The 144,179-nt window shown below is 43.0% G+C and overlaps 1 protein-coding gene across 1 annotated transcript; it reads left to right on the top strand.

Moving 5' to 3' along the window:
- The first annotated feature begins 23,353 nt into the window (after positions 1-23,353).
- Positions 23,354-137,675, top strand: SORD (sorbitol dehydrogenase). Its single transcript, XM_073618903.1, has 10 exons — positions 23,354-23,477; positions 44,817-45,018; positions 80,766-80,799; positions 82,831-82,995; positions 87,415-87,574; positions 90,138-90,256; positions 93,094-93,159; positions 119,541-119,716; positions 136,953-137,074; positions 137,173-137,675. Exons 2-10 carry the CDS (start codon positions 44,950-44,952, stop codon positions 137,336-137,338), a joined length of 1,077 nt encoding a protein of 358 aa, XP_073475004.1. The 5' UTR covers positions 23,354-23,477; positions 44,817-44,949; the 3' UTR covers positions 137,339-137,675.
- Positions 137,676-144,179: the final 6,504 nt, after the last annotated feature.

Genomic DNA, 144,179 nt, shown 5'->3' with positions numbered 1-144,179 from the left:
TCCAGGGGTGGGGCCACGGAAGGGGGGGGGGAAGCAACGGCAAAAATAAAAAAGACAAACGCCGGAGGTGAATCAAAGGTGGCAGATCCCCCCCAACCCCGAACACCAGACCATTCAGCAAAGTATCGGTCACCTATTATGACAACACCCGACATTGCATCCAGTTCACAATCTAGGTCTGGTCTCCAAAAAGAAAAAAAAAAAAAAAGGGGGGGGGGCGACAAATGCATCACTCTCTGTGGTCTGCCGGAGTCAGAGAAAGAGGAGGTTACAAAAACAAAAAACTGCTTTTCTTACCGCCAAACATCTCGGGCATAGGAAAGAGGTATTCTTGGTGGTCTCTGAGTTACAGATCAATGACTGCGTGGCAAGGACTCGAGCCATCTTGACGTCTCCTCCGGGGAAGTGAAGAATTTTGTAGTCTCTCCGTCCACCACTCTAAGCCGTGCTGGGAATAGCATGCTGTAGTATTTGAGCCCCCTGGTGCGCATTTGGGCTTTGACTTGATCGAATGTCCTACGCTGTCTTTGCGTCTCGACCGAATAATCAGGGAACAGCATAATCTTCGCGTTTTCGGATCTCAGTTCCCCAGCTTTTCTGGCTTCTCTAAGGATTAAATCACGATCTCTGAAATTTAGCATGCGGAATATGAAGGTTCGTGGCGGTGCTCTCGGTGGACCCCGGACCAATGGCATCCTATGGGCGCGCTCCACCGCAAAATGTGTAGAGAATGGAGCTTGTGGAAGGAGAGTGCGGAGCAGATGCTCTCTGTAAGCCTCCAGATCTCTTCCCTCTACTCCTTCCAGAAGTCCCACCAGTCGCAGGTTATTTCTGCGATTTCTGTTTTCCTGGTCTTCAGCCCAGGATTCCAGCGTTTTCATCTTAACTTGCAGTGAATTGATCTGTAGCTAGTTGAGACGTTTCTGCACAGGGTTCTGTGTGCTCCGTTTGGGACGCCATGTTTAGTCGCACCGCTGCACGTGTGTCCCTGGCCGGCGGTGGAGTTTTTTGGGCCGACTGCCTTTTCTTCTGTGCACCGGAGGTCCTCTTACGCATGCCCAGGCAGGACAGTGTGGTTATGTATCTCAAGGGGCCAAATTAAAACAGCTGTGCAATGTGAAGTCCCTGTCCCCCGCTAAACTTTCTGCAGTGGCGGCGTTTGCAATGCCGGATGTCACTATCTTTATGCCCCAGATTAGTTCCCCAGAGAAATCGCTGTGCAGTGGGACAAGAAGGATGGCTATAAGTCAGTGGCACATATCAGCTTCATTGTAACAGGCAAAGCATGGTGTGTTAGTATCACAGGGAGTTTGATTGTATTGGATGCACAGCACGTAGCTCCTGATTCTCACTTCCCCCCAGGACACTGCACTTGTGTCTGCCTGCGGGGTTTATAAGGCAGGATGCCGCCATCTGTGTGCCCCAGAGAGTGTCCCGCTTGAGCCTGTGACAGACCCCCTGTTCAGTGAGGCAAGGAGGGTGGCTCTATATCGTAAGGATCAGGTGTGGGGGGTGCCATCCAGAGCAGCCAGGGCGGGCTATGCTCACAGAACAGAGAACCGGAGTGTGAGGCCTGTGCAGCGTGGAGCCCCTGTCTCTCCTGCACATCAGGGCGCTCCACGCGGTCCCGCCGAAAGCGGCATCTGTTCGCCCGATGCCGATGTCACTCACACACAATCGGTTACCTCACAGGAGAGCCCGTGAACAGCGGCAGCTCAGGAGGTCGAGCAGGGTGTCCATGTAGCCCTAGAAGCCGGATAATTGGCAAATCAGGTGCGGAGCTCTTGTCCCTCACGTCTCTCTAGGTCGCCATCTTGACCACGCCCCCCGAGTGCTTCATATTTTATGAACCCATTCCTCTATGAATGGGCAGCATAGTGGAGGGGCGGGCAGAGCTGCTGCTGTATGAGAAGACAGCAAATCCAACCCCGTTTCTTTTTTTTTTTTTTTTTTTTTTTTTACCCTGGATATACCCACTATGCTCCCCTGCATATTCCCTTACTAGGAGGGCTTCATTGGCAATAGTCTCACACAAAACAAAAAAATTATTTTCAAAAAAAATTTGTTTTGAAACAAAAAGAAAAAGAGAAGACAGCAACTCTCCTTTCAGAGCAGTGGCAATGTAGCAACAGCTGTACTCCTGGAGTAAAACTGTCAGATGTAAATTAAAGAGATAAGTCCGTGAGGTGTCATGTACCTCATTGGACTTAACCCATACTAAGCCAGCAGATTTTTTAACATGTCTGAATTCCTGGAATTCGGGTTTAACTCATCTTCCTCTGGAATTCCCTATTCCAATCTGCCTGGCAATCCCCAATCTGTCCTCCTTTAGGCTATCCTTGAAAACTCATCTTTTCAGGGAAACCTATCCTGCCCAAACCCAACTTTACTTTTACTTTTTCTATCAGCTCATCCCTCACGCTTAATGCCCTTTTTACCACTTGCCCCTCCTTTTTAAATGGTATGCTCTCATGAACAAGGCCCTCCTTTTGAACTATTATTGAACTGATGGCTCTATACTAGTATTGAACTAATGGCTCTATACAAATCCTGAATAATAATAATAAGTGTGTTAAAAATCTCCTGATCTCATTCCTGATGAGGCATCTACATGTCTGTGACCTGTCTTTTTATTCACACACACAGCTTTAGTCACATTGCCATGCTTATATATTTTTATCTGGCTAATTACATGTAGGCAAGGGTTCATTTTGAGTTCTCCATTTTGGAAACTCGCCCATTGTATCATATCCTTTGGGTTGGCATCACCGTCAGTGTATTTAATGATTGAAAGGAGTCACCCCAAAGTCTTTTTGGGAATATCGGCATTGTGAGGAGGTGAAGAGCTTTTCCTCTCTGCATGATGGCTCCCTCTGCACCTTGGGGGAAGCCAGAAAGGACCAGTGGAGTCCTCTAGCCTATTTGAACTAAATGTAGCATGGCCCCTCCTGGAAGCAATCAAATTGGATGGCCGCACACTTCGCTGGAACTTAATAGCTTTATTGATCCATATCACAAACATGAAATGGATCAATAAAGCTTTTAAGTCCCAGCGAAGTGTGCGGCCATCCAATTTACTTGTTACTGTTTCTGGATATGAGCACCTTTGCAGTGAATGTTATATGTGGATCCTGCCTACCTTGAGCGTTGTCTCTCCCAGTTTACCCCTTCCTGGAAAATATGTGAAATATATCAGATGTAGAAAGACCACTCAGCCTTTCAAAACATTTGTTCTTCGATTGCCATATACTTAAGAATGTTGCCTGTGACATTGCACCGAAGAACTCTTTTACTCTTCGCATTGTGTTAAATCCACCCTTGCCTGTCTGTGCTCTCTTTTCATTTTAGTATATTACATGGACATCAATAGATACCTATATTTTCTATATATTTATCTCACCTTTATGGTGTTTACCATCAGATCTACATATATTTTACTGCCAACACTGTTAACATACTATACATGGCTAATGAGACACACCAAGGAACACAATTCTTTTCTTTTCACACCATGCATTCTTTACACCTTCTTATTATTATCTTCCTTTCTTTCCTGTTTGCACCCACACCTATTATGTTATGGATCTCTCTATATAAGAGTGATATCATACTATTTATACCCTTTAATTACTCTTTAAGTTCCATTCTGACCCAGATACATATATATATATATAATTTTTATTACAGTTGTCATGACATATGTGACCTCTGGGACATCCTAGGATATACAACATTCCTTTTCTTTTTCTTCGCCATGTCCGCCTTCTACTGGACCCCCGCTCGGCTGCTGCGGGCTACGCCCCTTCAGCTCCCGGTTGGAGCACTTTCCGCTGTTGCCTTTGTAGATCAGTCCTATGGACCCATTGACCATAATGCAAGTATGGGGTACTTCTTTTAGGCCACGTGCTTCTTTTCTGACCATGATCATCATTGAATGTTATATCTTATTGTTACCTATTATTTTGTAGATATCCTGCATATACATCAACTCCTGAGGAAGCGAGCAGAGCTCGCGAAATGCGTCGAGTACAAAAGTTGTATATGTATACCATGTATTTTAATACTGCAACCAGTATGTCAATGGTCTAATCATGCCCTATGATGTTTTTATGCTCATCGTAAATTATGTTTTTGGAACTTCAATAAATCTTTATACTACCTATCATGACCTATATGACCAACTCATTTAAAGTCCCATGGGCGAATTTTTCTTGTTTTGCACCGAAGAACCAACCAAATTATAGATCGTTGCCTGTTTTCTACAACCAAGTTAAAGTAGAAGTCTGGGGTAGAATTAACAAAGCTTAAGCCTGCCACTGCCCACCTAGTACCTATACTACCCTGTAGAAGGAAGATACTTATACTTACCTATTCTCAGGGCTCTCCAGTCCAGTCCAGTGATCTGCTCCCAGTGGCCAGCTTCAGGGGGAGGAAGGGCAGAAGGCAACGGATGCCCCATAGTAAGCCTATGGGTAACCAGGTATTCCATCTGTTGTGGGTGATCTCTCCTCTCCCCTGAAGTCAGCCGCTGGGGAGATCATGTGACCGGACAGCAGTGCTCTGAGAATAGGTAAGTATATATGTGATGGGAGTCATTTTGGGTAGGGTGCCTGAGAACACTGGAATATTGTATATATGTATATATCTTTGTTGTCTCATGCTGTTGGACTCTTTCACTGGGATCGTTTGGGGTGTGATTGTATTCCATTGTTTTATTGTACTTGTCTGCCTTGGAAAAAAAGTATATTATGGGATGTATATCTCTGTGGAGGGGAGGGGATTCCTCCAACAGCTCCCCTTGCTGATTGGACAGTTTACCCCGCCCTGAATTCCAAAGGGAGGGGTGATGGTCCCAAGTTGGACACCTGTTTTGTACATGTGTGATAATAAAGAGTTTTGATGTTTTTCACCCTACACTGAGTTACGGCTAGTGACTGGGTGGGCTAAAAGTTCTTGGATCGTGTGGTACCGGACAGAGAAAGCATTTACAGCAGGCATAGTCCTGTTAAGGACAAGGGTTTGTTACAATATACATCTTCCTTTTACAGGGTAGTTGTTATAGCATTTAGATGGTGAGTGGGAGCTCTTTTCAGCATAGTTAGTTCTAGCCCGGGCTTCTACTTTAAGTAAAGTTTAAGCAAAGCAAATCCTGGCCTAGGTGTTCAGATGGATGGATTCAAAGCCCTTAAATGGACCACAAGTAAAACTGTGTATAAAGGTGCTCTGGGCATTAGGGGGTCAATGGACTGGCGACTGGTGTATGGCAAACAGTAGTCCGTCTATATACATTCCTTTGTATATATAATCATAAAGCTAGGTAGTTCATAATTTAATTAATTTAATTTCCTCATAACTCATCATTTATGTCACTGAGTACAGAGATTTACATTAAAATACAATAATAATAAAGTAAGTGGAAATTTTTACTAGAAGGACTTCCTTGTTCCTTGTCAGAGACAGATTTATATGACATCCATTTAGCAGCAATGTGTGCAATGAACAATTGTTGTAGCATAGACAAACATTATCAATGCAATTATTTACTCAGGAAGGCAAATAAGGCTAGACTTAGAACGTCATCACTGTTCAAAGCAATACAGGTCTCAGACATCAATGAGTGCTAAGCTCATTAATACTACCTTATCATAAGCACGTACAACTATAGTGTAATGTGAAATATAAATTAAAGACATGTCCAAGTGTTCATTTGTTGGAAAAAAATTGAAAAACGGTTATAGTACCGCCCTGACTGACTGTTTACTCTATAATGTAAAATGATGAAGGCTATTCTTCTTTGTAAGTTCGAGACAGCCAATCTTAGATAAACTTCCAGCTAAGATGCCAGTCTTCAGGACCTTAGCAGGGACCTCTATGTCCCATTATTACAGTACAGTAAACAGCAGTGTCATTTGGTAAAATTGAGCTTGCGCCACAGAATCCAGCAAGTGGAAGGTGACAATGAATAATGAGCATGAAGTGGGGTTAGGAGTGAGAATCAACTAAGAAGATTCCTCTTGCAATTATTTTATTTATGTTACAACTCTAGTGAAAAATTACTTAAGATAACAGTAAAGAGTCCACTAAAAAATAAATATCAATCAATATTAATTTCCCAGGAAGGGAATTTTCTTTCTTCATAGAGGTTCTGTCCTGGATGGAGGCACTGCCAACTTTATTATCAAACCACTCTTCTGGTCTTCTTATTTACCTACAGGTTTAGCACAATATCCTGTTTGGGTAGGGTAAGAAGGGGGGATTTTTGGACTTTGAATGAAATTACGGCCTGGTAAGGTCGTGTATTTCCATCCTTGTCAATGTGACTATAAACAAGCAAACAAGCAAGAAGCTAGCGAGCAACAAGGGGGGGAGGGTTGGGACTTTAAATGAAGCACATGGTTGTAAATCAATAATTGGTGGGTTAATAAACTGTTTAATAAATCAGATACAGTGGTTAACTTACAAGTTCCTATTATCATTTGACAAGGCAGTTGGAATAGGTAGTGGCACTGATAAACAGTGATTAACATACTGATTACTAATATCACTTGGCAAAGCAGATAAAATAAGTAATAACACTGGTGATAAAAAACATTGCTAGGTAAATAAGGGACCACTAATATCAGAGTAGGTAAACATATATTGCACAGTAATGCCTGCATAATCGCTGCCCTCAATGTTCCTGTATTGAAGGATGAACCATATACACAATAAAGATGGTATATGAAAGCGGTGTCTAGTAGCTCAACGCCTTTCGTGGTTCTGGACCACTCATCAGGAGAAGACACACCATAGTTCTGTAATTTCAAATTGTATAATAAATCAAACATGAATTAACATGGATACAGGAGGGGTAAATGGAACCCCCCGAGAAGCACGTTACTCACTAAAACCAGTTTGCTGATGGTGAAAGGCCGAGAATGGTAAGCCATCTGGGAATGCCACAACCGGGAGCTGAGGCGGGTGACCCAACGGCGGCGACCAACACAGGCACCCACTGGGGAGACACAGGACCACAAGACACTCTGGAAAGGTGAGTGATGAGAGAACCAAAATGAAGTGTTTGTGAAGGAAGGGGGGAAGAAAGAAAATGCACGACTGTGTGAAGTTGAGGAGTGAACGAAAGTGAGAAAAGGAAGACTGAAAAGATAATAGTAGTGAGTAAAGAAAAGGTGAGTAAGGAGGAAGTGAGAAAATGCCTACCAAATAGCTGAGACAAAAGGTCTATGAAATGAGTGAAAAGAGTGAAAGTGGCTAATATAGTGCAGAGGTTACCTGGTGCTATGAGAAAAGGACGTGGTACAGTGAAGAGCACTGAATCCAAAGGATAGAGTGTCTCAAGTGCCGCATCCTCCTGGGAAAAGAGGACGCCTATTTAGGCGCTGCTGCAGTAAAGCACGCCAATGTCACGCATGCTGAGTGAGTGGGGATGAGGAGCCCAGGCCGAAAACAGGCAGCCAGAAGCGACCTGAGTGTCTCCCACAATGCCTGCGAGCATGGAAACAGTAACACAGCGGGCGCGACAGCGCCACAAGGGTGCCGCACATATGCAGCGGGAGGCGTGACGTTGATGCGCAGTAGCAGCAACTCCGCCCCCTCACGCATGCCACGAAGGGCGGGAGAGGGGGAAAGGAGGCCAGCCATGCGCATCACAGCTCCCGGACAATGCAGAGACCAGACAGCCCCACAGACAGACTAAACACCAGCAGCAAAGCAGTTGGAGTATTCTAACATAAGTATTAAAATGAAAACAATAAAAGTTGGCCAAAATTGGTTAGGAATATAACGTGTCATAATTCTGCTAGCGAGGTAAAATACACGCACGTCACGAAGGGCGGGGGTAAATGAAACCCCCCGAGAAGCACGTTACTCACCAAAGTAGTTCAGTGTTCTTCACTGTACCATGTCCTTTTCTCATAGCACCAGGTAACCTCTGCACTATATTAGCCACTTTCACTCTAATCATTCATTTCATAGACCTTTTGTCTCAGCTATTTGGTAGGCATTTTCTCCCCTCATCCTTACTCACCTTTTCTTCACTCACTACTATTATCTTTTCAGTCTTCGTTTTCTCACTTTCGTTCACTCCTCAACTTCACACAGTCATGCATTTTCTTTCTTCCCCCCTTCTTTCACAGACACTTAATTTTGGTTCTCTCATCACTCACCTTTCCAGAGTGTCTTGTGGTCTTGTGTCTCCCCAGTAGGTGCCTGTGTTGGTCGCCGTCGTTGGGTCGCCTGCCTCAGCTCCCTGTTGCGGCGTTCCCAGGTGGCTTACCACTCTCGGCCTTTCACCATCAGCAAATGGATATTAGCAAGTAACGTGCTTCTTGGGGGGTTTTATTTACCCCTCCTGTATCCATGTTAATTAATGTTTGATTTATTATACAATTTTAAATTACAGAACTATGGCGTGTCTGCTCCTGATGAGTGGTCCAGTACCACAAAACGCATTGAGCTACTAGATACCGCTTTCATCTACCAATCTTTATTGTGTATATGGTTCATCCTTCAATACAGGAACATTAAGGCCAGAGATTATGCAGGCATTACTGTGCAATATATGTTTACCTACTCTGATATGGCGGTCCCTTATTTACCTAGCAATGTTTTTTATCACCAGTGTTATTACTTATTTCATCTGCTTTGCCAAGTGATATTAGTAATCTGTATGTTAATTACTGTTTATCAGTGCCACTACCTATTCCAACTGCCTTGTCAAGTAATAATAGTAACTTGTATGTTAACCACTGTATGTGATTTATTAAACAGTTTTTTATTCAACTGAAAAAAAATATATCGCAAATGTCTTTATAAATTATATGTAGTCAGACAGACATCAGAGCCAGATTCTTCCAATTTTCAATGCATAGACATCCCTCCCCAGAGCGGAAGGGTCCAACCACTCGTGAAATGGCTAATTATTTTTAATATGTTTATAAACACTATTATCTGTACTAGGCATAGGCAACAATTTAATTTGCTTGTTTTATAAGATTAAAACAAGTCAGCCAAAGGAGATTAGTAAAGAATTCAAGGAAAGATTTAGCTCAGTGATTTGTTTGTAATCCAGTAATTAATAATTTGCATTTAATTAATCAGATTTTAAAATGTTAGTATGGCAGCTTTTTGGCTTTAACTTCAGATTTCAGTTTAATGAACTGGAATATCAACAAGCTGGTATACAGTATTCAGATTTTGTTTTACAGTTTAAACGCGAATGTTCTCGTTTTATATGTACAGTGTTGCTCATAAGTTTACATACCCTGACAGGATTTATGAATTCTTGGCCATTTTACAGAGAATATGAATGATAACACAAAAATATTTCTTTCACTAATGGTTAGTGTTTACCCGAAGCCATTTATTATATTAATCAACTGTGTTTTTAAATCATAATGACAACAGAAACTACCCAAATGACCCTGATCAAAAGTTTACATACCCTGGTGATTTTGGCCTGATAACATGCACACAAGTTGACACAAAGGGGTTTGAATGGCTATTAAAGATAACCACCCTCACCTGTGATCTGTTTGCTTGTAATTAGTGTGTGTGTATAAAAGGTCAGTGAGTTTATGGACTCCTGACAGACCCTTGCATCTTTCATCCAGCTGCACTGACATTTCTGGATTCTGAGTCATGGGGAAAGCAAAAAAATTGTCAAAGGATCTGCGGGAAAAGGTAGTTGAACTGTATAATACAGGAAAGGGATATAAAAAGATATCCAAGGAATTGAGAATGCCAATCAGCAGTGTTTAAACTCTAATCAAGGAGTGGAAAATCAAGGGGCTCTGTTGAAACCAAACCACGGTCAGGTAGACCAACTAAAATGTCAGCCACAACTGCCAGGAAAATTATTCGGGATGTAAAGAAAAACCCACAAATAACTTCAGGTGAAATACAGGACTCTTGAAAACACGTGGTGTGGCTGTTTCAAGATGCACAATAAGGAGGCACTTGAAGAAAGATGGGCTGCATGATCGAGTTGTCAGAAGAAAGCCATTACTACGCAAATGCCACAAAGTATCCCGCTTACAATATGCCAAATAGCACAGAGACAAGCCTCAAACCTTCTGGCACAAAGTTATTTGGAGCGATGAGACCAAAATTGAGCTTTTTGGCCACAACCATAAACGCTTCATTTGGAGAGGAGTCAACAAGGCCCATGATGAAAGGTACACCATTCCTACTGTGAAACACGGAGATGGATCGCTGATGTTTTGGGGATGTGTAAGCTACAAAGGGACAGAAAATTTGGTCAAAATTGATGACAAGATGAATGCAGTATGTTATCAAAAAATACTGGAGGAACATTTGCATTCATCAGCCAGGAAGCTGTGCATGGGATGTACTTGGACATTCCAACATGACAATGATCCAAAACACAAAGCCAAGTCGACCTGTCATTGGCTACAGCAGAATAATGCAAAGGTTCTGGAGTGCCAATCTCAGTCGCCTGACCTCAATATCATTGATTCACTCTTGGGAGATCTCAAACGTGCAGTTCATGCAAGGCAGCCCAAGAATTTACAGGAATTGGAGGCTTTTTGCCAAGAGGAATGGGCAGCTTTACCATCTGAGAAGATATAGAGCCTCATCGACAAATACCACAAAAGACTTTAAGCTGTCATTGATGTTAAAGTGGGCAATACACAGTATTAAGATCTGGGATATATAAACTTTTGATCAGGGTAATTTGGGTAGTTTCTGGTGTCATTATGATTTAAAAAGAGTAAACACAGTTGACTAATAATAAATGGCTTCAGCCAAACACTAACCATGAGTAAAAGAAAGGTTTTTGTGTTATCATTCATATTCTCTGAAAAATGGCCAAGAAATCATACATTCTGCCAGTGTATGTAAACTTATGAGCTCTGTAGACATAAGTGCTATTTCTTTTACATGTCATTTATTGAAACTTTCAAGAAACATGGGTGCCCAACTGGATAATGCAGATAAAGATACCACACCAGGTCTAACACTCATAACACAATATTCATTATGTATGAAATAAGGCAAACATGGGCAGTACAATGTATAAAATAAGGCATGTAAAAGAGAATGTTTGGTACGAATGTCATATGCGCAATTGGCAAAGGGATATATGTCCTCCAAGGTGCAATTACTTATCAGGGCACCTAGATACAGTAGATTATCAAGAGCAAAATAGGTAGGAAGCAGTGGAGAAATTAGAAGGCAACTGGGATGTGTGAGTGTGGACTAGGGGGTGTTAAAAAGGGTCTCAGAGAACATATAGGGAAAGAAAGGAGAGAGGGGAGTAGGGAAGGGATAAGGTGGGTGGGGGCTTGTTCAGAGGGGAAGAAAAGATTTAAAGGAAGAGGGGAGGGTTTGCCAGACTTTTATGAATTTATCATGTTTCTCTGTTATGATAACAGTTAGGTTCTCATTAAGGAAAATGTCACTAAGTCTAATCTTTACTTTTCTAAATTTGAGTTTAAGGGTTTTCCATGCTTTAGAAATTGTTTGACTAGTTGCACTGAAAATGTGTGTTTAGTTTAGATTCTTGTTTAGGAATGTGTGTATTTCTTGTAATAAAAGAGCTTCACAGGCCGGGGTATTATATAGACAGGCTAGGGTACTATATGGACAGGCTAGGGTAGTAAATAGAGAGGCTAGGGTAGCAAATGGACAGGCTAGGGTAGTATATGGACAGGCTAGGGTAATACAGTATATGGACAGGCTAGGGTGGTATATAGACAGGCTAGTGTAGAATATGGACAGGTTATGCCTTCAATTAGCCCCCTCCATCCAGCACAACTATACCCCTATGCCTTCAATTAAACCCCCCCCATCCAGCACACCTATGGATCCAATAACCCCCCCCATTCAGCACACTTATATCTCCATTCACCCCCAAATTCTGCACATCTGTGGCATTATCATTCTCTATCCTCTTTCCTGGTGTATACCAGGTCAGGCAGCAGTGCACACTGAGGGCGGACCTAGAGGATTTAAGCCCACTCACATGTGACTGCATCTATGCAAAAGCCAAAGAGTGACCAGGTATCATGCACCGCCCCACTCCCTAGATGTACTAGGGGAATGGGGAGGTCCAAGGCAGCTATGCAGTACTCCTGGTGCCTGTACTGCGAGCTTGTGCGGGACAGGGGACACAGGCTTTACAGTGAGTCGGTGTCAGAAACCATGAAATCAGACCTAGACAGAAGTACAGATAAATCACACTTGTTTAATAATAAAAGTAAAAAGAACAAACGTAGTCAAAACATAGCCAAAGTTCAGGAACCGGAACGGATAGTTAGCCAAGCCAGAAATCATGGATCAATGTAGTGGAACAGCAAGCAGGATCTAGAGCCAGAAGGGATGTCAGCAAAGCAAGTCTTTAAACAGGAACGCAGGAGATAGGCTCTGTGATGTTGACCAAGGCGAAGGCAGAGATCCTTTGGGCTGGACGGCTTAAGTAGGCAGGACTGACGAGCAGGATATCATCAACAGCTGAGTAACTGTGGAAAGATAGGAGCTGGCAATTAGCTGACAGGTGAGCGGCCAGCTCTGAGAAGGAAGGGCTGAGCCCAGCCCTGACAGTCGGGAGAGGGAGATTCCCAGGCTACACACTATGCCACCTGTCATGTACGGCATTGCGTGTGGCCATGCTCACAGCTCAGCAGAACACAGTAGAAGCGGGGTGCCTAGCATAGGGGGGACAGCTGGCAAGTAGGGAATCCCCAGCAAGTGGCTGGGGATTCAGATTTTACTGCCCCCTCCATGCTGGCGAAGTAACCCGCCTTATGCTGGCACTGGCCCTGCTAGTCCGCCCTGACTGATGTGCGCTCTACAGGTGCGCTCCATAGGTAGGGCTGGCCCTGCATCCCCGGTAAACTACAAGTGCCTAAAAACATAGATGAAAAAATCTGAATAAGCACTAACTGAAATGAAAGTGAACCACTAGTGCCACTAAATAGATAAAAATACACTGTTGCAAGCACTGAAGGTAAACCAAAACCCTAGAGTAAAGTAAAAATAGATAGTGCTGCGCTGTATGCTCTAAACATAAAAAATAGGGTGAACTGAAAATATACACAATAAAGTGACAATGTGTTGCATTTGAAACAGCGATAACTAGGCTGGTAACAGATAAAGTGACTATGTGCATATGTGCAAGTGATAAATACACTAAGATACCACGTGCTAAAGAGCAAATGCTCAAATAGGAAACAAACGTCCTTACCTTCTTAGTGAATAATAAATGACATAAAATGACGTGAAATGTCTATACAAGGTTCTTTTCTTCTTTATAATAAACAACAATAAAAAAACTGCAAAATCTGTGAAATGTCTTCTTCTGTATCAAGAATCTATATAAAGTGCAGAAAAGTGACTTCTTATCCTCAGTGCAAAACGTGGTGTATAGATGTCCCCTTACCATACTGCTGTAAGGTAACAACATATAAGTATGTCTTTGCGGGAAACGGGTATGTTCCCTATGGGTCCGGACCTCCATCGACCTCTGAACCTGGCGTTTTTTAATGTAATGGTGTGTGTCTATCTTTAAAGCCAACAACATGCTGCCAGACGTGGCCAGTTCAGCGTAACCTCATGGGTGGGTGTCTGAGACTGTGGAAGGAAGAACAGGAGGGGATGCTCGATAGTGTAGTACGTTTTCAAAATAATTTATTAAAAAAGAACAGCTAGTGTTCTAGTGTAGAGTACTCACATTCTTATGCATTCAAAAATCAAAACAAACACGAGCAGCGAGCTCGCCGACGTCACTTCTGGTGCCTGTACGTCCCGACACGTGTTTGTCACCGTCACGTGACTTCATCAGGGGTTGGTAAAGCATATAGACTGAGTTCAGGGAAGAAAAAAGATCAAAATTACCTGGTTCACTGTGGAAAAGGATGTCCAAACAAAAGAACCCCTACTGGGGTAAAGCTTTCTTCCAGCCTGATGGAAAGGGAATGAATTCCATCTCCATCAGGGCTCATTTAGTTATCCATCCTGTGAACACCCCGTCGAAAGTGGCATCTAAGGCAAGACAAGCTACCTTCCCATGCCTTCTAACCTGGAGCGCACCCATATTGCCACATGACGGGATGGGCTGCCTGTCTGTGTTCCTGTTGTAGATTGGAGATATACTGTCACTTCCAATCAAGGGTGAAACTGTCAGCCAAAGAATAATTAAGAGGAAATGCTTCTAATAGAGATTCTAATCTTTCCCCGGTCTATGCATTAACAGTTTTATAATGCTATTGAATTTGCATGAGTACTATCACTGAACTGGCTATTTTCTAAACTACAACAGATTTTTTAAAGGGGGAGGGTGGGCCATTGAGACCAATGATGTGTCCCATCAGCATTGTAACCTTTACTACATTCTATCTTAATTATATGACAGAATTCAGTAATCTAGAGGAAATCTGATAGTAAGAGAAGGATGACTTCAGCTAGAATGGCTCAATATGGGCTTTCATACTAGATTATTGTAATAGCAAGGTCTTGTTGGTATGCTATAGAGCTTTCTCATGGAATCTCCTTATTCTTTAGGTGGGACATCCTTCTTTTTAAGTGTTTAGACTGACCATACAAAGTGGAGTTTTTTGCCCTGTAAACCGCTACTGTAGCCATGTGCTTAGGCATGATGGAAGAATTAGACTGAATATTGATTTAGCAGATAAAATATCCACCTTAGTTATATTAGCAAAAGGTATTTTTCTCTACTATTAACACCCAGATGAATTATGACAAACATCACAAATAGTCTCTTGCAAAATAACTAATCTGTTTGAACTGTTTTATTGTTCAAAAGCACAGACGTGTCAAAGTCTAACACAATGGTTACCCAACCAGTTGCTCTTTTACCTACTTTTGATATGGATTCCACCAACCCTTCTAAGCACACATGTACAGTACATCTCGTAATTATTTGTTATATTTGAACACATTGGATTTGCCATCACCCTATGTGGATGGTCACATTTTTAGAGGATTTTGTATGCAGATGCTGTATTTAATCTAAACTAAACCTGTAAATTTAATAAAGTTGTCAAGGTTGAAATGCAGGTGTTGGCATGTACTGTCACATATTTTCCCAAGTGTCCTGGGAGTTTGAACCCTGTGGCTCTTTAATACTTAAAATAAAATTTAGCATGTAAAGTTGAGAGCTTGCCTTCTCTGTTTTAGGTAGTTTCAGTGATTGATAGAAGATTCTGGTAGTTGGGACTTGACTTTCCATGTAGAAGTTGATATTTTTATATTAGATTACCCCTCATCACATGATTGTCCTGTCAGAACATTTGGGGTTAAAATAATTTATATTCGTAAATATATAGGCCTTTATATTGTATATATTTTTTTAATGGACATGAGAGGAGCCATTTTGGCTCTAAAGTTGAATCAAAGTTCATAGCCCATTAATAGGCATTATTGCAAAAGTGGTTTTCTGTCTTACAGGGAGGCTATGTAAGATCTGTCTCTACCATTATCCCAGGTTATATATCTCTTGTCCTTGACACTTATAGATAAGTGGAGTTGGTACAAGCTTACACAACCTGCAAAACTAAAGTATTTTCAGAATAAACCATGTAACAAAAAGGGCTTATCCACAAATGATATATTTTAAATAATGTTTCTTTTATACATCTTTACAATGTATCTTTATTAGGTAACATTATATAAACCTGTTTACTACATATATATTATTATAAGGTTGCAAATATGATATCTTATTTAGGAAACCATTCATGAACAACTGTTAGGCTTATCGTTAGAAATGACTTCACTTTCATGGCATGTACAACCCCAGTTAATTGTGTGGGGTATATTTTCTCATACACATATATATTAAGAAGCGCCAGGACGGCTGGGGATATTGACACTTGATTGTCAACCATTAGACAATTAATGGTGTTTTACTAAGCCAAGGTCAGAAGGTTATGTCAATCACATTAAAATTAATTTCTGATCCATTCTGGTAATTATTCAATATGGCGTTGGTCTTGGTTGTCAAGGTAACATATAAACTATATCGTCATTTGACATCATCAATTACATAGTAATGAGACCCACATCCACTTTTGGGGTGAGATAAAAAGGAGAGACAGATAGCAGAAAAGGGAGCTATGGGAAGATCTGGAGGAGCTCTGAGGATGGCTGGACGGGTCTATCTCTAAAGTTCAAAGAAGTCTCTTTTGGGACTTTGCTTCTCAAACTGACATAATTCTTAAAGACCTGGTAAAGTATTAATCTTCCCAAAGTATACCTTTTTAGGTAATTGAAGTTTGGTTGAGCATATTCTTGACTAATCCAATCCATTGTTAGTTCTGCTTTGGAGTGAAGTGAATTCTAACTGCAGTATGGATTTGTTTTGCTTCTAAACCAAGGGAGATACATATATATTGTTATATCTCACAATACTGACTTCAAAGTTTTAGAATTGGATTGGTTATAGTTTTTGTTAAACCATTGATTCATTCTAAATCTAAAATATAAGCTTTGATCAAATTATCAAGCTGTGCATAATATAACAAATTTTGTTTGTGCATTTAAGAGTGTAATAAGAAGTTGGTTTTGAGAAGAGATCACATCATAGTATTAAGGGAAACAATATTTGTTTACACAAGTCCGTGAAGTCACGGAAGACTATTCATAAGTTACCAGGTTTAAAATGTACAAGTATCATTTAAGTATTGAAATGTGGTATTTTGTTATAAGAAATTGGATAAGAGAACTGTGAATATTATCTGAACCATCATTTATTTTTGATATGTAGAAGTATATCCATTTATTTGTTTTATCACGAAATATACCTGATATTATTTTGCACTGTATTTTTAGTTAATAAATATATCTTTTTAAGCAACATCATTTGCATCACTTGCCTTCAAAATAGCACGGATAAACGAACTTGAATTTCTTGTTGGAAAAACAACAAAAAAGTGTGGCGCTGAACAATGTCATATAAAACTGTAAACAAGTCAATAGACAGTAAGGAGGATCAATTGTATCTGCTTTTAAGCATATAGTCCTCATATGAAATTCAAAGATACATAGTCTATATGGCAATATGTTAAGACAAAATATTGAAGACTTATATAGACATCTTGACTGAAAATCCGCTCACTACCACCAAGAGTTGAGGAGGCTTACCAGATGAGGTGGACCCAATGGGGCATACGCCGGATTGGATCGGACAAGGCTTAGGTGGTGAGTGGCTGTATATACTCCAAGAAGGATGCGGTCTCACGAGTTTGTTGTATTCATCCAGATAATACCAGGAACTTGAGAGATGTGGGAGGTCATGTAGATCTTAAGGAAGTGGTGGGGTGTTCCATAAGCAAACCCCTGGTTTCACAGTGACATCATCTGTGCAATTGCTGGTTGCAATGAGAGAGTCTGTTAGAGAATGTCTCTGTCTTCGCTTTCATTTAAACCATTATCTGAAAAGATACAGGGCTTTCTGGGTGGCATATGTATTGTTTCTCAACCAGAAATCCTGTGACCCCCTTGCTCAGGGAGCGCAGAATTATTCTATATCTAGTTCTTGAATTTCTTGTTGGTATTGGTAGAAAATTGTAAATCTCCCAAATCAAAGATTTGCATATTTTCATGATTACAATACTATTTTATTATTTCAGTATAAACATTCTGACAGTACCAAAGCTTATCAAAAAAAGGTATATACACAAATCACTTTTTATAAATGGTATGTAGCATAGGTAGAAGGAGGGTGCAGGCACTTTTTTGAGCAGACGTATATTAGTCTTTACTTCCACTCTAAAGCGTGTTAAAGTTTAAAGTAGTCTTCTCAAGCTTTTTAACACAGATGAAATCTAGAAAGATATTTTTAGGTCTTAGGTGACTCCTGCTAATTACTAATCTACAACTTATTGTACATACACATAAACAATAAACTGAAATTTAAAAATGAATAAAAGAATAAGGAATGTGGCAAATTTAGCGTATTTCACAAGCACGCTATATACCAAAATTATTTTCAGTACTAACAGTGAAATAAGAAAAAAACTGTAATTTAGCCAGAAAATACATTTTGAAAATTGTATTATTTTCCTGGTTGTCAGTGTAAAAATGCCCCCTTACATTAACGTTAGTGAAAAAGAATCCCTTTCTTTGATGGTCAGTGAAGCATCCTCTTACATTGGTGGCCAATGTGGAAGAACCCCTGTAAACTGGTGGTCAGTGGGAGACAGACCAGCTTACATTGAAGGCCATTGGAAGAAGGGCCCCTTATACTATAAAGGTCAGTGAGAGAAGAGCCCCCTCACACTGATGATTAGTGAAAGCAGGCCCCATTACACTGGTGGTGAATGAGAGAGGGGTCCCATTACACTCTTGTTCAACGAGAGAAAGGGGCCCATTATACTAGTGGTCAATGAGAAGAATACTTCCCTTACAAGTAGACAGGTATAAGTCCCCTTAAGGGTTCCTCCTCCTATTGGTAGGGTAGTGATGCAGGGCTTCCTCACAAGGTGGGAGGAACTGGTTTTCTGGGTCGGTGGGCTGCTAATGCTCATTGTGCCCAATGCACAATGCTCCTGTTATGCTACTGAACTATGTTGACACCAATATTAAAGAACCAGTTGTGAGCCATGTTATGGAAACTTTGTCACCAGAATTTGAACTGTTTTATTCTGTCCTATGTTCTCAGAACCAAGTAAAGAAGTTTACGTGCAACAAAGGGCCTCCATGTGATGACCTAAAGAAGTAAACTTTTTAGTACAGCTAATGCCACGGGGAGAGAAGGGATGTGTGCTTTACTGGTGCAAGCCTGGTCTACTCTGGAGTGGGTGGTGATGAGAGAAGAGGAGTCCCTCGCTTGATGATGAGAGAGAACCCAGTCATAAGTCAAGTGGCCCGGACATGTCTCATGGGCCCCAAGTAAATGGTTGGGCTTCTTTAGCTTCTTTCTGGACCACATGTCTGGACCATGTATCAAGCTAGACCTATGGGTGTGAGTACTCTAGATGCGAAGGGGTTAAAGGTGAAGTGACAAGGAGGATGGCGAGAGGAGGTCTAGGACTGACATCCATGCATGTAACAGTGTGTGATTTCGGTGAACACCTGGTGATGCCCTGCAACCCTGCATGTATAGGTGACAGCTGAGAGTCGATGATTACTTTTGACAACAGCTTATAACGTTTTTGCTGGATGTAGATATATTTTTTTGGGCAGAGAGAAAATAAAAAGTGTCTTTATTGCCTCGCAATAACGTTTCTCTTGCACGCATGTGAGGTTCCTTGACCTTCTCAGTCTCAGTAATGTGCTGATTTTGATATTGTAAGAAACCAACCAGGTCACTTGGATTGCTGGAATTGACATTGCCTGTAGAGAATATTCAAAAAGCACAGATCCACAGCTTACTGATGTCAGTAACACTAATATTAAATAACTACAAGCAAGTCTTTGATAGACGTGAATCATTTTTTTTGAGTATAGAAATATATTGCAGATGGTGAAAGCAAAATTAATTTAAGAAACTAGTATGTGGATAATTTCTAAGTGATGAGCAACACTTTTGGAGAACCTGACCCTAAGGCTCTATTCACACTTGCACGACTCCAAAGGCAGTGCAAGTTTGGAGTTTAAAACATTCAGGTAGTTTTAAAAGTCAGACCAAAAGTATTGCATGAACTACTTTGAAGTTGCTACAACTTTAAGTCACACATACAGTATATGAATGGTTATCATTGGAAAACATGGGGAACGACTTGTCATGCAATTTTTACATCCAAAACCGTATGACAAGTGGCACAAGTGTGAATGGGGTGTAACTGAATGTCTAGCTCCAGCCAACCTTTTTTCATTTTGTTTTAGTTGGAAAAGGGTTAGAGCCAGATTCTTTATTGTCATCTTACTATTAATTAAGGGTGAATCTCTATAGCCCAGGGCCAGCCCTACCATGGGTCCCGGTGGGTCCATGGGTCCCAGGCGGCACTTTGGGAGGAGTGCCTGCGGCGACAGGGGCGGACTATAACTTTGCCCTGGAGAGTGCGGTGTAAGGATCACTAAACTGCTGCCTGTGTTGGCTGTGTTGAGGGGCAGGTACATCGGTATTAACAACACCTCCCTCCCTCTAGCGTGCAGTCTCATCCTCGCATATTGTCCTGCTGGGGAGCAGAGGGGAGTGTGCAGAGCCGGTACTAGTAGGAGGGGGACAGGAGGGTAATGTGGGAAGAGGGCGCAGTTTTCCAGGTACAATCCTGCTCAGCACAGAATATGCTGCATTGCCGAATGCAACCCAGTAGACAGAGAGCATCTTTATTCCTGCGTGTAGGCTAGATCATAGCACTACACCCGCACCCTACCTGCACAGTGCACTGTTCTAATCCCTCAGCAAGAGTAGAGTGGAACAGGCGAAGCACATGATGTTGGTAAAGCATCGACTATCAATGCTTTTTTGATTGATTGTAGATGCACACACCTTTCCTGCTCCTCTCCTTGCCTGTACAGCAGCTTCTCTCTCCCCTCTTCTGTCATTTCTCTCACTCCTACTTTCTCTTTCAGAGTGTCCCAATGTCCATGGAACATCATCAGCCCCACCCCCTAGACTCCTGTTTTTTTCCCCCCTCTCCCTGCTCTGGACGATCTCAGAGCCCATTCCATGTCTGTGTAATGATCCCTCTCCTCCTGTGCCCTTTCCCTCGGACCCCTTCCTCTCGGGCCCTACTAACAAACTGAGTGGTGCTCCCTCCTCTGTGTCTGTGTTGCTGAGGCTGGCACTAAAACCTCGTACACACAATCAAATTTTCGGATGAATGTTCGTCCATTTTTTTGTTGCATGCTAGTCTCGTGTTGAAAGTGAAGAGGTTGCTTACCATAGTAAAGCACATATTAAGCACAGCTATTAGAAAAGGCCTGCTCGGCTCAGTGTGAAAGACCCCTTTTCACGTTGAGGAGCCGCTAAAACAGCACTAAAGCACTGGTTGTTTTTGCGGCGCTTAGACCCCCTTTCACACTGGGGCAGCCCAAGCATTAGTGACAAAGTGCTGCTAGTTTTAGCAGAACTTTACCGCTGTTTAAGCAGCGCTTTGTGCCACTTTTAACCCTAAAGAAGGGGTTAAGAACTCCTGTGTTGTGTGCGCTCCCGAAGCACTTTTCAGGCACTTTGGAAGCGCTGCCCATTCATTTCAAAACGAGGCTGTTTTTGCTTCGCTTAGACTCTTTTCCCACTGGGGCTGCACGAGGGTTAGCGGTAAAGCGCAGCTCGTTTTAGTGTTGCTTTACCGCTGTTTAAGCAGTGCTTTTCACCCGCTAGCAGGGCGTTTTTAACCCCTGCTAGCGGCCGAAGAAGAGGTGTTGCGTGTCGCTTCCGAATTGCTTTTCAGGCGCTTTGGCCATTCATTCCAATGGGCAGGGCGTTTTGGGAGCGCTGTATACACCGCTCCTCCACCACCCCAAAGATGCAGCTTGCAGGACTTTTCCTAACGTCCTGCAAACGCACCGCCCCAGTGTGAAAAGTTGCACTGAAATGAATGGGAGACGGTTTTCCAGCACTTTACATGCGCTATTTCTAATGCTAAAGCGTCTGAAAACCCCTTTCACACTGAGGCGGTTTTCAGACGTTTTAGTGCTAGAACTAGCCTCTAAATAGCACCTGAAAACCGCCTCCCATTCATTTTATTGTGTCTTTTCACACGGGGTGGTGGGCTTGTGGGACGGCAGGAAAAGTCCTGCAAGCAGCATCTTTGGGGAGGTTTGAAAGCGCTCCGAAAACGCCCTGCCCTTTGAAATGAATGGGCAGCGCTTCTGAAGCACCTGAAAACCGCAAAGACCCATTTCTCACTGAAGCGCCACTAAATCAGCGCTAAAGCACTGGTCATTTTTGCTGTGCTTTAGCGGCGTTTCACTGGTGGGCAGTTTTTTTGGGGGGTAAAAAGCCCCAAAAAAGACCCGTTTTGTGGCACTTCCGAAGTGCTGCCCATTCATTGCAATGGACAGGATGTTTTGGGAGCGCTATTTACATCGCTCCCAAACCACCCCAAAGATGCTGCTTGCAGGACTTTTCAGAATGTCCCACAAGCGTACCGCCCCAGTGTGAAAAGACACACTGCAATAAATGGGAGGTGCTTTTCAGAGGCTATTTCTAGCAAAAAGTGCCTGGAATCCACCTCAGTATGAAAGGGGTCTTAGCCATACCTGCCAACATTTTGAGATGAGAATGAGGGACACCTACTAACAAACGTATGTAGGCATAGGACACACCCCCTTGTCACACCCCCTTAAAGGAGAATTAACCAAAAAATAAAGGTTAATTAAGTCCACAAGGGCTAATTTTTACCACTACTATTCCTTTATATTGGCTTTTAAAATGTAAAAATGCAGCAATTTAGAAATTGGATGAAAAGTTTAGAACTGGGAAACACTTTTTGAAAGATAAAAAGTGCATTTTATATACAACTATATAGATCAGACCAAAATGAGGAACAAATGAGGAACAGAGGGACATTGTTCCAAATCAGGGACTGTTGGGAGCTATGGTCTTAGCTAGGGTTGTCATCTTATCCCTTTAAACCCGAACACATATGAATTACACAGGTTCTGAGGCTAATTTAATGCAGATAAGGCACCAAGTGAGTTTAATTATCACCTTAATCAGCCGCAGAACATGTGTAATTCATATGTGTTCGGGTTAAAGGAGTTTTTTCAGCGTCCCGCCAGCGCTCTGCCCCCAGTGTGATAGTATTCATTGATTTTAATGGAAATAGGTTTTCATGAGCTTTTCAGGCGTTTTTTAGCACAAAAAGCATACCTCCCAACATTTTGAGATGGGATTGAGGGACACGTACTAGCAAACGTATGTAGGCATAGGACACACCCCCTGCCACACCCTCTTAAAGGAGAAATAACCCCCCAAAAAGTTTAATTAAATCCACAAGGTCTTTTTTTTACCACTACTATTCCTTTATACAGTATTGGCTTTTAAAATGTACAAATGCAGCAATTTAGAAATCAGATGAAAAGGTTTAGCACTGGGAAACACGTTTCGAAAGATAAAAAGTGCATTTTACATACATCTATATAGATCAGACCAAAATGAGAGACAAATGAGGAGGAAAGAGGGACAGAGAGACATTGTTCCAAAACAGGGACAGTCCCTAGAAATCAGGGACAGTTGGAAGCTATGCAAAAAGCACCTGAAAGCACCTCGGTGTGAAAGGGGTCTTAGGGTGTTTATTGAAATGCCTCCGCTGTGCTCAACATTTTGAATATGAAGCTGGGGAAATATAATTCTATCAGTAAAATTTTTGTTGTTATTCTGTAAGTCGCACTTTCACTATGTTGTGTGTTTCTAGCTGACAACAGAGGGCAGTAGAAGTAGCAGGAGGTGCTGCACTGTACACTATATCAAACAACCTGAAAGCATAACGACTCAATAAAGTTTGTTAACTTGGAAGAAAAAAAAAAAAAAAAACACCAGGGAAGGCAGCCAGAGCGTTGTGCAGACTGGTAACCAGGAAGTGGAAGGAGTCTCTGTGTGAGGAGTAAGTGGACGTGTCGTGGAGTGCATGGTGTGCGGACTGCACGTACAGAGTTCTGTGGAAGGCACATAGAAGTGTCTGAACAATCAGGATGAGTGTGTGTCAGAAATGTATCAGCACCTCTGTGTAGGCTGCCTGCAGATAATGCGAATATTAGTCATTTACAATGGAAGGAGGCTTAGTTTTTGTTTTTTTTTAAATAATGCAATACATTGATAATATTATTGATGGTTGCTAGTAGCAATCCTGAGGCAAATTCCTTTATAAAGTAGTAAGTTCCATTGTCCGGCCTCCTTGGCTCTCTTCACACCTGTGCAGGAGTGGCGGTGTCTGCGGGCTTATGGGTGTTTGTGTAAGATTTCACACAGCATGTAGGGCAGCCTATTTATTTCTTTAACCACTTCAATACCGGGCACTTTTTACCCCCTTCCTGCCCAGACCAGCTTTCAGCGCTGTCACATTTTGAATGACAATTGCGCAGTCATGCAACACTATCCAAATTACATTTTTATCATTTTTTTTTAAAACAGACAGAGCTTTCTTTTGGTGGTATTTAACCACTTCCCGACCGTGTATAGTCATATGACGGCGGCGGGAACCCTTTGTCCCTCCGGGCTGCCGTCATATGATGTCTTTTCTTCCCGAGCCTCTAGGGGGCGCGCCCGCCACGTCTATAGGCACCCGATGCGCGTGCCCGGCGGCCGCAATGTCCGCCAGGCCCCCGCGATTGAACACAGCAGGACCGTGGATCTGTGTGTGTAAACACACAGATCCACGTCCTGTCAGAGGGGAGGAGACCGATGGAGTGTTCCCAGTACAGAGGAACTCCGATCGGTCTCCTCCCCTTGCGAGTCCCCTCCCCCTACAGTTAGAATCACTTCCTAGGAAACATAATTAACCCCTCGATCACCCCCTAGTGTTAATCCCTTCCCTGCCAGTCACATTTACACAGTAATCTGCATTTTTTTATAGCACTGATCGCTGTATAAATGTGAATGGTCCCAAAATAGTGTCAAGTGTCCGAAGTGTCTGCTGCAATATTGCAGTCACGATAAAAATTGCAGATTGCCGCCATTACTAGTAAAAAAAAAAAAATAAATAACAATAAAAATGCCATAAATTTATCCCCTATTTTGTAGACGCTATAACTTTTGCGCAAACCAATCAGTATACGCTTATTGCAATTTTTTTTTACCAAAAATATGTAGAAGAATACATATTGGCCTAAACTGCGGAAAAAATGTTTTTGTTTTCTTTTAATGGGAAATTTATTATAGTAAAAAGTAAAAGATATTGTGTTTTTTTTTTTTCAAAATTGTCGCTTTTTTTTGTTTATAGCGCAAAAAATAAAAAACGCAGAGGTGATCAAATACCACCAAAAGAAAGCTCTATTTGTGGGGGAAAAACTGCGCAATTGTCATTCAAAGTGTATCAGCGCTTAATTACCACTGGGGTTTTTTTTTTTTTTTTGCTAAACAAATCAAAAAAAGACCTAACATTTTGAAAAAAAAGTTTTTGTTATTAACCACTTGCTTACTGGGCACCTATACCCCCTTCCTGCCCAGGCCAATTTCAGCTTTCAGCGCTGTCACACTTTGACAATTGTGCTACACTGTACCCATATGAGATTTTTATAAATTTTTTTTTCATACAAATAGGGTTTTTATTTTTTGCTAAACAAACAAAAAAAATACAGAAAATTAAAAAAAAAAAAAAAAAAAATGTTTTCGTAGTTTGTTATAAGGCCTGGTTCCCATCTATGCATTTTTTAGTGCGTTTTCAGTTCTGCAGAAACACACTACAGTCCATTTAGCATGGTTTCCTATGGATGTAGTTCACATCTGTGCACTTTATGGAAAGGGCCAGAGACTTTTTTCTGTTTTTTGGTTCCATAGACTTCAATGGATCAAAAGCCTGTATTGAAAAATGCAAACTGCACCTGCAATATGCAACCTGCATAGGTGTGAATCAGGCCTAAATCTTTGCAAACAGGTCATTTTTTTCCTTCATTGATGTGCGCTGATGAGGCTGCACTGATGGGCACTTATAGGTGGCACTGGTGGGCATTAATAGGTGGCACTGATAGGCAGCACTGATTTGCACTGGTATGGGGCACTGGGGGTCAAAGATGAGGAGGTGGTGGCTAAGGATGAGCTCCGGCGTGTTCGCACACTCCACATGCAGAGCCCGCCAGGAAGTCTGCACGGCGCTGTGCTAATCACAGGCAGTGAGACATTTCCCAATCTCTGCAGCCGCACATGGGGAAATTGTCTCACTGCCTGTGATTAGCACAGCGCCGTGGCGATTTCCTGGCGGGCTCTGCACATGGAGTGTGCGAACACGCCGGAGCCCATCCTTAGTGGTGGCTCTTTGTGTGAGGGACCGATGTCTCTCTAACAGAAGCCGGTGATCAGCTTTTTTTTTCTCTCCTCAGCGTGAGGAAAACAAAATAGCCGATTACCAGCTCTGTTTTATATCAAGTGATCAGCTGACATCTGATCACGTGATAAGGGGTCGGGATCGGCCCCTTACTCCAATCTGTGATCAGTTGAGTCTCGTGGAATCGCTGAACACAGAGCATGCCGCAGGGGGCGTGCAGGCAGCTCATGCATGGGAGGACGTACATGGACTCTCTCCTGGCAATTTAGGCCCGCGCTGTAGCCGTCTTTTGGGTATAGCGCAGGCATGAGGAGGTTAAAGTGGTTTCTAAAGACAGAAGGTTTTTTATCTTAATGCATTCTATGTATTAAGATACAAAACCTGTGTGCAGCAGCCCCCCCCCCCCAATACTTACCTGAACCCCATCTCAATCCAGCAATGCTGCATGAAGATACAGGCTTTCCCGAGACTCTTCCTCTTCAATGGCTGAGACAGCATTGGCTCCTGCTGCTGTCAAAGTCAGGGAGCCAATGAGGAGAGAATAGGGGCAGGCCGAGCCACGGCTCCATGTCTGAATGGACACACAGAACAGCGGCTCGGGTGCCCCCATAGCAGGCTTCTTGCTGTGGGGCACTGGGCAGGAGAGAGGGGCCAGGTGCGGCGATGAGGGACCCGAGAAGAGGAGGATTGTGGCTGCTTTGTGCAAAACCACTACACAGAGCAGGTAAGTATGACATGTTTATTATTTTTAAACAAAACAAGACTTTAATATCACTTTAAATTTTGCAAATAAGTAATTTTTCTTTTTCACTGATGTGCACTGATAAACACTGATAGGTTGTGTTGATGGGCACTGATGAGGCGGTACTGATGGGCACTGATAAGCTGCACTGATGATTAGTGCCCTGGTTATCAGTGTAAACTGTGTGCTGTCAGCTTTGCTGGTTATCGGCTTTCCTTTCGCAGACAGTGTGTGAGGAAAGGACTGCCATTAACTGGCAAGTCTATTTACATGTGATCAACTGTGATTGGCCCTTTACCACGATCTGTGATCAGCTGTGTCCATGGACCCCTCCCAGAACGAGAGTGCCACGCTGTAGCTGTCTTTCGGCTATAGTGCAGTAATGAGGTGGTTAAATATTGTACCACACTAAAACGCATTCCACTTTGTTACCATGCGTTTTGGTGTGCAAAAGTGCACACCTTAGCAAGGCACGTAGGGTGGTGTGAAGAATTAGTAACACCGCTGTATGCCTGCAAAAAGAATATGCTTCTTTTTGTGAGTTGTGGGAACTTGTGCTACTTTGTACTCATCCCCACAATGCATAGATATGAACCTAGCCCAAAGTGGACCTTCATCCATGTACACAACGTGCGCTCACCTGCCTCTTCCCCCTCCCTCTTACACAATTGCAAAATGTTTTCTTTAACCACTTGTTGCTCAGAGGATATGTGTGTGTGTGTGTGTGTGTGTGTATATATATATGTGTGTATGTATATGTATATGTATATATATATATATATATATATATATATATATACACATTACCCCCTTCATGACCAGGGCATTTTTTTTATTATTCAGCACTGTGCTACTTTAACTGGCAATTACACAGTCTTGCAACACAGTACGCAAATTACATTTTTATCATTTTTTCACACAAATAGAGCTTGATCACCTCCTATTTTTTTTAATTTTTTACTATATAAACTACATTTTTGAAAAAATCCAATATTTTCTACTTTGTTATAAAACATATCCAATAAAATGAGATAAATTTAGGCCAAATTGTATTCTGCAACATGTCTTTGGTAAAAAAAAAAATCCCAATAAGTGTAATTAATTGGTTTGTGTGAAAGTAATAGCGTTTACAAACTGTGCTATATAGACCCCTTTCACACTGGGGCGGTTTGCAGGCGTTATTGCGCTAAAAATACCGCCTGCAAACCGCCCCTAAACAGCCTCCGCTGTTTGTTCAGTGTGAAAGCCCGAGGGCTTTCACACTGAAGCGGTGCGCAGGCAGGACGGTGAAAAAAGTCCTGCAAACCGCTTTTTTGGAGCGGTGAAGGAGCGGTGTATTCACCGCTCCTTCACCGCTCCTGCTCATTGAAATCAATGGGACAGCGCGGCTATACCGCGGCTATAGCCGCGCTGTACGAGGGATTTTAACCCTTTTTCGGCCGCTAGCGGTGCGGTTTTAACCCCCGCTGGCGGCCGAAAAAGGGTTAAAATCCCTCGTACAGCGCGGCTGCAAGAACGACGGTACAGCAGCGCTAAAAATAGCGCTGTTGTACCGCCGACGCCCCCACCGCCCCAGTGTGAAAGGGGCCATACAGTATATTTAAAAATTGATCATTTCTGATGTACTGACAGCTGATCACATTTCTTGAGGCCCTAAAATGCCAGGACAGTACAAATACCCCCCAAATGACCCTTTTTGGAAAGTAGACAGTCCAAGGTATTTAGTGGAAGGCATGGTGAGTTTTTTGCAGTCATTTTTTGTCATAATTTTTTTGAAAATAAAGAAATTGAATAAAATTATTTTTTTTTTTCAAAAAGTTTTTTTTCAAATACTGTCACCAATGCAATGCAGCCTCATCATATGACTGGTGTGGCGGTGATCAGGGACACTGACTGGTGACAGTATATTAAAAAATAAATAAATAACACTTTTTTATTCAACTTTTTAACCACTTCCTGCCAGCCGTACGTCATATGACCTCCAGGCATAATTCAGATATCATTCTTTTCCACCGGCGATTCCCTGCACCGTAAAAACAATAATATCGGCTGTTCAGCCGATTGATTGATTGTTTTTACAGGCGGGGGAAGCCATTCGGTGCGATTGGCGAGCCTGAGAAGGAATCCGCTGATGGCGGAAGTTTACCATAGAGAATACCGCTGGCCAGATGGTCCCCCGCAGTCTCTATGTCCTTCGGAGCCTGGGCGTGACGTTATGACGTCATTCCAGCCCTGGTAGTTGTAAACACTGCTGTTTATTTGGCTGGAAAGGCCAGAGGAGAGATGTGGTGTCTTATAGACCCCTTTCACACTGAGGCAGTTTTCAGGCGTTTTAGCACCTGTAAAGCACCTGAAAACTGCCTCTCATGCCTCCCCAGTGTGAAAGCCCAAGTGCTTTCACATTGGGGCAGTGCGCTTGCGGGACAGGAAAAAAAGTCCTGCAAGCAGCATCTTTGGGCCCCTGCCCATTGGAATGAATGGGCAGCCCTTCCAAAGCGCCTCGGAAGTGCCGCAACACAGGTGCTTTTAAACCCTTCTTCGGCCGCTAGTGGAGGTTAAAAGCACCCCGCTAGCGGCCGAAAAGCGCCGCTAAAACTAGTGGCGCTTTCCTGCTAACTGACCTGCTGCCCCGGTGTGAAAGCAGCCTAAAGAGCACCTTTGGTGCCCTATTCCTATTACAAGGGATGTTTACAAGTGATTAAAACATTTTTTATTAAAGGGAAAGTCTAAAAAAAAAAAAAAAAAAGCACTCCGTTCCCGCATGCTCGCATGCAGAAGCGAACGCAATCGCATACGTACGTCGCTCCCACATATGTAAATGGCATTCAAACCACACATGTGAGGTATCGCCATGAACATTAGAGTGAGAGCAACAATTCTCGCCCAAGACCTCCTCCGTTATTCTAAACAAGTAACATATGAAAATGTTTAAAGCATCACCTATGGAGATTTTTAAGTACCAAAGTTTGATGCCATTCCATGACTGTATGCAATTTTAAAGCATGACATGTTAGGTATCAGTTTATTTGGTGTAACATCATCTTTCACATTATACAAAAGAATTGGACTAACTTTTTAGTGGTGTTTTTTTTTTTCTGTTCAAAATTTTTTTATTGGCAGCAATCAACGAGCAATAACAAATATTCAGTTGCAGGTAATAAAAGGTAATTATGGGTTACAAAGGTGTATTAGTAACAAAATACAGAGAAAAATGGGATTGTTTCAGGATCTAGAGTTTTATATAAGGTTACACAATCAACTTTGCATAGATTAATTCCGGGTAGAACTAGTCATTTAAAGGCGAGAATCTATTGTAGTAGTAAATAAAAGATAAGGGTATTACTCCATGGGATGAGAGTGAGGCAACAGATAGATGTGATACACCTATTGACTGCGTCACCAACGGTAAAGATAGGGTAAGAGGATAGAAAGAGAAAGGGGGGGGGGACAGATTAGTTGAGGAAGGAAGAGGGGGGAGGTAAAAGCTGTCGGAAGGGGGGGTCGGGGGTGTCCCATGGGCCTCCGTCGTGTTTAGATAAAAACCTTGGGGGATGGGGAGAGTTAAGGTTCAAGGAGGTGTTAATCAAAATCTGGGGGCAAGAAGTGTTCAATCAATGGCCGCCATATTTTAAAATGTTGGGGGATTCTGTCCAAGATTGTGGCTGCGATTTTGTTGTGTATCATGGCTTGGGTGATTCTATTCTTGGTTTCAATTGATTCAGTGTTGCGGTTTTCTCTTCTTCTTAGCTATTGTCTGTTTGGCCGCTGTAGTAAGATGGAGGAAGAGGGGGAGCTGGGCTCTGGTACAGTCAGTTGTGACGTGATTCAGCAATGCAAGAGCTGGGTTGGGGTCTAAAGGGACTCGGAGCAATGTAGAGGCCATATGAAGGACAGAGGTCTAAAAATGCTGTACAACCAGGCACGACCATCATGTGCCTCTTTCTCCGCAACCACGGAAGCATACTGGAGGGTAGCCTGGTAAGAATTTGTTAATCCTTGCAGGGACCAGATACCACCTCATAAGGACTTTATAATTTGCCTCAAGTACTATAACATTTTGGGAAGAGGTCTTTGTGTTGGTCCATACATTTGTCCAGTCTTCTGTGTCTAAGTCTATTGCTAGGTCCTGGGACCACTGCATAGCATATGGTGGAAGCCTAGCTGGAGGGGATGTGAATTGGCTATATAGGTGGGAAATAATGCCCGGGGCGTGCGGATCTGAGTCACAAATCCCTTCATATAAAGATAGGCTAGTGACGTGTGTGAGCCTATGATTGTCTGGGTAAAATGGGTGATCTGAAGGTATCGAAAGCACTCTTTGGAAGGGAGTTGTGTTTGTGCTTGCAGGGCTGGGAAAGTTTGCAAGTAGTTACTAGTAACGAGGTCGCGTATGCGTCGTAGTCCAGATTGGGTCCAGGCTTGGAAGGAAGTTGGATCGGGGAAGGCGGGGTAGAAATTTGGGTGGTTGAAAAAGGAGAGTAATGGAGAGTGTGGGGACATTATTTTGAATAGTTCATGTAATTCATCCCAAAGTCTAAGAGATTGGGCTTTGTGGAACCCCATATATACTTAAATACTCGTGTTTGTATGACCCGGTGAAAGTAAGGGGGGGGATTGCAATTGGGAGGACTCTATAAAGATACAGGAGTTCCGGTAGTAGTGACATCTTGACAGCCGCGACGCGCCCAAGCCAGGAAACGCACAGCGGCTGCCAAGAGGCCAGTAGGGTAGAGAGATGGGATAGCATAGGGAGGTAGTTTGTTTGGAAGAGTTGCGTTGGGTTACTCGTTAGCTTTATACCTAAGTATGGAATTGAGGAAGTGGACCAATTAAAAGGAAAAATATCCTGTAGGTGTTTAAACTCATCTTGAAGTGGATACTCGGTATATGTGGAGGGGGAGAGATGAAGAGGGAAGACCTAGAATACTTTAGCAGTCCAAAACATCCTTGGCAGCCTTTGAGGGGGGAGTTGAAAGCAGACTCCAGATATGCAAATGAGAAGAGAAACACAGGCGCCTGTAGGCTAGAAATGGAGGTTAAGGAAGTAAGGCACGAGTCTATCCACACTGGCACCACAACGATAAAACCGAGGCTTGGATCAGGCCGATGGTGAAGGCTGGAACATGGTGCCGAGCGTGATGACATCACTGGTGGGTTGCAAAGGCGTTTTGAAGCGTGCACACTGGTAGATGGGACTCAGGGCGCGCTCCTTTGTCAAGCTTGTTCCAGCCCTCACCAACGGCCTGATCCGGCCTGCTTGTTCTTGGACATTTTCTTGCAGGGTCAGCTCTATGTCATCTACCCTTGTTTCCAGATCTGCTATGCGGTGGCCTAATTCTCTTATCTCCCTGGATAGTCTATTAGTGATCTGGTCTGAGGTTGCTTTGAGGGCCCTCTGCAGCATGGATTCCATGTGTGTGAGCAAATCCTTCTGTGACATACCTGACTGTGGCAGTGCTGGGGAGCTGCTCAGATTGAGATCACGTTGTCCTCCTCTTCACTGTCCATCCGTCCCGGATCAGCAGGAGATGCAGCGTGCTGCTTAGCAAGGACTTTCGTCGCTATCTTAGAAAAGGCAAAGGGCTTCCTTGATTGGCTTAGGTTTATTTTTGCTGCGGTGCCCAGTTAAAACCATCCCGGTCGAGGCAGGGGGTGTTCCGCTGGTGTGGTCGGGTTGCAGGGCTGTTCAGAAGCCTGGTATAGCTCCGGTTATGCAGCAGGGAGTGCGGAGCTCTAATGGGACACGTCCTCCATATCGAGCCTCGCGCATGCGACCTGTTTTTTCTTTTTAATTCATGAAACAGTTCTTTTTCCAAACAAAATGGGTTTGAAAAATTACTGCGCTAATTCCGATCATTGTAAGGCTGGTTTCACACAGGCGGTCCGATCAGGTCCGCTCGTCAATTTTTCAGTGTCTCTAATAGACCCCTGATGTCTCCTTAAAGAGTACCTATCACTTTTAAAATGAAATAAAAAAAAAATGAAAAGCTCCCCCCGTGCTTGCACGCAAATGCAAATGTGCATGTAGGTCCAGCACTCATATGTAAATGTTGATTGCACCACACATGTGAGTTATCGCCATGAACATTAGAGTGAGAGGAATAATTCTAGTGCCAGAGCTCACTTTTAACTCTAAACTGGTAACATGTAAAGGCTTTAAGACCTCTTTCATATTGGGGCTTTTTTCAGGCGCTTTTGGGTTAAAATGGCACCTGTAAAGTGCCTGAAATACGCTTTTACACTGGGGCGGTGCGCTTGCAGGACGTTAGAAAAAGTCTTTCAAGCAGCGTCTTTTAGGTGGTGGAGGAGCGGTTCATGCACCGCTCCTCCACCGCCCCTGCCCATTGAAAGGAATGGGCAGCGCTGCCGTAGGGCCTGCAAAGTGCTTTGGCAGCGGCTCTTTTCGGGCGCTACTAACCCTTTATTCGGTCGCTAGCGGGGGTTAAACGCACCCCGCTAATGGCCGCAAATCGGCACTTTACCGCTAATGCGGCCCGTTGTCAGTGTAAAAGGGGTCTTAAAGTGTTGCCTATGGACATTTTAGGTACTGTAGTCACCAATTTACAGGTGTGCGCAATTTTAAATTTTTACATGTTTGGTATTAATTTACTTGATGCAACATCATTGTTTATATTTTACGAGCATTTTTTTTGTGTTTGCAGGCACAAACATTCATTTAAAAATTTTGCAGAATTTCTAACAACCACCATTTTTTATTCCAGTCCCTCTGCTTTCAAAAAATATATAATGTTTGGGGGTTTTAAGTACATTTCTAGCAAAAAAATGCAGATTTTTACATGTATGTGAAAAATTCCAAAACTGCCCCAGACAGCAAGCAGTTAAATAACTTTCTTTTGTACATATTCACTTTTTTAGGGCCAATTCACACTATCTGGGATGACAGACGCATGATAAACATCTGTCACCGCAGGGACACAGGAAACAGTTGCTTTCTATAGATCTCATTCACAACACAGCCTAGCATATTTTATTTTGTTTTGGCACGTGCTCACAGTTGGTTAATAAATTCCTAAACTTTTCTAACAAATACTTCCTTCTCAAACTCTTGTCATGTATGACTCACAGCCATCTTTCCTTCCTCCTGACAAGTTTTCTCAATCTCTCATGCACGCTCCCTGTAATCTCTGTGATTCTACTAATTATCAAATGATCTTAAGCCCTGGTTCACATTGGTGTGATTTGGCATGTGATTTGACATGTCAAATCGCATGCCAAATCGGCGGCAATTGCCGACAATGGCACCGTCCTAATCGGTGCAACACCGATTTCCAAAAGCCGTTTCTGTACTACTTTTGGCAATTTCGGGGTGCGATTTCTATTGACATCTGTGCAGAAACCCGTCCCCGAAATCGGAACTCACATGCAGGAATTAAATTGTGCGAGTTCAATTTCATTTCCGCACTCAGTGTGAACCTGGGCTTAATCCCACCTTCCAAACAAGATGGGAGCAACAAACTCAACCCCTCCCCCCTTCTCTTCAGTTTTGGGGATTGGGGAAGTGCTCAAATTAGGCACAATTAAAGGAGATCTGGATCTGCTATTGCTCATGAAGCCAGATGGATCTTTGCATTAGAAATAACGAGTCTGCAAGGTCCTATTAAGGGCTTTACTTATTTCCCATTCATACAAAACATTTCAGGCAAGCATGTAATAAAAAAATATTTATAAAAATAAACAATTGGCAGCAAAATGCAGTTAAAACATTCAAGGTTTGTAAATGGAGTGTTGAAATGTATAGACGTGTTGCCATGGCATAGCTGCCAACTGTCCCGGATTTCCCGGGACATTCCCGGGACTTGGACTTCATTCCCGGATTTGTGGTGTCCCGGGAAATGTCCCGAAAAATCCGGTTCCCGTTTTTGAATCCGCCGCCGCTAGAGGAAGTTGTGGAAGTTCAGGAAGATGGCTGGGGGGGCTAGACGAAGCTTCTGCGTCGTCGCCCACCCCCTGCCCTGCCCCGCCTCGGCCCGCCCCGCTCCGCCTCGGCCCGCCCCGCTCCGCTTCGCCCCGCTCCGCCTCGGCCCACCTACCCCCCGCCCCGCTGCCAGTCTGATATGGAAAGGGGCGGGGGTTCTAGGTGGGGGGGAGCGCGCGCACCGCTGTGGGACACCTGAGGTGAGTGGGGGTGGGGCACTGGGGACACCTGATGTGAGGGGGGGCACTGGGGACACCTGATGTGAGTGGGGGGGCACTGGGGACACCTGATGTGAGTGGGGGGGGCACTGGGGACACCTGATATGAGTGGGGGGGGCACTGGGGACTCCTGATGTGAGTGGGGGGGGCACTGGGGACTCCTGATGTGAGTGGGGGGGGCACTGGGGACATCTGATGTGAGGGGGGGGCACTGGGGACACCTGATGTGAGGGGGGGGGCACTGGGGACACCTGATGTGAGTGGGGGGGGCACTGGGGACACCTGATGTGAGGGGGGGGCACTGGGGACACCTGATGTGAGGGGGGGGCACTGGGGACACCTGATGTGAGGGGGGAGCTCCGCCGGGGACTCCTGATTGTGAGGGGGGCTCCGCCGGGGACTCCTGATGTGAGGGGGGGCTCCGCCGGGGACTCCTGATGTGAGGGGGGGCTCCGCCGGGGACTCCTGATGTGAGGGGGGCTCCGCCGGGGACTCCTGATGTGAGGGGGAGCTCCGCCGGGGACTCCTGATGTGAGGGGGGGCTCCGCCGGGGACTCCTGATGTGAGGGGGGGCTCCGCCGGGGACTCCTGATGTGAGGGGGGGCTCCGCCGGGGACTCCTGATGTGAGGGGGGGCTCCGCCGGGGACTCCTGATGTGAGGGGGGGCTCCGCCGGGGACTCCTGATGTGAGGGGGAGCTCCGCCGGGGACTCCTGGTGTGAGGGGGGGCTCCGCTGGGGACATCTGATGCAAGGACGGACTCTGCTCGGACATCTGAAGCAAGGACGGACGGCTGGTGGCAGGCGACGTGGCTGGTGACACGCTCAGGGATCCCACTGATTCTGCATTATGGTGAGTTGAATGATTTCATTTTATATTACAATATAATAATAGAAATAATGCGCTTCAATCATCCTGACACCATAACAACCATGGTGTCGGGATGATTGAAGTGCTAACACCAGGTGTTTGGAGTATCTTTATCTGCTGATTGTTAAACTTTCTAGAATACACATATTTTTATTGTGTAGGATCTAGGGCTGCTGTCCCGTCATTTCCCTCTCTCTCCCCCTCTCTCCCCCTCTCCATCCCTCATTCATTTCAGACTCTAACCACACCCTCTAGAGCCACGCCCATTTAAGCCATGCCCACAATTCCGCGTAAACCACGCCCAATTGTCTATTTTTGCTATGCCACGCCTGCTGACGAATGCCCCGCCCCCTAATTATTGGACAGCTCCGCCTACAGCCACAAAATTGTCCCACATTTTTTTTTTACAATGTTGGCAACTATGCCATGGTGGCACTGACGATAACACTCTTCTTCCTCCTAAAGTGAAATTAATCGAAAATGGAAATTAAGAATTCTTTTTTTTGGGGGGGGTTTAGAATTTGGGATGTACACTGATCAGCTATAACGTTTATGACCACTTACAGGTTAAGTAAATAACATTGATTATCCTGTTACAATGGCATCTGAAAGTTGATGGAATATATTAGGCAGCAAGTAAACCTGTATGGTGTGGTGTAGCTGCAAACTGGTCAGGGTGCCCATGCTGACCTGTGTCCACTGCCAAAAATGCCTGCAATGTGCATGTGAGCATCAGAACTGGACCACTGAACAATGAAAGAAGGTAACCTGGTCTGATGAATCACATTTTCTTCTTTTTTACTTCTGTGGATGCCTGGGTATGTGTGGGCAGGGTGGATTTGATTTAAATCAAGTAAATTTAAATTACTAGTAAAAAGGCTTGATTTAAATCAACTCAATTTAAAATGATAATTTTTAAAGAGCAACTGTCAACTCTGTCCCGCAGTGGCTTCTCCTCTGACCCGCTGTTGATTCACCAACAGTCCCATTCACTTTAAGGCTCTGTTTCCACTAGTGCGACTTTTCATGCGACTTGGGACTGAAAAGTCGCATGACAAATTGTTTCCCATGATTTCCAATGAGTACCGTTCATATCTGTGCGACTTCAAGTCGCAGCGACTTCAAAGTAGTCCCTGCACTACTTTGGTCCCACTTTGATGCGACTTGAGGTCCATAGATACAGGCATTGCTTCAAATCGCGGTAAAAAGTCGCGGTAAAATCGCGCGACTTTGGGGACGCACTAGTGGAAACATAGCCTAATGGGACGGCTGGTGATGTGGCAGTGACACAACAAGGTGAGGGACATGGTGGCAGCAGGTGAGTGGATGCCCGCTAACAGGCGCTACCATGATGGATCTGAAATGACAGGTGCTCTTTAAATGTAAGCACTTATTCTTGCTGGTGATTAGAATCTTTAATATTTCCAAACAAAATGAAGGTTTCCTATTTAGAATAATAAACTGCCAGGTTAGTAAAACAGTGATATAGGAACCATTTCAATCATACAGTTTGTAGTGTACATAGATTTGCAAAACAATGGGATAAAGGAATATTCCTGAACTTTGTTTTATTTTCATAGTTACTGTGAAATTGTGTGAATGCATCATTGCAGTGCATGGATTCATTGAATGAATTTACCAAAAATGTAAATATTGTAGAATATACAGCCTCATGCTACATAACTAAGCTCCATTTCATGCTGAATAAACTAAATGATTAATGTATCTTAAATAGAAAACTATATTTAGATAGATGTTTACTCCAAAAGCATTTTATTAAAATAAATATGTTGAAAATCAAAAAAGTCAGATTTAAATTAAAAAAAATCTGATTTTTGAAAAATCATAGACTTTATCCAACCTGCCTGTGGGTCGCTTACCTAGGAAAGATATAACACCAGGATGCTGTATGGGAAGAAAGCAAGCTAGTAGAGGCAGTGTGATACTTTGGGCAATGTTCTGCTGGGAAACCTTGGGTCCTGCTATTCATGTGACTGTTACCTGATACATACCACCTACCTAAATATTGTTGCTAACCATGTATACCCCTTCATGGAAACAGTGTTCCTTGATGGCATTGGCCTCTTTCAACAGGATAATGTGTCCTGACGCACTGCAAAAATAGTTTAAGAATAGTTTGAGGAACACAATAATGAATTTGAGATGTTGACTTGGCCTCCACATTCTGCAGATCTCAATCCAATTGAGCGTCTGTGGAATGTGCTGGAAAAACATGTCCAATCCACGGAGGCCCCACCTCACAACTTACAGGACTTAAAAGATCTCCTGATGGCCAGGTGCCAGATACCACAGCATAAACATAAATAAAAAGTGCTGCGCTGGTCCAATAAGGTGTAACTATGTGATAGTGTACGGTAGAACAAAATATACAGTATAAAAAACAAAGGGGTGTACGGGTAATGTGTCTGTCTGCACAGTATCCTGTGATAAAATCCAACGGTGTAAAGGAGTGAATATCTATCCTGTATCTAATGTCAGGACTGTAACGGTGCAGTGTGTGCAGGGAACCAATAGAAATAATCCTCTTACACACCTAGTGCTGATAAAGCTTGTGCAGATGAACCTTAAAGTGCTGTAGTGTCACTGTGCAACCCGTATCAATAAAATATAATCATAAAATATGTGTATAAAAGAATCAAATAATACATATCACAGAAATAACATATGCAAAGAGTAATATATATGGACGAAGAAAGTGCAAATTGTGCAGGGTAAATATATATGGACACAAAGTGAAAAACTATACAAAATAAATATTGTGCAAAAAACGCATCAGTGCAACATAGGTGTGTGGCATCACTCTATACGACCCAGGTAGAAAATGCCACTAGAAATATAGCTGCGTGAAGTCCAAACCAAGTCTTTGCAAATACAATGAAGCATATGTGCCAGTGCAAACTCAAAGGAGATATTCAGTGATCCTTTTAAAAATCCAAATGTGCAACAAGTAACCAGTGGGGTGCCGAAAGAGAGAGGGTGTCTATCCTCTTCGTGCTCAAACACACACAGATAGGTAGTGGCCCCTTACCTTGCGGCAATGGGATAACTGCATAGAGTGTAAATGGAGGAGATGGTCTCTCTTTGGGGTCCCTGGACCGGAGCCGATGGTCCCTGTACTTTAATCCCTCAGTACCAGCATCAACAATAGCAGAGCCAACATAAGGAGGAACAAAAAGGATGCCAGATAGTGTAGTATTTTGAATAAGGCGGTACTTTTATTCAAGTTAAAAGCATGTACTCACATGGCGTAGATGTACATCACATGTATATCCTACGAGCGGCGAGCTCGTCAATCCAGATCTGTGTCAGTGCCTATCCCGTCCCTACGCGTGACGTCACCCAATCACGTGACTTCATCAGTCTCTTTCGGCACCCCACTGGTTACTTGTTGCACATTTGGATTTTTAAAAGGATCACTGAATATCTCCTTTGAGTTTGCACTGGCACATATGCTTCATTGTATTTGCAAAGACTTGGTTTGGACTTCACGCAGCTATATTTCTAGTGGCATTTTCTACCTGGGTCGTATAGAGTGATGCCACACACCTATGTTGCACTGATGCGTTTTTTGCACAATATTTATTTTGTATAGTTTTTCACTTTGTGTCCATATATATTTACCCTGCACAATTTGCACTTTGTTCGTCCATATATATTACTCTTTGCATATGTTATTTCTGTGATATGTATTATTTGATTCTTTTATACACATATTTTATGATTATATTTTATTGATACGGGTTGCACAGTGACACTACAGCACTTTAAGGTTCATCTGCACAAGCTTTATCAGCACTAGGTGTGTAAGAGGATTATTTCTATTGGTTCCCTGCACACACTGCACCGTTACAGTCCTGACATTAGATACAGGATAGATATTCACTCCCTGACACCATTGGATTTTATCACAGGATACTGTGCAGACAGACACATTACCCGTACACCCCTTCGTTTTTTATACTGTATATTTTGTTCTACCGTACACTATCATATAGTTACACCTTATTGGACCAGCGCAGCACTTTTTATTTACTACCCATGGGCTTTGTTTGATCCCACGCAGTGTTTGCAGCTGTCCATGTGCACCATTGTTTTCCAAGGTAGCGCAGGAATAATTTATATAAAGATACCACAGCATACCTTTGGAGGCTAGTGGCATCAATGCTTTGAGGGGACAGGGTTGTTTTGGCATCAAAAGGGAGACCTACTCAATATTAGGTAAGTGGTCATAAAGTTATGGCTGATTGTTGTATACATATGCAACACTAGATGGCATTAAGGAGCATCAGTATTTAAAGGATCAGCATGTGATGACATCACCTACAATATGATGCTATGATGAAATATGACATCATCACATATTAAAATTTAATGGTTACGCATATGTATGTGATGATGTCATCAAAGAGCGCAAAAGGAGGCTATACAAACAAGTGCCACCACATGGCTAATGGTGACTTTGTTATGCTTTGAGATACTTTCTTTCCTGTTTTGAGGGTCACTGAGCACTTGAGAATTGTTTTTTTTTTTTTTAATTGAAGACGCCATGATTTTGTGGCGAAATGAGTTAAAATGGGTGGGTGGGGGGTTGAGTTTGTTGCTCCTGTCTTGTTGGAAGGTGGATTAAAGATCATTTGATGATTAGAATCACAGAGATTGAAGGGAGTGTGCATGGCTTGAGTCATATATAACAAGAGTTTATATATAAGAAAGTATTTTAGGGAATGTATTACCCTGCTGAGGAGTTAGTCATTGTAAGCAAGGGAAAAAAATAAAAAGATTAATTTTCTCTAATTATTATCATATAAGAGGTTATAAGAAGTTTTATCCAGGTCACCTTTAATTTAGTATAGTGTTGATCCTAAATCCACCTTCCAAAATAGTAATTGATTTTAAATGTAGAAATACATTCCACGCTTTTTATAAGATAATTTGGTGGGATTTTGTGGGACTTGGATGGTACATAGACATTGATAGTGGAATGTGTGTCACACCTTGTATATAAGTTATTTGAGAGTAGCCTTGAGCTGTGTGCAGGCAGTCATATAAGTAGATGGAGAAGCAACGGATGTACAGTGCATCCTGAAAATATTCACAGCGCTTCACTTTTTCCACATTTTGTTATGTTACAGCTTTATTCCAAAATGGATTAAATTCATTATTTTCCTCAAAATTCTACAAATATTACCCCATAATATTTGCAAATTTATTAGAAATAAAAAAGGAAAAAAATCACATGTACATAAGTATTCACAGCCTTTGCCATGACACTCAAAATTGAGCTCAGGTGCATCCAGTTTCCACGGATCATCCTTGAGATGTTTCTACAACTTGATTAAAGTTCTCCTGTAAATTCATTTGATTGGACATGATTTTGAAAGGCACACACCTGTCTATATAAGGTCCCACAGTTAACAGTGCATGTTAGAGCACAAACCAAACAATGAAGTCCAAGGAATTGTCTGTAGACCTCTGAGACAGAATTGTATCGAGACACAGATCTGGGAAAGGGTACAGAAGCATTCTGCATTATTGAAGGTCTCATTGAGCACAGTGGCTTCCATCATCCATATATGGAAGAAGTTCGGAACCACCAGGAATCTTCCTAGAGTGGGCCGCCTGGCCAAACTGAGCGATCGGGTAGAAGGGCCTTAGTCAGGAAGGTGACCAGGAACCGATGGTCTGACAGAGCTCCAGCGTTTCTCTGTGGAGAGAGGAGAACCTTCCAGAAGAACAACCATCTCTGCAGCACTTCACCAATCAGGCCTGTATGGTAGAGTGGCCAGACGGAAGCCACTCCTCAGTAAAAGGCACATGAAAGCCTGGAGTTTGCCAAAAGGCACCTGAAGGACTTTCAGACCATGAGAAACACAAAATTATTTGGTCTGATGAAACAAAGATTGAACCCTTTGGCCTGAATGAAAGCATCATGTCTGGAGGAAACCAGGTACTGCTCATCACCTGGCCAATACCATCCCTACAGTGAAGCATGGTGGTGGCAGTATCATGATGTGGGGATGTTTATCAGTGGAAGGAACTGGGAGACTAGTCAGGATAAAGGGAAAGATGAATGCAGCAAAGTATAGAGACATCCTTGATGAAAATCTGCTCCAGAGTGCTCTGGACCCCAGACTGGGTCGAAGGTTTATCTTCCAACAGGACAACAACCCACACAGCCAAGATAACAAAGGAGTGGCTACGGGACAACTCTGTGAATGTCCTTGAGTGGCCCAGCCAGAGCCCAGACTTGAACGTGAACATCTCTGGAGATATCTGAAAATGGCTGTTCACTGATGCTCCCATCCAACCTAATTGAGCTTGAGAGGTCCTGCAAATAAGAATGGGAGAAAATGCCCAAAAATAGGTGTGCCAAGCTTGTAGCATTGAGAAAAATAATGAATTTGATCAATTTTGCAATAAGGCTGTAACATAACAAAATGTGGAAAAAGTGAAATGCTTTAAATACTTTCCGGATGCACTGTATGAAGCCACACAGTTGAGTTTGACAGTTAAGCCCCAATTACAGAGCATCCGTTTAGCTGATCATATCTATTTATATGCAGCTCAATGCTATCCCAAAATGATAGGCAAACAGTTCTTCCTGCTGTACGGGGCTGAGCGCCCGTGTGAATGAAGCCTATTTATTCTTGAAGGAGGCTGGGGATGCTGAAATTCACTGCAGTAGCCTGCTCTACATACAGTCAGCACAGTCCTGTTTCAGGTGTTGCTGTGATTTGCTGTCTCATAGACAAAGGATCACTTTGTCTCATGCCTCCATCGTTTAGCAAACATCTTGTCTTTTTTTACATTAATACAAGGTGTTCTCTGATTGGATGAGGTAGAGAGGATGGGTGGATAATGTCACAATCATCATCTTATCCAATAAGAGCATGCCTTGTATTCATTAAACTTCCCATACCTGTCTGTCCATGCTGTACATTGAGCTGCACTTGCTGTGTAAAAATCCAGTGCATGCTCAGGAATTACATCATCTCAGGCCGGCCAATTAAAATAGCTGAGGATTGATACCCAGAAGCTGCCAGGCTGAAGATATCAGCAGCCGACAGGGACTCCGGGGGATCGCAGCACTGGAAAACAGGTGAAAATAGTTCCGCTTTAAATAAGAAAAGACTGTCAGACAGCAGTGATCACCGTAGGTAATCGCCAGCCTTGCGGACAGCCACTGCCAATCTATCATTGAAATGTACAGGTCTCGGCTGCGCTCATAGATGGCTGAAACAGCTGCAGGACTCAGCAGATTCATTCATCCTGGCACTGTAAGGGCAAAACTGCAAGGGATCATTTTTTAGTTGCCTGAAGTTGGGCTTTAAAGTGACCCTGTCAGGAAGTTCAGTGCTGGAAGCTCTACTGCAAAGAAACATTTCAGCAAATATGCCAATAAACATGCTGCTTTCTTCACAAAGTAGTCATTTTGTACTTTTGCAATGCTTTGACAGGGTTGCTTTACTTGTCCATAGTCTCAGCACAGATGCACTTTAATGTGCATTAAAAAAAACTAATCGTTCACAATGAAATTGTGCTTTAACATTTGGCCGCATTGTGAAGTGTGCCGCTAGCTATATATCCTGAAACATTATGAGGCCTAGCCCAGAGATCTTTGGGAAATGGGAAAGTCAAACATCCATTGTTCCTGTAGAGGCCTTGAATTGTTCCCTTCCTGAATGCTGGATTTGCGTTTCTGTGTTGGTAACTATGCAATGGTCCCTTCATACTACCAGCATCTACTGCACTGCACAAGTAAATGTAACACTACTCTTCATATCCAGAATCCTGGGCAATTCTTTATATTTTTGAAGAACTGGGGAAAACTGTTATGGGAACTGCAAAATTAAATAAAATAAAAGATTATAATCAGAGGTTGAGCTGCACGATTAATTATTAAAGAATTGCGATTCTATCCCCTCGCGATATTAACACAGCATTTTCCGGATACAGTGCAGAGAGTTCTCTGCTGACTGCTGACAGCTGTCAAAAAAAAAAACAACAAAAAAAAAACAGGCAGCCTGTCAAGTTTATGACAACATCCCTTAAGGTCGGTTCACACTAGGACGACTTGTCAGGCGACCTAGCCACCTGACAAGTAGCGTCCCGTTCTGTACAATGGAACCGTTCTACACTCCGACTTAGAAAAAGGTTCCTGTACTACTTTGGGGGCGACTTGCATAGACTTCTATATAGAAGTCGTTTTGCAAGTCGCCGCCCCTGTCGTGTCCAGGTCGCCTGAGGCAGTCGCGCTGCAAGTCGCGCTGCCTCAGTGTGAACCAGGGCTTAGGCAGAGATAAGAGAAACATTGTAACATTTGTTTCTTTTAGATCAAAGGAATGAATTTTGGTCTGTAAATGAGGTCAGTTTAACCACTTAAAAACTAAACCTTTTTCTGACACTTGTTGCTTACAAGTTAAAATCAGTATTTTTTGCTAGAAAATTACTTTGAACCCCAAACTTTATATATATATATTTTTAGCAGAGACCCTAGAGAATAAAATGGCGGTTGTTGCAATATTTTGCCAAACTGAATTTGCACAGCGGTCTTTCAAACACAGTTTTTTGGGAAAAAATACACTTTAATGAATAAAAAAAAAACCTAAACCGTAAAGTTAGCCCAATTTTTTTGTAAAATGTGAAAGATTATGTTACGCCGTGAGAATCGTGAGAGAATTGTGATCTTTTTATTCTAAGCAAAAAATTGTGATTCTCATTTTGGCCAGAATTGTGCAGCTCTACTCAGAGGTATACAAATTACTTTCACATTCAGGAGAAATTAATTTGTTCGGAATAGCATTCAGTGCTATGTAGGAGCCAATAGGAACCTTTAGAAGCAAGACATATGCATATGGCATTTTTTTTTTTTTTTTTTAATGTAAAAAATATTGTCATTGAGTATTTTATCAGGTTCATTGTCTTCTTACTCACACTAGGGACTTGTCCAGACCCAGGTCTTCAATACAGACTATATTATAATATAATGCAATTGTAATATGTTCAGTAAAACTCTTGTGAGGAGTAGTATTTTGTACAGTTTAAAAGTTTACTAGACGTTTGGCATCAATGTTAATGCACTATAAATATTAGACTCAACAGTTATAAATTATAGATTTAACTGACTAAGCAAAGACAGATTGCCAAATTGCTTTAACCAATGTCCCTCTCTTGTAGACAGGGTCAAAATCTAAAACGAGACCTGACAATCTAACACTAAGGTAAAACTTTAACCTGGAACTCAGATGTGGAAAATATCACTGCAGCAGACAAAGTAAGAACACACAAAAACAACTCCGAAGTAAGAAACATGGCAGCGACAAATCAGCTTGGTGAGAACTTGTCTGTGGTAGTCCATGGAGTTGGAGATCTTCGTTTGGTAAATCCTTTTTTTTTTTTTTTTTTGCACATTAATTTAGTGACCTTGATGCATTCTTCTTTTATTTTAGTTTGCATAAAGTGGAAAAGGGTTAGAATTTGATTCAGGTTTAAGCAGTGTCTGGATTTTTGTGTCAGATTTCTCTTGTCTTCCTGTCTGTTCCGACACTCATTATTTAAACGGTAAGGCACCATTCACACCTGATCACGGATGGAATCGCCGCGATTCCACATGTGATTTCAAAACGCTGCAAACCCGGGACGGGTTTGCGATCCTATTTCTTTTTAATGGCACCCCAATTGCGCCGTGATTTTGCCACAATTGTCGCGTGGTAAATTGCACTGCAATCGCAACACTCAATGCTGTCTCCCCCAAAAGAAGCACATGTTCCTTTTGGAGCGTATGTGCTCAGGTGTGAATAGAGCCTAAATGAGAAGAACTTTCTGCCATCTGGACAAAGACAGCTATAAAGTACTGGCGGAGTTTCCAAACCATTTCACTGTACTAGAAAAAAATGTTTTTATTGTTACCTTTGTCACTGTTCAGAGAAATCCTATTCAATTCCTGTTCTGCCTGACACCTATTACAAAAATAGGTAAAGAGGGGGAGTTTCTCAGATGGGGCTACAGACAGTAATGAAGAGGTAAGTTGATAGAGGTTCTAACTTTTTTACACGCTATCCAAAATTACAGCTGAACTCCAGGCACTAAAACGGTAAGTTAAAAGAGAAGTATGGGGGTTTAAAAAAAAAAAAAGTATACTTACCTAGGTGGATGCAGCATCGCGAGAGCACCTAACTTAGGCTCCCAATGGCTCGCTAAGTGGCTGAGCCAGTTGCCAGTCCAGGCATTTAGTAGATCTGACTGTAAAGTTGGGATTGATCTAACGCCCGGACCGGCTGAGTGACATGAGCCGACAGCTGACTTTAGCCCGCTGTCAACTGAAAATGGGTCACAGGAGTGCAGAACAAACTGCACTTCTGTGATCCATAGGAAAAGTTGGTCCAAGCTTTTTTTGGCCCTTACTTCTCTTTTAAATATATTCTTAAAGGGTTTGTTAACCCATCTATATAAAACTATGCCAGCCCCTCTATTAGAGGCTGGCATAGCACACTATATCAGTAGTTTTAAAAAAAACAAGTTTCCTAAATATCATATTTATCGGCATATAACAGGCACAGGTGTATAACACGCATCTTCATTTTAGGAGGAAAGTTTCAGGAAAAAAACTTAAATTTTGAATAAAGAACTTTGAAGCAAAATAAGGGTCAGTGCCCATCAGTGCAGCCTCATCATTGCCCATCTGCAGCCTCATCATTGCCCATCTGCAGCCTCACCATTGCTTATCTGCAGCCTGATCAATGCCATCTGCAGCCTCACAATTGCCCATCAATGCAGCTTGATCAATGCCCATCTGCAGTCTCACAATTGCCCATCAATACAGCCTGATCAATGCCCATCTACAGCCTCGCAATTGCCCATCAATGCAGCTTGATCAATGCCCATCTGCAGCCTCACCTCAGATTACTGCCTTGGAGGAGACAGGGAGGGGGGCGGGATGAGTGCCATCAGATTACATACAGCGAGAATCTCCTGTTTACTCAGCGCCCTCTTTAATACAAAGTCCAGCCTCCTGGGCCGGCTTCTATGATAGACAGAACACTGGTCCAATGCCGGCCCAGGAGACGGGACTTCCTATTACAGAGGCTGCTGAGTAAACAGGAGATTCTCGCTGTATGTACTCTGATGGCGCTCGACCCGCCCCCCTCCCCGTTCCCCTCCCTGTTCCCTCCTAGGCAGCCCAAATTGCATTATGGGTGTATAATAAGCACACACTATTTGCACCCGATTTTCAGGGTGAAAAAGTGCGTGTTATACGCCAATAAATACAATACCTAATTTGAGCTGTCTTCAGGCCAGTCACATCACTCACAGCCACTTTACAGCGGCGATAGATTGCTTCTGTGGGAGGGGCCATAATCTCCCTCTGACGTCAGCCTATGAGATCACGTGGCCACTCGTCTCTTCCGCAGAAACCCTGTATCGGAGCTGTAAAGTGGCCGCGAGTCATGTGACCGGCCTAAAGACAGCTCAAATTTTTAAAACTACTGACATAGTGTGCTATGCCAGCCTCTAATAGAGAGGCTGGCAGTGATAATTAAAGTTTTTTTTTTAATTTTACAAGAATAGCGGCGGGGGGCAGGTCCGTGCCGGGGACAGACACAGAGGGAGATTACGGGCAGAAAGGAGGGCCAGAGGAGGGATAGAGGAGAGCAGAGGGGACAGATACGTATGACGAAGGGACGTACTTTGACCACGGTGATCAGGGTGGAGCAGCCATGATTTTCGTGATCTGTTTAGAGAGGGCATACAGGAAGTCCCAGGTTCAGGGTTTTTTTTTTACAGTTTAGAGGGGGGCAGATTACACAGCATAAGCACTGTGCTGTGTAATCTGCTTTTAGAGACCAGAATCTGTATGTATTTTTTTGGGGTTAACAAACTTTAAATTGACACACAGGATATAAATCCACTTGTGCGCACCAAATACTTTTCCCAGATATTATCTTGTACAAGTAGCAGTAAGATCACTTCTGTGCTGCATATGGCCTGTGCAGAGAGCAGAGCTGTGGGAGGGTCCCAGCTTACCCACCCATGACAGGCTGACCCACCCATGACAGAGACAAGACCAGTCACCCTGTACAAGGAGAGAGAGCATCCACTCACTGGTCTTAATTACAGGAAGCTCCTACACAAATGCAAAGTTTCATGGTGGATTCCTTCACAGATGTGGAATAAATAAACTAAGTATACCAAGATTCAGTTAACACAAATGTCTCTTGTATTTAGACAGAATTGGTTATCCAATGCGTTTAACTGTAAAAAAGAAGTTTGACTGGTGTATGGTGTTGGGCTTTATCAACTGCAAGCTTTCAAACAAAGAATGCTTGCAGTTAATAAGAGTATAGATCTGTGAGATGAAACAATCAGCGCCAAAAGTGTAAATAAACAGTGAAATAATACCGTGTTACTCAATGCTATAAATAATACCCTAATTATAAACGTGCATGGCACACGGCGGCACTACTTTTGGAGGTTTTACATGTGATTTTAAAAGTTTTATCTTGCAAGTGCATCTTTTTTTGGGGGGCTTTTGAATAAATTTATATACGGAGAACACTATGGTCTCTATACTTATTATTTACATATCCTGAAATCATTGAATCTTGAGCGGAGTTGGGAGGTGATTTGTTTCCTTGGATGCGAGTGTGCTTAGTTGCCATTAGAAAGGAACAATCTGGATTACCCACCATTGTTTGTGAAGAGGAGGAGATCATGAAGGACTCGTGGGGAGATTTATATATGAGTTTTAAAGTGGAGGGCCACCCTGAAAAAAAAATTACACCAAAAATACTAAAAAAAAAAATAAAAAAAAAACATTTGAAAATTTTTTTTTTTTAAACTTACCTAAACCCTTGTTGCTAGGCAGTCTTGCTAATCTGCCTCTTCCTTTTCCGCGGCGTCTTCTGATTTTCGGTGAGCGCCCCGTTGTCTTCTGAGAACTGTGTGTGTTCCCAGAACACCACGGGGGCCATTCAGAGCGCCGCGCTGCTCGCGCGTGCGCAGTAGGAAACTGGCAGTGAAGCAGCAAGGCTCCACTGCCTGTTTCCCTTACCTAGGATGGCGGTGCCGGGACCCGAGAGCTAAGGGACGGGTCGGCCTCGGGCGGCCGACATCGCGGGCACCCAGGACAGGTAAGTACTTATTTAAAGTCAGCAGCTACAGTGTTTGTAGCTGCTGACTTTTAATTTTTTTTTTTACGGCCGGAATCCCGCTTTAACTCATCTGGGAGGTGAGCGCACATTTGTACTGGTGGTGGTGTGCACTCCTTTTGAGGACGAATAATCACTGTGGTGGAAATGTGTGGAAACCCTGATCATAAGAAGAGTTTTTGTTTCAACTTTTGTGGACTATTTATCACAGATGTGTATGATTTATTAAGATTAAGATTAGATATTTTGTAATTTTATTTAAGCAATTTTATATACATAGCGCTACATTAATTTATTATAACAAGACTATAGATCTACACAATTTCCTGGCACTGGTCTCTACTATTCTTTTCTCTAGTCATCTTCCAGGACGGCACAACCTGAGAGATGACTGGTCCACCTGACAGGAAAAACAATCAACACACAAGGTTAAAAGGCTCCTCCCTTCCCCCTGCACCTCAGTTCTTGATTGGTTTTCCCGGCAGCGAAACGTTTGTTGCTTTTTGTCAGACCTGAAGCTGATAGCGGACGGTCCCCCCCCCCCCGGGAGCTGGACACCAAAGCCAGGAGGGCTGCAGGTCCAGCCAGGGCTCAGTCCCTTCTCAGGGGGCCCCAATGGCCGAGGGGTTTCTTCCTCGGCAAGGAGCCTCCCGGGTACAAAGGGGTATCCCAGAGCTTCTGTGGGCACATACCTCTTGCCTTTACCTTCCACCCAGTCAGGTACAGGGGAGCCGAAGGAACCGGAGCTCATGCTGGAGTCTAGGCTGCTGGAGGGGCAGAGGATGTCTGTCCTAGGCTACCAGGAGAGGCCACAGGTGAAATTTCTGCTCCATAGGGAGCGCTGTAACACTCCTGTGTTAGGAGTAAACGTTCTGGCTGGGTGGAGCAAGATGGCACCGTTTCTGGGCACTGTCACTTCCGGTTGCCGGTCTATGCCAAAATGACGGATCCAGAGACACTAGAGGCCAAATCTCCCTTCCGACAGCGGGACTCCAGCAAAATGGCGGCGTCTGGGCAATAAATACTCCGGAGAGACAGGCGGAGGCCCCACAAGTTCTCTCTCACCTTCTGGATCGCCCCTTGGTATGGAACCAGCAGGGAACAGATATGGAAAGCGAGGAGGACACAGAGGTACCTTTAGCCCAGGAGGAGGCCACAGGTGGTGAGTCCTCTTCTGTTTGGCAGGCAGTGGGGTAAGAGAGGTCTTACCCACACCGCAAGGGGGGCGGGGACAGGAGAAGGGCTTAAAGACTATTTGAGTTTGGATTATGTCTTTTTGTCTCCTTAGAACTCAGTGGCTCTGCTCAAGGGGCCCACAAGTAAGGAACCTCACAGGTTATGAGGGGCTTTCTTACGGTACAGTCAGAGATGCTTTCTACCCTCCAATCTCTGAAGACAGTTATAGAATCTAAGGAAGCGCCTAATACTAGTGGCAGAGAGTTTCTGTACTCTAGAGAAGGCACTTCCTCTCAGGAAGGTATTTCAGATAGAGGTCAGAAAACCCTGCAGAGACCCCCATCCTATGTCACTTTGGGAGTAGAGGAGTTTGAGGACCCGCAGGAGTCAGATGAAAACTCATTAGAGGAGGGAGAAAACTCAGACTCTGAGAGCCAGAGTAGTGACAGTCCTAGAGCTAATAGACCTCTTTTTCCTGTGGAGGACATGGGGCAGTTGCTCAGGGCAATCTATGCCTCTGAGGATATCCCAGAACCTCCACTTCAGGCGACAGCCGGGGATAAGATGTACAGAGAGTTGGGTAAACCTCAGTCCAGGGTATTCCCAGTCCATCAGACTCTGAAGGAGGTAATTTTGAGAGAGTTGAAGGACCCGGAAAGAAAGGTCCTTAAACTCAAAACTTGGAAGAGGAGGTTTCCTTTTGGGGAAGAGGAGAAGTTTTTCAAGAACCCCAAGTTAGACGCAGCCCTGTCACAGGTCTCTAAAAAATCTGATTTGTCATTTGTGGACTCAGGTAACTTAAAAGACCAAATGGACAGAAGGGCTGAGACACTACTGAGAAGAGCGTGGGATGCCAATGCGGCGGGCCATGGCTCCTTTCTTGGCGTCAGCCTGGGTGGCAAGAAATGTGGATGCATGATTAGGCAGGCTCTCTGACCATGTTGCTAGAGGGAGTGATTCTAAAGAAATCAGACTCTCTAGAGATAATAGGCAAGGCTGTGGCATATTTAGCAGATGCGGCAGTTGAGACTGTCAGGAACACGGCTAAATCAGCGGCCCTCCTTAACTCCACAAGAAGGGCCGTCTGGGTCAAGTCATGGGAAGGGGACCATATGTCCAGGTCACGGCTCTGCGGTTTGCCCTTTGAGGGTTCCCAGCTCTTTGGGCCTGGCCTGGATCAGGTCTTGTCACGATCAGCAGAGAAAGGGGGAAAAAAGTTCCCGGTAAAATCCAGGTGTCAGAGGAATAATCAACCCGGCCGTATTCTGCCTACTGAATCACTTGCTTGACCCGGATCGTCCATGACCACTCTGCTCTTCTCCTGGACCCGACCTACGGCTTGTTTAAACGGATTCTGCCTTGTCTTCAGTGTTTGACCCCTTGCTTGTGACCCGTATTTGCTTGCTGTCTCCTGTGCTTGAACCTCTGCTAGTGACCTGGACTTGCCTGTTGTCTCCTGTGCTTGAACCTCTGCTAGTGACCTGGACTTGCCCGCTATCTCTTGTGCTTGACCCTCTGCCTGTGTCCCAGATCTGCCTGCTAACCTTGTGTTTTATCCTCAGCCTGGTTCAGACCCTCTGAATTGCCAGTCTCTGCACATCTACCAGGACCCTTCAAGGAGTATAACGCAAGTTCCATCCTGCCTGCTGGTACCTGTGCCTCTTCATGCTATCTGCTCCCTGTTCCACCTCCAGGGGGCGGACTGCGCCTAGTCACAAGGGTGAATCGCTCTCGGCATCTCTGCCTCACTAAGTACCTATCTGATACCAGGAGAGTGAAGGGCAAGAAGTTTTTTTTCGTCCCCCCTCTAACCAAGGACAATTCAAGGCCAAGAAGGACACGAATAGAAGGTGGGGGAAGGGAAAGAGCGGACAAAAAGGTAATCTGCTCTTTTCTGGACCTAAAGATACCACCAAGCAGTCAAAGTGACGCCAGCGTCAGGGTAGGGGGGAGACTGTCTCGCTTTGTCCCTCAGTGGAGCAAGATCTCCGAAAGCACCTATATCTTACAGATCTTGACAGAGGGATATCGGCTGGAACTTCTATCCACTCCCCCTCAAAACTTTATTCTTACCCATTGCCCCCAAGGATACTTCAAGGGCAGCAGGGTTGTTGGACAACTTACAGGGATTGGCGTATCAGGAGGTGATCGTCCCTGTTCCACCGGAAGAGCTTTACCAGGGATTTTACTCCCATGTTTTTGTCGTCCAAAAACCGTCAGGGAAATTTTGCCTGATATTAAACCTCAGGAAGCTAAACAAGTTTTTGCGACAAAAGAGCTTCCGGATGGAAAGTATATACACTGTGCGCAGGCATCTATTAAAAGATGCGTTTTTGGCCACAAAAGATCTGAGGGACACTTATCTTCATATCCCGATTGCCCGGGAACACCAATCCCTGTTGAGATTCGCAGTCCTTCCAAGCAAGGGGATTCCACACTGGAAATTCCGAGCTCTTCCCTTTGGATTAACTGCAATCCCAAGGATTTTCACAAAGGTCCTGGCGGAGGTTGTAGCTTACCTATATCCCTTATACCAGGGATCCTCAAACTATGGCCCTCCAGCTGTTGCAGAACTACACATCCCATGAGGCATTGTAAAGCTCTGACATTCACAGACATGATTAGGCATGATGGGAATTGTAGTTCCTGAACAACTGGAGGGCCGTAGTTTGAGAACCCCTGCCTTATACCCTACCTAGACGACCTTCTGGTCTACGGGCAGTCTTTAGAACAGGTGGGAGTAGACGTAGGCAGAGTAATCTTCACTATGGAATCCTTGGGCTGGATAGTGAACAGAGAGAAATCTTCTCTGGTACCATCCCAAATAAAAGTTTTCCTGGGATATCTGGTGGATACAGGGGCTCAGAAACTTTTTCTCCCAGAGGAAAAACAGTTAAAAGTGGTTCCAGCAGTCTCTTCTTTATTGGAACCCAGGGATTGCTCTCGCAGGCAGATTATGAGGGTATTAGGTTTGATGACCTCATGTATTCCAGCGGTTCCCTGGGCTCAGCATAAATAAAGAAGATGGTGATTGCGCTGTGATAAACAAAAGGGGAACAAGGAAAAGTGGATGGGACTAAGCTAAAGTGCATAAAAGACAAATCATATATATCAGATGACCTAAGTGCATAAATTGGGCACATATAAGGGCTCACAAATGCAGGGAAGAACTAGCATATATATATAATATAGGAATACGTATAAAAGGGCTCTTAAATAATAAAAAGAAATGGTATATAAATATTAGTGCATGAAAGCAGTACTGACATCAATAAAGAATGCAAATAAAAATTACAAAATAGATGTGTATACCAATATCAAGTGGGTGCATAAGCCCATCAGGCATAAAGACAATAAATGTTGATTGGGTCAGAATACTGACATGAGTGGAAAACACTGCAAACAAATAATAACATACAAAAAAATAAATGATGAAAAATAAAAAATATGAAATGAGTCCCAATAAGTGTGTGCTAGTATCACACCAGCACGTAAGTAGCGACTTGCAAAAAAATGTAAGTGACAAGTCCACAAAGTGAGACAATATCAATCCCACCACCAAATGTGACACTTCCAAATGAAAATTCCAGTAGTGGAGGAAAAGGGAGGAGTTCTTCAGTGAGAGCACCTCCGTGTTCGCAAGCCGCATACCTTACTGCTGTAAGGTATACAGCTTGTGTAGTAAATAGCCAGCAAGTATGGACATCCAGTTGTATAGTTGGTAACGACGGGTAAATATGCAAGGTGGAATATAAAAAGACAAAAAACAAACAGCATATAGTATTATTCGGTGACGTCCAGAGTGGAGGGGTAGCAAGACACAGAGAAGGGGGAGTTGCACTCACTTGTTCGAAATGAGTGCGGGCATCAACCCACGAGCGCCGATCTCGTATGCCTCCAAATGTTAACTTCAGTCCTCAATCTGTCCCCGCTCCCGACTCCTCAGAGCTCGTCAGAAAAAGTAAATGTGTGCGGTATAAAAGAAGAGAGCGCACATAGCGTGATCCCGTATATAGATACAGTTTATTGAATAAAAAGCAGTCCCATAAACTTACATTTAAAACCGATGGGAGTGTAACACATCCACGAGCGCCGAGTTGGCACAATCAGCTGGTTTGTGGCAGCGTCCCGTGCTCCAATCCTGACGCGTATCGTCACGTGACTTCTTCAGAGGCGCCATTCCAGAGAGCTGCGGTTTTTCCTTCTATCCTCCTGGGACAAAAAGAGGGAGTCATTGGACGAAAAGGTGCCCATTCAAACAAGTGTAAGGGTCTCCCTAAATTGGTGGCCGGGTCAGGACAGGCTCACGTTGGGTCGTCCTTGGGCCCAGTGGAATCCCATGAGGATTACTACCGATGCAAGCGATTGGGGTTTGGGCGCTCACTTGAAGGACCTCCCAGGCACAGGGAGCCTGGACTCCAACTTAGGCGAGGGCCTCCTCCAACCACATGGAGCTCCTGGCGGTGGGTCAGGCGTTAAAAGCTTTCGGAGACAGAAACCTGGTACTAGAGGTCCAAGTCCTGTCGGACAACGTGACAACTGTCTCTTACCTGAACCGTCAGGGGAGCACCAGGTCCAGGAAGCTACTGAATCTAGCCTTGGATATTGAAATTGGGCCAAAGGAAACTTGGAAACCTTCAGTCCATATCGGCGGTTCACATAAAAGGGACCGCCAGTGTGGTGGCAGATTTCTTAAGCCGACAGCTCATCCACCAGGGGGAATGGGAGTTAAACCAGGGGGTTTTTCTCCAGATAGGTCAGAGGTTTGGGATTCCAGACATAGATCTTTTTGCCCACAGAGAAAACAAAAAGGTGGAGCGTTTTTTTTCTCTCAACAGAGAGGGGGGATTGCAAGGAGTAGATGCTCTGTCTCAGGAATGGGACTGCCACCTAGCGTATGCTTTCCCTCCATTAGCTTTAATACCTCGGGTCCTACAAAAGTTGGCCCACTCAGAATGCAAGCTGATCCTGATAGCCCCATGGTGGCCGAAGACATGGTTTGCTACTTTAAAAAAATGGTTGGTTTCTTCTACATTCTGTCTTCCGTCCAGGTGGGATCTCCTTCTACAAGGGCCAGTCCTCCACCCCGATCTGGGGTTCTTCAAACTAAGGGCATGGCTCTTGAGAAGAAGATCCTCAGAGACAAGGGATGCTCTGATTAATTGTGACCCTCTTAGGCAGCCAGAAGCCGGTCACCAGGAAGATCTACTCTAAGGTTTGGAATCGTTTTTCACATTGGTGCCAGGATAGAGAGATGTCTAATCCTTCGGTACCAGTGGTGCTTGAATTTTTGCAAGCAGGGCTGGATCAGGGGGTTGCCCTGAATGCCCTGAGGGCACAGATAGCAGCTTTGTCTGTATTTTTGGACAGAGGCTCATGCTAGAGCCCCTGATTAAGAGATTTCTACTAGCGAGGGAGAGGTTAACCCCCATTAGGATTAATAGATTCCCACCATGGAATCTAACATTGGTTCTGGAGGCGTTGACGAAAGCGCCTTTCGAACCAGCTCAGGAGACCTCAGTTAAATTTTTAACGCTTAAGTTAGCTTTTTTACTAGCCATCACTACAGCCAGAAGGGTAAGCGACCTGCAGGCCCTGTCAATTTAAGGAGCCTTTTTTGTTGGTACTGGAAGATAGAGTGGTTCTAAGACAAGACCCATTACATCTTCCCAAGGTCGCATCACAGTTTCATAGATCATTTTGCCCTCTTTTTGTGATAACCCAAAAAATTAGAGAGAGGGAAAATTTAATTTATTAGATGTCAGGAAGTGTTTGCTGACATACTTGGATAGAGTGAAGGACTTCAGGAAGTCGAATCACCTTTTAGTTCTATTTAGCGGCCCTAGAAAGGGAGGGCAGGCATCTAGATCTACTGTGGCTAGGTGGATTAGACAGACAATAGGATTGGCCTGTGAACAAACAAGTTCCCCAGTACCAGTTAACCTTAAAGCTCATTCACAAGATCTTTGGCGGCCTCTTGGGCAGAGAGAGCGGGGGCCTCTATAGAACAGATCTGTCGAACAGCCACTCGAGCCAAGCAGGATACCTTGAAGCATTATAGAGTGGAACTGCTATCGCCACAGGATCTGACATTTGGTCTTACAAGCGGGGGTCCCGCCCTAAGGTAGGCCTTGAACTCCTTGTCCATCCTCTCAGGTTTTGCCGTCCTGGAAGATGACTAGAGAAAATTGACAGTTACTTACCGATAACTGCTTTTCTAGGATATCTTCCAGGACGGCAGGCCTACTTCCCACCCCTGGTTTAATATAATTACTACGGCAAGAGTTTCTCTCTGTCACCTGGATAACCTATTACTTTGGGAGAACTGAGGTGCAGGGGGAAGGGAGGGGCCTTTTAACCTCGTGTGTTGATTGTGTTTACTGTCAGGTGGACCAGTCATCTCTCAGGTTGTGCCGTCCTGGAAGATATCCTAGAAAAGCAGTTATCGGTAAGTAACTGCCAATTTTTCTTTGCACTGGTCTCTGCCATTGTTGTGTGGCAGTATTGTGATTCTTTCAAAAGCATGCAACAACAAAAAGAAATTAAAGTAATCAGCAACTTGGACAACCGTATTTTAGCACAGTTGTCGAAGGGCAGCAATACTTTTAGTACACTTGTAACCAATTGTCCACCAAAGTATGTTTATAATCAGAATGGTACACAAGTGGTTAAATCAAGCTCAGCTGTTAGCTTGACAGCAGCTTTAAGAGCCGGTAAAGGGCTTTCTGATAAAAGTGATTGGGCGGCTCTGGAACCGCCTGACAACTTTTATGGTTCTTCAAAGGGTGTAACCACACTGCCCTGATAGGCAAGTGGTTAAAAGAGAAGTATGGGATTTGGGTGGGTGAGGCTGGCTCAGCCTTTCAGCAGATCGCTGAGAGGCTGAGCCAGCTGTCAGTCCAGGCTTCTGGGCGGGTCCAGACCATATGGTTGAAATCTTTTCAGAGCCTGGACCGGCTCTGTGACGGCCCACTGTTGGCTGAAAACGGATCACAAGAGTGCAGAATGAACTGCGATCAATAGGAGAAGTATAGCCAAAATAGCTTTGGCTATACTTCTCCTTTAAATATGGACACTTGTCTCCTGAGTGCAGTACGCCTGGTAAAATATTTACCTTCCTCACTGCTCCACTGATCTTCACTGTGCAGCCCTGCCCGACTCCGCACAACCTTTGCAAGAAAGACATTCTGGCTGGGTTCCCATAATCCAGTGGAGTATGGCTCATCCATAGATGATAATGGGCCCAAAGCATGCATGTGCAGTAGGAAGAGGACCCGGCCAACAGGTTTTCTTTGAAAAGGTTGTGCAGTGCTGGTCATGGTCGTACAATGAAGATTGGTAGAGCAGCGAGAAGGGTGAGTATTTTACTAGATGAACTGCACTTGGGGGAGGTTGGAGGTTAATATAAAGAGCAACTGTACTAAAAGTACAGTTATGCTTTAATGTTGAGAATATTCAACAAGAAAAGTGCATTTTGCAAAAGCAAGCCAGTATAAATCTGATTTAGGGGGCGTGGCTAGCCAGCGGAGCGGATGGTCGTACACTAGAACAACTCCGTAGGATCCTGGGCTATAGCGGGGATATACAGCGACACCAAGCCTCATTCCACAACACCGTCTACAATACCCACAGTGGGCTCTCCCCCTGATGCCTTCCCGCAAACGAAAAGAGTCTGCAAAGCCTGGGAAGATGACGGACTTTCTGATTCAGCCATATCCACATCCAAGATGGCGCCGGCAGACATGGAGGAGAGTCACGCGGCTCATGCACACAGCAGGGAACGGACATGAGACAAGGCAGCAGCCACAACTATAATAACATACAACAGGGACAAGGTCAGTACCCGCAGCCTCCTTCTGCCTCATCCAGCCCAGCTAAGAGCAGACAAAAAAATGTCACTATCTCCAGCAGACAATGCAGAAGTAAGCGGCTTTAACTCTTCACTAGATGACACCAGGGAGCTACAAGACTCCATTACTGACTTCCCCACACTGAACCAGCCAGTCATGGACACTACTCTCAAAGACATGCTGGTGTCTCTGCGTTCTACACTGCATGCTGATATACTGTCCATCACCCAGCAATTCAAATCAGAAGTGTCAGCAGTAGCTAACAGAGTCTCCCACATTGAAACTAAGATGGGCGAATTTGCATCCACCTTTTAATGACATGGTCGATGCCCACAATGATAGGGATGATGAACTGATGACTATCAAAACAAAATTGGCCGATTTGGAAGACAGATTGAGACGTAACAACGTCAAAGTACTGGGGATCCCGAATCGGTCAAACCCTCTGATCTGAAAGAATACTTTCTAAACCTCATGAAGGCTGCACTACCACATGCACCACTAGAGGACCTAGTTATCGACCGCATCCATCGACTACCGAGGCCCAGGAACATCCCAGCATACCTTCCCAGGGACACAATTGTCTGGGTCCACTTTTACCACATTCAGGATCAGTTCATGATAGCAGCAAGAAGACGCAAAAACCTGCCCTTAGAACTGCAATATTTATCGTTTTTTGACGATCTCTCTGCATTTTCTATGCAGCAACGCAGGCAGCTGGCCACCATAACCAAACCTCATAATAATCATTCCATTCAGTACAGATGGTAGTACCCAGCCAAGCTACTGATCACCAGGGAAGGCAAATCACATGTGGTTGCAAGTGTCAAGGATGGTATTTGTCTTATGAGAGAATGGCAAATACTAGATTCGCACGATAATGGGAAAGACACGCCACGCTCACCTCCATCCACCCGCGCCAGTTCGGATACCGACACGGGCTGAAAGCCTACTGACGAAACCTACATGTTCGTAACCCCGATTGGCCCAGGAGAATGCCACTTAGCTCTTTGATTACTTTACCCCCAAAGTTTATCCGCACAGATTCCCCATAGGATCGTTTATTTTTATATATACTTGTTTCTTTATCCCTCTTGTTTCCCTCCTATTGTTCACCATTACAGGAACAGGCGTACGGAACTGCCAAACTGATTCGACCAGCCAACTGAGAACATTTTTGCCAACTTCTCATCACATCGTACCTCCTCATCGAGTTTACAGCACCAACTCTAAGAGCCCATTCACACAGGGGCAACACGACTTCCAGCACGACTTTGGGAAGCAACTTGGACACGACTTGAGTATGAATCACAGCACGACTTGGGGCAACTTACAACACAACTTGAAGTCGCCTCCAGGACAGGGAACTTTACAAGTGGCCAATCAGAGCTTATCAGCTGTGTGTGAGAAGGATGGGGCTGGCTGTTTAGTGGAGGAAATTACTTTCTGTTTCCTTTCTGCTTCCTGTAAAGTTGCCTCAGTATGAACAGTGATCAGACTTGGAGGCAACTTCCATTGAAATCAATGGGTACAAGTTGCCCTCAAGTCGGATTGAAGTAGTACAGGAACCTTTTCTGAAGTCGGAGCCACTGCAGTAGTGTGCATTAAGACAGATCCATTCACTTACATTGATTTATTCATGTAGCGCGACTTGAGGCGACTAGGGGCGACTTGAAGTCGGATCAAAAGTTGCCCCTGTGTGAATGGGCTCTAAGGGCCGTCCGAACCCTATCAATCCAACCATAATCAACAACAAGGTACGTTCCCTACACACTACCAAAATGGCTTTCAACATATGATCATTAAATGTGAAGGGCCTGAAGTCCACACAAACGTCAGATGGCCTGGAAGGAAGCATCCAGACTTAAAAGTGATATCATCTGCTTCCAAGAGACACATTTTACCTCGAGTAACCCCCCTTCTTTTAGTCACCATAAATTCCCTCAAATATACATGGCAAATGGCCCAAAAAAGAAAGGAGGAGTGGCAATAGCAGTAAAAGACTCTATTCCCTTCTCACAGTTTGAAACCCACATTGATAATTCTGGCAGATTTATCATTCTCGTGTGTGAGATCTTCAGAGTTAAATACACGTTGGTAAATGTATACCTACCGAACAACCACCAACTCTGATTCTTAAAGAAAATATGGAAAAAGATAGAATCCATGAAACAGGGTCACACGATATTTTGTGGGGACTTCAATGCAATCCCAAACAAGGACTTAGACCTCTCAAACCCCAGACATCAGAAAAGCTGAAGAACAACCCTGGCACAATTTATCACCTCTTCCGGTCTTTTTGATGTGTGGAGGTGCCAGCACTCTTCTGAGAAGGACTTTACTTTTCTAATGTACACCACACATATTCATGCATAGATATGTTTCTGGTAGACAAATTCATGTTACAGAAGATTGTTAAATCCGAAATTGATGTTATATCTTGGTCTGATCATGCTCCGGTTTCCATTAGTGTGGGTGATCAAAACACCGAAACAAGAGCAAACAGATGGAGAAATGATGTTTTCTCCATATCTCAACCTGAAAACTTGAAATTAATTAGAAAGTCTATGAAAGAATTCTTTGAATTAAATGCTCCTTCGGTGGTCGACCCTTTCATACTCTGGAACACTCACAAAGTATTTATACGAGGTTTGCTTATACAACTGAGCGCTAGGCTCAAAAGGCAGCGGGCGGAGCGGCTCAATGACTTGTTAAATAAAATAAAAAGCCTGGAATCCTCTAATAAACAAAATTCCACACAAAAGACTAGAGATAAATCTGATTTAGAAGCACATAAAAAAAAAAAAGTTAAAACCACTAAAATTCTTTCCTCATAATGATACGTTGCATCCTTTCAACCGGCAATAGTCCTGCATAGTCAGTTATGCCTATTTAGGCACATGCCACACTAGCAATATGTGTCATAACCAATGACTGGTGAGTCAGTTCATATATTCCCAAGGCACACCATACCAGATTGGATCTGAGGTTTTGGGGGTGCTGTAACAACTGCCTATTGTTATGAGGTATAAAACATAGAAGAAATAGGTCACCAGCACATCTTATACTTGATACAGAGTCCAAACGTATATTTGATTACATCACCGTGCACTATGAAGTGATCTTCATAATAAACATTTGAACTGTGTACCATACCCATAGATGCTTGGGGGTTCATTTACTAAAGTCAAAAAGGCTGTTTACTGTGCAAGGAAAGTTGTACTTTGCAAGGAAATATGCAGCAGAGCTTAGTGAATGAGGTGAAACCCTGCAGGTTTCCATCATCCAATCATCTGCAAGTAAAAATTTTTAAATTTTCCTTGCATGTGATTGGGTATTTCACCATATTCACTAAGCTTTGGGGCACATTTCCTTGCTCAGTTCAACTTCCCCTGCAAAGCGAAGAGCTTATTTGTTGTTAGTAAATTAGCCCCAAAGTTTACAAATGGAAAAAAACTCTACACTTCTATTTTTTCTAGGAGTTGGCATCCTGTAAAGGTTACTGCAAGGGCATACAGTACAGTAAATCATGGTAAAGGGAGTATAATGCTAGAGGGCTTTGCTGCCTCTAAATCAAAAATATATCTCTCTTTGCCAATTAAGGCAAAAGCCTCCTACTACAGCTGCTGTATTAAAATACCTACTAGTATTTATATAAAATATTAAAATAAAGAATACAGTGGTAGTGACACTTATCTACAAAACCTGTCTTCTCTATGTATGTGATATTTACATCATTATCTTGCCTTAACCCAATACTGTGCAAATACCGCAATAATTACATAAGTAAATAAAAAACCTTAATCTATATATCATCAAAAATAAACAATCACAAACCAAAGCTCATAAACCAGTACATATTATGGGCAAGTCTGCTATAAATAAATAAACCAATTAAATTCATAAACCAATGTTCTGTGCCACACAAATCCTCTTATTCAGTGCAATAGTTCATGATGGGCTTTCGTGTTGATAATCAATTATATTGATTATCAACACGAAAGCCCATCATGAACTATTGCACTGAATAAGAGGATTTGTGTGGCACAGAACATTGGTTTATGAATATTAATAGCAGATTTGCACATAATATGTACTGGTTTGTGATTGTATTTTTTGATGCTATATGGATTATGTTTTTTTTATTTATGTAATTATTGTGGTATTTGCACAATATTGTGTTTTTGCTGCTTCCAGGCTAGAGGGGTCCACGAATTCTAAGTTATGTTAGCAAATTCTATGGTGGTTTGGGAAAGATTTGGGAATTTTGAAGGAGATTTTTCTACTGGAACTCTCCCAGACATAACAAAATTGACAGAGAATTATGTTGCCCAGAGTCCTACAGTCCAGAATTGTGGGCTTAGGGCAGGGGTAGGCAATTTTTCAGAGGTTGAGATCTACCTGGCCAACATGGAAGAAATCAATGATCCCTGGGAAGAGTGGGGGATAGGCGGCACCCTTTAAAAAAAAACAAAAGAAAACTATCAAGCTGCCAATGAAAAGACGGAATGAAGAACACATAGTGTGAGGACCCAAGACAGCGGCTGGAGTTGCTGTGCTCATTCCCGTCACTGGTACGATCGGGTCAAGGTAAGTAAAGGGGGGCTTTTTCACCTTAATGCATAGAATGCATTAAGGTGAAAAACCTTGAGGGTTTACGACCCCTTTGATTGATCTTTTAAGCAGTAATTGGCGTATAAATTTCAGTTGCACTGTATCTACAATATTTAGGTACCTCTTGATAAAAAACTTTTGCAGTCCTGTCACATTAATAGTCTTATCTATCTGGTGTTGAACTAGATATGATTAATGATAAAATGATGTGTGTATGAGTAAATGTTGTAATGTTTGACTAGAGTTGACGTGTCCAAATGTTTACTTGGGTAATACAATTTTTAACAGAGGTTTTGTTTGTTTTTATTGTGACAAAAGAATTTAAAAATTCTTTCTCCAGAATTTTAGTGCTTTACTTTATCACTTAATTAGTGATCCTTTGGTAGCACCTTTCCTACTAACTACTAACACTGGTTACAGGTTAGCCAAGGGCAGCAAATGTGTAAAAAAGTTAACGTGGGCTACAATGGTTAGAATATATCATCACCCTAAAAATATTTTAGGATCATTAAGCATCATGCAAAAACCTAGGGAATAAGATAGCATTGCTTTTGCTATACGATTTTCTTTGCTGTTCTTTTAACATCTTGACCTCCAAAAGATTTACCCCCCCTTCATGACAGACCATTTTTTGCTATATGGCACTGCGTTAAATGAAAAATGTGAGGACCTCTGCGCTACTAAAAAATAAGGAAAACTAGATGTAGTGCTGCAAAATCTGATGGTGTACACAAGTTAACCAGTGAAAAAAGGGGGGGGGGGCAAAGTGATTTCGCGCACAACAATGATAAAGTGATAGTGGAGTGATAATACAGTGTCAAAAAATCATTATGCAAGTGAATGGATGATGATGAAATTCCTAATAAAGAAATGAATAAAGTCAATCAATAAATAAGTCCAAAAAAGATCAAATAATCAGCATAAGTGTTCATGAATCTTCTCAAAAGATGTGGTGGGTGATGTGGGCAATAATGGATGGCATCTGTATAATAATGTGCACATTATTATACAGATGCCATCCATTATTGCCCACATTATTACCCACGTCACGCACCACATCTTTGGAGAAGATTCATGAACACTTATGCTGATTATTTGATTTTTTTTGGACTTATTTATTGATTGACTTTATTCATTTCTTTATTAGGAATTTCATCATCATCCATTCACTTGCATAATGATTTTTTTGACACTGTATTATCATGGCACTGCGTTACTTTAAAGTGATTGTAAAGTTTTTTTGTTTTTTTTTAAATAACAAACATGTTATACTTACCTCCTCTGTGCAGTTGGTTTTGCTTAGACACTCATGGACATCGCCGGAGAGAGATAGGGCTCAGGTAAGTAATTAGGGGGTGCTGGGGGGGCTGCTACACTAGAAGGTTTTTTATCTTAATGAATATAATGCATTAAGATAAAAAACCTTCAGCCCTTACAACTCCTTTTAAATGACAATTGCGCGGTCATTCAACTCTGTACCCAAATAAAATGTATGTAATTTTTTCCCACGAATAGAGCTTTCTTTTGGTGGTATTTGATCACCTCTGGGTTTTTTTATTTTTTGCACTATAAACGAAAAAAGGCCGACAATTTTGAAGAACAACAATATTTTTTACTTTCTGCTATACAACATATCCAATTAAAAAAATGGGAAAAAAAACAAATTTCTTCATTAATATAGGCCAATATGTATTCTTCTACATATTTTTGGTAAAAAAAAATCCCAATAAGCAATTATTGATTGGTTTGAGCGAACTTTATATTATGGGATATATACTGGAATTTTTATTTATTTATTTATTTTTATGCTAGTAATGGCGGTGATCAGCAAATGATAGCGAGACTGCGATATTGCGTCGGACACTAACTGACACTTTGCAGGAGCCAGTGACACTAATACAGTGATCAGTGCTAAAAATATGCACTGTCACTGTACTAATGAGACTGGCTGGGAAGGGGTTAAACAGGGTGAATAAAGAGTTAACTGTGTGCCTAGCCAGTGTTTGTATTTACTATGTGTGCTGCTTTTACTAGGGGAAGAGATGGATTTGAGTCCCTGCTTTACAGGAACACAGAATTCACCCCCCCCCCCCCCGTCAGAATGGTGATCTGCCTTGTTTAGATCCCTGTTCTGTGTTGTTTACCAACGATCGGCAGGTGCCAGTGGCCATTGACTGCCCCACACCTGCAGATTGGCTTCTGCTGTGGATATCTGCAGCAGAAGCGGTGCGCCCTCGGCAGGCAGAAGTGCAGGATCATATATATATATATATATATATATATATATATATATATATATATATATATATATATATATATATATATATATATATATATATATATATATATATATGATCCGGCGCACAGCTGCCACCCTGTAGCAGTAAAACTCCTATAGGGCAGTCAGCAAGTGGTTAAAGTAGAACTCAACTGTATATGAGCACCATAGACTGCAAACACTATTTAATACATTTTAATATTCAAAGCAAACTCACCCATCCATATATGTATCCATCAGGGCCGGCCCTACCATGGGTCCCCTTGGGTTCATTGGACCCAGGCGGCACATTTAGAGGGGCAGCAAATTAACGTCCAAGCACTGGCCCACACGCCCTGCCCTACTCTGCTGATTATTTCACTGTGGAGGAGCCCACCGCTTATCCCACTGTGAGGGGGCCCGGCACCGCTGTTAGAGGTAATGATGGGAGTCGGCACTCACTGCCATACCCACACAGCAGACCGCCCGCCCATCCTCTCTGTGCCTCCCCCATTGCTGCAGACTGATGCCATGTCAGGACAGGAGGCGGCAACTGGAGGAGAAAGTCAGCTGACCAGGTGAGAGCCAACAGCGTGAAGGGGGAGGAGCTTTCTGCTTTGCGTGGAGACCCCATGTTGGGGAAGGCATCACTGGAGGCATGACTGACACTGAGAGCATCTAAGTGCCAGTGCCACTGATCCCGTCCCCACCACCTCTGCCTCTGTCTGAACCCCCCCCACTACCACCACCACTTCCCCAGTCTGATCCCATCACCACCACCACTGCCTCTGTCTGTCTGAACACCCTACCACCGCTGCCTCTGTTTGAACCCCCCCCATGACCGCTGCCTCAGTCTGAATCCCCCCACCACTGCTGCCTCTGTCTGAACCCCCCACCACCACCACCGCTGCCTCTGTCTGAACCCCCTACTACCACCGCTGCCTCTGTCTGAACCCCAACACCGCCGCTGCCTCTGTCTAAACTCCCCCCCACCTCTGCTGCCTCTGTCTGAAACCCCCACCACTTCATCTGACTGAACCCCGAACCGCCACTGCCTCTGACTGACCCCCCTAAACCCCCCCCCACCACCACCACATCTGCCTCTGACTGAACTAGGGTTGCCACCTCATCCTTTGAAAACCAAACACATATGAATTACACAGGTTCAGTGGCTGATTAAGGTGGTAATTGAACTCCCTTGGTGCCTTATCTGCATTAAATTAGCCTCAGAACCTGTGTTTCATATATGTTGGGGTTTAAAGGAATATGTTGGCAACCCTAGTCACTGAACACCCCCCCCCCACACCAACACCACCACCACCACCACTGCTGCTGCTTTGGACTGCTTTGGGCTGTCTGTGGCCCTGTTGGGGAGATTCACCCTCTCTATTTATCCTGTTTATCATTATCAAGGAAAATGAAAGTAAAAGATAATCCCAAATTTTTAGTTGTCCCCAGAACAGGAATAGAGGGGATATCTTCCTTTGGAGACACTAGTTCTGGTGACAACCAGGGATTCTTTCACTTTAAAGGGATTTTCTTTCACTTCCTGTTTTGGCTATGGGGCAGGAAGTGAAAGGAAAACTCCCCAATCGGACACAAATGCAAAAATAAACCTTACATTGTTTATAATTCTCCCTTACTCTATAATCTAAAATGAAAAAAAAAAGTTTTAGCTTTAGTTCTACTTTAACTCAGGCATACAGGTAGGAGGGTGTGCTTAGCTGAGAAATCCCTCCTCCCCTCCAGATGAAAGAAAGAAAATACCCATTAAAGACTACTGGGATGTATAAAATCACTTGGGCCTAGGCCAGGAATCAGCTAAAGAAATGGGGGAAAAAACAAAACAAGTAAATATAATATACCTTTCTATCTATTTACTAATACTAGCAGCATATGCATTAAATTAGTTCATGTTGATTGAGAGAATTTAGTTAAAATTCTCTAGCCCACCTACCAACTGAGAGCAGAGTAAATGGATGTGGTATATAGTGTAGTATAGTCTTACAGGTAATGCTGAAATTGAATCTGCTTCTATTTTGCCTTCCCAGGTTCTTAATTTCCCCCCCTCATTTGCATGCTAATGACATTTTTCTGTTTTTGTTCCATATCTTGTATTCGACCAAGTGATGTCATCACCAGGTCTCTGTGCTTCTCTGCGCAATGCAGGCAGATCATGGTTGGAGGGAGTTGCCGACTGAATGCTGTCAGTTGCTTCCTTCCTCACTGCACCTTGCCCCATGGCTTCTCTCAAGAGCCCTCAGTTCTGATGCAAGCAGTGGGCTGGCTCTTGCAAAGAGTTATGCAAATATAATATCAAAATACCTTGATTGCTTGTTATCAGTCTGGGGCAGTGGGAGTTCCTAAGCAGACTGCCTCAAGTAACACTTAGACAGGACACCGAGCCCCCATGATTGACAGAACTGAAATCCAATGAATGACCGGGGCAGGCCAGGGACAGTCAGGCAGAGTGGAAAGGGTGTAGATGCCAAACATCCTCTAGCCAGGAAATGAGGCAAGCTCAATCTGACTTTCTACAGCTTCTTTTTTTTTTTCACAGTGGAACAAAGTTTATTGAATAAAGAATAACATTGCGACATAGGTTCACCCGCGCAGGGGGTATAATATAACAATATAAAACAGTGAAATAATTGTTATCAAGAGATTCCACAGATACAATCTTGGACCAGTCGACTTTGCCACAGGTGTGGTAGAGTATACAGAGAGAAATATACATGGAGCAACAACGTGTAATACACTGCTATCTGTACTTCCTAACTGCCAGCCGTCTCATCACCCTGGCACCCCTTATGGGATCAGGCTGTGCCGTGGGCTGCTAGATCACCTGGCCCCCGATTGCTGAATACTTTGGTGTATACTCACAGGAAGAAACAAATGAACCACTAATAATCTGCCAGGTCAATTACCCTGTGGTATGTTTGACGAGTTTTAAAAAGACATCTTAACCTGAACTGTGAAATGGGAACTTTCAACTCGTTCCGTAAACAATCAAGAGCATATATGAGAGGAAAAAGGATTTTTGTCACAATCATAGCCCAAATTCCGCCAGCAGAGGCTGTTAGGAATAATGGGAACAGGGACAGACAAGAGGAGATAGAAATAGAGTTATTGAAGCAAAGATAGGGGGAGGGTATAGGGGTGAGGGTGCGGGCTTCAAGGAGAGCTGGGAGAAGTAGGTGGGCCGACTTCTAGAGGACTGCCGGTGAGAAGGAACGACTTTGGGACTATAAGGAGACTCCAGTATGTCAGGCCCAGGGTTCCCAAATGCGTTTGAAAATCTCTAGTTTGTCAAGGATAGTATTATACGTTTTTTTCCTGATACATAATCCAGGAGATTTTTTGTTTGGTTAAATGGAAAGAAACAATAGCCTGTGCTATTGTCAGCTTAGCTCCTAGGAGTATGAAATGAATCAGAGTTTGGGTGTATTTTGGAAGTTTGGGTATCTTTTGGTTTAGGGGGGCTGTTGTCGGGTCTTGGTTGACCGTTGTCCTGGTGATTTTATAGATTAGGTTAAAGAGTTTGTTCCAATAGCCTCTGATTCTGGGGCATTGCCACATAATATGGAGGAGAGAGCCCAAGTGACCGCATCCTCTGAAGCATAGGGGTGATGATTGTGGATAGAATTTAGCTAGACGTGTCGGAACCAGGTACCAATGGGACATGACCTTGAGGTTTGCTTCAATCAAGGAGATGTTAAGGATCCCCTTGAATGATCCTAGTCTGTTGGACAGAATTTGTCATGATCTTTAGGTCGTTGTTAATTAACGAGATTGGTCTGTAATTGCTTACTTGGCTCGGGTCCTTGCCAGGTTTGGGGATGATAGAAATGTATGCTAGGTTAGTTGCTGAGTCTAATGGCAATAAGGAGAGGACATCTATAAGGGTCTTATAGTATTGTGTTAAAGCCATCTGGGCCTGGGGCTGCACCTTTTTCAGCTCTTTGATGACCTCTCTGACTTCACTTTCAGTAATGGGGGAGTTCATTATGGAGCGATGTGGGTCGGAGATTTTGGGGAGTGGGATGTCATCTAATAGGGCGTACACACGGTCGGACTTTGTTCGGACATTCCAACAACAAAATCCTAGGATTTTTTTCCGACGGATGTTGGCTCAAACTTGTTTTGTCTACACGCGGTCGCACAAAGTTGTCGGAAAATCCGATCGTTCTAAACGCGGTGACGTACGTCGGGACTATAAACGGGGCAGTGGCCAATAGCTTTCATCTCTTTATTTATTCTGAGCATGCGTGGCACTTTGTCCGTCGGATTTGTGTACACACGATCGGAATTTCCGACAACGGATTTTGTTGTCGGAAAATTTTATCTCCTGCTCTCCAACTTTGTGTGTCGGAAAATCCGATGGAAAATGTGTGATGGAGCCCACACACGGTCGGAATTTCCGACAACACGCTCCGATCGGACATTTTCCATCGGAAAATCCGACCGTGTGTACGGGGCATAAGAAGGTGTTGAGTTTATGTGGTGAGCTGGGGTTTGTTCCTGAATAGAGTTTAGAATAGAATTAGTGGAAGGCTTCTAGAATCTGTTTGGGGTTTTGGGTAAAAGCGCCAGATAGCGACTTAATTTTGGGCAGGGAGTGAACCCTATGCTTAGGTGAAAGCTTCGGCCCAAGTTGGGGGCCGAATTTGTCTGAGTGGAGATAAAACCTGCCACTTACCCATCTTAAGTGTTTTTCGGCGCTTGAGGTAAGGGCCGTATTTAGGACTCTTCTAGCCCCATCTAGTTTAGCTAGAGATGCGGGGGGCGTAGGTTTGTATTTGTGTGTTTTGCTCAGGGACTGGAAGTCCTTCTCTAGCTTAACTGTCTCTTGAATGTCTATTCGCTTTTCTCGCTTCAGGCGAGAGGCTAACTGGATAAATTTACCCCTCATGACCGATTTATGAGCTCCCCATAAAGTGCTTGGGGAGATGTCTGCAATATCATTAATGCGGAAGAATTCCTGTAGCTCTTTCTCAAGCATAGTGCAGTGCACTGGGTTGATGAGGAGAGTCTCATTAAGGCACCACTGGGGAGGGCCCGTCTGGGTTAAAAAACCTGTGATTTTAAGGGTGACTAAGGAGTGATCTGACCAGGGGACTGCACAGATAGAGGCCTGGGATGCAAAGTGGATCTCTGAGGTGTGTAAAAAGATATGATCTATTCGGGCATATGTCCTATGAGGTGCAGAGAAATGTGTATAATCCTTTGCGGAAGGATTCAATTCTCTCCAAGTATCTCTCCAAGTATCTATCATGCCTAGGGAGTGAAAAAGCCGGGCTATGCGGGGGCTCTTTTCAGGTGGGATATGCCTTGTGCCGATTTATCTAGGAGGTGATCGAAGGCGATGTTTGAATCACCACCTATTATCACCTTGCCTTCAAAGTGTAGGGATAGGGAGGCTAGCATGGAAGAGAAGAAGGATGATTGGCTTTTGTTTGGGGCATAGTAGGAAACAAAGGTGAATAGGGCGCCATTAATATGACCTTTGACAAGGATATACCGGCCTTCTCTGTCCCTAATGGCTTGGGAGTGAGTGAATGGGGTTCGTTTGGATATAAGGACAGCCACCCCTCTTTTTTTTATCGTCTGCATTGGCAAGATAAAATGTCGGGTAATTGTGGTGCAGGAAAGTGGGAGTAAAGCTTTTGGGGAAATGGGTTTCCTGGAGTAGGAGGATTTCTAAGCCCCTAGAATGATAGTTATGGAAAGCCTTATGTCTTTTCATCAGGGAATTCAAGCCTTGTGTGTTATGGGAGGCTATCTTGAGGTTCGCTTGTTGTGGGGTAGTATTAGCCATGGATATGAGGGGGAGGGTGCGAGTACATGTATATGGTTCCTACCTGGTCCATTGGTGTGGGCGTTCCCATCCGAACGTATCGGAGCAAGCCTAGAGTCCTGGCAGACGTGGTCTGGAGAGCTCTCCTTGAAGGCACCGGGGGGGGGGGGGGGGAGAAGAAGGCAGAAGAGGTAAAGGAAGACCTGAAACAGAAAAGAGAAGAGAATGAGAGAAATCAGGTCCAGGATAGTAAATATCCTGAACTTCTGAGACGCAGTGTTGGCTAGCCAAGTCCTGCTCCGAAGCCCTATTAGATGTAGGGATTGGTGTAAAGGCAACCCTAAATACGGTTGCATTCCTAGTGTCACCAGGGGAGGGTAGCTCCTCTAGGTCACAACAGGTGGAGTGGCAAGCGGTCCTGCTCTGGCCGCTGGGCCCCCTGTAAATAAAAGGTAATGTAGGACCCTGGATAGGGTAACATAAATAATGTATGAACTGAGTAAATGTTAACAAACAAAATGATATCAACTTTCCTGAGTAATGAGAACAAACATGGAGTTAAACTTGTAGGCAACATTAACGAGGAAGAGGGAGGGGAGGGGAGGGGAAGAGGGAGTGGGAGGGGAAGAGGGAGTGGGAGGGGAAGAGGGAGTGGGGGGGATGGGGGGAGGGGCAAGGGATAGGTGGGAGAAGGAACATGCAATTGTGGGTGGAACACTATACCAGTCCTTTTGGTCCAAGTCCCTGGCTTGCCTTACGCCAGCCTATGGGTTTAATCAAATTGAAAAGGGTAGTTGACCTCAAGTAAGATTCAAATAAGAGATATGAGGTATAGTTGAAGTGGGATTTTAGTCCAACAATATCAGTGAAGGACCAGGTGGGTGTAGGAGTAGCCACTACACCATCGGGGGTTCGGACTATCTTAGAAAGTGATGAAAGCAGGCCCAAAGGGGTCAGTCGGACCAGGGGTTCGTCTCGGTGCCTTTTCGTTTGCTGTTTGACCCACAGCGGAGTAAAGAGACTGTTCGGTGAAGGCCTCTTGGACTTTATCATTTTCTGGGAAAGTATGTCCAGGAGAGGTTTAAGTGATCTCCGCTTCTGGATTGTGGCAGGGGAAATGTCCGCGAATATTTGGATTTTATTGCCTTGTATGGAGAGGTTGTCCAGATTGCGAGATTTCCTCATGATTTCCTCTTTCATTTCATAAAAATGGGGTTTTACCACTATATCCCGTGGGAATCCATCCTGGCGGGGGGTTTGCAACGCTCTGTGGGCCCTGTCCAATTCAAGCCTGTGATTCGGGATATCTGGTATGACATCTTTTATGAATGATTTGACGGTGCCATGTACATCGATGGACTCGGGAACACCTCTGAAGCGAAAATTGTAACGTCTGCTCCTGTTCTCCAAATCGTCTAACTTGGAGAGAGCCGTTTCAAGCTGTTCTTGTAGCGTCTGGATGCATGTGGTATTCTGATTAGTGCGTGCTACTGAGTCATCCACAGCCTGGCATCCATATGGGCTCCAAGGCTCTAAGTCTGCTTTAAAGGAGGATGTGATCTGCATCGCATTTTGTGCCAGACCCACAGCCAGCATTTCAGAAAAGCTGTTTAAGAGCTGGGCCATTTCATGGGGGTGGTTGTGAAGCATAGGTGAGGCCTGCAGGGAATCAGCCAGGCTGTTAGGAGTGTTCATCAGGGGTGTATGGGTGATGCCTGCCATTGATCTGCCCAGGAGTGACTCAGTGGAGGCTGGGGACACAATAAGGTCATGCACGGTACTCATCGGGGTAGAAGCAGGCAAGGGAGGAGGCGGTAGGTTCGCTATGGTGTCCTGGTCTCCTATGTCACTGCATGGAGGAGCTGCGACCGCCATCTTGGGAGGCTCGGGGGTTGACAGGCCGAAATGAAGCTGTCGGTGAACCTTTTTCCTTTGGTGGACTCCCGACATGCAGGAGTGTGCTCTGCGCTGTCCGGAGATCGGGGGGTCTCACCGAGGGGTCCCGCTAGTTATTGCTGGAGTGGGGGCCGCCGAAGGAGCGGTGCGGAGCTCCCGGCTAGCGTGACGTTCTGGAAGTCTCACGCATGCTCAATCTTTCTACAGCTTCTAATGCACATTGTAGGAACTTCGCAGTGTGCAGTAAAATTAAAGTCAGCAATTTCAGTATTATGCCCCGTACACACCAACAAAATCCGTTGTCGGAAATTCCGATCGTGTGTACACAAATCCGACGCACAAAGTGCCACGCATGCTCAGAATAAATTAAGAGACGAAAGCTATTGGCTACTGCCCCGTTTATAGTCCCGACGTACGTGTTTTACGTCACTGCGTTCAGAACGATCGGAATTTCCGACAACTTTGTGTGACCGTGTGTATGCAAGACAAGTTTGAGCCAACATCCATCGGAAAAAATCCATGGATTTTGTTGTCGGAATTTCCGATCAATGTCCGACCGTGTGTACAGGGCATTAGAGAGGAGCCTGTACAATTGTGCAAGACTGAAAGGAAGGCTAGAGGTCAGCTTTAGGGCTAGTATATTGTCCTGAATCCACAGAAGCAGCTAATCTACAGGGTTTGGACAAAATTATGGAAACACGAGGTAAAAGAACAAAATCGTTACCTAATATGGTATTGGACGCCTTTGGCATCCAAGACGGGCTGAATTCTCCTGGGAGTTGACAAACGCAAGTCTTGGATGGTGGATAATGAAATCTGATACCACTCTTCATGTAAAAATCATTCCAGTTCTTGCAAAGATACCAGAGGTGGAAAACGAGCCTGAGCCTTATTCTCCAAAACTGACCATAGTGGCTCTATGATATTGAGGTCCGGTGACTGTGGAGCCCAGGGAAGGTGCGAGACTTCGGCTGCATGCTCGTAAAACCATGATTTGACAACACCAGCTTTGTGAATCAGAGCATTATCGTCTTGGTAAATAAAATTGTCTTCGAGAATCAGTGTCTGCACCATGGGGTCCACATGGTCGGCCAAAATTTGTACAAAAAAATTGACAGTGACTCTACCTTTCAATGTAATAATGGGGTTTGCAGAATACCAAGATATGGCTGCCCATACCATGATTACACGTGCCACCATGCTTTAGCGTTGCCACAAGACAGTCCTGGTCGTAAGCTTGAGAAGGTGTTCACCACATCTAAACACGTCCAGTGATTGGTCACAGTGTGAAGCTCGATTCATCGGACCATATTACAGTCCTCTATTGATTGATAGTCCATGATTTATGGGTGTTGCCCCACTCTCTCCTCTTCTGAGCATTAATATCAGTCACTAGTGGTTTGGCAGTTGCAGCTCGCCTGTGAATGGTTTGGGGTCCTCTACAATAGGTAATTTTAAGGTCATCTGACCCCCCCCCCCCCCCAGAACATTCCAGAAATTTCCAGGACCCCTATTTAAGCAGGAAGCTGGGGGGTCTTTGCCAGTCTTGAGAAGGCTATTTGAAGAGTGCCCACTGGTTTTGGCTGATTTTGTTTACAGTTTTAAAGTATTTATTGATTAAAAGAGTTATGATGAATTGTTAATAGTTTATATTTGTGAAAACCAGTAAAGAAGGCCGCGGCCGTTATTAATCCAGTTTGGTATGTCTAGAGTTCTTTGTATGTTTGGAGTTTATGCCTACTACCGTCCCATGTTACATCGCTTCCGCTTTCAACTCAAAACATGTCGTAGTGTTTCCATATTTGCGTCCAATCCCCGTAGTTGTGTTTTCAAATGTTAAATGATTTGCAACTTAATTATTGTTGCTGAGTTTTTGTTGTGATTGGGGTGCTCCTTCAAACAATGAAATTAGTAATGTAGTTTCTCTAGACAGCAACACTTCCTTTTTAATTGTTTTTTTTTTTCCCATACATGAGGTCTGCGGTAATTGAAGTAACAGACAGGACACTGTGTGAAGGGAAAATAGATTTTCTTTCTCGTACATCACGGGACACAGAGCCTCAGTAATTACTGATGGGTTATATAGGGTATCACTAGGTGATTGGACACTGGCACACCCTAAACAGGAAGTTCAACCCCCTATATAATCCCTCCCCTTACAGGGATACCTCAGTTTGTTCGCTAGTGTCTTAGGTGTTGGTCACGTGTAAAGGTGTGCTGTGCTGAGCTCCAAAGGGAATTTCCTATATTCTATACTGGGGTAAGCCAGGCGAACCGGATCCATTTCAAGGTGTCCTTTCTAGGCCGAATTGGATGGTACCCGGGCCTCGTATCCGAAGAAACAAGGTTTTACCTGTAGCGCTTCTCTTTTTAGAGAGCTGGACCCCGCGTTTCAGAATTTGGTTTTTCTAGCCTTATTCTTGGCAGGGTGCTTTACAGGCCCAGAACTGCAGATCCCCCTATCCATAGGGGGCCCCAGTCTCTGAAGGTTTTCCAAATGAAGCCCACCGTGAGAGGTGAAGATTGGGTCTGTATAACAGAACCCTGCAGCTGGATAAGGTAAGGGAGATTCCTCAGAATTTTTTAATTCTAGTAGGTTTCTCCTTTAAGTAAATGTATGCTATGCCTATTGTCGCCACCGGGGGCTGCCAAGAGCACATACCTTCACATGCTTGATTGTCTGTCTCAGTGTTCACGCTGCACAGCTCCTCCAGCTGAGCTCCAGGTAGAATGGGATGGGGGGCTCTTCCTCAGGGATATTCCCCCCAAGATTAGGGGGGCTACGGTGGTCTGAAAGGCGGTAGTATACCCCGCCGCCATTACTATTGGCAGATCCCATCATCTGCCGGCCTCTCTCCTTCCTCCTCCATCCCAGCCTCCCCTCCACGCTTGTCCCGGAGGGTCGGCTCGCGCGGGAAAGCGCACGTTTTTTGAAAAAAACGAGGAGGGGGCGGGACGGGTGGTCAGAGGAGGGGGGGGCGGAGCGTTAGCGCGACGTCCGGCGTGCTTAGACGCCCACATCGCCGGCTGCACAGGCTATAAGAAGCACACTTTTTCAGGTGCACTCAGCCTATGGAGGGACACAGAGCTGACAGTCGCATGTAAGGTGGGACACAGGCATTCTCCTAGGCAGCATTTACTTAGAAACATTTGACTGGGCATTGGTAGCAGCGACAGTTGCTGTACTACATCGCCCAGCAGTCAGTGTTTTATTTGTGTAATACCGCCACCTTGTTTGCTTTGCACTATGGGTAGAAGAGGTACAAATACTCCAAAAACCAGAGGCTCTAGGGGATCTCCCTCAGGCTCTGAGGACCCCCCTTTTGCATCGCCTTCCCCCCCTGAAGGACCTGGGATGGTCGGCCAGGGAGAGCCGTCGGGGTCAGGGGCTGCATCTGCTTCTGGCACTTCAGCCCCTGTATATATTACGCAGGAGGTTTTTTCCTCAACCATTAATGGACTAGAGGAAAGATTAATGGCCTTAATCGCATCTTCACTCAGTGGAAGAAAACGCACTAGGTCTTCCTCTGTTACCCAGGACCCTCAGGCAGAGGAACTCTGGGGAAAAAGGAGAAGAATCCCTTTCAGAGGATCGGGATGGGACTGATGATTCCTCCTCTGAGGAATCAAGTGGAGAAGGACCCTCTTCAGCTTCTCAGGATGAGAAGGTGTTAGACCCCTTTCACACTGGGGCGGTTTGCAGGCGTTATTGCGCTAAAAATAGCGCCTGCAAACCGCCTCTAAACAGCCTCCGCTGTTTGTTCAGTGTGAAAGCCCGAGGGCTTTCACACTGAAGTGGTGCGCTGGCAGGAGAAGAAAAAATCTCCTGTCAGCCGCATCTTTGGAGCGGTGAAGGAGCGGTGTATTCACCGCTCCTAAACCGCTCCTGCCCATTGAAATCAATGGGACAGCGTGGCTATACCGCGGTAATACCGCGGCTATAGCCGCGCTATACGAGGGGTTTTAACCCTTTTTCGGCCGCCAGCGGGGGGTTAAAACCGCACCGCTAGCGGCCGAATACCGCGGTAAAACAGCGCTAAAAATAGCGCTGTTTTACCGCCGACGCCCCCTACCGCCCCAGTGTGAAAGGGGCCTTAGTACAGATCCTTGCTGGATTGGTCCGCTCCACATTTAAATTACCCGTATCTGAGTCAGTTAAAGAACCCTCTTATTCTTTGGGTTCACTGAAGCCTCCTCAAACAACACATGCTTTTCCTGTTCATAATTTACTAGAAAAGCTCATTTATTCTGAGTGGGATCACCCAGATAAACGTTTTTTTCCGCCTAAAAAGTTTTTAACACTTTATCCTATGGAAGAAAAGTTTATAAAGATGTGGGGGATACCGGCTGTTGATGCCGCCATTTCCTCCGTAAATAAAAGTCTGACTTGTCCTGTAGACAATGCTCAGATGCTCAGGGATCCTGTTGATAAAAAAATGGAATCCCTGTTGAAAGATATTTTCTCCTTAGCAGGTTCAGTAGCTCAACCTGCAGTGGCAGCGATCGGAGTCTGTCAATACTTAAGAGACCATGTTAAGCAGGTCCTTAAAGTTCTACCTTAACAGCAGGCCCAGGGGTTGGCTAACCTTCCAGCGGCCTTATGTTTTGCTGTTGACGCTATCAGAGATTCTATCATCCAAACCTCTCGTCTTTCACTTGGGTTGGTGCATATGCGTAGAATCTTATGGTTGAAAAATTGGTTAGCCGAAGCACCATGTAAGAAGCTTCTGTCTGGATTTCCATTTCGTGGTGCAAGGCTGTTTGGAGAGGATTTGGACAATTATATCCAAAAGATCTCTAGTGGGAAAAGCACTCTCTTACCTGTTAAAAAAAGGAGTAAGCGTCCCTCTTTCAAACGGTCTCTTTTCCCAGTGCCAGGAGCTTCAGCCTCCAGGCAGTCACGACGCCCTCCTCCGTCAGGGTCTAGAAATAAATTTCAGAATCGACCCCAGGGACAAAAGAAATCCTGGGGGAAGAAGCCTACTAGACAAGACTCTAAAGCCTCTTTATGAAGGAGTGCCCCCGCTCGCTCGGGTGGGGGGGGAGACTGCTACGATTCTCAAAGCTCTGGCAGGAGGATTTCCAGGACAGATGGGTAATCTCCACTTTAACTCTAGGTTACAAACTGGAGTTCCAATAATTCCCCTTTCCTCGTTTCCTCAGATCAAATGTCCCCAGAGATCCAGAGAAAAAGCAGTCGCTCCTTCTAGCATTAGAGCGACTATTGTCGCAAAAAGTCATTGTGGTGGTTCCCACGGAAGAACAAGGATTGGGATTTTATTCCAACCTTTTTACGGTTCAAAAACCAAATGGAGATGTCAGACCATCCTGGATCTAAAGGATCTAAATCGATTCCTAAGGATTCGATCCTTTCGCATGGAATCAATCCGGTCAGTAGTCTCCATCCTACAGGGAGGGGAATTTCTGGCATCAATAGACATCAGAGATGCGTATCTGCATGTACCCATTTTTCCTGCTCATCAAAAGTACTTGCGCTTCGAAATAGAAGGACGCCATTTTCAGTTTGTGGCCCTGCCTTTCGGGCTGGCCACTGCACCTCGAATGTTTACAAAGATCTTGGCTCCTCCTCTGGCCAGATTAAGGGCTCAGGGTATAACTGTCATAGCATACCTAGACGACCTGCTCTTTAAAGACCGGTCAGTAGCCTGTTTGAGCGGAACTTGATGACCACAGTCAACTTCCTGGAACACCTAGGTTGGATTCTCAACCTAGAAAAGTCTTTCTTAAAACCAGTAAGAAGAGTAGAGTATTTGGGCCTGGTCATAGATACAAGCCAAGAGAAGGTATTTTTACCTCAGGCAAAGATCAGTGCCTTAAGAGAGCTGCTGGGAAAGATGGCGGCTTCATTCGAAGCAGTTCCCTATGCTCAGTTTCATTCAAGACTGCTGCAACACAGTATCCTGTCTGCTTGGAACAAGAAGGTACAGGCATTAGATTTTCCAATGCACCTGTCTCGTGCAGTGCGTCAGAGCCTCAGTTGGTGGTTAATACCCAAAAGCCTGCAGAAAGGGAAATCCTTTTTACCGGTTACCTGGACGGTGGTAACAACGAATGCCAGTCTTTCGGATTGGGGAGCAGTTCTGGAACAGTCTACGGTCCAGGGGGAACGGTCCAAAATCGAGAAGACGTTACCCGTCAACATTCTGGAGATCCGTGCGGCATATCTAGCCCTAAGGGCCTGGACTCTCAGGCTACAGGGTTGCCCTGTCAGGATCCAGTCCGACAATGCCACAGCAGTGGCTTATATCAATCATCAGGGAGGCACCAGGAGTCGTGCAGCTCAGAGAGAGGTGAACCAGATTTAAGTCTGGGCAGAGAAGCATGTGCCATGTATATCGGCAGTTTTCATTCCAGGGATAGAGAACTGGCAGGCGGACTATTTGAGTCGCCAACGGTTAGTCCCCGGGGAATGGTCTCTTCACCCCGATGTCTTTTGGGCCATATGCCAAAGATGGAGGATACCGGATGTAGATCTCTTTGCATCCAGGATCAACAACAAGGTCGACAAGTTTGTGGCAAGAACAAGGGATCCTCTTGCATACGGGAAAGGTGCGTTGGTGATTCCGTGGCATCAGTTCTCGCTGATTTATGCGTTTCCTCCGATTATGCTACTGCCACGGCTCCTTCGCAGGATCCGCCAGGAAAAGAAGTCGGTACTTCTGGTGGCCCCAGCGTGGCCCAGAAGAGCTTGGTATGCAGAGATAGTAAGAATGACAGTGGGTTCCCTGTGGACCCTACCATCACGTCCAGACCTATTATCTCAAGGCCCAGTATTCCATCCTGCCTTACAAACGCTAAATTTGACGGTTTGGCTGTTGAGACCCACGTTCTGAGGAGTCGTGGGTTTTCAGGTCCTGTGATCTCTACTTTAATCAATGCTAGGAAGCCAGCTTCCAGAGTGATTTATCATAGCGTTTGGAGGACTTGTGTATCCTGGTGTGAAGCCAGGGGTTGGCATCCCAGAAAATATGTCATTAGTAGAATTCTTGACTTTCTACAAATAGGATTAGAGATGAAGCTGGCCTTGAGTACCATCAAGGGCCAGGTCTCAGCCTTATCAGTGTTATTTCAAAGACCACTTGCTTCTCATTCCTTGGTCCGAAGCTTTATGCAAGGGGTAACGCGTCTTAATCCCCCAGTTAAAGCGCCCCTAAACCCCTGTGACTTGAATTTGGTTCTGTCGGTTTTACAGAAACAGCCTTTTGAGCCCATACGTCAGATTCCTCTGGTCTTATTGACAAGGAAGTTAATTTTCCTGGTAGCCATTTCTTCTGCTAGAAGAGTATCAGAGTTGGCAGCCCTTTCCTGTAAAGAGCCTTATTTGGTCATGCATAAGGATAGAGTGGTATTGCGCCCTCATCCTAGCTTTCTACCAAAGGTGGTTTCAGATTTCCATCTAAACCAAGATATTGTTCTGCCCTTATTTTTTCCAGATCCCTGTTCCACGGAAGAAAAATCACTACATTCTTTGGATGTAGTTAGGGCAGTCAAGGCCTATCTGGAAGAAACTGCTCAAGTTCGCAAAATGGATGTTTTGTTCATACTACCAGAAGGTCCCAATAGAGGGTAGGCAGCGTCAAAGTTTACCCTTTCAAAGTGGATTCGACAAATGATTATTCAGGGTTACGGTTTGAAACAAAAGATTCCACCTTTTCAAATCAGGGCACACTCCACAAGGGCGATTAGTACCTCTTGGGCGGTGCATCACCGGGCCTCTATGGCTCAAATCTGCAAGGCCGCAAGCTGGTCTTCAGTCCATACATTCACCAGATTTTATCAGGTGGATGTGGGAAGGCATGAGGATATCGCCTTTGGGCGTAGTGTGCTGCAGGCAGCAGTACGAGGTCCTCAGGTCTTATTACACCCTACTTGTGTGGTCCCCTCCCCTCAAATAGCATTGCTCTGGGACATCCCATCAGTAATTACTGAGGCTCTGTGTCCCGTGATGTACGAGAAAGAAAATAGAATTTTTTATAACAGCTTGCCTGTAAAATCCTTTTCTTTTGATGTACATCATGGGACACAGAGGTCCCGCCCCTCTTCTAATACACTTATATTGCTTTGCTACAAAACTGAGGTATCCCTGTAAGGGGAGGGATTATATAGGGGGTTGAACTTCCTGTTTAGGGTGTGCCAGTGTCCAATCACCTAGTGATACCCTATATAACCCATCAGTAATTACTGAGGCTCTGTGTTCCGTGATGTACATCAAAAGAAAAGGATTTTACAGGTAAGCTGTTATAAAAAATCCTATTTTTACATTCAGTGACAAAGCTACGGATAACTACAATATTACATTCATAATTGTTGTGTAATCTGCTGATGTTAAAGTTATGTTTTATTTACCCGTTTTTTTTTTTTTCTCAGGAAAACCGTCCAGTTCCTGAACCTGGTCCAAATGGTAACTTACTGTAGTCTTCAAGTTTATTTCTTTACTTTTATGGCAACAGCTGTGATTCTTTTTAATTTTGCATATCAATACAGAAGGCCATCAATGATAGCTAACAAAATTACTATTAGAATTACTGTTGGCCATCTCTGAGAATACTCACTAGAACAGGCAACAGGGATTTTGTTGGTTTGTCCTCTTTATAAGGCTGATGCTAGGCAGCTGCAGACAATAAGAAGCTTGGTTACTGCAAAGTTGCAATTAATACAATCTAAATTGTGGCTTTTGAGGTTGTCTGTGGTGTAAAATATATTTACTAGGTACATACATTTAGAAATGCACTACAGGCCTACTTTACTCATTAGAGTTTAGGTTTCTAAACATAGCAGTGCTATTGTGCACCACTTAGTCATTGTAAAGTCTCAATTTTTTTTAGTTAAAAATACCAAACATGTTATACTTACATGCTCTGTGCAGTGGATTTGCACAGAGCTGCCTGGATCCTCCTCTTCTGGGGTCCCTCTTCGCTCTCCTGGCCCCTCCCTCCTGTTTAGTGCCCCCACAGCAAGCAGCTTGCTATAGGGGGCACCCGAGCCGAGCCACAGCTCCCTGTGTCCATTCAAACACGGAGCCGTGGCCTGGCCTGCCCCCTTTCTCTCCTCATTGGCTGACTGACTTTGATAGCAGCTAGAGCCAATGGCACCACTGCTGTCTCAGCCAACTAGGAGGGGAGTCCAGGACAGGCGGACACTGCTGCAACATTGATGGATCTAGAGGGACCTCAAGTAAGTATTAGGGGGGCTGCTGCACATAGAATGCATGAAGATAAAAAAAGAAAAACCTTTTGCCTTTACAATCATTTTAAGCCTAGTACACACCACTAGTTTTTTCTGTGGTTGAATGAAAAAAAAATTGACAGCTCCGGTCAGAGCCGCTGTACTAACAATCCGATGTTAAAACAGCGTTCTCCCCTGCAGTTCTATTGTGGCTGAGAGCCCCATTTTGGCTGAGAGCGCTGATCGGGTGCCAGTCGGCTGCTGGTTTTTCAGCATGCTCATCCGACAGAAGCTGACCGAACAGCTGGCTTCTGTCAGACCGGCTACCATACACACAGGCTGAATGTCGGACGTCTTTTTTTGAACCGGCTGATGTGGGCCAACAGTCGGCCCATGTGTACTAGGCTTTAAGATGATATTAATTCTCTGATTGCTTTGCCATGTTGACAGGTATCAGTGAGGTATCAGAAGAAGGCATGCAGATGCGCATTGCTAATTCAGTACTGTAATATTAATTAATGTTACCCTATCACTGAAAGGAAAAGAATGCTCTTGTAAAAGAAGAGACTACCATGTCCTGTAGTCATGTAGGGACCAGTGAGATGAAGCACAGATTATTATTATTATTATAATACAGGATTTATATAGCACCAACAGTTTACGCAGCGCTTTACAATATAATGCATGGGAGAAGGTGGGGGGACAGGCATTCAACACACCCAGAAGTGGAATATGAAGATCCCTTTAGTGGCATAGCTTTATAGCAGAATGAAAATTCCACAAAAGCGTGATGGACTAGGTTTGTATAAAGTCTCTTTTACAGGGACCTATTGGAGTTAATTTACTAAAACTGGAGCATTCAGTATGGTAGCCAATCAACTTCTAATTTCAACGTATTCAGTTATGCTTTGATGATAAAAGCTAGAAGCTGATTGGTTTCTATGCAGATCTGCACCAAATTGTGCATTCTCCAGTTTTAATAAACCCCCCCTCCCCTTTTTTACATTTTTTTTATATGTTAGGGACAGGGTAGCTTTAATGTTATTACAATTTAGGACATTGTGCTTTAGGACTTACAAAGATGTGTTGTGGTTAAGGAAAAAATGTTAATACAATAAGATTTTTTTAAAGGGCAATAAGATTATATCTAAATATTAGCAGCAAGTTATATACCACCTTGTATAAGAGATTGCAATAAAGACAGCAGAATATACTAATTGTAAATAAGTCATTGTTTTTAATTTGCATCGGTAATTCTCTTTTATAGAAGTGCTGCTGAAAATGCATTCAGTTGGAATATGTGGCTCCGATGTGCATTACTGGCAGCATGGGCGCATTGGAGATTTCATTGTGAAGAAACCCATGGTCCTTGGGCACGAAGCTTCAGGGACAGTGATCAAAGTGGGATCCTTGGTTACTCATCTCAAGCCAGGTGAACAGCCATGATAGTTTTTTCTTTTATCTTTTTTTGGCAATATTCAGCAGGTTTGTCAGACAGGCAATTTTGTTTAGCCAACAAATCATTCACCTTATTGGTTTTGCAGGTTAGCAATAAGTGAATCACAGTTATCGGAAAGGTTTGTGTCCCTATGATTCCAGGAAATTGTAGCTCAGTCACTGAGTGATTAACTTTTTTACTTATGCTGTGATCAGTGGTTAGATCTTTGTTCTGGGCCTCTCCGGAGCCAAGCGCAGGAGAAGTGCCCGGCTGGACGAGTACACTCACCGTCTGTACTCACCAGCCACGCTACATAACTATGAGCTGCCTGCAACATGTGCCAAGTGTGCTCCTGCACCCGCCCCACCCCGCCCTTCACTTCTTTGTCAGGCAGAGTAATCTCTGGCCAGCAGGCGCTTCCTAGTCCCGGCCGGCGTGACGTCCCTGATAGGCTGGCTGGGAGGCAGAATAGAAATGCAGCAGGGAGTGATGCCGCCTGCACTATTCGATAGAACAGTGGAGCTGTGACATGCGAGTGAGTGTGCTGCATTAGTGGCACCATTGTCAGTGTTAAGTAACCCACTGGTGCCACTAAGGCTACTTTCACACTGAGACGCTTTTCAGGGAGGATGATTAATTACCAATGGCATTTGTACTATGCAGCATGCAGGGGGTTAATGTACAGTGTTATTTAACCTCTTTGTGCTGCATTAGTGGCACAAGTGTCAGTGTTAAGTAACCCACTGGTTCCACTAAGGCTACTTTCACACTGAGACGCTTTTCAGGCGTTTTAGCGCTCAAAATAGCGCCTGAAAAGCGCTTCGGCAGCTGCACTTCTCAGACGGTTTTAACGCTTTCCTCAGCCACTAACGGGGGTTAAATGCACCCTGCTAGCGATCAAAAAGCGTCGCTAAAACTAGCAGAGCTTTACCGCTAACACGGCCTATGCCACAGTGCGAAAGGGGTCCAATGCAGCACAAAGGGGTTAATTAACACTGACACTGTACATTAACCCCCTTCATGCTGCATATTACAAATACCATTGGTAATTAACCTCTTGGCAACCTGCCACAGATGGCAGCTACAGGCACCGGGACATACCCACAAGTCGCTGCCTGTTTCGGGGGTATGCCCCTTGCCTGCCTACTCCCCTGTGATTGTACACAACGGGAGTCTCAGCCGATCCCGGCCAATGATTCATGGCCGGAACCTGCTGATCGGCTGTGTCCAATCACAGCCAAGAGCTGTGTTGACAATCAACACAGAGCTCTATACACAGGGAACAATCGCTTTTTTTTTCTCTTCCATGCAAACCAGAGAAAATAAACATATCGATCAGTAGTAAAAAGTAGCACACATTCACATTTTTAGGCACACATTTAACCCCTTGATTGCCCCTAGATTTTAACCCCTTCCCAGCCAGTGTCACTCAACTTTAAAGTCCCCCTCACAGCACGACTTCAGTGCAGCTTGCAAATGACTTCTTTAATAGAAGTCAATGCAAGTTGCTCTGAAGTCGCCCCCAAGTAGTGCAGGAACCTTTTTCTAAGTTGGATCGACTTGAGTGGCTCTAATTAGACAGGTTCCATTGCACTGAATGTACCGCCCATGGTGAATTGAGCCTAAGTTGCTGATTGCCACCAATACTAGTATAAAAAAAAAATTTGAGTAAATATCCCATAGTTTGAAGGGACTGTAGCTTTCACACAAACCAATTGATATACACTTATTGGGATATTTTTTTATACCAAAGACATGTAGCAGAATACAATTTTGCCTAAATATATAAAGATTTTTTTTTTATTAGATGTTTTATAGAAGAGAGTAAAAAAATATTTTTTTTTTTTCAAATTTTTCTGTCTTTTTTCGTTCATATGATTAAAAACTAAAAAACCCAATGGTGTGCAAATACCACCAAAAGAAAGCTTTATTTGTGTGAAAAAAATTACATAAATTTATTTTGGGTACAGTGTTCCCTGACCGTGCAAATACCAGTTAAAGTAACGCATTTCTATATAGCAAAAAATTGACTGGTCATGAAATGGGGTAAAATCTTTCAGAGCCCCCCCACCTTCCCAGAGAGTTAAACACTCCAGCCAGTTCACAGGGATTCCAGACACTGACATCAATGGGTTTACATAAGCTAACACTATTGCTGGGGATTATTGTTGCAGAAACTGATGCAAATGCTGTGGGTTATGATTGCATATTAAATGATCAAATTAAACTTAATTTAATTTGTATTGTTTTTTAAGTTTTAAGTAGGGGGGGGGGGGGTGCACAGTTTTCCATCTTCTCCCTGGGCACCGGATGACCTTGTCCCACCACTGACATGAAGTATACTGATTGTTTTAGTAATGCTGATGGGTGGTTCTTCTCTGCACTTTAAACACTTTATTGCATTTTCAGGGAAATGTTCTTGGCATAATATTGTCATTATAGAACTAGCATTAAAAACAAATTAAATGCTTGTGGTGCCTATAACCGAAGGTCAATTAGCTGCTTTCTAGCAATTTTTACATAGCAGGCTGGACTAAGCAGAAGTACTATTAGGAGAGAAGACTGTGGGAGACTTACTATTCAGATTGCTTACAGGGTTGTTCCTATATGAGGTGGTATAAAAATGTTTTGAGACTAGCTCTGTTAACAAGAAAGTCCTTTATCTATGTTTACACACTATCACCTTCAAAATAGTCCCCTAGCACAGCAATAGAGTGCTCTCAGCATCCTTGCCACTTCTGAAATGTGTCCTGGAATGTGTCCTTTTTTTATGAACCATGTCAAGCACCTTCTGCTGTTCGTGCTGGTTCTCCGCAATGGTGTGAAAAGCTTTGAGCTGGATCTTTAGCTCAAATCATGTCAAATGTCTCTGTGGCAGATTTGTCCAGTTTCACGCAGAATTTCAAGTTTTTTCTTTGTTCTAACTCTCTGTCCATGATGAAATAGCAGACGTGGTAACGCACGTGTTCAGAATAGCACCAGTTGCACAGCTCCCGATGTACACAGAGAACAATGTCTTTTGGCTCACTGACTTATAAAAGTCGGTGCTCCCTGTAACTGTGCTGGCATTTGTTGGCGTGTTGCATAACTAGTCTCAAAACTTTTTGATACCAGCTCTTATAATGATGTTTACTCTTGGCAATGCTTGGGGCTGTTGAGTCATATCCTGAGGGATTCTCACAGGACCTGACCATATGGATCTGAGGAGGGAGAGGAGGATTTTTGGGAATAGGAAGTGGGAGCCAGGGCGTGTGGGTGGGAGGGTTTGGATTGGGGTTGGGTATGGAGGGAGAGCGTTCCTAGGTGGGGTTTGACCTATGTACTGTCTCTTTCTTACAATATTTGTCCAATAAATTATTTATGTTTTTTGGTAACCTTAGTAGGTGCTATATCCTTTGGGGTGTTTTCTTCTAGTGGCGTCTATAGACATAAAATGAATCTTGCCCAGGTCAACAATGATGTGTCTGTACATGTTCCCCCACCAATGCCATTCTTACAAGGTGGAAAAAAGCAAATGGCTGGATTAGGCTTTCCTAGCTAATCAGTGTCTTCTCTTCCCTGAAACAAGCTAGTACTAAGACCCCTTTCACACTGGGGCGGTTTGCAGGCGGTATTGCGCTAAAAATACCGCCTGCAAACCGCCCCTAAACAGCCTCCGCTGTTTGTTCAGTGTGAAAGCCCGAGGGTGCGCAGTGAGGACGGTGAAAAAAGTCCTGGCTTTTTTGGAGCGGTGAAGGAGCGGTGTATTCACCGCTCCTTCACCGCTCCTGCCCATTGAAATCAATGGGACAGCGCGGCTATTCCGCGGCAATACCGCGGCTATAGCCGTGCTGTACGAGGGTTTTTAACCCTTTTTCGGCCGCTAGCGGGGGTTAAAACCACACCGCTAGCGGCCGAATACAGCTGCAAGAACGACGGTACAGCAGCGCTAAAAATAGCGCTGTTGTACCGCCGACGCCCCCACCGCCCCAGTGTGAAAGGGGCCTAAGGGGTCTTCACTTTTCTTTCTCCATAGCCATAAAATTGCATGTTTATAAGCATCTTTTGCACAAAGTTTATTTTACATGAGAGTGGTCTTCCCTACACTTCCAAATGCCATCTCATGTCTTTATGCAGCTGAAAAGGCCCAAAACTGAAAATGAAAACCGAGTGGGCGTGGTACAGCATTGTGTACACCAACTGCATATGTTTGTCTGAAGTTTCAGCAGCAGCACTCCCCCATGTGTTTTGATGGTAGCCCCAGCATTAAAGGCTGTCCTAAAGGAAAGGAACTCCAGTAGGTTGGTAATGCTGCTGGCCTCAGAAATGTGCAAACAATAAGATGAAGTTTAGGGCAATATGTAAATAAATGATGTTTTTCTTGATATTTCTTTGACTAGATTCATTGTGAAATGTTGGCTTGAAATTTTTCAGGTGATCGAGTTGCTATTGAACCAGGAGTTCCAAGAGAAACTGATGAATTCTGCAAAACTGGTCGCTATAACTTATCTCCCACCATTTTTTTCTGTGCTACACCACCTGATGATGGAAACTTGTGTAGATACTACACACACAATGCAAACTTTTGCTATAAGTAAGCAAGCTTGTCATGTTTATTGTCAGTTTCTCTTCAGATTACAATGAATCCTGCTGATTCAACATGTACCATATAGAGTTCATTGAAAAGATAAGTTACCTTAAACTCACACAGCACCGATTAGCCATAACTTAATGATACCCACCTAATATTGAGTAGGTCCCCCTTTTGCTGTCAAAACAGTGCTTTTTGCCATCAAAACAGCTTTGACCTTTTGAGGCATGAACTCCTTTAGACCTCTGAAGTTATGCTGTGGTTTCCTGCATCAAGCCTTCAGTATCAGATCCTTTAACCACTTAAGGACTGGATGGATTTGCCCCCTTAATGACCAGGCCATTTTTTGCATATGCCACTGCATCGCTTTAACTAACAATTGCACTGTCGTTCGATGCTGTACCCAAACTAAATTTCTGTCCTTTTATTCCACAAGCAGAGCTTTCTTTTGGTGGTATTTGATCAGCTCTGCTGATTTTATTTTTTGCACTATAAACCAAAAAAAAGTCAATTCAAAAAAAAAAAAAATGTTTTGTGCTAATAATAAATATCCCCCTAAAAAAACAAAAAAAACAAAAAAAATCTTCATCATTTTAGGCCAATATGTATTTTTTTACATATTTTTGGTAAAAAAAATCACAATAAGCGTATATTGATTGGTTTGCGCAAAAGTTATAGCAAATACAAAATAGGGGAAAGATTTATGACATTTTTATTTATTTTTTTACTAGTAATGGCGGTGATCTGCAATTTTTAGTGGGACTGCAACATTTCGGCGGACAGATTGGACACTTTTGACACTTTTTTGGGACCAGTGACATTTATACAGCGATCAGAGCTAAAAATAGCCACTGATTACTGTATAAATGTCACTGGCAGGGAAGGGGTTAACACTAGGGGGCAATCAAGGGGTTAAGTGTTCCCTAGGGAGGTGCTTCTAACTGTGGAGGCAGTGTACTGACTAGAGGAGGAGAGAGATCGTTGTTCCTGATCACTAGGAACAGCAGATCCCTCTCTACTCCCCTGTTAGAATGGGGATCTGTCTGTTTACATTGACAGATCCACATTCTGGCTCTCTGAGGAGCGATCACGGGTGGCCAGCGGAAATCGCGGCAGCCGGTCACGTGCATCGGCTCCAGCGTCATGCCGCCTATCGCTCTTAAAGCGGCCGACGTACACCTACGGTGATTCGTGCAGCTGTGCCAACCTGCCACAGTATAATGATGGCGGCTGGTCGGCAAGCGGTTAAAGAAAAGTTCGTCCCCCCCCACGAAAAAATTAAAAGTCAGCAGCTACAAATACTGTAGCTGCTGACTATTAATATTAAGACACTTACCTGTCCAGGGTTCCCGCAATGTCGGCACCCCAGCTGATTTTCAGATCGGCTCTCGGGTGCTGTCGCCACTGCATTCATGGTAAGGGAAACCGGCAGTGAAGCCTTTCAACTTCAAAACCGTTTCCCTACTGCTCATGTGCGAAGCGCGCTGCGCTTTCTAACTGGCCTGGTGGTGGAGAAAGGAGGAGAGGGACCAAACTTCCGAGGGACGGCACCGCCGGGGGGAAGGGTACCTGTCAAAAACGGGTACCTGTTCCCCCTCCCCCCTGAAAGGTGCCAAATGTGGCAATGGGGGGGGGGGGGGAGGAAGCAGATAAGCAGAGGTTCCATTTTTGTGTGGAACTCCGCTTTAAGTCCTGTAGGCTGCAAGGTGGGGCCTTCATGGATTGGACTTGTTTTGCCAACACATTCCACAGATGCATGACTGGATTAAGATTTGGAGAATTAAGAGGCCAAGTCAACACCGCAGACTCATTGTTGCGTTCCTTAAACCATTCTTGGATCATTTTTTCAATGTAGCAGGGCACATTATCCTGTGTACTGTGTACTGTTTACATTGTCAGCAACAATGTTTAACATCCACAGAAATAGCTGGACTCAGGAGAACATTGTTCAAAGCATCACATTGCCTGGCTTGCCTTCTTCCTCCCATACTGCACCCTGATGCCATCTCTTCTTCAGGTAAGCAATGTACATGTACCCGACCATCCACACGATGTAAAAGAAAATGTGATTCATCAGACCAGGCCACCTTCTTCCATTTCTCTATAGTCCAGTTCTGATGCTTATGTGCCGATTTTAGGTGCTTTTGGCTGTGGACGTTGGTCAGCATGGGCACCTTGACCAGACTGTATCTACGCAGCCTCTTAAACAACAAATTGCGATGCCCATTTTTCTGCTTTCAAAACATCAACTTCAGTAACAACATGTTTGCTTGCTGCCTAATATATACGCCTGTTTTTCAGATGCCATTGTAACAAGATAATCAGTGTTATTCACTTAACCTGTCAGTGGTCATAAAGTTATGGCTGATTGGTGTACAGTATGCATAAGACCAAATTCATTATACACTTGTTTGTTTGAATGTTTTAAGTCATCTCTATATGTATAAATGGCAAAATCTCCCCAAAATTGCATTTTAACCAGTGGCCAAATCAGTATGTGTATGGGCCCTCTAAAAGTATAGTAATTGTATTATCAAGGCACACATTTTTGTTTTGTTTTCTGCAGACTTCCTGAAAATGTAACATTTGAAGAAGGAGCTCTGATAGAACCTCTCTCTGTAGGAATCCATGCTTGTAGAAGAGCTGGTGTTACACTTGGAAGCAAGGTCTTTATATGTGGTGCAGGTATTACTTCTGGACATAAAGGCTTTATTTTTAAATTTAAATATGGGCTAACATTTAAAAAAGTGAATATACCAAAATTATAAACCTGTGTATGTATGTATATGTATGTGTATGTATGTATGTATGTATGTATGTGTGTATATGTGTATATATATATATATATATATTATATGTGTAATATATATTTTGTAGCTCATTGGTATTGCAAAACAGTGTGTTTTCTCCAGGCCAGAAGTTCGTTTTAGGGCATTTTCTGCCAACTTTTATTTAAAAGAAAAGCAAAAGTTCAACACATGAATATCTTCCCATGCTTGGGGTTCTCACCTTCAATACGAAAACAAAACATAGGATTCAGCCTCCTGGCTCTTTATCGCCCTGCAGCTCAGGCCTAATGGCTCGGTCCTCCTGACCGTCAAACACACAGTCCCAGTGCTCGTGCACTAAACACTGTACCTCTGTCAGCTGGGCTTTTTATACAGCAGCTTCCTGCTGCTACATCCTTCATAGGTTCCGGCCTTTGTCTGTTCTGACCTGGACAGTACAGTGCAGGCGATTTTTTTCCGACATGGCACTACGTTGCTTTAACTGACAATTTGCGGGGTCGTGCGACATTGTACCCAAACAAAACTTGTGTCCTTTTTTTTCCCCACAAATAAAAAAGCTTTCTTTTGGTAGTAATTTGATCACCTCTGCGATTTTTTAAATTTTTTTTATTTTTGGCGCTTTAAACAAAAAAAGAGCGTCAATTTTGAAAAAAAAAAAAAAAAAACAATTTTTTTTTTTTACTTTTTGCTATAATATCCCCCCAAAAAAATTGAAAAAAAAAAGTCTTTATCCATTTAGGTCCAATATGTATTCTGCATATTTTTGATTAAAAAAATTGCGATAAGCGTATATTGATTGGTTTGCTCAAAAGTTATAGCGTCTACAAAATAGGGGATAGATTTATGGCATTTTTATTATTTATTTATTTTTTACTAGTAATGGCGGCGATCTGCGTTTATTTTTTTAGCGGGACTGTGACATTGCGGCGGACAGATCAGACACTTTTTTTGGGACCAGTGACAATTATACAGCGATCAGTGCTAAAAATAGCCACGATTACTGTATAAATGTCACTGGCAGGGAAGGGGTTAACACTAGGGGGCGATCAAGGGGTTAAGTGTTCCCTAGTTTCTAACTGTTGGGGCAGTGTACTAACTGGAGGAGGAGAGAGATTGCTGTTCCTGATCACTAGGAACAGCACATCTCTCTCTACACCCCTGTCAGAACTGGGATCTGTCTGGTTACATTGACAGATCCCTGTTCTGGCTGTCTGAGGAGCGATCGCGGGTGGCCAGCAGACATCACGGCCGCCGGTCACGTGCGCGTGCCCCCTATCTCTAAGCGGCAGACATACTCCTACGATAATTCGCGCAACCATGCCATCCTGCCGCAGTATGACGGCGGCTGGTGGGCAATTGGTTAATCCTGATGCTACTGAGGTCTTGTCCTGCTACAGTGTATATATGTGTGTGTGTGTGTGTGTATGTATGTATGTATGTATGTATGTATGTATGTATATATATATATTTATTTAATTACTTTCCAATCACTATAAAAGTATTTGCAAAAACACACCTAGACCTGAGGATTCTTGGACAAATGCAATAGTTTAATATGTTATATACATTTATTGGTAGGGTTACAGGATAATTACAAATATCACAGGAAACAATGTACAGTTCCTCTGAGTTTTCTGTATGGTCATATTGATTGATTTTGTGACCAAGAAAAAAAGAGAGAGCATGGTAACAAAACATTATATAACCCCTCCTTTCTGCACAGTAGCTAATATAAGACACACCAATTGGTCAGTACCCTTAATAAATATATGTGGAGTGCAGCCTGATTGGAATATCTAAATAAGGTTGCTGTTTACAACAAAACACAAGCAACATTTTAAATGGTAGCAAAAAACTAGCAAAAGTATGGCAGTTCTAGAATGAGCAGGGTTGGGTAGTGGTAAGAGAAGAGGAGTTAGTAAGATGGCAGGTGTAGTGGTGAATTATGAGGGTCAGGCACGGCACTGACGGGGGGGGGGGGGGGGGCTGTGATAGGCAGGAGGAAGGGTTTGCAGGCACATTGGTGGGATGGGCTGTATGCATGGGGGTGAGAATGAGCTTGCGGGGTTCAGTCACAATGGTGAAAGTGTGGGGGGGGGGGTGCAAAAGTACAGTGGTGAGAATGGGGGGGGGTGCTATTATACATATCTATAATAGTTGTTAGAAATTGGGAAAAAAGTAATACAAATCCATGAGAAATGAGATACTAGCAGTGTTTGCCTAAAGACTATATTTGTCAGTAGTCAAGGCGACTTGAAGGAAAAGTGTGCATGACCTATATCACAATGCTTACTGTAGTTTGAGTCCAAAAAAGATGGATTTTAATTATCTAGATTTTGCTTGTCCTCTTTGGTGAGTCCTGAGAGGATTATTGGTCTTTAACTGCTTTGTATTTTTTGTATTTATAAAATTTGCTAGATAGACAAAAGTCCCTGTTTCCATAGACTTTCTGTATTGTGATACACTGTATACTGTATATTATAATATCAGCTTGGCTTCACTAAATAATGCAGCTTTCACAATTGCACTCTTGTCTAAATCATTACTTTGATTGTTGTTGGCCTATGCTACATACAGTGTAACATAGCGTTGGCTGCCCATGGCAATCATTTATCTTTCAAATCATTTGATATAGGCAACTGCTTTTTCAGTTTTCTTAGCTATAGTTTTAGTTAATCCATAAAACCGTGACATTATTGTATTTTAATGTAAATATCCAATGTTGTGTCTCAGGACCTATTGGGTTGGTTTCACTAATTGTTGCGAAGATGATGGGAGCCTCGCAAACAGTGATAAGCGGTAAGCAAAAATACTACTTGTTCTTATTACACTGGAGTTAATCAAATATTTTTGTTTTTGATTGTACGGAAAAGTGTGATCACCCCTTTGCCTCTTGATGGGGATCTACTTTGTGAAGGGGATAAACGTTGAATATCAGGTAGCTGGAGAGATATGCCATAAATCAAGTTTCCATGCTGGCGACAGAAAAGGAGAGAAAACATAGAGGTATAACTCAAAATTAGTAAAGTAAGCATAAGGCTAAAGTTTATCTGGGAACCAAAAGTGAAAATGCAAGGAGGCAAGAGAAATTAAACTTTGCAAGGGATTTTTCCCTTAGCTTAGTGAAGGAGGTGAAGCTCTTCTGAATTTCATCGTCTAACCAAGTGCAAGTAAAATATTTCCTTGCAAAATTATAAACCCGACACAATCTGCGCTATCCCCACTCCACTACAGCGATATTGTAACTCAATAAATGTGAACAAGCAACTATAGACAAAAAGTGCTGCAACCAAAATAAACTCGAATATCTAGTTCTGTACCATATATAATAAATTCAGATGCGCTACTAGTGTCCCAGTGGTTAAAGTTGATCTTCAACCCAAACTTCTTAATATTTATGTATTACTTTAGTAACAATCATAATAAATAAATAAACGTATGTGAAGTCCCAAAAAAATGAATCAAAAATTATCAAAACAATGTATCAAAAAATGTGTTTCTATAAAAATAGTCCTTCTTTTTACTAATGGGATTGCTGATCCTTTAGTGTCTGAACATGCTGACAAAGCGGTATAAGGACGTGCTGACAAAGCGGTAACATAAGGGGGGGGGGGGCACTTACCGGATAAGTTGGACCCCTATTACTGGGGTCTTTAGAGCTTTGCAAATTAACAACATGTGTGGCTTTATTAAATCTGCCCCCCCTTTGAATTGTGTCCTGTTGTGGACAATGAGGGCTGATGTATGGGCTTGTAGAGCAAAAGTGGAAGTTCTGCTATAAAGTGGAAGAAAACCCAAATACCTTGAATGGACCACCACAACACTAACCAATCATTAACCTTCCTGAAATCACCATTTTTACCTTTTTTTTTTAAAGCAGTGTTACGCCCCATCATGTGAACACAATCCTGATTCACTTACAAGCACAGAGTGGCTGGTGGGCATGTGCATTATCATCTGGCCTCATCATTCATGAAAAGGAATGTAGGAGAAAGGGAAGATGAGTGGCGGGACTGAGTGGCAACAGAGCGGAGCTGGCTGGCTAGGAGATCAGGACCGATAGAGCATGTGACATGCATTCATCACAAGAAGAAGAAATGGGAGGGGGGAGTGAGAGAGAGCAGAGCTGGTTGGCTGGCATTATTGGCACTGACAATGGAATACAGAAGTGACGAACACATCAAAGTTGTCGGTACAGGAGAGGAGGGGTTTTGAATGGCTTAATTAGATAGATGTATCTAATCAACCATTCAAGAAACTAAAAAGTGGATAATACAGATTTGAATCTCAGAAAGCATGGAAATCTGTGGGAGATTTTCATCTTTGACTGGAATTCCACTTTAAGGTCTCCTCTCCCACTCCTCTTTGAGGTTTGCCTTTTTCTTGGGGGGGCAGGTACCTGGTCCCCCGCTAACAGTCCCACTCATATCGCCTAGGCAATTTGAGCGGAAGTTCTCCTTCCCCTCAGTCTTCTTCATGTGCAGTGGGCACCCAGCTGTGAAACCGCAAGCTGTCCCATTTGGGTGCTCGCAGTTAAGATGCTGGTGCAGAGGACTGAAGACAGTGCCCATGCCCTCGGGGGTGAGTACAGTGCTGGATCCTGGTACAGGTAAGTGTCTGTATATTAAAAGTCAGCAGCTACAGTTTTTGAAGCTGCTGACTTTTAATTTTCAGAAAAAAACAACTCCTCTTTAAAGTGATTGTAAAGGTTTTTTTTCAAATAACAAACATGTTATACTTACCTGCTCTGTGCAAGGGATTTGCACAGACCAACCCCGATCCTCCTCTTCTGGGGTGCCCCCACAGAGAGCCGCTTTCCAAGGGGGCACCCGTGCGGGCGCTCACGAGTCTGGCTGCTGTGTCCATTGACACAGACAGCAGGACTTGGCCACGCCCCCCACTTTCGTGTCACTGGATTTGATTGACAGCAGTGGGAGCTAATGGCTCCTGCTGCCATTAATCTATCCAATGAGGATGGAGACAGCAGCTGGACTCACACCCCTTGTGTGTCCATGCATCGGCTGCTGCCTGGCAGCACAATGTTTTTTTTAGCAAAGTGGAACCCTGAGATATAGTCAGCACCCATACTAAAATTCTGTACACCCCTGCACAGTGAGAATGCTGGTTTCTGACCATGGAACTGGAGGCTTCATCACTCCCCATACTCTGTAAAGCCTCTGGATTCCATAACCCTTGCCAATTCTGGGGAAAACTGAAATGCCATTTTCTCCCCTAAAGAAACACCCCAGAGCCATTTAATCTGCATGGGGGAGAACCCTGGGTGACAGCTAACCCTCTTGACACTGTGACATAGGTCAGTCTTGTTACTATATTTTAAATATATACAGTACTGTGCATTAGTCCGATTCTGTATTACATGTAACTTCTGCTTGAGAAAAAGGTGCTGCCAGAGGGGGAGCGCTTTGGTGGAGCGGAGGGGATGCTGCCTGGGAATGGATGGCAAATGCTTGTTGTGACCTTGATATTATGTTGGGGTCAACACCATGAGGACTAGGACAATACTGGGAGCACAGAATTATAGGGACAATTTTTTTTTCAAATTGTTTATTTTATGATTTGCGGTACATCTATGTACATCATGTTTAACAGCATCTAGAATCATTTATCGGTTTGTGATCATATTGATACTTGTAGTGTGACTGCGCTGAATGTTCACATGATTTTCGGTCAGTAGGCTGTTCCAAACATCTTGGAGAGCTAACCACAGATCTTCTGTGGATGTAGGCTGCCTCATATCCTTCTGTCTCTTCATGTAATCCCAGACAGACTCGATGATATTGACATCAGGGCTCTGTGGGGGGCAAATCAACACTTCCAGGACTCAATTTTTTTTCTTTCTTCACTAGAGATAGTTGTTAATGACAATGGCTAACACAAGGTAGTTTTACTGCAACAGCAAGATAAGACACATCATGCTTACTTTCCTTCAAAACTGGAAGATGTAAAGCACCCATCTACTGTCTGGAGAAGTCTGGCCAGAAGTGGTCTTCATGGAAGAATTGCAGCCAAAAAGCCATACCTCTGATGTGAAAACAAGGCTAAACAACTCAGCTATGCATGAAAATATAGGAACTGGAGTGCAGAAAAATGGCAGCAGGTGCTCTGGACCGATGAGTCAAAATATGAGTTTCAATAAGAATTTTATTGAGACATAACAATCATGCACAAGAACAGTTTTGCATATCATACATAGGGTATGACCAAGGTCACCAACCTCCCTGACGCAATGCGTGACCTTAGTATAAAATAAATGTATACTTTCTTAAAACACAAAAGTATTAACAGCGCTTATGATGAATATTCATTCATGCTAATGATTCATCATTAAGTGCTATATCCATCCTTACTACAGGAATACTCCCACTGGCTAAGTAGCAACACAAACAATATCAAATTGGAGTTCAATTGGAGCCAAGAACACATCCGCTATTTAGATGTCACCATAATGAAAGGGGAACATCAACTGTACACAAAAGCATTCTTTAAGAGTACGGATCATAATAGCTACATCCCTATACAAAGTGGACACCACCCACGATGGTTACGTAATATCCCTAAGGGGCAATTCACTTGCATACGCCGCAATTGCACCTTTTGATAGTGACTATGCGACTCAAGCAGAGATTATAAAAATACGATTTGTTGAAAAAAGATATAAACCGCATCTTTTGGAAAAGACGATCAAAGAAGTGGGTAAGTCCACACAAGACTCTTACTTAGTCCCCGCAGCTAAACCACAAGACCCCAAACGTGAATGGGGTTTTATAAGCGGCTATCACAAACAATATCGTGAAATAGAACAAATCATTAAAAAACATTGGAACATCTTATGCATGGATAAGATATTGGGGAATGTCTTGTCAATGAACCCACCTTTTTATTTATAGGAAAACTAGTACTTTTGGAGATCAGGTGATTAAAAAAGTACTTGACCCCCCTAGCAAAATCAAAATGTTTTGCAATCGAGCGGGCTTCTATGCCTGGAGGAAGTGCAAGGCATGTCAGCAAGTCACTACCCATTTGAGGGGTATGACTTCTTTTACATCAACAGCGAATGGGAAACTGTTTCAAATAAAAGAGTTTATCACATGCATGTCCACGCACGTGGTGTAGAATGTCCGTGCGGTCTCAAGTATATAGGGCGAACGAAAAGAACACTAGGTAAAAGAGTCTCCGAACACATTTACAATATCTCAATAGGCTACAAAGAACATAGTGTGTCTCTACACTTCAGACAAAAACATGACAGAAACCCGAAAGGCCTAAAATTCTGGGGTATAGACAAAATTCATCCGAACTGGAGAGGTGCGAACATGGTGAGAGAAATTTCCCATCGAGAATCTCAATGGATATATCTCACCAACACACTCAGTCCCAATGGACTCAATATTGAATTGGATTTTAATTGCTTTATAAGCAATTATTGATAATAGTCTAATTCCCTTTTAATCACTGTAAGAAGTATCAGATATTATTGAGGGTTTATCCCCCATGCCCATGTAGACATTTCCAGTCACCATACGTTCTAACCCCGAATAGGCTGAATTATTGTAGCATTCTTTACAATTAGTGCAAGGTTTTGATGAACCTCCTGTACAATATGCTATCCCTCTACTTCTATAGACACACTTATTCATATAACATACAGTCTTATGCCCCGTACACACGGTCGGATTTTCCGATGGAAAATGTCCGATCGGAGCGTGTAGTCGGAAATTCCGACCGTGTGTGGGCTCCATCGGACATTTTCCATCGGATTTTCCGACACACAAAGTTGGACAGCAGGAGATAAAATTTTCCGACAACAAAATCCGATCGCGTCAATTCCGACCGTGTGTGGCCTGTTCCGACGCACAAAGTGCCACGCATGCTCAGAAGAGATTCCGAGACGGGACAGCTCATTCTGGTAAACTTAGCGTTCGCAATGGATACAGCACTTTCGTCACGCTGCAATGTTCAAAATGGTTTAATACAGCGCACTCTCTCCTTCTTTATAATGTGACAAGAATTAAGTAGTTTTGCTGCTCATATTCACACACACTTCTCACAAACTTCTTTCGTTACTATTTATGGGGATTCCCTCAATATATTTTGATTTCTCACATCTGACAACATATTTTTGTATATTTTTTATATATTTTTTGGCTTTAATGTAGATTCTTTTTTTGTGTTTCTATTTTATTTTTTTTATTTTTGCGATTTTGATTTGTACTCCCGAAAATGTTTGAGTGTGTTTTTTGTGACAAGTTCCCACAACACCATTGATATGTTGTTCTATTTAATCTGTAGGAGATTGTTTGGTGTTGTTGTCTCTTGTTAATTTCATATTTTATGTTAGAAATGTACCTGAATCCTCACCAACAAACTGTCCTTTTTGGATGAAAACACACACAGGAGAGTAGAATTTCCCCAAAAAATTTATTAAGGGCTCACAACTAAACAAAGAGGGAGGCAACGCTGGAGAAACTGCAGAAGCGGGTGAAGCCTTGGACCCCCAGGGCAGACATCAATTATTTAAAAGCAAAATTGGTGGCCTGAGGAGTCCTTATAAGGGAGGGCAGTGTGGTCCAGAAGTCCCAGAGATCCGGAAAGCAGCAGATGACATCTATGTCCCCAGGCTGTGGTCATACGAGAGACTGCAGCTTCTGTCAGACCAGACTGAACCCAGGGCCATCACTCTTTGGTCTTCTTTCCACGCCTCCTTCCACGTGGTGGCTCTGGTAGTGGAGTTGTGGCAGCAGGAGGAGGATCGTCCATCTCAATGACATCCGTCTTGGGTGTTAGTTCCCCACTCACCCCCTTACATAGGACTTTATAAATAAGGTCCTCAGAGAGCCTGAGTTGGCCCTCCTGCATGCCCTGCAATTTGGTGGCAGCCATGCAGGCAAAGGCCTCTTCAGGAGTGGGGAAGGCTCTGAGGGACGCAGAAGCCTCCTGGATCAGCCTGTACGCTGAATCCTGCACGGGACTCGGAGTCGTCTTCCTGGCTCGTTTATGTGGCAGGCGGAGGGGAGGGACCTGAGACTCAGTCAGGCTGCGACTGGTCCCAGGCTTCTCCTGGCTGACACTTAGCCCCGCCTCCTCCTGGCTGCCACTAATCCCCGCCTCCTAATGACTGCCACATTCCACAACCTCCTCCTGGCTGAGGTCTTCCTGTGTATGAAAAAGGGACATAGTTTGAGATTTTTAGTCATCAATCACACACAGTTTTCACCTCCTGACTGCTGCAAATTGAATGTTAACAAATATAACAGACTATCATTCTGAGCCCAGCATTTTTCATTCTTGTCCCAATTTTGGGTGCCCACTACTGTCTATTGATATGTAAAACACTTTTTTCTATCAGCAATTAGTGATCAATAATAACATCTAGTAAACATCATTTATTTATTGACCAGAAATCTGTAGAAGAATGCTATACCTGACTCCAGCTGGGCTCCTCCACTTCTTCCTGGCTGGAAGGCCCAGGTTGGACATCGGAAGCCTCAGCTGGGGTGGAAGGAAGAGTGGAAGGAAGAGTGGAGAGGGATTCCCTGACTTCAGTGTGGTCTGACAGAAATCGCAGTCTCTCGTAGTACCAGAGCCTGGGGACATAAACGTCATCTGCTGCAGCCCTGGATCTCTGGGAATCTGTGACCTTCTTGAGCTCCCTTAGATAAGTGCTCCTCAGGCCACCAATTTTAGTTTTTAAATAAGGGATGGTTGCTGTGGGGACCACCGGCTTCACCAACTCCAGCAGTTTCTCCAGCGCTGCCTGCCTCTTCTGTTTGAGGTTATAGTGGGGGTGTCTCACTTGCCACAGACAGGGCAGCTCCCTGTACTTGTCTATGAACAGGGGCAGGAAATTGTGGTCGTTGAACCAATCCATTTTCTCTGCAAGACACAACACAAGACAAACCCTAATGTAAGGCCAAACTCCCCTAATCTTGTTACAATATAGGCTTCCATTTCGAAGCAGTATAGGCCCAAGTTTAGATCTTACCTTCGTTATCACGATCGGCATCTCCGATGCTCCTTCCTCCGCTCACAGATCGTACATAAGACGCACGTGTGTTACGCTTTATACACACTGCGCATACGTATAACTCCGCCCGCCCCTGACGTTCTTTCTAGTCTATTCCCCGCCCCTTTTTGTTCGGCGCAGTGGGGGAAGAGCACATGGCGGATAGACAGCAGGTGCGTGCTAATTGTAGCAACGAGGAGGAGGAGGAAAGGCCGGAGCCTGAAACGTCCTGATCCAGAAGGAGATTTAAGGACTCAAATATGTCCTTTGGGGAGATTTTGGAGATGGTGGACATCCTGAAGAAGGCCGACTATGATGGAAAGTATGGGCCTTACCCCAACCCTAATGTCCGAAAGGCCAAGATCATGGCGAAAGTGGTCAGGAGTCTGCACCGGAAATTCGGGGTACGACGATCGAAAGATCAGCTCAGGAAGCGGTGGACGGACCTGAAGTTACGAGAACATGAGCAGTACAGAAAGATCCGGAGAGTGCTGCAAAAAAGTAAGTAGTTGTGCTGTGTTCCTATTCTTTTTGTGTTTATTACGTTCGTGCTGCTCCATGTGCTTTTAGGAACTGTTGTACAGTTTAAAATGGCAACTTTCATGTTCATGGGCACATTATTCGTACGGATCAAACATTTTTCGTTCCAAATATAAAATACCATTGTTTAGCCCATATGCATTTGGCCACCATTTTGACGCCCTATACTTGTCTTCAAAGAATTGGGTTGTGTAGATGGCTTTGTTACTAGAATGAAATGCAAACTGGATTCTGTGTAAGGAGAGGACACTGAGCAGCTGTTTTCACATCTGGACACTGGAGCACTAGTGTGGGACACAAAAACGCCATTTTTATTAGGGGAGCCACACAGGTGCTCCAGTGTATACTATAGGGGGGGTCTTCATCTGTGAAGCTCACACTAAACAGGTAAAGTATTGCAGGTTGACAAAGGGCATTCAAAAAATTACAACTTGGAACTCTGCTAAAATTGACAATTGTACCCCACTTCCAAGCAATGTTTCCTATTTATAGTTCTGACATTAAATATCTGTGTGCTAATTATACCATTTTGTTTCACATAGGGGAGAAAAGACTCGGAGGACATCCCTCATCTGAGGAGACCAGAGCCCCCCCCTCTGGAAGAAGGGGAAATCCCCCCCAACACAAGCTGAGCAGGAGGAAGAAGACGTGGTGGAACTAGTCACCATAACAGGTGAGTGTCTGCAACCAAAGGCTCAGATAAGAGATGGATGGCGGCATTTTTTTGAAACCAAATTTATTTTGGGGTTCCTCTCTTTTTAGGTGATCGTGAGGTTGTGGATGAAGATCCTTTCACATCCGAAAGTGCCCAGATCCTGATCGGGGAGATCATGGGGTGTAATTTACAATTGGAAATCATCAAGCAAAACATCAATGATGTTATTCCAAAATATAAAAACATCATTGATGTTTTGGGGCGAGTTTAAAACCCCTCCAAATCACTTTCTTCTTTTGTGTGCTACAATGTGCTAAATGTTTTTGTGATTTTTCCCAAAGCCAAATTTGGAGGATGCACACAGTGTGTCAACATGTGCTATCTGCCATCACGGAAGATCAATGGACACGTTTTGGGGGTGCAGCCCCTTCCTCAATAATAAAGTAGCGGTGAGGAAGGGCTTGCTCCCCCAAAACACATCCCTTGATCCCCCGTGATGGCAGGTAGCACATGTTGACATTGGGAAATTTGTGTGCATTTTCCAAATTTGGCTTTTCCTGGGGTGATTTTCCCCCATCTGAACGCAATATCAAACACAGTTCCTAAATACTCATGTCTGATATTGCCTTCAAGTTCTACCAAATGTGAACTTTGTAAGATCAAGATTTGTGTCTTTCTTGTTGGTTTTACACAGGCCTGTTTTCTATAAAATGGACATTTTGATTTTGGATAATGCCACCACAAAAATTGGTATACAACAAACATGTTGGTTTGTGTGAAAAACCTTTGGTAAATGCACATGTGATTGTGTAGGTATTAAAAAGATTGTTAATCAAGAATGTGTGGATTATTGTCTCAACGCTACAACACTTTTGGGGTGATGTAATTGCTGTTTTATGAGAAAATGGGGGTTATTTCCTAAGGGCAAATCCACTTTGCACTACAAGTGCAGTTTCAGTGCAGTTGCAAGTGCACTTGTAGTGAAATGTGTTTTTGCATTTAGTAAATAACAGCCAACAGTGCTTTTTATAAGGTTACACAATCACGCCATTTTCTGCACTCCAAACATTTCTGTCAGGGTCAGCTAAAACAAACACAAGCAGTAAATGTCCACAAAGATTTATTTATTTTTTTTTTTATTATAAAAAGGCTTCACAGATTGTCTGGCATATTGATGGCCCCCTACCCGCAAAGAACTCCTGGTATTGTAACCGGACATCACGGGCACTCAGGGAGGGCAAGCCAGGACGGCCGCTTTCAAGCGCCGTCAGTGTGGTTTGATGTATCATTCCGGCCTCAGGCCCAACTGAGCCAGCATAGTTGGCCGAATGTTTCCTTAAAAAGTTATGGAGAACACAGCACGCAAGTGTTTTATGGTTCAGTTTATACTCCGCCATATGGATGGGTGTCATAAATAGGCGGAACCGGCTGGCCAGGATTCCAAATGTGTTCTCCACCACTCTTCGGGCTCTGGCCAGCCGGTAATTAAAAACCCTCTGTTCCGGGGTGAGGGTCCTCATTGGGAATGGCCGCATCAGGTGGTCCCCCAGCGCAAACGCTTCATCAGCAACGAACACGAATGGGAGTCCTTCCACATTGTCCTCTGGAGCTGGCAAGTCCAAGCTGCCATTCTGGAGATGCCTGTAAAACTCCGTCTGGGCAATGACTCCACCATCGGACATCCGGCCATTCTTCCCCACGTCCACATACAAGAAGTCGTAATTAGTCGACACCACCGCCAACATCACTATACTATTAAACCCCTTGTAATTATAATAGTACGACCCCGAGTTGGGTGGTGGGACGATGTGGACGTGTTTCCCATCAATTGCCCCTCCGCAGTTAGGAAAGTCCCACCGCTGGGCAAAGTGGGAGGCCACAGTCTGCCATTCCTGTGGCGTGGAAGGAAACTGTTGAGGAAAAAACAATAAACATTACTATTTTTACTCTGAAACATGGCAAGCAGATTATACACAAACATTATGGGGCAACCTCCAGATAGCATTCATTAAGGGGAATTTAACAACGCCAAAGTATAAGGTACACCTATCATATTCCCCCTCGCCCCCCCCTCTCATGGACCATTTCTAACATTATAGGGGGTGTGTGGAAATCTTGGACAGGTAACCCTCTTCACTTCATTGAGAGATGAATGCCTAAATAATGTGTATTACTTGGAACAGCCCCTCCTTAGTTACACTATTGGCAGCCCACTGGACAGGTAAGAAGTGTCATAATACAAAGATATAAATACGCATTGTACACATTTGAGGACATTTGGATATTCTGCTATTACCTATCAAGATAATAATAGGATACAAAAACTTTAAACAGTACCATTGGAAAGTATACAGGCAGGCCCTTGCACTACATGCTTTGGGGAATTCATCCATAAATCTGACCAGTAAAGAGGTGGGTATAGTGTGTATGGGTTTGGCAAAGTCAGCAGATAGATGATTGAGGATAGAGAATTGGGATCAGCTGACTTAGCAGTTGGGGGAGGGAGGGTTACTAAAAATTATTTGGGGACACCACAAAAAAAAGCCTATGGCACTCTGCCTGAATTTAAAGCTAAAATAACATTTCCAAACATTTTAGGGGGTATTTGGGGTAAAGCACTACTATGGAGCTGATAAAATACATTGTTAAGTGACTACATGAGGTGAATATAGGGCAGGAGACACCATGCTGGGGAGGTTATTGAAGGGCAAATATGTATGAAGGACCTAAAATAATAATTACATAAAAATCCAGCAGCATGAGAACAAAGGGGACATTCACAGCATATTACAAGCATGGTAATTAGGGAATGAAGAAAGAAATACAATATATTATCAAACATTCAATACAATAAAATGTGATATTAAAGGATAAAAATCTTACCTTCATATATTCCTTCTGCAGGACCTGGATGATGGCAGAACAGGTCTCTGGGATAATGATCCCAGAGCCTGGGGGGAGATGCCTGTCGAGAACTTCAAGTCCTGCAGGCTTCTCCCTGTGGCCAAATACCGCAAGGTAGCGACCAACCTCTGCTCCAGAGTGATGGCTTGCCTCATGCAGGTATCCTGCCTGCTAATATAGGGGGTCAGCGAAGCCAACAAACGGTGAAACACGGGGTCCGTCATCCTGAGAAACGGATCTCACGGAGCAAAGGCATATGAGAGAACTGGTCACGCTGAAGCAACCAATTCTTGGTCCATGAACTCCTCCCCACCCTGTTCATGGACTGGACTTGTGTCAAGGTCAGGACCCCAACACCAAGCCCCCGCACAGCACGAACTCTACGAGGAGTACGCATACGAAACATGGCTAGAAAACGGTCGGCTGCTCAGAACGAAGTAACAGAACGCACTGAAGAACAGCAAGGCCTGTGAAGAGCGACCTGAAAACCAGTAACGAACGAACAAGAATACAATGACTACCTAAAGTCACGCGGAACTTGCTGCACGCACTGAAGAGCAGATACAAACCCACAAGCACAAACTGAACGTCAGAAAACGATCTGAAAGCCACGAGTCTGAAAAAGCACGAATCGTCTCTCATCAAACTTTTACTAACACGAGATTAGCAAAAGGAGCCCAAAGGGTGCCGCACTTGGTTCTGAACCGGCCTTTTCTAGTCTCGTGGTGTACGTGACCGCGTGGTTGGCGATCGGAAATTCTGACAACTTTGTGCGACCGTGTGTAGGCAAAACAAGTTTGAGCCAACATCCGTCGGAAAAAATCCTAGGATTTTGTTGTCGGAATGTCCGAACAAAGTCCGACCGTGTGTACGCCCTATTAGAGTGGATACATTGCACAAATAGCTTAATGTTCAAATACCTAGTGACTACCAACAGGACCAATAGTGATTGATAGATTCAGTATCCCATGAGGATCTGTTGGGAGACTACATTTAAATTATCCATAATACTAGGAATAATATTGCGGGTCCACATATATTTTAAACAATTATGATTAGAGGGTGGTTGCGTCTAAATAGGAATAGTTATCTAGATTGGACCCATTCCTGTAAATAGGAATAGGGGGGATACCCAAAGGGTACATTAAAAAAATCCATTTGAAATTTAATTTTTAAACCTCATATAGCTAGAAAGTTTATATGATTTTATATTTCACTCTGTTATTATTGTGGTTATTTAATCTAGTCCTTTTTAATAACTTTTGAATATGAACTAATAGCACTTTTGTTGTTTTTTGTTTAAGTACTCCCATGTGGTATCTGGATCCAGATCCCATGGCAACTGCTCAGCATGCTGGAAAATAGTTGTTTAATAACATTCAGTGATTGTTATTATCCTCATGCTGATTATCATTTATCGTTGCCCTCCTGTATAGGGGTTGTGATTATCAAGATAATATCCTAATATTGTAGAAATGTTTTACAGTAATCTCACACTGCACGGGTACTTAGTATTACCGACAGTGAGAAGGGAGCGTTTTATGTAGGAAACAGCGTGAATCTGCCATTGTTCTATTGCTCTTTATTAATACTTGTAATTTTGTATACGATACTGACAATAAATATATATATATATAAAATTGATAAGGGTTTACAGAAGTGTAACTGACTACTGTGGATAGAGAAAGAACCATTGTGGATGGATGGTATGCTGCGCTTCAGCTCCTGACCATCAACAAAGGGGCGGTAATCCAATCGATGATGCTCGTGATGACGATTCCGATTAAACCCACCTTTGTTACCATTTAAAGCGTAGAGTCGTGTTGCGTGGCCATGCCCTCTGAAGACGTAATGATGAAACGCGTCAGAACGTGACCCTGCGACCCTGCGACCCTGCGACCCTACGACCCTACAGCTTCACACACCAAGCGTCATCCCGGGACTCATCGAGGTGGGCGGTACGCCAGCACTCCGACCAGCGGTGAGCAGACGTGAATGATGTGACGGGCTGTTTTTAACTTGGAATACTGTAAGCATATTTCTGTATTGGGGGGACACTTTTGCAATAAACATTATCACACTATGGAGAGCCTCCCCTATTGTTTTACATGATGCCATGGTGTTAAGTGATTTTCCAGCGTATGACGAAGTGCGATCAGCTGCTGTTCCAGAGCGAATCATTGTAATAGAGGAGATTACAGGCTGTACTAAATCCATCCTTCTGGTAAGCAGTTATACAAAAGGGGCTGACCATGAGGTGATACGGTGGAGGTGTATCATTCTATATCAACCTCAGGACAGTACATAAGATTCAGTACAGGAGCCTTCTCCCGCTATCGTCATCTCACTCAAACATGGGACTTATCACTTTCTGATGCTTATCCAGCACGCTGCACTTTTTTATTCGATCTTGAACACCTGGAACTGCTTACTATTCTTTTGAATCTCATTTGATTTTTAACTGTTATATTTTAATTCTATTCTTGCACCTGCATTGGTGCTAAACCTGTATATGAACGAACATTTCCCATTGATTTATGTCACAGCTGCTAGGAGGACTGGTAGAGTGGAATAACATATGAGTTTAATGTTGAATATAGGATGGATATAGCACTTAATGATGAATCATTAGCATGAATGAATATTCATCATAAGCGCTGTTAATACTTTTGTGTTTTAAGAAAGTATACATTTATTTTTAACTTAGTTTTTAGATTATAACGGCAGCTATAAGTGCGTTAAACTCTCTGTATCCATTTGAGCGCTAGGATCAAAGTGATTTTTCACTTTTGATATTGTCCATTGTGACCTTAATATCGTTCACGTATCAAGTGCAAAAAGATAAACTGTTATACAATATGAACACAAGCAGGTATTAGATACATTTTAAAGTTTCGGAAATAGAATAAGAAGCAATGGTAATACATAAAAAAGAAAAGGGAAAATAAAACAATAAATTGTAAGTAATAAGTGGAATTTAGTTATTGTTCTAGGTATGGTCCGTCCGAGCAAAGCTCACTCATATACATATATCGGGGTATATCTAATTATACATATATCACTAAAGATAAACAGTCTTGAATATTAGGTCAAAGCTATTCAGCCATTTCGTAGTTTATCCTAAGAGTATTTGAATAGAAACCATGACCTCCATAATTTATTGAATTTTTCGGTGTTTTCTGAAGCAATAGCTATTGTCTCTTGCATTTTGTTGATTGAGTCTACTGCATGCAGCCATTCTGCCACTGTAGGTACTTGCATCATTTTCCAATATCTGGGAATGACAGATTTTGCTGCATTCAGCAGATGCCTAACAATAGATTTTTTTGTATTTGTGTAAGGAATAATTGGATATGTTCAGTAGACAGCATTCTGGTGTAAGTTTTAGTTTGTCTCAGGTATGGAATACAGTACCTGCCCGCGAGAATGTGTTTCCAGCGCGATCCCATTGCGCTGGTTTTCGGCGACAGGGTACTGTACATCTCGCGCTGGCTGCAATAGGAAAAACACATTTTCCTATTGCAGAGAGCGCGAGAAAGAATTCCCCTCCAAGGGCATATCAGGCCCTTAGGTCTGGTATGGATTTTAAGGGGAACCCCCACACCGAAAAAACGCATAAAAACACACTAGACAGGTTTTTAAAGTAATTTTTTAGGCAGCTCCTGGGGGTCTCTTACGACTTCGGGGGTCTCTTACAACTCCTCCGCTCTCTCCGGCCTCTTCTCCCGATCTCCGGTTCTTCTCCCGCTCTCCGGTTCTTCTGCCGGGCTCCTTCGTGTCTGCTGCTCTTTTGCCGCTCTTTTGCTAGCATTGGCCCGGTCTTCTCCGTCGTCTTCTTCCCTCTTCTCTTCTTCCGATGTTGACACGACGCTCTCTCCCGCTGTAATGCCGTGTGCGCGGTGCATGATGGGACTGTGACGTCATAAGGGGCGGGGTCACCAGTTGACATCACTGGTGACCATGCCCCATGCCTATATAAGTCGTTGTGCACCGCGCACACGGCATTACAGCGGGAGAGAGCGTTGTGTCAACATCAGAAGAAGAGAAGACGAAAGAAGACCGGGCCAATGTTGGCAAAAGAGCGGCAAAAGAGCAGAAGATAGCGGAGGAGCTCGGCAGAAGAACTGGAGGGCGGGAGAAGAGGCCGGAGAGAGCGGAGGAGTCATAAGAGACCCCCGAAGTCGGAAGAGATTTTGGGGGGACCCCCACGCAGTTTTTTTCGGCGTAGGGGGTTCTCCTTAAAATGAAAACCAGACCTAAGGGTCTGGTGTGCTCTTGGAGGGGAACCCATGCCGTTTTTTATTTAAAATTTGGCGTGGGGTACCCCCTCATGATTCATACCAAACGCATGACAGCAATGCTTGTCGCTCATTGGGAAAGGATAAAACACATTTTTCCTTTCCGATGAGTGAGCCAGCTCGGCGCTGGTTCCCGCGACGGGGCTCACAGGTGTCACTCTCACCGATAACTGTTATCGGTGAGATTGACACAATATCGCGGTCACCTACTGTAAATCTGCAAACAGATGTTATTCCAAAAGTAAACGCGGGCATTCCCACTATATGTGCAACATGGTTCCTGTGTCATTGCCACAACGCCAACATGTTTCTGGGTACCATGCATGTAGCTTGGCTGGGGTGAAGTACCAGTTTGTCATGATTTTATACAAAGTTTCTGCTAGATGCTAGAACATATAGAGCATTTGTGAGCTAGAATGCAAGCATTAAGCCATTGATCATCTGTGAAGGTAGTTTTGAAATCTTGTTCCCACTCTTTTCTGTTTGCTAATGGTATCCTCTAGATTGGATTGCAACCAATTATACATCAGGGATGTCGCTTTGTATTGAGGAGCTCCCTCAATACATAGCTGCTCAAAGTAGGTCATCTGTCTCATGAAATGTTTTCGGTTGGCATGACAGTATATATAGTCGTGAAGCTGCCTGTATTGCCAATGTGTGAAGTATTTTGTTTTAAATTCTGCCTGTAACTGTTCAAGTGGTTTAAGTCTAAAATGTGAAATATTTGGCTGTAGCAGGAGGCTGGTTGTTCGGGAAGGGCTGGAGAGCAGTACAATAATGCAATAATGCATGTCTGCAGACAACAGTGAAGCTTGGTGGAGGTTCCCTGCAAGTTTGGGGCTGCATTTCTGCAAATGGAGTTAGAGATTTGGACAGGGTCAATGGTGTCCTCAATACCAAGAAATTCAGGCAGATACTTATCCAGCATACCATATCATTAGGGAGGCATATGATTTGCCCCAAATTTATTCTGCAGCAGGACAACGACCCCAAACATACAGCCAATGTCATGAAGAACTATCTTCAATGTAAAGAACCAGGAATCCTGGAAGCAATGGTTTGGCCCCTACAGAGCCCTGATCTCAACATCATTGAGCCTGTCTGGGATTACATGAAGAGACAGAAGGATTTGAGGCAGCCTACATCCACAGAAGATCCCTGGTTAGTTCTCCAAGATGTTTGAAACAACTTACCTGCCGATTTCCTTCAAAAACTGTGAAAAATTGATGCTGTTTTGAAGGCAAAGGGTGGTCACACTAAATATTGATTTTATTTGGATTTCTCTTTTGTACATTTACTTTTTTTTTACTCATTTTGTAATTAATAAAATGAACTATTAACACTTCTTTTTTTGAAAGCTCTCCTAATTTACAGCATTTTTTCATACCTGCCCAAAACTTTTGTGCAGTATTGTGTGTGTGGTTATGTTATGTTATGTATGCGTGTGTGTATATGTATGTATGTGTGTGTGTGTGTATATATTACACAGTGCTCAGTATAAATGAGTGCACCCCAACAGATTTGTCAGATAACCTTTACTTTCCTTTCAGAATCAACCTTTTCTATGGAATGCTATACTACAAAATACTCCCACAAATGTGGGCCATTGATTGCAACTGACTCGGTTAAATTGATGATAGGCAACCCCTATCCTCATATTGATTAGTGGTTCCAAATTAATAATAACTACTGCAGTAGGGAACAGACACAAAAGATACGCTCAGCATCTTTCCAAATTACTGTTCTGCTTTATTATGACGCAATTGAAGGTTTTTATGCACATGATTACGTAGGTATCACATTAATATTACAATTGTACATTTATGGTAACAAGGGGCGTTACATAGGCAGGCTAATTCTAATCAGGACTCGAAAGAATGTAAACATTTACTGAAAACATTATTAGTGCCGTGTGCACAGTGAGGGCAGAGTGCAATACATACAAAATACAATACAATTATATACAGAACTTACAAATTTCCATTACAGTCTCCCCTCTTTTGATCAATATTTTGATCACTAACCATACCTGCTATCACCTTTAACCTGGAACCTCCACACGCTTAGGTGGAGGTAGTCCTGGCCAAAGAGGCAAAAAACTCCATTGTGGAGAAAATAATAGCTGAGCAACTTTTTCATTACAAAATGACGTTTCATTGTGAAAAACAAATGATTGATAAGACATATTTACAGAGTACTGGCTGTACACTCCTGTGGCCAGAATGGCCTTCTAGCTTAATTGTTGGCATGCTGACTTATCAGCATATGTAAACACAGACAATTCTACATAAAATGGAAGACGTACAAAAGACAAATATGACTTCAACATGGCTAAACTATTTTTCAAATATATATATCCCTTACAATTAAAGTAATTGAATCAAAAAGTACCCTAGACTGTGATCACAAGAGGGAAACAAATCAAACTCAGAGATTTCTTTAATTTAGTCATTTTTGCAGTGTCTGGTGTGGATCCAGGTGACTATTACTTCAAGTTTTGCAAAAACTGTACATGAAATAGATGCTGTATTGAGTCTCCAAACATTTCCTTATATATAAATGTCTCTTAACAATCCAAAAGTCACCTGGCTTTAGTTTTAGATCCTTCCAAACTTTTAGGATCTGGAATTGGGGAGAAAACACATAAATGAGTTTGTAAAAAACCTTAAAAGATCATCAGCATTCTCCGTGAGATCCGAATGGAGGACTTCAGCTGCTGAGACAAAATATAAGCAAGTGAGTAACACACTCCCAAACCAAATCTCATAGGGAGAGAGTCCAATATCCCCCTTAGAGGCCTGATAAAATTTAAGAAAACATTCAGGCAAAAGTTTTCTAGTTTCTTACTTTACTTTGTCCGCTATATTGTAGAGAGTAGGGGGTGCAAAAATAAAACCTCAAAACTTCTAGTAAGGACTCTCCTATAAAAATTATTTCCTCTGTTACTCTCTGTACTTTCTGCACTATGTACTTACAAACTACTTCTGATAACACTTTTTACTGTGGCCTTTGCAGTAGCATTTGCCACTGGACATCCAAGAAACATGTCCATACAGACAAAATGCATACTCGTAAGATCCTGACTTGGACATCTGGATATATCTTTTTTGTAATCTCTGGAAGGGATGGTTCAGCTTTTGGTAACACCTTTGGTAACAGGTAAAACAAGAAGTGGTATGTTATAAAAACAACTGTGGTGAACCCTGGCTCTATCCCATGCTCATTTACTAAGGCAGCCATAACTGCTTGTGACTGATGACACGGTCCATGTGTCAAGCTGAAGGGAAAAGAGTGGCTGGCAGACATAAATGATCACCTTTTCCAAAGTCCTGTTTCATAAGAAGTTGCCCCCTGTGGACCACTTGTTCTTCTCGTTCTGGGGTCCTTAAAGTTGAATTATTAATCCCAGCTATACTGGGCCAGAACTAGGGTGGAATCTGTGAGTTGCACAGACCCATCAAGTGTCCGGGGCTGTAAATGCAGCATCCTTAGTCGCCTGGTCTGCTTCCATGTGTGAAAGTTAATATGGCTACCTCAGCAAGAACCTGGAAGGCTGAAAACAGCCGATCAAATTAACTTGGCATGCTTGGTTGGTTTACCTGCCGAAGTAAAAACAAACTTCTGGCCCTTCAAATGGAACCAAAAGCACTCTATATCTCGACTATCTATATAAAGATACATTCTTTTTATAGCTCACAGGCTTTGCTAAAACATGGAGCTCTGCTTCTTGAGCTGGGCAAAAAGGATCCAATGACTTTGAATACAGAGTATCCTTCTGGGTGATAAACTGCATACTCAAATCTACAAAAAATTAAATATCTGGGTCTTCAGGGAGTGTGTCCTGCACTGGGCTCACAGCAGCTGATTCCTACACCATCAATTTAACACATGTGTCTTCCTTTCTTTTGAATAAATGTACGCATTTGTCATTGTTAGATTTGTACATAAACAAACTCATATTTTAAACCTTTCATTAGACAAACATTTAGTTAGCTGTAAATTTGCTGCACAGAATGTCGGACCATTGACCAAAACAATATCTAACTTTGTCTAATAGCACCTTTGCATAAAAGCTGCAGCTCTGATATATCGGGGTGAACCCTTCATTACTGGGTCCAGCTTGCATAAATATATTACAATGTCTTGTTTTCTATCACACTATTTGTGTAAGAACTCCAGTTTCATGTTTCAAAAGACAACTTTTTCCTGGCAATATTATAATAAATGATAACAATACCCTGCGGTCATGGAGAGATGCCCATAAATCCAAAATATTCTTCTGCTTATACCACTGTACTTACAAGAAAAAGGGGCACATCATTTCACAATCCACACATTCTGCTTTGGATTTCAAAAATAAAAATAAATAAAAACAAAAGGACCAATCTGTATGATGGACCAGAAAGCATCAAAAACTATAAAACAACTGGCTGCAGGTGGCATCTATCCTAACAGGGTGTGTGGACTTGATGTGATGGGACTGTTATATTTAAATTTTATTTATTATTACTCTTACATCATGGACCGCACATCAAGTTTTCATCAAAAACCTTACAATATCATTTTTGTAGAAAAACTTCTTATGTATCCCATCCATCTTGGCTTTGTTAAATATTATGGCAGCTTTATTCAAAATAACAACCTCATCTTAATCTTTTTTTCTCTCAATAAGGGCTTATTGTATAAATGTAAAATTACAAAATTGTTATCTTAATCTAAACTAATCCCATTTTTACAAATTTCCCCAATAACCTGGATTTCATTTCCAACCAAAGGTTGTCTAAACCGGTTTCAATATATCTATATAATTGTTAAACTCATATTAGAAATTAATACTCATTATTACTTAATTTTACTTAATTTCCCTTTTTTAAATGCACTGTTTCCACTATCAAAGGATATTCAATTTGTGTAATACACGGTTAAATGTAACCTTCATTTTACCATGTTTGGAAAACAGATTCAAAATAATTGTGATCACATTGTTTACCATTAGATTCGTTAACCCGGCACATTTTGTTATAAATGTTTTGTCTAAAAAACAGAAATTGGCATGGTGTCCTTCCAGCTTATCACTGACCTCTCAGGGACATTCTTTCAGGAGAGCACAAAGGAGGGGGTCACATCTGCGTACATGACACACACAAGCAATAGAACTAAAGGTCCCAGCATTCACACATACACCAATATCTCTCTAAAATCGCTTACATTTTTCCCATTTGTACACAACACATGCATATCATTCTCTCACTTTCTTTTAACTCTTTAATATTTCCCTGCCTAAATTCTGCTTTCCTTATTTTGTTTAAATAACTTTTATATCTAGCTTCTATGATTCTATGATCAGATGGGGAGCCACAGTGCTCATCCCATCTTCCCTCTCTGAGAACATATAAGGTATTCTGTTTTACCTCTCATTTCTCTGTTTCTGACTTTTACTAGTTGTAGTGCCTGATCCCAAATTCATCCCACAACTTAACATGAAAATGTCCCTTTCTGTCTAGTGTTAATGTCACCCTTCATCCATCCTGCTCACATAGATAGCTGTTTCTCTAGCTGTTTACTCTGCATGATTCTTAGTCCCTGTGGACCTTGGTAACCCAGTTACCCAATGTGGATCACTGTCAACTTTAACCATTAATCTAGGGGCTCAGTATAGGCGGAACCACACCTTCGGTTCATATATAGCGCTCCTCTTGCACTGGGCATTTTTGAGGGTCTTTTACCCTTCATTCCCTTACTTAATTCAATGCCCATAATGACTGGCCAGTCTTCTCTCTCTTCTCTACGTGTGCCTATACCCTCTTGCCTCTAAACTACTTTATCTAGCAGATTGACTACATATACCTGTGAACAGCACTATTCTTCCCTTTCTTATCTATAACACTCCAATGGACAATAGACAGGGACAACATAACATATAACCACCAATCAATACAGTTCGATTAAGGGGAGTAAAATAGGTACCCTTTGTCCCAAAAATGCCTTACCGATCAAGGAAGTCTGATAACTCAAATGTAAGCAAAAGGCTTACCTCAGCCGGCTGATTATCAGAAATTCCTGGATCGTCTCAAGCTCCTCGTTTCGGATACTCAGGGTCACCTGGAATCCCCTCCTGGCTGGCTCGCCATGCTGACTCGGTTAAATTGATGATAGGCAACCCCTATCCTCATATTGATTAGTGGTTCCAAATTAATAATAACTACTGCAGTAGGGAACAGACACAAAAGATACGCTCAGCATCTTTCCAAATTACTGTTCTGCTTTATTATGACGCAATTGAAGGTTTTTATGCACATGATTACGTAGGTATCACATTAATATTACAATTGTACATTTATGGTAACAAGGGGCGTTACATAGGCAGGCTAATTCTAATCAGGACTCGAAAGAATGTAAACATTTACTGAAAACATTATTAGTGCCGTGTGCACAGTGAGGGCAGAGTGCAATACATACAAAATACAATACAATTATATACAGAACTTACAAATTTCCATTACACAACCAAGATTTGTTGGTTGCAATCAATTACAAAAAAGTATTTTTCCTAACAAATTCATTCAAGACCATGTTGCAAATATAAATACACCCCGATTAAACTCTTATGCCCTGTACACACAAGCGGACTTTTCGACCGGACTGGTCCAATGGACCGAATCTGGTGGACAATCCGACTGTGTGTGGGCTTCATCGGACCTTCAGCGGACTGTTTCTGATGAAAATCTGACGGACTTTAGATTTGGAGCATGTTTCAAATCTTTACGTCGAAACTTAAGAGGCGTGGGCGAAAGTGACGTTTTGACGTCGCTTCCGCCCAGCAGTGTCATGGAGACGAGTGGGCACCATCTTAGCCTCACTCGTCTCCAGGCACAGCACGGAGTAGGACGCGATCGCCTCCGCCGCTACCAATGGCTCCGGTAAGCGGCGGAGGACACCGGATCGCTGCGGGAGGGGGGACCCCTCTCCCGCCACCGATAAAAATGATCTCGCGGCGAATCCACCGCAGGGACCACTTTTATCAGAAAGCCGGCGAAAACGAGGATATCGGGGTTATGATAGCTAGCTGCTGCCGTAACAACGATATCCACCGTCGAAGTTTGGACGTACATCGGTGTGCGGCGGTCTGGAAGTGGTTAAAGAATGGAAGAAGATAGATGTTGCAATATATCGCCAACTTGTTCATTCCATGCCTAGAAGACTTGGTGCTGTCCTTACAAATCATGGAGGTCATACAAAATTCTAGATGGAGTAGATTTTGTTGTAGGGTGTATTCAATTTTGCATCACCTAATTTGAGTAAAACTGAAGATTTTGTAATGTAAGTTATATTATTTACCTTACTTTCATGTAATGAACTAAACAAATGTTCTATAAAACTCAGTTTTGTTAAAATTTTGTAAATTGTTCTTTTGTTCTTTTCACTTTTCAAAAGGGGTGCACTCATTATTTTTTTGCTGAGCACTGTCTGTGTGTGTGTGTGTATGTGTGTGTGTGTGTGTATATATGTATATATATATATATATATATATATATATAACACACCTTTTGATGCATATTGTGTGTGTAAAGGCATCCAAAAAGTCCCATTCTTTTGAAGCACAAAGATTCCTTTCCTCCTCCTCAGTGTTTACTGATTATGTCTGCTCTCATTATGTTTAACAATAGAAATGTGAACTTTGCCTTTCTGTAAATGACGTATTTTATGGACCATTAAATAAATGATTACAGCAGTGTGTGAAATTGTACAACACAGGCAATAGCACTATTGCTCTCCACTGAGGTCAAACAGGCTAATTTCATAGCAGTTTAGAAATACAGAAAACCAGTATCATTTTTATTGCTGTATTGGTCATGTTTATACATGTATTTTAGTGAGATGCATTTCCTCATTGAGTAAATACTGTACGTAAATAATCTGCATACTTGTCATTAAAAAAACTCCTTATTTGTTTTTGACTTATTAGCACAGTATTGCAGTTTACATTTTAATAAATGTTTTGTATATCCATTACACACTTAGACAGCCAAGATACTGTTTCAGAGTAAACTCTAAAAGTTCCTCCATACATAGTCTTTTCAATCAGTCACTCAATTTACTCATAAAAAGCACCAACAATTTGGAGATTTAAAGGATAAGTTAACTTTTTGGAAAAAAATAATAAATAAACGTGAATTTTTTTTTTGGAGCCTGTAAAGCATTGCACCAGCGATCAGATCTCCAGCAGATCTGCCAGTGTATCTGTGTTCCCGTACATCCCGTATGGGCAAGCAGATACAATCTGACAGGAAGAGAGAATGAACTACCATGGCTCTCCACATCGCTGTGGTAGTAAATTGAAAACTACAAGCCGACAGCTGCAAAGGCTGCTGGACCTTGTAGTTATCTATTCACAGGATACTGTGAATGAGTCACCCAGCCTGCTTGGCCACGTTTAAAAAAAAAAAAAAAAAAATGTGACAGCTAGTGGGAGGGATGGGGATAAGATCCCTGCTAGCTGTCAGATTGGAGAATCAGGGGCCGGTCCGTTCGTAATATGTTACATGTTGCACCCTTAATATAAGTGTAACATGTTACGAAAGGTGAACTTATCCTTTAAGCCAAATGGAAGGCTATTTGTCTCAGCCTGTGAATTATTTAAGTTTATATGTTCAAAATACTTTTTCACTCTCATATTAATAGCCTTTTCTGTTTTCAAGGGTCTAGATTCCATAAAATGTTTAATTCATGTATGAATTCATTAAAAATACGTAAAATATACCTTTAAACTGTGCCTCGATCTGTACATTTAATCCCCTGTACACATACCAGGAAAGATTTATTGCATTGCACAGTAATGTATGAAGAGTTTTTTGTGCTGTTGCTGCTCACAAAAGTTGCCCTGCCAAAGTTGCAATATTTTGACTGGTGTGGAGAAAATAAATGTTTAAAGCAGAGCCCCAGTCTCTGAAGTGAAAATTAAAAGTCAGCAGCTACAAAAACTGTAGCTGCTGACTTTTAATAAACAGCCACTCACCTGTCCCATGATCCAGCCATGTGCTCACCCCAGTCATGTTCTGCCTGTGTCCTCCCTCGCCAGTGCCGGCATCTTTACTATGGGCACCCGGCTGTGACAGCTTGCGGCTTCACAGCCAGGTGCCCACTGCTCATACGCAAGTGGCGCTGTGCTCTACGACTGGTCCCGAAGTCTTCTGGGACCTGTCATGTGTCCCAGAAGACTTCGGGAGGGAGGGGGGAAGGAGTACTTCCGATCGCCTAAGGCGATTAAAACGGAAGTGGGTGCAGGTACCTGTCAAAATCTGGTACCTGCTACCCCCCATCTCCCCAAAAGCTCCATTTCACAAACAGGAGCTGGCAAGGAGGCCTTAAAGTGGAACTTCCCCTTTTGAGTGGAGCTCCACTTTAAGAACATGTAGGGTTTCTGGGAGGAGTGTCTGGTTTAGAATACTAGGAGCTCTAGGTAAGCATTCTCTCAAGTTATGCATTGCTATATACAGATGCCCCATAATTTGGGATAAAAAAAGGAAAGTTGGGACTTTAAATGAAGCAAAAGGGGCGCCTCCATCCGTATATTCGGTACAAAGGAGGGGGGGTTTGGGACTTTAGATGAGGCACAAAAAGGAACCAAATGTAGCAAAGTCATTTATTTAACAACCATAGACCTCACATAATGTAGCCAAAATAGCAATTGCAGCATAGGTTGTAGTTACATAAACTCAGGTACAACAAAGGGTAAACATGAATCATAGAAAGATATGTGGTACTGTTGCCGATGTTACTCCATGTACAAATTCAAATAAAATATTAACAAGGAATGAATGTCCTCACAGATATAGTAATTAGGGTATTCATCTTTGTAAGCCTTACGCGTTTTAGGGGATAAGTACGACCTCATCAGGAGCTGATGCGTATGACAGTTCTGTAGAAAGAATGATATAGAACATTGAACATATAATAACCCCAATAACAGAAAAGGTCAAGGGGAAAGGAGCAAAAAAGGGGGGGACCATGGGAGGGGGAATGTTCATCCCCCTACTCACTTGAGGACTCGACATGTCACAGCAGAATACTCTGAAGCCAAGGAGTATCACAAATGTCTCCACCGGGAGCTGAGGCGGGAAGGGCCCCCAGGACAGAGCACAACCACCACTCCCCACCAGGACAAGGAAGTTCTCGTTATTCTGCTGTGACATGTCGAGTCCTCAAGTGAGTAGGGGGATGAACATTTCGCCTCCCATTGTCCCCCTTTTTTGCTCCTTTCCCCTTGACCTTTTCTGTTATTGGGGTTATTGTATGTTCAATGTTCCATATCATGCTTTCTACAGAACTGCCTGTAGAACTGCAGTCCCTATTTTGGCTACATTATGTCATGTCTATGGTTGTTAAATGACTTTTCAACATCCGGTTACTTTTTGTGCCTCATCTAAAGTCCCAATCCCCCCCCCCCCTTTTGTACATTTGGAATAGTTTTGAGTTGGGGACCACACTTTCTAGATGTGTCTTGAAATGACAGTACAGCTTTACATGGTATTTACAAATATATGCAATAAAATTATTAACTTGAGTAAATATTTTTCCTGACCAGCTGTAAAATGTGCTGGGTGACTTTTGTATTGTTTTGTCATATTTCCCTGCTCATGTGAATCTTTTAACTTTTTTCTAGTTTTTGAGTTTGAGTTTTTTTAATTTTTGATTAAGATGGGTCACATGTACTCAGATTCTTGCCTTCATATTCATTGAAAAGTTTATTTTCCGTTAGATTTATCTCCATCACGGCTGGAAAAAGCCAAAGAAGTGGGAGCAGATTTTCTTCTTCAAGTCACCAATGAGACTCCTGAGCAGACAGCTCAGAAAGTTGAAGGATTGCTTGGGTGTATGCCAGAGATCACTATAGAGTGCACTGGGGCTGAATCTTGCATTCAGACAGGAATCTACGTAAGTAAATCACACACTTAAAAAATAACTTGTGCAAAAATTTGTTTTCTGGAACAGGTAGAGAAAGTTCTGCATTTTGACGTTATTCACTTCAAAAGTTACATTTTGAAACTTTATAACCGTGTTCATAGCCTTATTCATAAAGCACATTTTTCAGCACATTGGCCCACCATTGCCGGGTGAGAAATACATTCACTGACATTCTCTCTGTCTGTTCTTGCAATGGAAAAGGGGTTTACTGTAACACTTGTTTCTCTAAGCGTCTTCTTTTGGAGGGGAGAGGAGGGGACGGAACAGGAAAGTGGAGAGGGGCATTTTTTTTTATTTTATTTTTTCCATTATATGCAATATATATGGACAAAGGCACAAACCATAAAGTAATACACTTATAATAGATATACGATTGCACATACGTTAGGGGTATGCTCTCTTTTTCGGGGGTCTTAAAATTGTTTTTTTTTTTTTTGTTATTTTTTTTTCCTCGTCATTGATGGTAGGTTCCATGCACATTTTTTGTAATACATTTATTTTTATTTTTTTTTTCCTTTTATTTTTTTGGATTGTGCCCCCCTTTTGCCTCTGCTTTCTCCCCTTCCCTCTCCCCTCTCTTTCTCTTCTTCTTTTTTTTTTTTTTTTTTTTTTTTTGGGAGTTTTAGGTTGATTGGGTCCTGTTTGGGTTGTGTTTTTTTTTTTTTTTGTTTTTTTTTTTTTGTTTGGATGAGGTGGGGATGGTGGGTTCCAAATATTGTATAGAAGGGTTGAAAAGTGATTTAAGGTAGAAGAGCAAAGATAAAAGTGTATATATACAGTCTACTCTTTAATTTTTTTCTTTGTTTTTATATATCTTTTTGTACAGTATTGTATGGTTGTTCCTAAATGTAAAAAAAATGTAATAAAAATTGAATTATAAAAAAAAGAACTGCCAGGACTACATACTTATGATGCACATGACCATCACTTATACCTTGTAAGTGTTTTAAATCTTGTGCAATAAAGGTTACTATTTTAATACTACACTTAGAGAGGCGCCTCCCCCCCCCCCCAAGTTTCTCTCAAGGTCCATGCATGATCTAGCCATAGCAGTGGATTCTGTGGTGACTCTGTGGGATCAATACAACCCGATCTGTTCGTTTCCCTCTCTGAAGTTTTTTCCTCATCTGCTTTGAGATGAAGTTTTCCTTGATGTCTCCCAGCACTCTGCTGAAGCTAATGGAGCACACATTGTGCTCCATTAGCTGTTTCCCTGGCCAACCCTACTAGGGAATCATGGCTCTGAACCAGGAAGTGACATAATGCACATCTTTTCTTGATTCATTCACTGTATGGAGGCTCAACAAACAGATGTTCATCGTGTTCCCTCCATTCTACCCAGCAACACCTGTCATGCCAGTCCCAAGCTTGCAGGTGGGATTGATGGTTGGTGGAAATGCAGTATTTTCTGGTGTCTGTGGAAGTAAAGCCCCTTGAATCATTTCCATGAGACAGCTAAGAGTTGGCTTGTAAAGTACACGCTCTACAGCAGTCGGGAGTATGTGTAAAAGTTACAGCTGCCACGACATAAGCCTTATGCCGGTGGCCATGAAAAAGCTGAGTGACACAGGTTCCACCCCTCTGTTTTATAATCACTCCTACTCCAGCGATTTCCACTTTAGCACAAAACTATAGCATGATGGGAGGGGTTATACAGACTAATGCCCCATACACACGGTCGGACTTTGTTCGGACATTCCGACAACAAAATCCTAGGATTTTTTCCGATGGATGTTGGCTCAAACTTGTCTTGCATACACACGGTCACACAAAGTTGTTGGAAAATCCGATCATTCTGAACGCGGTGACGTAAAACACGTACGTCGGGACTATAAACGGGGCAGTGGCCAATAGCAAAAATTCAGTTTTTCACCTTCTTTTTTACATCCTGTTTAGCATCTCAGTACTGCTTATTTCTTCTTTTAACCACTTCCTATCAACATTCATACATACGTTTCAAAGTGGTGACACTATACTTTAGCAGTGTAACCCAGTGGGTAATGGCTCTTTATATTTTGTTGTTTTGCAAGTTTTATATAATAACATTTTAAGTTGGCTTTGCCATTGGTAATCTCTTTTCCTAAATAGACCAATTTTTATTTATTTTTTACTTTGTTATTCATTTTTATTCTATGGGGTATTAATTCATAATCAAATTCAAAGTAAGGCAAATGTGAGCAATCTATTGATCAATTACTGTGCTACCTTTTATTTTATTTTATTTTATTTTTTGTTCTATAAAAAAATTGTGTTTATTTTTACTAAGTGGTTAGTGAGCTAAGACTGGCAAAGGTTGGTATATCTAAGAATGTTTAAATACTGGCATGAGCCATTGTGGCCTGAATCAACGGACTGGTATGAGTTCTTATGGGCTAAATTGGCTGTTTTTCTATAACCACTTTAGGCTTTCTCGCTCTCTCTCTATCTCTATCTCTATATATCTACAGTATACATCTATCTTTTATATATATATATATATATTGAACTTGGGGCAAACAATAATTTTGGCAGTAACGGGTAAAATTAAAATATTATTTTTATAAAAGGCTTGACAGTCTGGTCATGTACATATATGTGGGCAGGCGTGCTTGTGTACCAGGCTGATTTGAACTTCCAGTCCAGCCACAATTGTACATTTAGTCTTGATAGTTTATGCACAATCATTATTGAGCCAGTAACCGAGTAAGAATTAACTCCTGAACTACCAAAAAACAACCAACGTAATAAATAAATAATGTGCCGGCTGCTAACACCTATTGTGTTTCCACAATAACTACTAAAACTGCAAACAGGCGGGCATCTAATACCCGAAGAGACCCTGGTGGTTATACAGCATGCATTATATGACCTTACATTGTATGTGGGTCATATGTTTAGAGTGACAGCATTGTAAGCACTGTGGTGACACGGGAGGAATCTAGGGTTGCCACATCATCCCTTTAATCCAGGACACACATTAATTACACAGGTTCTGTGGCTGATTAAGGTGGTAATTATACTCGGTGCCTTATCTGCATTAAATCAGCCTTAGAACCTGTGTAATTCATATGTGCCCCGGATTAAAGGGATGATGTGGCAACCCTAGAGGAATTACAATTTTGGAATGGCCTTGAGCTTCACTGTTTTTTTGGGGTAACAGCACTGGAAGGTTTGAAAATTGTATGCATGCCCCTAGATATGCATTTACATTTGTCATAAATCGTCACTATGAGATAAACTTATAGATTGCACACACGGTTGATTGAAAACTTTTATTTCAGCACCCTTTTACTGTATTGTGGCATTTGGTCAATAATTTTTTTTTATTTCACTTGTAATTTTTAGTATAATAATATTTATGGTAATACCTTATTTATTCAGGATACTGTTCTTATATGTGCAAATATGGAGGTAACAACACAAAGTGCAGTTGTTATTTCAGTCACGGGGTTAGCGCAGCACCATTGTTTGGTGCCTAAGGCTTTAGGATAAACACGGCATATAATTTTTTGTTTTATGTTATCGTGTGTTGCTTTGTTGTTACTTCTTTGGAACAGATTGCTGGTTCTTCTGAAGAAAACACACCTTTGCCAGTTAAACAGTGACTGACATGCAATAAATGTAATGTATAATATAATATGCATAAAAATAGACATTTTATAAATGGTTAGCAAAGTTGAGAATGATGCCAACAGTTTAGTGTTTGCTGCAATTTATACCTCATTGAAAGGTTGTTCATAGGCTTCATAAAATCCACACCTTTATGTATAACTAAACTATTGAAATTCTAACTAAATCTTTCTAACTGCTGAATACCGTTTTGCCTATCAGCCCTGTCATGTAGGTCACCTGCAGTCATTCTTACCCATGTCTCAATAATCTACCCTCCTTTGTTCCATGGAATTGCTAGAGTATTTGTTCCCGTATTTATCGTATATAACCATCCTAAATTTGAGCCTTGGCTGTGTGAGCTATTCTCATCCTACTATACCTCGTTTTCTGTCCTGCATTCTTGTTAAGCCCGATACATTCTTGTCTGGTGCCTCCATTGTCCTGTTTAACCACTTAAAGGCCGAGCCTCTTTCTGAGATTTGTTGTTTACTAATTAAAAACAGTTTTTTTTTGCTAGAAAATTACTTCGAACCCTCAAACATTATACATTTTTTTTCTAACACCCTAGACCCTAGATGGCAGTCGTTGCAATACTTTCTGTCAGGACAGGGGACGAGTTTAAAAAAAGTTTTTTGTTTTTTTTTTCTGATTTTTTTTTTTTACTTTTTTTTTTTACATTTTTACACTGTTTAAAAAAAAAAAAAAATTGTGTCACTTTTATTCCTATTACAAGTAATGTACTCATCCCTTGTAATAGAAAAAGCATGAAAGGACCTCTTAAATATGAGATCTGGGGGTCAAAAAGACCTCAGATCTCATATTTACATTAAAATGCAATTTAAAAAAAAAATGTCATTTAAAAAAATGAAAAAAAAAAGGCCCTTAAAGAGCTATGGGCGGAAGTGACGTTTAGCCGTCGCTTCCGCCCTGCAGTGATATGGAGACGGGTGGGGGAGCCATCTTTCCCTCACGCATCTCCATAGCCAGGCAGTGGACAGACGCGATCACCACGCCGCTGCCGATGGCTCCGGTAAGCAGCGGAGGGCCCTCTCCCGTCGCTTATAAAAGTGATCTTGTGGCGAATACGCAGCAGAGACAACTTTTATCTTGTAGCAGACCGCCTGCTGAAGAGGATACTGGGGTTATGGCAGCTAGCTGCTGCCATAACAACGATATCCTCCTTCAAAGTCAAACGACGGTGGGCGTTCCGGAAGTGGTTAACTATTGCATCTCTTTGGACGTCAATCTGCATTTAACTTGTTGAAATATCAGGTAGAAATGAAGACCAGTTAAAGAAAGGGAAGTTTCCTTTACATAGTAGCATATTATTAAAGTAGAACTATAGGCAAAACTTTTTTTTAAATTTTGGATATAGAAAAGGGAGGGTTAAAAACCCTGTCAGATTTTTTTTTTTTTGTCATCTGTGTCCCAGATTTCCCTTCACTTCCTGTTCCGTAGCCTAACAGGAAGTGAGAAGAAATCCCTGTAAATCAAGGGAATTCATTGGGGACCCCCAGGTCACCAGAACCAGTGTCCCCGTTGGAAGATTTCCCCTCTATTGCTTTTCTGGGGACAAAACAAAATTTGGGTAATTTCTTTTACTTTCAATGATAATGGTAAACAGGGCAAATAGAGAGGGTGAATCTCCCTAACAGGGGCACAGACCGCAATAATAACTGACAGGTGTTCTAATCCCTCTCCACTCTATCCAAAACTAAAATAACGTTTTGCCTTTAGTTATACTACTCTATCATTTCAATTACAAGTATTCAGTTCCTAACATTTTCTTGCTTCATACATAGATGAATATATTAAGCTTGTCACACACACACACCTCAGACCCTGATGTAGATCTACCTAAACAATCTATTCAGTTTATATCCAGTCGGGTAGGCCCTCATATGACCTCATATATCATATATTAGCACACAGGTCAGGTACTGACCGGTTAAAATTAAGAGGTCATATAGAGGTCATACATATGGTGGTACTGGCACTTAATATCACTAATAATTAGAATTTCTCACTATCAGTGCTAGCCCCCAGGGGGCGCTACACTGTCACAAAACTTTAGATCTTTGGGGTTATTAATGCCCACACAAACTTTTACACATTTATTTATAAACTTTTTCACATATATCTATATAATTCTACTTATACACGGCACATACTCATATTTTTATTATATAAGGATTGTCTACACAGCTTCATTTAAGTTCGATGTTTTCTCCTTCTTTCTTTATTACTATTATTATTATTTTTATCTCCATACATATGGCAGCTTTGGTATAGATTATAATTCATTTTCACATAAAGTTTATAGGAGATAGTATCTTATTTTGCTAATGCCTGTTTCATAAAGAATTACATATCCCCAATTAATTAAGTACTGCTAGTAGGGCAGCGCCAATTTTTCCCAAACTACCTCTTATACTTACCAATTAGCCCCCTTTTAGGGAACTAATCAGGGAAAGGCAGCAGCCCTTTCACGGTCCTAAGCGCGGATTCTTTGACCTATTTTTACACACTTAACACAGTTTTAGGAACTTAAAGCAGAGTTCTACCTGGGAAAAAAAATTAAGTCAGCAGCTACAAATACTGTAGCTGCTAATTTTTAATATATGTGCAATTACCTGTCCAGGGAGCCCACAATGTCGGCACCCAAAGCCGATCTTTGGATCGACTCACGGGTGCTGCCGCCACCATTCCTGGTTCCCTACTGCTTCACTCCTGGTTCCCTACTGCGCATGAGCGAGTCGCTCTGCACGTTCTGAATGGTCCCTGCTGTCTTTTGGGACCTGTGTGTCTCCCAGAAGACAGCGGGGAGGAAGGAGGAGGGGCCGGACATAGCGTAGTTCGCCGCACAATGTGCGGCACTCTTTCACCTGATGTGGAAGCAAATACTTGAATTTGACAGGTATCTGCTCTCCCCCTCCCCCCTGAAAGGTGCCAAATGTGACACCAGAGGGGGGGATCCCATCTGCGGAAGTTCCATTTCTGGGTGGAACTCAACACCGTTTTTGGGGGAGGAGGTTGTTTTTACATATTTAATAGTGGGAATGTTAGGTTTGTATTTCTTTGCGTTTTTTGCACAGTATACTATACAACACTGCGGCAGACAGTCCCCATTAGAACATAAAACTTTCAGACGTGGTCTTTGCTACAGTGCATGTTGTACCTGTGTTCTCTATAGAGGTTTATTGTTTCTACAATGACTTATGACTAGTGAATGCCAAAGCATAAAGCAGCAGATGGTGCACCAGAACATACATCCTGATCACCAGAGTATACATTATATTACCAAAAGTATTGGGACACCTGCCTTTTTACACGAACATTAACTTTAATGGCATCCCAGTCTTAGTCCGTAGGGTTCAATATTCAGTTGGCCCACCCTTTGCAGCTATAACAGGTTCAACTCTTCAGGGAAGGCTGTCCACAAGGTTTAGGAGTGTGTCTATGGGAATGTTTGACCATTCTTCCAGAAGAGCATTTGTGAGGTCAGGCACTGATGTGGATGAAAGGAATAAAGAAAAAGAGGGCGCACCAGCCTTGTGCATTATCCTTTGATGGTTTTATTAAAATAATGAATTAAAAACTACTCACAAGCATGTGAAAGAAAACCGCAATGTGAAAGCCTTAAACTAATGCAATCGGTCTTGCAACTTTAGACAAAATAAAGCCTAAAACTAGGACTAACTGGCGGGTCCCCTCTTTCTGGTTTAAAATTCAACATCAGGCAGACTCAACGAACCAGGCTCTAACAGAATTTTTTCACATTAATGATAACTCGGCTTCACCACAAGTGGTATGGGATACCATGAAGGCCTTTTTGAGGGAACTCCTGCTTAAAACCATAAGTGTTTATAAAAAAACTAGCCAGGAACAAGAATCCCTGCTAGCAGCTGAGGTGAAGCAGAAAGAAGCTTAGTATATTCGGACCCCACTATTACCAACCGTGGGGCTTGGAAGGATGCACAATCTTTAATCTTTATACAGACAAGTTTCTATGAACAAGGCCGCGTGGACTGACTTTTTGTCCAGATGTCGTAGTTTTGATGGTGAAAAAATGGGCAGAATGTTATCCGTAATTGCGAAGTCCCAGGAAAACACCAAATTTATTTCAGCCATTCGTACAACAGGGGGGGATATTTCTCAAGATCAGAATGTAATCCTGGGATCTTTTGTCTCTTTCTATAGTAACCTATAGCAAAATAAAACTAAACACTCCAAAATAAGAATTAGGGAATTCCTAGATCCACTAAAACTCCCCTCCTTATCGGTAAATTCTAAAGAGGAAATTGATGCCCCCCTGACCTTAGAGGAACTGGTCAGTGCAGTATCAGAAAGTCCAAATGATAAGGCGCTGGGTATTGACGGCCTACCTTCAGAGGTAAATAAACATTATGGAGAGGTGTTGCTTCCGGAACTACTGAATGTTCTCAAATATGCCTTGGAATCATTTAAGCTTCCAGATTCTATGAAGGATGCCTGTATCATTGTATTGCCAAAAACTGGAAAGGACCCTTTGGCCCCGGAATCTTACCGCCCGATATCATTGCTGAACTCGGACGCTAAGATTCTAGCCAGGGTCCTTGCCACAAGACTAAATAGACATATTCAGGGATTGATTCACCAAGACCAGTGTGGCTTTATCCCTACAAGATCTACAGCAAGCAACTTGAGAAGGCTATATTTAAACATGCAATTACCATCTGATAACCCTGGGAGCAGAGCGATTTTGTCACTCGATGTGGCGAAAGCTTTCGACAGCGTCGAGTGGACATACCTGTGGGAAGTGATGGGTGCGTTTGGCCTCGGGGAAAGATTCATACGGTGGATTAAAATGCTGTATTCTACCCCAAGGGCCTGTATGCAAATAAATGGTATGGTATCTGAATCTTTTTCATTATACAGAGGAACAAGACAGGGATGTCCCCTGTCTCCCCTGCTATTTGCAATGGCCATCGAACCTCTGGCTGAAGCCATCCGACAATCAGAATCAATCTGCGGATTTATTAGAGGAACGAGGAATGAAAAAATCTCTCTATATGCAGATGACGCTCTGCTATTTCTTGGGGATACGGATAAATCTTTAAGATCTTTATTGGCACTTATACAAAATTTTGGCATGCTTTCGGGATATATCATTTGCTCCCTTTAGACAACCCTAGCTTGTCCATGCTAAGAGAGGCTCCTCAGGTTAAAATTGTTTCTTCATTTAAATACTTGGGAATAATGATACATTCCAAGGTAGAAAATTATTTGACAGATAACTTATCTCCTATTCTTACTAAATTCCAGCATAAGAGTACGGCATGGACTAAATTGCCATTATCGGTGGTGGGTCGAGCAAACCTTATAAAAATGATCTGGGCCCCTCAATTATTATATATTTTTCATAACTCACCAACATGGATACCTCTCAAATGGTTCAAAAAGATTGAATCAATTTTTCGAAGGTTATTATGGAAGGGAAAAAATCCCAGGATTAGGTTATCAATTCTCCAGAGAGAAAGGGATGGGGGCGGACTTGCGATGCCCCACCCCAGACTTTACTTTATAGCTGCCTAGCTTCAGCATTTTGCTGGCTGGGGTGCTGTGAACTGGGAGGACTCTATTCAGGCCCTACTGCTAAGTAACAGTTCTCACTACAACCTCTTGGCCCAGCTGGAATCTGGGGCCTTTGCTTATACCTGTAAGAGCCCAACAATGATACTCATGAATAGAGTTTGGAAGGAAATGAGGAGCATAATGAAATATGCAGGTGCTTCTGAGTATTCACCACTCTGGGGGAATAGGCAATATAAAGAACTAGGTAAACTGAAGGGATTTGAAAGCTGGCGCTTTAAGGGCCTCCAATATATAACTCAGTTGTACTCGCACAATATTCTACGCTCCTTTCAGGATCTGCAGGAATCTTTTCACTTACCTCATCATAATTTTTTTAAATACTTACAACTACGACATGCGGTCCAATCTCAGTTTAAAGGGGAAAAGAAAGTGATAAAACCAATGCCACTTATAACTTTATTAGCATGGATGACAGAAAAAAAAGGCTTGATCTCATCTCTATATGGTCAACTTACGAGATCATATCGAGATGAGGGTGCTAGCCCGGGCAGAAGAGGGTGGGAGCTAGATATAGGGGATATTTCAGATGTAACTTGGCAAACAATATTAGAAAGGGTACCCCTAGTCTCATTATCACCAGCACAATGTCTGACCCAATTATTTATAATTTACAGGGTATATAGAACACCGGTCAAACTATTTAAGTGGGGCAGGCGTGATTCCCCGGACTGTCCACGGTGCCAACAATCACCTGCTGATTTACTACATATGTTGTGGATTTGTCCTAAACTGCCTAAATATTGGCAAGAGGTGGTGAATACAATTAATGATACATTTAAGACATATATCCATAAAGACCCTAAAACGTGCCTGCTGGGCTACCTTGATGAAGAACTTATGCCCCATGAGATTCTGATACCAGTTAGCAGACTACTGTTTTTGGCACGAAAGCTAATTGCCCTAAGGTGGATATCTCCAAGTGCACCCTCCTTTGAGGAATGGCGCCTTCATGTAAACGACAATATTTTGAAGGAACAACAGATCTATTGTAACAGAGGCATACCCAATTACCTGTATAAACTGTGGAAGCCATGGATCTCGGTTCCACGGTTAGCCCCATCCTCACTGGTTTTTGTGGATCTTTAGTAGGGTGGGCAAGTATAATTAGGGATAGAGAATTTGGCACCAGATAAAAAATGGAGGTAGAGGGCAAAATCAATGGGGAGAGAAGAATCTACTGATTTAAGCAACTAGCCGAGGTCATTTTTCACATAGGTATAGATGCATAGAATACTATAGTGGGCAGGAAATGGAACAGTCACCCGAGTTGCTTGTGCTGGGGAAATTTTTTTTATTTTTTTTAGGTTTTTTTTGTGTGTGGTGTTTTGTTGTATGTTGTTATTATGTAAAAAAAAGATAGAAAAATTTCAGAATTTGCTGTGGATAGACCATATGTATGGTATTCGAAATAAGGAATTTATGTACAAACTGTATAAGTGATAAGTACTATATCCAATAATATATTTTGGTTTGTAATGTTGAAATATTTATAATAAAAAAGTATGGAATTAAAAAAAAAAATGCAATCGGTCTGATATCGACAGTCTCCAGGTGATAAAGGAGAAGACATGCGGACCACTGCTTTCTGATGCGTTTCGAAGGGATAACTTCTTCCTCAGAGCCTGGCAGTGCTACCTCCTTCAGCTACAGTACCTGACCGCGAGATTGTGTTTCCAGCGCGATACCACGAGCGAGCGCCCCCCCCCCCTCCTGAGCCGTACCAGGCCGCATGCCCTCAACATGGGGGGTGGGTGCCTTGGGGGAGGGGGGGCGCCCTGCGGGCCCCCCCACCCCAAAGCACCTTGTCCCCCTGTTGATGAGGACAAGGGCCTCTTCCCGACAACCCTGGCCGTTGGTTGTCGGGGTCTGCGGGCGGGGGGCTTATCGGAATCCGGGAGCCCCCCTTAATAAGGGGGCCCCCAGATCCCGGCCCCCCACCCTGTGTGAATGAGTTTGGGGTACATGGTACCCCTACCCATTCACCTAGGGAAAAGTGTCAATATAAAAAAAACACAGTACACAGGTTTTAAGAGTAATTTATTAGTCAGCTCCGGGGTCTTCTTCCGACTTCGGGGGGTCTCCTTCCGACTTCTCCCGGTGTTCGGCCTCTTCTCCCGGGCCCCGCCGCTATCTTCTTCCAGCTCTATTGCCAGCGAGGGGCCCAGACTGCTGCCGCTGTCTTGCCGCCGATGTCTTGTCGCCGCTGTCTTGTCGCCGCTTCTTCTCTTCTTCTCTTCTTTTCTTCTTCCCCGATGTTGACACGACGCTCTCTCCGGCTCGAATGCTGTGTGCGAGCTGCGGAGCCATTTATATAGGCGGTAACCCCGCCCCCTTACGACGTCATGGTCCCAGCATGCGCAGGGACTCTGGCGCCATAAGGGGGCGTGACCCCAGAGTCCCTGCGCATGCTGGGACCATGACGTCGTAAGGGGGCGGGGTTACCGCCTATATAAATGGCTCCGCAGCTCGCACACAGCATTCGAGCCGGAGAGAGCGTCGTGTCAACATCGGGGAAGAAGAGAAGAAGAGAAGAAGCGGCGACAAGACAGCGGCAGCAGACCGGGCCCCTCGCTGGCAATAGAGCTGGAAGAAGATAGCGGCGGGGCCCGGGAGAAGAGGCCGAACACCGGGAGAAGTCGGAAGGAGACCCCCCGAAGTCGGAAGAAGACCCCGGAGCTGACTAATAAATTACTCTTAAAACCTGTGTACTGTGTTTTTTTTATATTGACACTTTTCCCTAGGTGAATGGGTAAGGGTACCATGTACCCCAAACTCATTCACACAGGGTGGGGGGCCGGGATCTGGGGGCCCCCTTATTAAGGGGGGCTCCCGGATTCCGATAAGCCCCCCGCTCGCAGACCCCGGCAACCAACGGCCAGGGTTGTCGGGAAGAGGCCCTTGTCCTCATCAACATGGGGACAAGGTGCTTTGGGGTGGGGGGGCCCGCAGGGCGCCCCCCCTCCCCCAAGGCACCCACCCCCCATGTTGAGGGCATGCGGCCTGGTACGGCTCAGGAGGGGGGGGGGGGGGCGCTCGCTCGTCCCCACCCCCTTTCCTGGCCGGCTGAGCTGCGTGCTCGGATAAGGGTCTGGTATGGATTTGGGGGGGACCCCCACGGCATAGGGGGTTCCCCTTACAATCCATGCCAGACCTAAGGGCCTGGTATGCCCCCGAGGGGGGAACCCACGCCGTTTTTTTTCATTTAAAATTTGGCGCGGAGTTCCCGCCTCAGTATTCATACTAGACAGCTGTCAGCACTGCCTGTCACTCATCGCGGAAGGAAAACAAAGTTTTCCTTTCCCAATGAGTGAGCCATCTCGCCGCTGGCTCCTGCGACGGGGCTCGTAGGTGTCAAATCTCGCCGAGAAGTGCGGCGAGATTGACACAATATCGCGGTCACCTACTGTACTTAAATATACATACGCATCCATAGCACGCATCCCAGAGAGGCCCTGGGGCCCCACCCACTCTTGTGGGCAGTCCAGTGAAGGGGCAGGGCTTCGGTGACAACTAGAGAATATGTCAATATAAATGTGTGCGTACAGTGCTAGACTCTCACCACGTAGTGCAGATAATGTTACACATAGACCCATATTTGTACATTGCAGGTCCCTATAGTTAGTGCAAGAGCTATTCAAATACTATAACCATAGATATGTTCATACATAGGTGGAGTGCCATGGCATCTGAATCTTATCACATAGATGTATTGATCCATGTGATCTATATTACCATGTACCGATGCTTATGTTTGGTGGCTTCCACACCAACTAATACCGCCGCTGTATATGGTGGCTGCTCCGTCCTGGCAGTCTAAGTGGCATCTGGAACGCACGCCACATTGTTTACTTTCCGAACAACCCGAAAGTGCAATCCAGGCGTAATTTCCTGCTCACCCACCGTCGCGCAGGGCCGACGTCAGCGGCTAGTGGCGTCCGCCCTTTTGGTGTAGTCTTCACATAGAGAACAAAGCAGGCATCACTGCGTTTACTCCATGTGAAGACGGGAATGCACATATAGAAAGATGGGAGGAGAAGAGAGGATGCAATTGTTTGCAATAATCCATCTCGCCTTCCATAATAAAAGATGTGGATGAAAAGACCTGGCCTCGCAGTCTCCGCTCTAATTCGTCCCAAAGGTGTTCTAAGGGGTTGAGGTCAGGACTCTGTGCAGGCCAGTCAAGTTCATTCACCCCAAACTTGCTCATCCATGTCTTTAGGGACCTTTCTTTGTGCACTGGTCCAAATCATTTGGTGGAGGGCGGATTATGGTGTGGGGTTGTTTTTCAGGCATTGGATTTGGCCCCTTAGTTCCAAGAAGGGAACTCTTAAGGCATCAGCATACCAAGACATTTTGGACAATTTCATGCTCCCAACTTTACGGGAACAGTTTGGGGATGGCCCCTTCCTGCTCCAACATGACTGTGCACCAGTGCACAAACAAGGTCCATAAAGACGTGGATGAGCGAATTTGGGGTGGAGGAACTTGACTGTCCCACACAGAGTCCTGACCTCAACCCTATAGAACATCTTTTGCATGAAATAGAGCGGAGACTGCGAACCAGGCCTTCTCATCCAACATCAGTGCCTGACCTCACAAACGTGCTTCTGGAAGAATGGTCAAACATTCCCGTAGACACACCCTAAACCTTGTGGACAGCCTTCCTAGAACAGTTGAAGCTGTTATAGCTGCAAAAGGTGGGCCAACTCAATATTGAACCCTACGAACTAAAACTGGGATGCCATTAAAATTCATGTGCGTGAAAAGGCAGGTGTCCCAATACTTTTAGTAATCTAGTGTATACTGTAAAGGTAAAAGTTCTGACAAATGTATCCACAAGTGACAGAACATTGTATTACAGTGGCAATCCTGTAGTTATGATGCAATCCTACAACTAACAATTCTTTAACATTTTCAGAAAAAAAGTGGGAAAATCTTTCATTAGAAGGCCTGGTCTGGGATATTTTGCCACACAGGTTTCCACTTTGAATTGCTAGTCCTTTAATTCTGTGTGTTGGCTACAGAGTGATCCTTTTTGTTCTAAACATGCTGCAGAAAGGTTGCTTTTTACCTTTTATTGTAAGAGAACTTTTACCACGCATGTGCCCTTATGGCTTTATTTTCTGCACCAGGGTATTGCTGGAACAAGGAATTTTCAATGCTGGTTGACATAGGTAATCGCTCCACCAGCATCAGAGAGATATTCTCAGACTGGCCCAAATACAGCATAAGAAACTAAGTAGGAGAAAGCTATGAATGTGGCACCGGACTCTGACAGAGGAGAAAGCATGCTGTTGCTAAAAGTGTGTGGGACATATTGGGTTCACAGGAAAAAAACAAACTGCCTAGGTGGTTGTGTTCGTGGGATGTTAAACACTTGACCACTGGGCACTTAAACCCCCTTCCTAACTAGACCAATTTTCAGCTTTCAGTGCTCTCACATTTTGAATGACAATTACTCAGTCATACAATACTGTACCCATATGAAATTTTTGTCCTTTTTTTCACACAAATAGAGCTTTCTTTTGGTGGTATTTAATCACCGTTGGGTTTTTTATTTTTTGCACTATAAAAGAAAAAAGACTGAAAATTCGGTAAAAAAAAAACAAGTATAAATTGGTGTATATTATTTGATCTTTGTGAAAGTTATAGAGTCCAAAAGCTATGGTGCCAATATCTGAAAATTGATCACACCTGAAGTACTGGCGGCCTATCTAATTTCTTGAGACCCTAACATGCCAGAAAAGTACAAATACCCCCCAAATGACCACTTTTTGGAAAGAAGACATTCCAAGGTATTTAGAAAGATGCATGGTGAGTTTTTTGAATTGTCATTTTTTCCCACAATTCTTTGCAAAATCAAGATTTTTTTTATTGATTTTTTTCACAAAATTGTCATATTAGCAGGTTATTTCTCACACACAGCATATACATACCACAAATTACACCCGAAAACACATTCTGCTATTACTCCCGAGTATGGCGATACCACATGTGTGAGACTTTTACAAAGCGTTGCCACATACGAAGGCCCAACATGCAGGGAGTTCCTCCAGGCGTTCTGGAGCACCCAGGCCAATTCTGACATCATTTCTCTCCTACATGTAAAAATCATCATTTATTTGCTAGAAAATTACATAGAACCCCAAAACATTACATATGTTTTTTTAGCAAAGACCCTAGAGAATACAATGGCGGTTGTTGCAACTTTTTATCTCGCACGTAAAGTTAGCCCAATGTTTTTGCATAATGTGAAAGATGAAGTCACGCCTATAGTAAATAGATACCTAACATGTCACCCTTCAAAATTGCACACGCTCGTGGAATGGCGCCAAACTTCGCTACTTAAAAACCCCCATAGGCAACACTTTAAAATGCTTTACTGGTTACATGTTTTGAGTTACAGAGAAGGGCCAAAATTATTGCTCTCGCTCTAACGTTCGCAGCGATACCTCACATGTGTGGTTTGAACACCATTTTCATATGTGGGCGGGACTTACATGTGCATTCGCTTCTGCATGCGAGCACACGGACAGGGGCGCTTTAAAAAAAAAAAAATTCTTTTTATTGTTCAATTTACTTTATTTATTTTAGTTTGACACTTTTTTCCAAAAAAAAAAAAAAAATTTTGATCACTTTTATTCCTATTACAAGGAATGTAAACATCCCTTGTAATAGGAATATGGCATGACAGGTCCTCTTTACAGTGAGATATGGGATCAATAAGACCCCACATCTCACCTCTAGGCTGGGAAGCCTGAAATAAAATTAAAAAAAACGATCCTGGCTTTGATCATAGCGGTGAGTCGGTAAAAGCACCGGAGGGCGGCGGGAATTGGGGGAACGTCCCCTCTCACACTGCTGCCATCCGATCTCTCCCCCTCTCCTCTCACACTGTACCGATCGGTATACAGAGGGGAGAGAGGAACCGGCATAATTGACGGAGTGTTCACATGGTAAACGGCCGCGATCAGCGGACGTTTACCATGATCCGTGATGCGCTGAGTCCAGATGTTCTCGGGTGCGTGCCCCAGGGGGCGCGAGAGTGGGATTCTGGGAGGATGTCCATGGATGCCCTCCCAGAATAAGCCGACTGGGCTGTAGCCGTCTTTCGGCTATGGCCCGATCGGCATGTGGTTAATTTACTGGTATTTATGTTTTTCAACTTCAGTTTCCTGGTGGCATTTCTGCTTTAAAGCGTATTAAAACCGTTATATATCGCAGTTTACCAATCCGTAAAAGTGGTGGCTGCATCAGTTTTCTTGTCTTAGGCCAGGTCCACCTATGTGCGTCTGCGGTTTGCAATCCGGGGTCTGGTACATTCCTCTTCACCGGTTCAGGTATGATTCAGGTACAAATTTTTGCCTGAATTCGCACCTGAACCGGACGCAAAAACCACACTGCAGACGCCCGGACATGTGTGAGCCAGTCACATTCACATGTCATGCGAATTGGACGAGGTTTAAAACGCATCCCATTAGCATATATGTGAACCCAGCCTGAGGCTTTTCCCCTCTGTTTTTACCTGTTGATCTGGGCAGTTACACATCTCCAGTATGAGATGAGAACAGGGAGCACTGTCAGTCTTCGTTGCATGCCATCTGACAGCGGTATGTGTGCCAGCCTTGGCACCAGTGCTGTAGTTTGCTTACCCCTGGTATAGAGTGATCTTTTTGCGTATCTATAAAGTTGCCTTCTTGTAGTTGGATAATTCTTCCTGGCTTTCTGTTTTGCCTTTCTGTGTTACTAAAGTTCCTTAGGCTGACAGAGTGACCAGTTAGTAATTTTCCTAGTTGTTGCTATAACAATCTGTATACAAGAACAGAACATTTTACAGCTAATTTATTTCTTGAATAATATGCATGAATTTAAATTAAAACTATAGTATGGATTTTACGCCACCATAGTATTGTATAACTCCCAGCTTTACATAATAAAGAGGAGGAAAAACTTTTTTATATATATTTTTTTTCCCCCATAGGCAACACGCTCTGGTGGGACTTTAATTCTTGTTGGTCTGGGGCCTGCAATGGTCAGTGTTCCAATTGTTAATGCAGCAGTGCGAGAGGTTGATATCAGAGGGATATTCCGATATTGTAATACGTAAGTAGATGTAATAAGGCTTGAAATGTTTACAGACAAATTATGTGTGGCTTGCTTGTCAGACAGAATGGTTTTGACTGTCCCTTTCTCTCTTGCAGGTGGCCAATGGCTATCTCTATGTTAGCTTCTAAAAGGGTGAATATAGCTCCATTGGTTACACATCGCTTTCCCTTAGAGAAGGCTCTGGATGCATTTGAAACTACAAAGAGAGGTGTAGGGGTAAAAGTAATGCTGAAATGTGACAAAGATGACCAGAACCCTTAAATATTGGTTCATGTCGAATAAAAATGTCTAATAATTTCTCTGATATTGTTAATGTTTCAGATTTTGAAGAAATATAGGTAGCTACTGTACAATAATACCAGGCAAAATAATGTAACTCCCACTGCTGTAACCATCGAGCAAGTTAATTTGGGCGTTTATTGGTGAACATTTTACTAAATACATTTTTCCCTATGTTTATCACGTTATTCGATCAGTGACTGTATGTCCATAGTAGACAGCAAGAGAGATGGCGTTAATGATTGCATATACTTTCATCTTGGATCTGTGTGTCCTAAAATAAATGTTTCTTGTACCCAGAACTTGATTTTTACAAAAATTTAGCTTATTTGAGACTTCATCTTTAACAAATGGGTAAGCTAGCTATAATTCCCAGACTTCTAACATTTACAGTTTATAAAGCATTTACCATACATTGGGAAGTAGTCCCTCTTTTGGTGAAACTGGCATATCCTATTGCATCGGCATGAATCAGCATGGCTTTATGATTTCCAGTAGATTATCAAATGTATAGGAATGGAATAGGAATGTATATCAAATAGAATAGACACAATATCATTTTAAACTTTTATCGAAGCTTTTGAAGTTCACAGTATATGCAATGGGTGTTTCCTTTGATGAACAGCCATGACACATTTGATAAAGATGTTCTATATGCGTTTTTTTAATGTTCTTAGCCCCAGGTTGCTCTTTGGGTGTGTGCATTGTATGATATAAACAACAACTCTGGTTTGACAGTTTATATATTCTTATATCTTATCACAAACCTCCATTGTGCAGAATCCTAAACTTCCAGTCCTTTAACCATCTGTTATTTTCCACAGTATTTGATTATTGCAGATAATTAGCAGTACAGCCTGGTCTATCTCTCCTTCTAGGAGCATTACCACTCTGAAATTAACCCTGTATGCTTAACTCCAGAGGCTGTAAAATATCCCAGCATGTTTCCTTAACTAAAAGCGGCCAAAGCGGCTGAGGTTTGTAGCTCTGCAAAGCCACATTTTAAAGAAGTTTGTAGTAGGGTTATAGCGTAATCGTGTTATTATTTTATTATTTTTATTAATACTGGTACTAATTCTACTGTTTTTTTTCTAACTGACAACTACAATATTAAGCACTTGCTTGTTATGGTGATAGAAGGGATGGGAGGACCTGAAATGTTATACTCCTTAAAATCAGTTGATGTTAAGAAAGGGCTGGTGAGCTACTGAGGACAAAATGTCAGCTGGAAAATTAAGGACAAAAGTTATTCCATGCACTGCTACCCACCTCTTCCCTGGCAACTACAATCCTCATAACTGGTCCCTGGTAGTAGACTGATCATGTTCACAACTCTCATACTACCGTTTCTTGATTTAGGCACACTTTATGGTGAGATCAGTGACATTCTTTATCACCATTGACCATGCCAGGTGCCACAGAGAGACACTATGCTGCTTAGAAAGACATTTTAAGAGGCCCCTATATCACTAAATAATTTAGTCAGTTTCCTTCATATGCTCAAAGTCTGTTGACTCATTGAATTCATACATTAGAGAACACATGGAATAATACATTGTAGTCTATATTCAAGGAAACTAGTATAAATTAGAATTAGAAATAGCTCCTGCTCTGGAAGCCTCTAATAATTGCAGTTCTTGATTGAGAAAAGGGAAGATTAAAAAATAATTCCGGGCTCTGTATATTTTTACATGCATATGCATTTTAACTATGCATATACCATACCTGGTCGATACCCCTGAATGCTGGAAATCACTGAAGTAGACATCAATACTTCTGTGTTCTCCACTTGCTTCCAGGTCTCACGCTGAGTGGCTAGCCTGATGCATTGTGAATGCAGAAGGTCGGCTGCTGGCACAAACTTTGCATTTTCTGATAGATTGCAAAACATTCTTTGATTGGACAAGGTAGAAAAGAGGGGGGCGGTGACACACTCTCTACCTCATCTAGTCAGAGTGCAATTTGCATGTGAATACCAGACATGCAGGCAGGAGGGTGTGCTTATCTGGAAAAAAACCCAACCCCTCCTCCGGATGAAAAAAAATGGCAATGAAGACTTTTGGTATGTATGACATCATTTTGGCCTTGGCCAGAAAACAGGAAGCAACTGAAAAAATGTAAAAACTGTTTAAAATAAGAAAATATTATATACCCTCCTATCCATTTCCATATCCACTTATGCTAGCAGCATAAGGATTAAACATAATTAATGTTGACTGAGAGTGTATAGTTTAATTTTTAACATTTTTATATATCGGGCTCAGGATCACTTCATCTTATTTCACCATACTTCATAGAATAGTAAATTAGGCACACATTCTTTGTGTGCTTCAGACTTGTGCATGTCTTTACATTCACCTGGGATAAAACGCTGATGACTGTGCTAGCTATTCTGCTGCAACACAAAGATAATGTATACCTTTGCTTGGTTATACAATAGAAGAAGAAAATTAGGAAAAAAAATATTTTGTGATTGTTGCTAAAGCTGACAAAGACAAAAAACAACTTTTTTTTTTACTTGTCAGATGGCTTTCACTGACATCATCTACAGATCTGGTAGTGTACTCAGCTGGTTAAATGTGAACACAATGTTTAGGCATTCCCTTTGCTAAAACATATTTCAGCATCAATAATTAACCATTTTTTAAATATCTGTAATAAGGAGTATTTAGGAACTTTATTGTAGATGAAGCTTACCTTAATCGCACAGTACAGGACACAGGCTCGATATTTATAGACCTTGGGCTGTAGGCTGGTACCTTCAAGTGAATGGACACTGGCAAAGCTTTGCTGGGCACGCCCCCTGAGTGTACTCCTATGTCCCTACCCCACTCCATGAGCAAGCAAGCAATGCAGTGTAACAAAATTCCTCATCCTAATGGTACAGTACATGATTCAGATTCTTCAACCAACTCTCCAGTCAACTCCTCTTTGTCTTCTTATTAAACTATAGAAGCAGTGCATCTAGATTAGTGCAAGCGCAGTACAACTTTGGGAGCTGTACCCGTATCTCATGCGGTAATGTTGCTTTGGGCCCTGGAACTTGATTGGGCACTCACCTCAGCACTTAGTGCAATGCATGTAGTTAGGTGCAGGGCCATGGTCCATCCCTATGGAACCTAGATCCTAAAGAATCCTCGGGGTGGGATGTCCATCATGACTTGTGAAGTTTGACAGGATCCCTATTTAAGGATCCTGTCAGCATCCTGGAGCTCAGAGCAATAAAACTAGATCTGGATCACTGGACCCCCCCCCTCCTTGAGGGTTACCCAGTCAGGGTACAATCAGACAATGCCATGACTGTAGCCTATATCAACCACCAAGGGGGTACCAGGTGTCAGGCAGCCTTAATGGAAATAAGTCTCCTGGACTGAGAAGCATTGTCAAGCCTGCCCTGCTGTTCACATTCCAGACATGGACAATTGGAAGTTGGATTACCTCAGCCATCACCACCTGGACCAAGGTGAATGGGCCCTTCATCTAGACATCTTCAGACTTTAGCGTCAGAAATGGGGAACTCCATATGTGGACATCCTGGCCTCCAGGTGCAAAAACAAGTTATCCCTCTTTGTAGCCAGGACCAAGGATCCACTAGCAATGGCATTGGATGCATGACAATTTCCTGCCCATTCTAGTTCATATGACATTTCCTCCAGTGCAAATTCTGCCTTGACTGCTCCACAAAATAGAGCAAGAGAAGAAACCAGTGATTCACTTCGCATCAAATTGGCCCAGGAGAATCTGGCACAGACATACTTAAACTCGCAGGAGAGAATCTCTGGACACTTTCAAACAGGCCAGACTTTCTATCTCAGGGCCCCCTGTTCCACCTTGCATCTCAGTCATTGACTTTAATGATGGCTTTTGAAACCCAGGTCTTGAGGGACAGAGGTGTCTTTGATTCCATCATTCTTACATTGTTCAAAGCCAGAAAAGCAACTTCCAGAAATAAAAATTACTATTATACTTGGAAATCCTTCTTTGCCTGGTGTGAACACAGACATTTTAATCCTAGAGAATTTTTGAGCCTTGCATTCTGGCCTTCCTACAGTCTGTAATGAATGAGAATTAGGCCTTAATTACTTTTAAACGACAGGTTTTGGCCTTGTCCATTTTGTTCCAAAAACCTCTGACTTAATTTTACCTTTATCAACACACCAATACGTCGCTGCCTACTTCTGGATTTAGGGCATGCACGTGCGTGGCCCCCAGTCGGCACCCACTGTGGTTGTACATAGCGGGAGCCTGTCAGCATGTCCCGGCCAATGATTCATGGCCGGGACCTGCTGATTGGCTGTGTACAATCACAGCCCAGAGCTCTGTACCAAGGCAACGATCTCTCGGTTCTCATACCTTCAAAGCAGGGATACATTTAACCTCTTGATCGCTCCAAATGTTAACCAATTCCCAGCCAGTGTTATTAGTACAGTGACAGTGTATAATATTACTGATCACTGTATTAATGTCACTGTTAATTATTATTATATGGGATGTATATAGTGCCAACAGTTTGTGCAGTGCTTTACACCATTAGCACAGACAGTACAGTTACAATGCAATTCAATACAGGAGGAATCAGAGAGCCCTGCTCATTAGAGCTTACAAACTAAGAGGGAGGGTTTAAGTGATACAAAAGGTAATAACTGTGGGGGATGAGCTGATGAAGAAAATAAAAGTACAGTTGTTAGGTGAGGGTAGGATAGGCTTCTTTGAAGAGAAAAGTTTTAAGGGATCGCCTAAAAGTGGATAGAGTTGGAGATAGTCAGACAGATTGGGGTAGGGAATTCCAAAGAATGGGAGAGGCTCGGGTGAAATCCTGGAGACGATTATGGGAGGAGGTGATGACAGAGCTAGAGAGCAAGAGGTGTTGGGAGGAACGAAGAGGACGATTTGGTTGGTATTTTGAGACTGGTATTGGTTGGTGTTTTGGTGATGGTAGTGGCAGTTAGTCCCCCCCGCATCAGTTAGTGTCAATTTCCCACCACACTATTGCAGTCTTATTATAAGTCGTTGATCACCGCCATTAGTAGTAAAAAAAAAAATCCAGTATATATACCATTGTTTGTAGGCGCTATGACTTTCACGCAAACCAATCAATATACACTTATTGTGATTTTTTAAATCAAAGACATGTAGCAGAATACATTTTGGCCAAATTATATGAAGAAATTTGATTTTTTATTTTTTTTTATTGGATAGGTTTTATAGCAAAAAAATATTTCATTTATATCACAAAAAAAATTAAAAACCCAACGAGAAAGCTCTATTTGTGTGAACAAAATGATATCAATTTTGTTTAAAGTAGCAAAGTGCTAAATAGCAAAAAATGGCCTGGTCATGAAGGGGGTAAAATCTTCTGGAGCTGAAGTTGTTAGTTATACCTCAAAAAAATATACGCATATAGTTATATGCCCCAATACTGCTGCCCACACTCTATGTTCCCACATGTGCCAACCAAAGTTATATATAAACAGTGCCGTGTAGTATCATGTAACAAACAATAAAATTACACACAGATTGCATCTCTATTTTTGGAAAACATTCTCAAAATGTGTATATAAATAATGGTAATAAAAATTCCTCAATTATAAAGTAAATGTCTGTCACTAATTTCTTGCCACTTGTATCATTTAAAATATATTCCTTCTGCCACCGTATTTCGTGACCTCACTGAAATGTATCTGCCATCATTATATTGTGCAAATCCCTTTACCAACATTCCAATACTCTCACCTTGTGATTTGACCCAATAAAAATCAGGTCTCGTGTTGTTTCCCCTTTCAACAGGGTATTAAATACCGGTTGAGGAAAAGCAACATGCAAGTTCACTAAAGTTAGCTAAAGAAGTAGAAAGCCAAACTAAGGTGGTTGATTTCAGTGACACAATACAGCATACACTACAGCGCAATTGCATGCATGGGTGTCGTCCACTGAGGAAGCCTCTCCTAAAGCCCATGCAAAAAATCTCACCTAGAATTTGCCAGGGCCCATGCGGAAAAAGAGGAAGATTACTGTGACTCTGTACTCTGGAGTGATTAGACCAAGATAAATGTTTTTGTAACTGATGGCTTCAAACTGTATGGCAAAGGTGAGTATAAAGATAAATGCATGGTGCATACAGTGAAACATGATGGTGGCAGTGTCCTCCTGTGGGGCTGCGTTAGGGCTGCTGGTGTCGGGGAGCTGCATTTCATTGATGGTATCATGAATTCACAGATATACTGCTCTATATTTAAAGAGAAGATGCTATCATCACTCCGTGCCCCTGGTCATCGTGCACTTTTTCAACATGACAATGATCCAAAACACACATCTAAGGCCACTGTTGCATTTCTGAAGAAGAACAGGGTTAAAGTGATTCAGTGGTCAAGTATGTCTCCTGATCTGAACGAACACCTATGGGGAATTCTTAAGATACAAGGTGAGCATCACTCTCCATCCAGCATCCAGGCTCTAAAAGAGGTCATTCTTGAAGACGAATGGAAAAAGATAGATGTTGCAATATGTCACCAACTTGTTCATTCCATGCCTAGAAGACTTGGTGCTGTCCTTACAAATCATGGAGGTCATACAAAATACTAGCTGTAGTAGTTTTTGTTGTGGAGTGTATTCATTTTTACATCAACTAATTTAAGAAAAAAATGAAGATTTTGTAATCTAAGTTATATTATTAACCACTTAAAGACCAGACTCGTTTTGAGATTTTGGTGTTTACATGTTTAAAACAGTTTTTTTTGCTAGAAACTTACTTAGAACCCCCAAACATTACATATGTTTTTTTTTCTAACACCCTAGAGAATAAAATGGAGGTCATTGCAATACA

The sequence above is a fragment of the Aquarana catesbeiana genome, linkage group LG03 (assembly GCF_042186555.1).
Source record: "Aquarana catesbeiana isolate 2022-GZ linkage group LG03, ASM4218655v1, whole genome shotgun sequence".
Classification (NCBI taxonomy): Eukaryota; Metazoa; Chordata; class Amphibia; order Anura; family Ranidae; genus Aquarana; species Aquarana catesbeiana.
This window is presented reverse-complemented; position numbering and strand designations above follow the sequence as displayed.

What these genes read in the sequence shown, in the direction of transcription:
- SORD (XM_073618903.1), top strand. Translation starts at nt 44,950, where the DNA reads ATGGCAGCGACAAATCAGCTTGGTGAGAACTTGTCTGTGGTAGTCCAT. An exon ending in GGTTACTCATCTCAAGCCAG is followed by an intron (nt 82,996 to 87,414) that starts GTGAACAGCCAT and finishes GAAATTTTTCAG; the next exon opens with GTGATCGAGTTGCTATTGAA. An exon ending in AATGCAAACTTTTGCTATAA is followed by an intron (nt 87,575 to 90,137) that starts GTAAGCAAGCTT and finishes TGTTTTCTGCAG; the next exon opens with ACTTCCTGAAAATGTAACAT.